Source organism: Phoenix dactylifera, chromosome 9, assembly GCF_051530095.1.
Source record: "Phoenix dactylifera cultivar Ajwa chromosome 9, Ajwa_hap1_PhDact_Kaust_v1.1, whole genome shotgun sequence".
NCBI classification, from domain to species: Eukaryota; Viridiplantae; Streptophyta; class Magnoliopsida; order Arecales; family Arecaceae; genus Phoenix; species Phoenix dactylifera.
The window spans coordinates 29,349,169-29,457,590 of NC_143198.1; the positions used below are offsets into that span (position 1 = coordinate 29,349,169).

Here is a 108,422-nt window from a genome sequence, read left to right on the forward strand (position 1 = left end):
AAGTAGGGATCACGATCCTCCGCCCATATAGCCGCTGGTAGGGCTAAGGACGCAGAGGCATGGCCGACGCGAACTCCCTAGGGCCAGTAACGGCCGGGTTATCCTCCGTTGAGCCATCCTTATTTATTTTTTTTAAAAAAATTTTCCCCTCCTCCCCTACGATGGATCATCACCGAGACCCTCCCCGCTTCCTCTCCTTTTTTTCTAATCTCCGGTGGCTACCATGCCACCATGATATACTGCCACCGCCACCCAAAAACCCTTCCTTCTCTCTTTAGATTCTGGTTGCCTTAAATGTTAGACTAGTTTCAATAGGCTAGATATAGACTAGACCCTAGCTCAGGACCTTTCAAGTTATCATATGATGCTTTATAGAAGTCTAATAAAACATTTAATTGTTTTTAGGTTTTTGGATGATTTTTTTGATTGGCCAATTTCAAGAGATTTTAGAGTGAAAAGTAAGTTACCTCTAACCCTAGTGATTAATCATGCACATAATCTGATCTACATTATTTGAAAATTATCCTATTTCTTTTAAGTTTTGTATGCATACTATATGAAATTGAATTGTAGAATGTTGGATCAAGTATGACATGATTTACTTGGGCGTGATTTATATTATACTGTAATATCATATATGCTCTAATTTTGCTACTCACTAGTCTGACAATGATCTTATGAGCTTAGGATCTAGTCTCTTTTCGAACTTCCAGTGGAGCGATCACTGGCACATACTAGCTGACAACGTGTTGTACTCAAAAGCTAGTTTTCTTTTAGGCCTAGCCAGTCGAGGCTGATCGCTAGCACATGCCGATGAAGACATCCACTACACAAAAAAAGAATATTACCGACTCTTATTTGCCGACGCTTATTCCAAGCGTCAGCAAAAAAAATTTTCCGTCAATATTTGCCTACGCTTTTTAAAAGCGTCGGCTAATGACGACGCTTAAAAAGCGTCGTCGAAGTTAATATATAATTAACGACACTTTTAACGACGCTTTTTAGCGTTGTTAAATAACAATGCTTAAAAGCGTCGTTAAAAGCGTCGTCGGAAGCCAAAAAATCACCTCATTTTAGTTCCACATCGGCGATCTGAAAAAAAAAAAACTGTTTATATAGCCAAACCCAACTACTCTGCACGGATGGAATGAAGGTACCGATCGAGGAGGTTGTTTGTATTTCTGAATGGAGGAGGAGAAGATGCAGACCGCAAATGGTATTTTTTTGGCAAATGGAAATTCGCGACGCTTTAAAGCGTCGGGACTTCGCGACGCTTTAAAGCGTCGGAAAAGAGCGACGCTTTTAAAAGCGTCGGAAAATATTTTTTCCACTGTAGCATAGGCGACGCTTTACCGACGCTTTGGAAAGCGTCGGGATGGTTTCTACCGACGCTTTTAAGCGTCGCTAATAGCCAAAAAAAGCGTCGCTAATGTCCAAATTTCTTGTAGTGACCTATCTTCATGTGATTTTAGAGCTAGTTTTCTTCCGAGCCTCTAATGGAGCAATCACTATCGCATGACCGATGGACGGCATATTATAGTAAGGCTCTAGTCTTTTTCGAAAATTGCCATAGGCTGATCATAGCTATAGTCATGAGGACTAGGAGAGTGAGAATGCATGATCCATCTCTGTTTATTTGAATAAATTATTTTTGGCCAAATGTATTATATATTTTGAACTATATGCTGATAGATATGATATGTTTCATGTATTTTTCGGCATGTTATTATATATAAAAAATCGTACAAAATTTATATTTTTTGTATAATAAACTTGAACTATCTAAAGATTTTGATAACTTACTGGTTGCGAAGCTCATTATCATGCTTCTATTCTTTTACGGATGTAATAGAGTAGACGGGGCATGGGGAATGACATGTGTATGAATTAAAAAGGCAGGTCTTGCTTATTCTGCGGGGTTAACCCCAGAGATGTGTGGCGTGCTCGTCTCGTCCATCGGATAGTTCGAGTACTTTATGCCAAAATCTAATGTGCAATAAAGATGTTGCCTTTACTCGCGGAAATATTATCACTTGAGCATCGAATAAAGTCGCCAGCCACGAAAAGAAAGAGAAAGCATGGCATATGGCAAATGGAATTATTCCACAGCCTCCATTCATCCCTTAAACAATGTGGATGCTCCCAGATTTCAGACTGCAAGCTTGATTCAGATGGTGCATCGTTTCTCTGGAAATATTGTACGTCAGGCCAATCCTATATTTTCCCCAGAGGCACCTCTCCTTCAAAACCTCCAGAACTGAAGCAATTGGGAACCAAACAAAGCATGGGTTGCTGCAAGCCGAAAACCTCCCCTCCGATGAGGCAAAGCGGCTGCAAAGAAGAAGTACTTCTCCACATCCCAGGAGCTTCAGTCCACCTACTGGAAAACAGAGAGGTATTTGAGCTTGCCAGAGGAGACTTCGCCATCCTAAGGATCATTGAGCAAGATGCTGTTCTAGCTACTATTATAAGGATCGGCCCCGACCTCCGGTGGCCCCTGACCAAAGACGAGCCCGTTATCAAGCTTGACCAAGTCCACTATCTCTTTACTTTGCCGGATAAGGATGGTGGCTTCTTGAACTATGGAGTCTCATTTGCCGCAGCTGATAGCCGCCTGGCTTCTCTTGATATGTTTCTTAAGGGAAACACATGCTTTTCTACACCAACGGATGCTTCTTCCATGATGAAACGCCCACCTTCTTATGAGGTTTATTGGAAGGATTACGCACCAAGGGTTGAAGATTATAATGGGGTGCTGGCGAAGGCAATTGCTGGAGGGACTGGTGAGATTGTGAAGGGGATATTTAAGTGCAGCAATGCTTACGCCGGTCAGGTATGGAATTCTTTTCTTTCACTTTGACTGTCCAATTGGTTGTGCTAGTTCTGGAGAGCATGTGATAAATTGAGTGAGTCCTTTGATAATGAAGAAAAGTTATAACTCCATAATTTAATGAAAATCATATGTCTTGTGATAAATTGAGAGAGTCCAATTGTGTTAGAAAGTTGCAACTTCAATGATTTGTTTTCATGGTCAAAGATTACAAAGCATAAAAAGAGAGCATATTTCTACTTTCTAGCACAATTAATAGCTCTCGGAGAGATGAGATGAGGAGACATATTGATAACAGAGCATTGTTCTAAGTTTATCTGTGATATAACATATGCACTAATGCAAGATGTTGCTACAATGACAATATTTTAATAATAATTATGATTACCTTTACCATTCAAATCATCAACTCTATGATCAAATATGCTGGGCTCTACTAGTATGCTTTTTAGAGAAAAAGAAGAGTTACATTACTCCCTGTCAAGGAACATCATAAACATGACATAAATAGCTGCAAGTGGTTTACTGGCATCCATCAGGATGTTCCAGAACCATAAAGGAACACAAGCAGCATGAACTTAGATGACCCCGTGACCCAATACTTACCAGCTGGTGTAATAGAAGTAATTCAATTTTAAATGAGAGGGTGTCCACTAGTGTTATTGTTGGTGAAGTCATTGGGAGTTGTTACCAAAGATTTCTTTATTCAGATGATGAACTGATTTACAAGTCATTAAGTAATTAGATGGATGAAATCAGCAGTCAATGGGCAACTGCATAGATCTATAAACTTCTGATTAAACTTAAAATTCTTGCTAATCATCTCTCTTCTTATGCTCTATTTTATATTACGTATTCCTCCATTACTTCTAAATAATATGAAATTAAAATATATAAAAAAAAAATGCAGATTCAGAAAGGCGCAGATCTGATTCAGCCTAAAGCTGTGGGAGGCAAGACTGGTGTATCTGATGGGAAGGATAGAACTGATAAAAGTATTGAAGTGAAAAAAAATCGTGGAGAAATCAATAAGAGTCTCCGAAGGTAATCAATCAAAGAAATGTTTGTTATTCATGAAAGACTTCAGAAGTGTGCCTATAAACCTCTGTAAGATTGTGGAGTGGCGGCTAGAGTTCAAGTCAGAATACCTGATAGGCCACTGTTTACAGTTGCATTAGTGGCTTGATCGCATGGTCTGAAAATTGCATTCTGGTGCTTATGTATTAAATTATTCCAACATGTTTTCAGGGTGAGGAAGCTGTCAGAAATGACTGAGAAGATGAGCCGGTCTTTGCTGGATGGTGTTTTTCTGATCACTGGCTCCGTGGCTGCACCACTTGTTCAATCTAAAGCTGGGAAGAGTTTCTTCTCTATGCTCCCTGGAGAGGTTCTCCTGGCCTCACTGGATGCTGTTAGTAAGTCATACATTACCATATTTCAGGTCCAAATTGCTCCATACCGGAGCTTAGCACCTGCATGGACTGCTCAGACTGGCCTACTATTACGAGTCCAGTTCACAATTATAATCCATAGCTATCCAATCAAAGATAAGAGTAAAAAGAAGAGCTCAACAAAAGCCTATTGCATTCTCTTATACCAGATTTGCCCTACAATAATTTATATGGAAGTTTAATGCTTAACTTTTAACTGCAGACAAGGTTTTGGATGCAGTCGAGGTTGCTGAAAGAAAAACAATTGCTGCCACCTCTAATGTTGTTGCTGGGGCTGTGTCTAAGAAGTAAGCTAACCAATACTTTTTCCCCCATATTCTAAGGCAAAGAAGCTTATTCCCAATTAAAGCAGACCTAAATTTCTTCCCTTAATCAAAATTTCTCATAAGATGTGAGTGCTGGAGCAGCATTAAATCATTAACTTTGGATCAAGATCAAACAGATGACATGTGGATAGAGAGAGAGATACAGCTTGCCTGTCAGAAAGCTTTGTATTTAAGATAAAAGTGTGCTCTCATAATATATTCAAGACCAGTGTGTCTAAGTGTTTTGTTCTGGTCTACCTTTTATCTTATCAGTTGTTATGGGTCTCAGGTTTGGAGAAAGTGCTGGAGTGGCGACCGAAGATGCGTTTGCCACGGCTGGCCACGCCGTTGGAACAGCTTGGAACATATTCAAGATCAGGAAAGCCCTCAAGCCTTCTTCTCTTCCTTCAACTATAGCAAAGAATTCTTTGAGGAAGTAACTGATCTAATAAGTACCTCTACTTCATTCCTGGAAGTGGATATGCGTGGGGGATTTGGCATTCTAAAGAAGAGATGTTATATGTGTGAAGAACTCATGTAACTATAAAATATTAGTCACCCGCTATATGCTATGCTCTTGGCATATGGTTGTCATTCAGTATGTTTCATTCCGCCTTTGTCAGAAAGAAAGCAAAGAATACTTTCAATGCCCAATATAATAAGGAGTTATAACGGACTCGCATCTTAAACCCGACCCGATTCAATCTCCAGACCGGTCCAATGTTGTCGAACACCAATAAACCGGTTGGATTGCCGAGGTGACCGTTAAATTGAGAGCCCTTTATGACCGCCACGGCGAGATTTAAATCGAAATAAAATCCCATGCTTTCCTCCCTTGTCCTTGTTCGCCCCCCGCAGCTTTGAATTCGGGGTGTTGTCCGTGGATTTCTGCCACCTTCTCTTCGCCTTCGATATTTGGATCGGTCCACCTCCGATCGTTCTTCTTCTCAAGCAGAGAAGGGGGGGAAAAGAGTGGAGAGAGATCGAGAAGAAATGCTCGAGTCACAGAGGAGGACAAGGCTCTCGATCTCCTTGTCCTCGTGAGCTCCAATCTGCTACTCTCAACAGCAAGGTAACTGGAGAGGAAACCCTAGATTCGTACTCGTCTGATCGAAATAAAACAAGAAAAATTGGGGAAGGCGGTGGGGAGGGGGGATGGATTGCTTATGGGTTAAGTTTGGGAACCTTGGGCCTAGTTCTCGTCCTTTTGTGTTTCTAGTTCTTGAACAACTGGGGCCTGATAGCCTCCATATTTCAGAGGGGAAAAAAGAATCACTTGCAATAGCGGTCATTTTAGGAGTAAATTGGCTCATCAACTTGCTGCATGGTTGAATATAGGTGTTTCTATGGATCAATGCTGATAGGCCTTCTTGGGTGCATTTTTTGGGAAAACAAACTTTAGGGTCTTTCCAAGAGCCTAGCCTAATGCATTTGTTCAAGGCCAACAAAACACAAGGCAAGGCTGTAACAAGATATCAGATCACTGCCTTCTTGAAATACAAGAATCTTGTCTTGATGGCAACATCTATTTTCGGGTATAAACGTAAGGCTTGTGAATCAAGGAAGAAAAGGCAATAGGAGATGACCTGAACAATACAATCAAAGCAGCAAAGAACTGTAGAAAACAAACTGGATGCTGTCAAAGGCCAAGAAAGAGCTTAATATAAACATATAACTTGGGTTTGGTGACAACTGCTATTAAATTTATTATGAACTACATGGATCTGAGTGATGGCTTTCATTCCAGGGGATGACTTTTAAACGAATGCCACAGATTTAGGAACTGTCTTTTATTCCAGGAGGTAGTTCATGAAGTCTAAAAGAAAATATTGTATAACAGTAACAGTTGAGACAACATCACCGTAAGTGATAGTCAAGTGGTAACTGGTTTTCACCAAGAAATGGCTGCAAGTATCCAGGTATAAGCTAACACAAGAAACCAAGCCTATTCCATGATTTAAAATGAGAGAATCGTTATCTGAAGTTGTGGATTTTTTGCATGAGGTAAGACAAAACAGAATGAGTCAACTATCAAATGGATTCATCCCAACACTACAAGTACACTGATAGCCAGTAAAGAATGAATCAAGAATCTAATGATATGTTGCATATCACTCTGCCTTGGCCTAGGCATGTCTAACAAATCAGACACAAGTCTCAATTAGTCTCAACCCTGTATTATTTCTTTGGTAATCATCAGATGCATGGATTACTAATTAGTTGTCAGTTTATTAATAGTTTGGATTACTTGATCTTCAAACACAATCTTTACTTCAAAAAATTTGTACAGAAATACCATATCTATTTGACCATCAATGATTTTAGCTTAGTTTTCTCAATCATATTTGTATGCTGAAGTTCCCATAGGATTTCCTTAACTTTAAATTTCTATTTTCAAACAAAAAAAAACGATGTCATACCTGGGTCTGAATTGATGTGTAATCCTTGCCCAGCAAAGTTGGGAGTATCTCGCCACTTCCTTACATTATACAAGTTATGATAATATTACACGTTTTCCCTCTGTTAGATCAGTGTGGTTTGGCCACAAATGATGGTTAAATCTGACTGCTTACTTGGTACAAATGTCCCAAGATAATGATCCAAGATGAAGTGATATGCATACGTTTGTTGGCTAGGGGTGAAGTAAATGTTCAGTGCTATGTGCAGAGCATGCATTTAATCATGCAGAGCATTTAGATTTTTTTGAGAAAAGATAATTTAGAAACAGTTAAATTTTGGAGATGCACATAAATGTATACATTGATATCTAGCTATCCTCCACGTGCAAGAACGTAAACTTCTTAAATATCCAAACCATCTAACAAGTGTCTTGGTACTTCAAAAATAAATGAATGAACATTCTTCCAAATCAATATAACAGAAATCAAATCTTACATCTGAGGTCTCAACAAAAGATAATGTTATCACTAACCAAGTAGATACTTAATGTTTCTACCATTTTGATCATTCTGATCACCCAAAACTAAATTACACGATAATTAGAAGAAAACAAATATAGAACCTCAGACATATAGAAGAGTTGCTCGCAAAGCAATATCTAACAAGGAGACGGTGAATGCTGTTCTTAATTCAAAGAATCGACTAAGGAGCTTGTCAAGAGAAAAGGGGGGAAATCTTCCTGGATAATCAAAGCTTGCTTTCTGTTAATTGAACTTATAGGAAATGACATTAAGTTGCCTTCCATATTTAAGTTTTGGAAGAATGCTTTTCGCAACACCGATAACACTATCTCCGGAAGAATCCCATTGCCTGGTAGACATTATTAAGTGTAGTTTCTGCTATATCAGCAGCTTTTCTAGCTCCCTCAGAGAGCATCTGATCCAAATATGCTGGATCAGAAGTAATCTCCTCATAGCGCACCTGAAAAGAAGGCATATGATAGCATGTCATGGTTAAATTTTCATTAAAGAATGAACCATGATGAAGAAGACCCTTGCGGATCATATGATAGTTGCATGCATCAACACCTGCGTACCAGTGTGTATTATCAATAATATAAAGAACTTTTCGAATGGTAGATAGCCAGTGCAGCGGTGGTCAAGATAATTAAGAAGACCAAGTTCCTCAGCCTTATAAATCCGAACAAAAGAAATGCCAAAAGAGTTTCAGTTGAATTATATGGCCATATCCAAAAAATAACCTGAATTGGGTGCAGATGATCAATTAAAGCATCCGTAAGATTTGCTTTGAATGTACCCCAGTTCATATCTCGGCATTCCAGAGTAACTTCCTGCGACAAAGAAATATGCAAACATAGATAAACTTACTTGGAGAATATGTTGATGCTATTCAAATGGGAAATATAGGTGATGAACTGTCTCTCTATTGAAGCCATGGAGATAAAAGCTGTGCTAAATCATGAAGTTTTCAGGTGATACCACAGAAAATTGAGAGAGAGAGAGAGAAGGCATGGATCTTTTTTTCCCTGAAGAAGCTCTACTTGCATACACTATTACCTCTTTTGTCCTCCCAGTAATAAGCTGATAAATTGAAAGAAGGTTGTTGCATTCAGGTCTTTCAGGATTGTCAAATTCCAAGCTGAATTTTGAAAGCCCAAAAATTAGGAAAAAAGAGGTCTTGAATTTCAATAAATGGGTAAGATATATAAGAAAATCTAAAAAGACAAGGAAGTTAATAGAGGCATTAGCAGATTTAAGGATAACATATCAAGTCATATCTATTCTCAAAACCTGTTAACAGAGAATATCTGTGTTTGCATATGCTCATTTACTTTAGTTGGGCGATTGGATGTCAACAGAATTATACTCCTTCCCATGTATATGGCCAATAACAGATATGGGCATTGCACTCTCATGCACATTAGAATTGAAAAAATAAACTATTTATAGCTTATACGCTAGGCCTATGATTAAAATAGGAAAAAAGGTGCCTTTAACTAGATTAGTGCATTTCATGGTTGGTCACCTGTAATTCCAAATATTTGATGCTCAATATGAACAATGCTTTATGAACAAGTTCCTAAAAAGTAGCATGTGCCTCACCCCAAGAATTGCCAAAAACAGCATGAGATGTAAACAACCAACCTATTGCAATTCCCTTGCTCAATTTTTCAATCTCAAAACAAGCAGTCAATGAATAATAGTGGAGTTTTTCCCTTGTAAGTGTTAGCACTTCTCAGAATGCCATACAATAGAAAAGAGTCCAGTATGGAATAGATGATGTTAATCTGGGTTATACATATCCCCTAACTAAAACATCCCTCATCTGTGTTGTGCTTATGATAATCAAGTACGCGGCCCTTAGCATCTATAGCAAAATGCACAATTAACATAATTTTCTTACTTCTTTGTAAAAGCAATTAGTTATTGCATATTAAAAACAAAAGAGGTAGTGACAGCAAAAATTAAAGAGCCAAAGGAATCCTTATTTTTCCTTAATTTTCAGTGAAAGAAATTCTAATCAATTAAAGGAGCTAATAATGACTTTACAAGTGCAATAAGTGAAACTGCAAAAGCACAGGATAAATGTATTAGCAACCTCTCACCATACAATCAAAATCAAGAAATAGAAAGCCAAATTAGATGGATGACATTAGCCCCTTCTTCCTCAATCACCATTACAGAATTAAGCTTAAAGTGGTCATTGATCATCACAAGGAGCAACCATAGCCAAGCACGCATACCCCCAACTCCACCAAAATATAACCACCATCAGCATAGTGGTAGCCCAAGTTATTCATACAATTTTGGCTTTTAACTTTCTAGAGCCATGAGACTCTTAGTAGTGCATCTCATGTAAAATGCATAAGAATTGCTCTCCATTCAAATAGCCTAATGAAAATGGAAGTACAAGATTGTCTTTCAAAAAGAGGCTTCCTAACTGTTGCAACAAGCATAAGAAACCTACACTCAAGGGAAAATGTGGTACAAGAGTCTTCTAACAATCAAGAGAAGGTCAGTACCAATACCACCCAGAACAACATAATTAATTTACAAATGCACGAGGAATAGCAGCAATAAAGGAATATATGGCCTGTTGTCCTCATACATATCTATAAGAAGAGAGAAATTGACTAGCCAAACAAGCACCTGGATTTTGTAAAAGATCATCCTTAAGGACACTGTTCCTCATCACAAGCCAGGAAAGAAATTGAGGGAAAAGACTGACGAGCCTAAAAAGGACCCAAGACAGACGAACTTACTCATTTAGAAACAGGGGTGAATCATAAGTGGCCCAAAGCTAGATAAAACAACTTCTAACCAGACAACATTCAACCCTATATCAACACCTATACCTCCAAGAAAAGCACATGAGGATTCTAAAGAAGTCCTCGCACCACCAGTCTCGACCTTCAAAAGGTTCCTGTTAAAATAAGATGCCTATTCTTCTACCCAGTCCATACTCCAAGCACAAGGCAACCCAGCGTCCTTGCCGACAGAATTGTTAATTTTATGAACATCACCCAACAGAGCGTACTAAGACCTCATTAACTTCAAAAACAGGTATAGGTCCCACTTTCCATACTACGCCTAACATCACATTTTATGCAGCTCCAGTAAACACTCCCTATCTCCTAAACCAAACATTTCCAGAGACCAAATCCTTATCATAAGTTCCATACATGACAAAATCCAGATGCCACAACAATCATATATCATTTCCCTGATGCACTATAAGTTGGACTCTTTAATCTCTCGAATACCCAGCCACTCCCTTCTCTCCTAAGGAATGGGCACATTCTCTCACTCAATGACTTTCTTCAATCATCACCATCACGTAAAAGGAGGTTCCATATGACTCCATGAGAAGGAACAAATATTAAAGTTTTTAAAAAAGGTAATGAAGTATACCAAGATGGAGGAAAGGACACATTCTACAGCTCATTTTATTTGTTAACCTGCGTGTCCTTTACCCAGTGAATACTGGAGTTACAGGTCGGATCTCATTTCCAACATGCACTTTTAGGACTGCTTTTTCAAAGAAATTTACGAGGTGAAATGCTTTGATAATGCTTAGGAATTCAGGCTTACTTCTTTACGTTCTTTACCTATATTAAATCATAACACATAAATCAGTTTTCTTCCGAGCCGTTGTCTAAGAAGTGTGCACCTTGTCAGCAATTTCGACTAGGATAGAGGATCAGTTTGACAGTCAAAAGATAATGAGCTACGAACATGAATATCATATATACATGCATAAACACATGACTAATGGAAAACTGGATGTTTATGAACAGAGTGCATCAGCTCATGACCATGCCAAACGTTAGATGACAGAGATAAGCAGTAGATGAGCTTGCATTGTACAGAAGTAAATGATACAAAGAAGCAAAAAGTGATTCAACCGAATAGTGAATCATATTAATAAATTATCATGTCAGATATTATAAAAAATAAGCAGAGATTTCATGTTACAAACCCAGGAAATGAATCAGTTTTGCAGCGCTTGATCTTGTTTGCAATTACCTAAAAATCATCAATGGAAAAATTTTTAAGTAGCAGAAAAAGAATAAATGAGAAGATTTATGAAGAACAGCAGGAAAGAATTAACGCTAAGTTTGGAAATCATAGTTCATCAACAAACACCTGTCATCTTCAGATTCTATAGTCTGTGAAATGACGCATCATTAACTAGTGCAATAAAAAGTAGCAATAAAAAATATACAAAATAAAATCAAGAACAATCTCTTCAACATTTATAGATCATTCATATGCATGTGATGATGATGGTATCATATTTTGATAGTATGACGTGTCACGGAGTATCATGAAATTGCCCTAGTGACAATATACTAATATACTGGTGATAATAAAAATTAAAATGCAGCTACAATAAAGTCAAAATCCTCACTCCTCACCTAAAAGGGTTTTTTTTTTTGATACTGTAACAACCTCCAAATGCATTTTCCATTTAAGCAGTAATATCCTAGAAAGCATGTTGGTATGACAAGCAATGTGATATATTATTAACATATTGTCTATGTGTTCTTTCATTCTTGTGAATTTACAAATGCATTGCTTTGTAGATGGGAATTTTTTTAATTCAAAAATATGCAAATATAAAAACAACAACATTCAACACAATGAAGCATAGTAACCAGGATCAATGTAGACCTAATATCAGCCTATAGTAAATGAAACTCCTACTCACTTCTTTTGGATCAAGGAGATTGATCCGAGACTGATCTGAAGGAGCAGACTTGGACATCTACAACCACTACCAAAAAATGGTCAGTAGGTGCAAGAAAACAAGCAATATACCATAACAGTGAAGAGAAATGACAAACTAAACTGGTCCTTCATTACCATTTTTCAGCCAATAAATTTGATCCCCATAAAGATGGGAATAGGGTTGGTGGTTATAGTTATGAAGACTTTACATATTATCAGCCTAGTTACCTCACTAGCTCATACTTCCACATAATATTGTAAGAAGATCCTTGACATTTAATCAAAACAAAATTTGCCCATACCTTAGAAAGACCATCTGTTAGGGACATCACTCGAGCCCCTGCAGGTGGAATAAGGGCTTCAGGAACCTAAATGATAAGATTGCTATCAGGAAAAAAGATATTAATTTGATTCGATGCTTCAAAACATTCAACAAGGGAAATAATCACCTTAAAAAGTGCACCACCTTTCCTGCAAACAGAATATAAACCGTAAGTCTTAGGGATCAAGGAAGAAATAATTATTACCTGAACTCTCAAATATTGGTGAAAACATAATCTTCCTACCCTCCCCTTTTCTTCCACTTCCTTCCCCCATAGAGAAAATTGACTCGCTCAGCCAGTTCACGAGTCAGTTCTAGATGCTGTTTCTGATCCTCACCAACAGGTACAAAATCAGACTGCATTACCATCATCATCGTGTTTGTTAGCAACTGTTACATTATAGGTTATGCACATAAGTTCAATTTGACTATGTTGCAAAGTTCCAGAAGGATTGAAATATCAATATTGGACTCAACCAAGAGAACTAGGTCTCAAAGACCTCAAAATTAATTCTCATTTCAGATTATATTGAATATCAAGTTCCAGTCAGCATGGAATGTCTCATTTTACCTGATACAGAAGAATATCTGAAGCCATTAGAACAGGATATGTCAGAAGTGCAACTCCCACATTTTCATCACCCTAAAAGCATGTAAAAATCCAAAATCAATGATTATGCATTAAAAGATGCAAATCCTAAGTTCTTCCTGCATCTGACAAAGCACCATATTTAAAATGAGCGGATTACGATACCACATCATAGCTCATAAGTTTAGACATCTGGAAGATCACTTCCAATATAAGCAACATATTCCTATATAAAAGCTTCAAAATTATAAAAGCTTCAAAATAAAAGGAAATAAAATATGTAGCTTTTCTTCAAAATAAAGAATAAAATAAGAAGAGATGAGATGTCGCATATCACAATGATATAATAATGGTCTTCAACAAAAGGTGACATAGACCTGTAGGAAACAAATCACATCATTTTTTTCAAGTTTATCTCCCACAAAAATCTAAACAAGGAAAAAAATAATTGGCACATCATTACCATTTCAAAAAACTTGTTTTAAAATGGATGTACAACAATTTTCAGCCTTTGTTCACCAACTTTTCTACTCCAATATTCTCAATCTCTATCTAAACTAGCATTGCAAGCTATACCACAATAAAGAACTCATGTACAGAGCATGCAACTTCATTTCTAGTCTCCAGACCCCGAAGATATTACTTTGATCATTGTTTGTTGAACTCCAAGTCCTTCACCTTGTACAAAGAGGAAGTTTTGGCTTCCTGACCATCAGTTCACTCATCATTCATGGACTCCCCTATACATACCATCTACTCCACCAAGCTATTCTTTGTTAAAGGTAGGAGCAATATGAATCACTTTGCTTCCACACTGAAACTAAAAGGTGAGTAGAGAGCATGTCTGCACTAGACATGTCACTGGAATTCTGTTTTCCATCCCTCCACTTACACCAACTTATGACAGTTCTGTCAGTCAATTAGGAGAATTTTTTCACTCTGCGAGACTGTTGTACTGAAAACTAGCTTAGAAATGTTAGTGAAACTAAAGAAGATTTTGCAAGACTATTATTGAAGATATTCTTCCACCAGTCCACTTGTTGACAGGCGTCTCCAAATCAACTAACAGTGGCTAGACCTGTTCCATTCACAATCAGTCACGAATCCAAGGAATACAACACCCATCCATCTCACTCAATTCTACCGATGTTTATATATAATAGGTATCCAAAATTGTAATCAAAATCCCACATCCTTTTGTCATAAACCATATACTTCCCATGACGACTGAAATATGACCAAAACAGATGCACCAATATGGATCTGTGCTTAAAGAGGGGCTCTAATAATCCTGACAGGACATGGGCTTTCCCCCTCTTGTGTCCTACACCATAAAATTAAAGCATATTGGATCCACTTCATAAACTCTCCCTCTCTTTTCTTAGATCATGGCAGAATACCACCTTTTCTCAGATCCTACCATCATCCCCTCCCCTTTATCATACAATGCTCCATGGCACCATCTTCCCCTTCAATAGCACCATGTCCCTGCCCCATTTGCATCTTTACTATGCAGTCCCAGCCTTCGGCCCCCTTCCACAGACCCTTATACTTCATCCTCACTCCATTGTCTCCCCACCTCCCCAGCAAAATCACCCCTTCCTCCCCTGCAATGTTCTCCATATTCACTCCCTCAGCCAGTACCCATGTCTTCCTCCACCACCTCCATTCCCCTCCGCACAAATATCAAAACCAATTAGCAGCTTAAAATAACAGAAGCAAATACATTGGTTGAGAGGCAGACAAGTTGACTGGTACATTATAGAGACAATCAAGTCATCGAGGAGATAAAATTTAACACCAAGAGCACCCATAAACCACGTAAGCTTTTGAACCTTTATTATTATTGAAGGATGGCCACAACAATTTGTCAAGGAACAACTCTCATGGAATGGCTTTCGCAAGCTCCTCGAATCGAGATCAACGAGCATCTGCAGGCATTAGCGATGATGAGGCCAGGATGGCATGGAGCTGTGAGAGGTAACTTGATTGGAAGGGGGGATGCAACATTATCAAGGGGGAAGGAAGACACAATTTGAGAAGTGTCTGTGAGTACAGGGTAGAGGGTGTATGATCTAAGAAATGAAGGAGTATGTGAAGGGGTTCCCTCATCTCACCACCACAAATATTATTTTCAAATGGTCTAATTCAATTAATCTTCAAACCTACTAATAGTATGTTGATCGTGGTGTAGCTTTATGAAACAAGTTTATGGTAGTGTCTCCTTCATCCAACTCCTTGCAAGCTTCTAGATGCACTGAACTTCCAAGTTTTTGACCATTCACAAAACCTAAGTCATCACTATTCACATATCCATTCTTATCATCATGCTCAATACACCTTTGTTTAGTGTTCTTGCCTTTGTTACACATTAATTGGATCCTTACCCAAATGTGGTAGAACATCCATAATGACATCATTCATCTATTCTAAACACTGACAATATCCACTACCAATTCCAGAAGAAAATAATGAATATAAATTATCATATTTGCAGTTTAAAGCAGCCCAAACTATATTTCACCTGAAAGTTTAGCAACAAAAAAACTATCAAAGAAAGTACTAGACAATCGGGTGTAGAAAGATTCAAATTATATTAGCTCTATCCCTAAAATTACAGTGCTCCTCCCTATCCTGAATAAAAGAACAAAAATGAAAAAGGCAAGTCGTTCCAAATACAACACCAATTAAACTTAAACAATTTCTTAAACAGGTCTTGTAATTAAGATAACTCTTTCAGACTCAAAGTTGCAACACTTTCAAGTATATCAAAGCACAAGAGTAATCTGACCTTGAATGCACAGTAACTGACTGACCCACAAAAGTCATCAGCCACTAGTCAATTCAGACCTAGACCATATAGTCTACAAAACAGGCCCCAAAGAATGACACTTAAAAGCATGCCTATCAGGGACTTGAGGTCCAGAACAAATAGAATGCCATAACATTTTGTTTTAGATGCTCCAAAGAGTAGCTAATGCATCACTAATACAAGCAACATTTGCACAATGGAGATAATTATAGTTCTGTTAATATGGCATGGAACAATCAATAATAGAATGAATAGGTTCATTAATCAATGAACAAGCAAGCATGAAAAGAAAAAAGTGATGGTGATGAAGCTGTCATACAGCAGCAACGCACCACCTTGAGAGATTTTTCTTTGAACTGGATCATCCTGTTCAGCCAACCAATTGGCGTGGCAGAACTCAGCAGCCACATTAGCTCCACATGGGCACGAACATGAGACTGCACAAACACAGAAGCCTGCAAATGCAGATGCAATTTAGTGTCATGCTGATAACATGAGACTTAAAAGTTATAGACAATGTAAATCAGGGGGAGAATATCATAGTTTTAGACCTTTGATGTGTCTACACCACATGCCAAATATAATGCAGCTGTCTTCTTTGTGTCTTTTGAAAGCTCTGAGGCATCGTAAGGTAAAGTGATCTGTATATTACAAATTCAGAATGTTAAAGAACATGAAAAACAACTAATATTTAAGAGAATTAAGCATGCAACAAGTGAACTAATATCATGCATGGCTGAGCAACACTTTCAGTAAAGTAGAAAAAGAGCAGCTGAATCTGAAGAAGCTTCATTAGCCGATTCTACATTTTAAAAAACTGTAATCTTGGCAGCCTAGGCACCTGCCACAGCAGGGCCACCTCACAGCCACCCAGCCACCTGCCTTGATGTTTTGCATCAATGTGAATTAGTACTAAATGTTTCCATGTTGTTATTTCCCACTGATTCACATAGTATTGTTTGCTATTTAATATATCATATTTTGGATTATGACTATGCTTCATGTTTCTCCTTATTTTCTTTAAATTTATTATTTTTGGGTTGCCTTGACCTCTAGGCACCTAGCTGGGCACCCAACCTAGCACCTAGGGACCATGCAGCCCCTTGGATATGGTTATACCACAATTGGAACTTGACATAAAGATGAAAGGCAAGTGGTAAGTGCAGCTAAAAGTAAAATAATTGGCCTTCAAGGGTAGCACCGCTAGTTGTTCATTCATTTGGTGATAAAAAGGTAAAGGGCACAAGTAAATTTACCGCATGTAGGTCTACAATGAAGAAAAGAGTTTCATAAGTATCCTGCAAGATGAAAAGAAAGATCAAAATGATGAACATATCCGAAGGTAAAGATACAGATTGATTCTTCTTCTTCCATAAAGGAACAAAAAGATTTCAAACATCATTCTTTACATGAAGTTGAAGGCACAGTACAGAAATGATAGGAAACATTTAATAATTAAATATTGACCTTCAAATATCACCTGCTCTTTTATTCTTGCTTCAACCTTGCAAGAGCAGAACTTTTAATCGCTACATCATGCAGCAATAATTTGCCAGTATAATTAAGCAAGCATACAGACTAGTCTCAGACTAAATCATGCATGCACACACATATACATGTTATATAATCATATTAATGTATCAAGTAGGTCCAATAAGTGAAATGTGAAATACATGAGATTAAGAAAGGAAAAAAAAAAAGAAAAAGCAAGCTATCAAGCCTTGGTGTTAAGCAATTATGAAGACAACATAAAGATTATAAACCTGCTAGAAGAGATGTAAAAAAGATAAATACATAAGCTATACCATGGTTCAATTGACTCTGCACAATTGTCAATAATTGCTTGCAAAATATGTGATATATGATTATACTATTGAGAAAAAGCCCAATGACCTGAAGTGAAATCCAATTTTTGATGGCACCAAGGTAATTTCCAAGGTGTACCGATCCTGTTGGCTGGACCCCAGAAACAACTCTTTTCCTGAAAGTTGATTGTTGAAAAATATGCAGTTAATTAAAGAAAGCAACCATTCAGATAATATATACAATGTACAAAAAGAGAAATTCCTTTAGGATCACGTAAGATAAATGAAACATCAAGAAACAAATAAAACGAAACAGAAAAGGGAACCAACAAGAAGCTAATAGTAAAACGGGCCAAGAGCATGAAATAGATAGCGAGAAGTAATGTTGAGTGACTGCCAAGATGGAGAGAGTCAAAACTTAAAGCAGAAGCCAGAAAGAGCGCGACTTATCAGTCTGGGCTCTACAGCACAAGAGATAGCTATCTCAGGCAAAGAGACGAGCATCTTATGTGCGTAACGTGGCTGCTATGCATTTACAAATTTCAAGAAACTCAAGATCCACTACACGGTCGATTTTAACCCAGTCTTTTTTTTTAACCGGGAGTCATGTTCCCTAGTCAGCAAGCACTAATAACCGTGGACTCGTTCACCTGAACACAAGAGCCTCTATATCTAAAATTAATGGGAAATTCCAAGATTCCCACATTGATTGCTCCAAGACCATAACCCCCTCAGGAAACAGGATCTCTATGATCCAGTGCAAACCAAGCACACAAGCATAAATTCTTTGATGAGAATATTCATAAAAACATTCCAATCATGCGAAATAAAAGGAAGGAGGATGCTATTTATTTTACTGTTTTATCAGGAACCTTGTATACGACGGAAAACAAAGAAGAAAATAGCTTACTTCACAGGGCTGGATGAGCTCACGGAGCCCTCGGCTTCGGGCGCCGAAACGGTGCAGTTGCATCGGAAATTGGTGCCGGTGTGGAGAGGGAGACGAGACGGGGTGGTTCCTCCCGTTCGTACGAAGTGGCTCGACTGGTTGCGACCATGGCAACTGCTCTTGTTGAACAAGAAGAGAAATAGATAGATTTAGAAAAAGACGAGCGAGTGCGGGAAAGAAGAAGGTAGAAGTAGCATTGGTAAAGAACAGAGATTTTTGGGTAACGGACACGATCGAAGAGCAGAGGCGAGGAGATTTTTGGTTGGAGAGGAGGAGGAGGTGGGAGAGAAGGGCGCGACCCATCGCCCTTTCCGTTTCTTTTATCTTCTCCTCGTTTATCTTGGCCAGGCCTCTGAGCCCCCCCTGAAGCGGATGGAGACGGAGGCGAGGATTTAAGATTATGGACTTTTGCTTGGGCACGCCTTCAGGCCGTCCGAGAGGCCGTAAATTAACGGCGACAACCGGCTTGGGAATGACCGTTGATAAATTTCAAATGGCAAATTTGGTGAAGCCAATGGCCGTCGAACCACACTGGTCACCTCTTAACCTTCTTTGGTCTCTATGATTCTAAATGTTAAAATGGCTAAAATATCATGACATATCCACAATTTATAATGTCAAGATTTAAAAAAAGAATGAAGATTAACATTCTGTAGTCTCAAGTTAAACTTTTTGTTGCTTTTTTTTTTTTTTGGCTAAAGAAAAGGGGAAGGGGGAGGAAGGGACAAGCCCACCCCGGCGTAGCAACTCCCACTGGGCCCCCGCTCCGTCAGGAGAATGTTCGATGTGGGCAAAAATGGCCGTGTGTTGGGCACCCCGACTGGTTTTACTCATATTCTCCCCACCTGTGAGCCTGGCTCAGCTACCTCTCTGGGCTCTGGCTCGAGTCCCACGTACGAGTACGTCACACATGGCACCACCCCGGCTAGCGACTCGAACTTGGGACCATGAGGATAGAAATTCCGCCCAGTACCACTAGGCTACCACCTTGGTGGCCTTTTTGTTGCTTATGAGGAGAACAAATTTGTGTAGCACAAGCACAGTTTGATAAAATATGACTTAGCTAGGCTAGGCATTGAAAAATATAAATTGATCATCACAGAAGTTATAGAAGAATGTCTTTGCATAGTATTCTGAGAGGATGGAAATGTCCAGGCACTGAAGTGCAGTTATTTGTTTAGCAAATTAGTTATTGAGTATTGGTTATTGGGCATTGAAATTGTTCTCGGAAGGAATGATCCAATGCTCAGCCCAATGTCCAAGGCCCAAGCAAGGGCCATGGTTAGGCCAGAAAAGTAGGCCGGAACGCGGACCCTGTTCCCTTGGATTGTGACGATTGTCCACCGGTGACATCGGCGATTCCGCGGCCTAGTCGCGTCAATTGGTGTGGATGCAGGAGGGGGAAGTGGGGCAGCAAGCAGCCAAGAACGGCAAAGGTGCTCGCGATCCAGAGGTCAAGGTCGCTCAGACGAGGACGGACACCATTAGGGAACTGTTGGTGGCCGCACTCGCCTTCGCCGCCACAGATGGAGCCGGGGGCTCTCAGAGGCGTCGGAATCTGGGGGAAGTGGCGGACGATCCAGTTCTATTGGATCTTTGTATTCCCTGGCTCAACAAGCAAACGGCCCGTTAGATCTAGTTTGGCTGTGCTTTGAAATGTGAAAATACGTGAAATATAGGTTACGTGAGTTTCAGGAAAAGGCTGTGCATTGTATTTGTTACAGAATCCGAACAGAAGACTTGGACAATTGTCAAAAGAAAAGGAATACGCCAAGTTAGAGCATACTTGATCAGATGCAGAAAAGCTTAGGGCAATGTCTTCTTATTTGAGATTGAAACAGCTGCTCAGCTACCAACGGCCAGCTAAAGCATGGATCTGGAAATCAGAGACACCAGAATGGGTTCGGTTTTTATAGAGTTCAGCGAGAATTTTTTTCAGATACTTTCAGGGACAAGGTTTTAAAAAAACACCCGCTCTTACGTGCTCATGCAGATGAAGTCTGGTAAGTTTCTGAATAGAAATGCTATGCGGCCCATGTTCGCAATTCTCTCTTTCAGGAATTGATGTGATACTTTTTACCCAAACAAAGAAAAGATTATTTTCATAAACACCACATTGCCATGTCGGTCATTTTATTCACACAGATTGACCCAGGAAAACTTTTTTTTTTGAAGGGCGGGAACTTACCAGAAAACCAGAAGTCCTTCGGAGGTGTATCATACAAACAATGCTTCCAAGAGCACTATAACTGCATTCCAAGTGATTATAAACAGGAATCTAATTGGCCACAACTGCAACTGCTGGTGGAACCTGTCCATCCCCAGTTTTTTGCTCAGAACATTTCCATTTCTGCAAGGCAATGTATCCTCCAGAAAATAGGGTGGAACTTACAGAAAAGCATATAACAACAACAATATTTGGATTTACCGGTCCGGATCAAAAAATGTATAGCATCTTCAGAAAAGTTTAAACCTAAAAAGCTGTAAAAGGTTACTCAAAATAAACTAACATTGCGAAGTGGAGTTCGAATTCTGCTAATCCACTGCTCCCTTAAGACACTCGACTCAAACCAAACTCAAATTCCAAAACTACCAGAACAAAGGGCTTCTCAAAATTAAATTCTGGGAAGTCACAAGCCTAAGAAGGCAATACAATAAAACCAAATGAAGAATCCATTCACTTCTTCCTCCCAGCCTTCGCAGCATCTCCAGCCTTGGTCTGAAACAACAAAAGCAATCAGCACCTTAGAGAGAGAGAGATTTAGTCAGCAGCTTAGAGACTTGGATTACAGGCACAAAAAAGGCCAGCATATGCTGGAGGATACAATTCAATGAGGTATTCCTTACAACCAACTTGCATGAGAAGCACCCTTTAAGGTGTCAGATTGAGAAACCTAAAAGTTAGATATGAATTGTTAGGATTGTAACAGTAGTGCCCCCTCTTACTTAAAACAAAAGTAATAGGAGCTCCTCAAGGAAGTCTTATCATGCAATGCACCTCACAGTTATTTGGAAACCTCCACACCATCTAGTTTAAATTGGAAAGCAACCATCTAATTGAGAGCCGCATGTCACATAGAACAATTGTAAGACTAAAAAAATCTTTTCATATGAAGAAAAGATTATAAAATAATAAAACAAGTGTGTCCTGCCTCACCTTCTTGACACCACGGATTTTCTTTGCCCTGTTTTTCCTTTCCTTCATTTGCTTCCTGGACTTCTCAACCTTTGTGGCGAGCCCATTCTACCAAAACATTATCATTTCCAAATTAGCATCAGAAGCATTTTTCTTAAAGTACATCAATCTTAAAATGCACATATAAAACATTTTTCTTAAAGTGGCATACAAGAAAATAACCTTCAATATATCAACTTCTTATACAGGCAGTTACCAGTGAGGGAATAGAAGGGAACTCAGTTTGCCATTAACAATTAAATTCAACACCATAAACCCTATATACTTACAAAGCACACGAATGAGCAACAGAACTAGGCAAGTACTAGTGAAATGATAACCAAGGTATGAAAAACACGACCAGATCATTCACATCATTTGCACAACTAACATGTCAGCAATTACTTAATTGACCTGACAAAATTTTTCTGATCAGACATGGTCTCATATTAAGTTAATAACTTTCAAATTAATCATCACACCAACTATAACTTGTAGATTTACATAGAACATACATCTTATCCATAGTCACCAAAAGATAAACTATCAACTTTGAAATTCATGCCCAAGGATTTTTCTAAGTTACAAACGGATAAGGAACTATACATGAAAAGTGAGATCTACAAGATTTTCTCATAACTTATCAATGCAAATCTTAGTCCCCAAATGATAGCCAGCACAAACATTAAACTAAAAACATAAACTGATACTAGCAACCTACACAAATAGCTAGCATAATAACAAGCAATGCAGAAGCCAAGTCTTCATATGGCTAATATAATTTGTCACGTGAAACAATTTTCTGTAGAAAGGCTTGGGGATCAATGGTATTCCCATCTTACTTTATGAGAATTAAGGGCTCGTTTGGTTCGCGGGAAAAGAAGGGGGGAAAGTGTGGTCAACGGGAAAGTAATGAGATGCCTCTTGTTTGGTTGGAGTTTTCAAAGGAGAGAGAAGGGAAAGTTGTATTCCCATGGGAATGTGATTCCCATATTTCATGGGAAAGTCTTTCCCATGAGAAACATGGGAAAGTTACTTTCCCATGAGGCGGGAATCACTCTATTTTTATTTTTTTCCAAAACGTCCCTTCAGCATTAAAGAAGCATTAAAGAGGCATTAAAAAACTAATTTTTATTAAGGGCATAATAGGAATTATATATAACTTTCCTAGGAAAGTGGATGGCCAACCAAACATAAGCACCTTGGAAATTTGTCACTTTTCCATGGTCAACCAAACATGCCAAAAGTACTTTCCTAGGCATCCTCTTCCTAGGAATTTGTTTCCCAGGAATCATATTCCTAGGAAGGAAAATGCTTCCCACGAACCAAACGAGCCCTAAGAGGTTAGTCAAGACAGAAAAGACAACAAAGTTTCAGCACCCCAATGATGAAAGCACAAAGACTTGACAATCTCGAAGAATAGTAATATCAGATAAGAAAAAAGTAGGACTTTCTTACTACTTTGCATGTGTCAATCTCAAAGAAGAGTAATATCAAATAAGAAAAGCACAAGAATAGAGGAAATATTGAAGAGGACAGGAATGATGTTTCTATGAATCATTTTAGCACCATAAGTGAACACATTTTAGTTGACTCTGCATGTCAAAATTTCAACTTTATAACACCTTGGAATGAAGTTGTTTGTATTCCTTCTCCTGCTATTTGGGTTTACATGTCTTCCTTGGCATTCCCCTTGTCAGAACCATAAAAAGATAACAGGAACAAAAATAATCAAAGTCTGCATAAATAATTTCACTGAATGCAGCGAATTTATTTGATTTTAATTAACTCACATCTGTGCAAAGCCATAGATATGCCCATTCCAGCATAGAATTTCTTTCAGAAACCACAATATTAAATAAATCATGGCAACAGTGAACTCCTTTGATAATATCAACAGTGAACTCCATATCCAAATGGACTATAAAACAGAATAGCCCGTCACCTCACTAATAAGGACAAAAGTAACTCAAGAAATCAATGTGATTACAGTAACAGTTACCATTAAAGAGTAAGTATGCGTTAATACATTAGTAGGGACATACCTGAATATGCAAAAATAGTACCAAATGCAGGCGAAGTAGCACGTTGAAAACAATGCTTTTGCCAAAACAATGATATATTTATAAACATTCCGGACATTCCAACTATAAACAAACAGACAATTACATGCCAAAAATTTGTCGCCAATCATGTCAGCAATAAAGAAAAAGCACTGAAAATAGCTCAAAAGAAAAATAGAAAAACAATGGAAAATAGCAGCAACGAAATTACATTCATGAATAAAGACACACCAAAAAACAAAAATACCGACACATAAGCAGAAGTAACTATCAGATAAAAATAGAAGAGTCAATTGGATGTGAATCAAATTGCAACAACGATCAGTAGCACATAGAGATAATATTTCCTTTAGTAATAGAACAAACATAAGTCTGAAAATATGAAGTCATCAATTTACGCCAGTAAGATTCAACTACAAATACAGATCACTCAATCACAGATCCAGATATCGACCAAGATTTAATCGAACATATCAATATGGACTCAAAAACTTTCCTGCCATACTTCTATAATAGAAAACAACGCACAAATCCTTATAAACAAACATAACAATATGTAAACAAACTACAGCAAGTAAGAAGAGATTGAGATGGCTGCTTACCCTAATGAGCCGATACTTCGGCTCATACTTCTTGGCGCTCTCCACCGAGTCATAAATTAGCCCAAAGCCGGTAGATTTCCCTCCTCCAAAGTGAGTCCGGAACTTAAAAGCAAAGATCGCGTTGGGATCCTTCACCTCGTAAAGCTTCGCCAACTTCTCCTTCAATTCCGCCTTCAAAAAAGTCAACGGATAAAATGAAAAGCTCTCCAATAAAAGCGATTTAACTCCGAATGACCCCGGATTTATATCAAATGGGAGGGGGGGGGGGGGGGGGGGGGGGGAACAGAAATGGAGAAAAATTGTACCTTGGAGACATTTGCTCTTCCAGGATGAAGGACATCGATCACCTGCGAGCAAGTAAACCAGTCGGAAGTAAGTTTTTCGACATATCAGACAAGAAGGCACGAAGACATATAGGGTTTCTGGGCTCACGAATTGCTTCCGCGAGAGAAGACGATTGGTCATGAACTTCCGAGTCCTGATTGTCACCGCCTTCTCCGCCATTGTTTCTTCTTCTTCGCTCCGACGACGAGATCGAGCGATCAACCGGCGGGAGGCCGCACTACAGCAGCGAGAAGAAGCGAACCCAGCGAAACCCTAGCTATGGAGTCGAGGAATGGAAATTAATACGTTCGAACTAAGCTTAGATTGGAGCATCGCTTAGATTGGGCTTACTTTACGGCCTTCAGGATTTGCCCATCTATGGGCTTGAAATGAACCAAGTCACCAAGCTCCTTATGAACAGCTCGGGCTAAGCTTGATAACTGGTTCGATCAAGCTCCTGCGGTTAAAATGGAGCCAAGCTCGAACATTTAAGGCTTGCAGAATTGAATAGAAGTTTTGGGCTCAGCACGGTATTAAGTCTGTTCAAAATCGTTCTACCATCAACCATATATGCATCGGTTAGTCTGATCATGTATTGGACAAATCAATCAGTTACTATTGGACATGCATATCAAATGGGTCAAATGTTACAAGTGCAGCTGGTATAGCAACGTTGCTTGCACCAAGAACTCTATGATTATTAGTCCTTTGTTCCGAATAATTATGATTAGATTTGTTTTTCATTCATAAGATGAAATTGAAGGGTCATGGTATATGATAAGAAAATGCTAAATACATTTGTTGTTTGAATTGTCAAGGTAACCAAACCATTTGCTTGCAGACAATTGACTGAAAGCTCTAACAAATTCTTGATGACATATTCTTTATGAGCTTTTGCTATGCTGAGAGCCCTTTTTTTCTTGTGAAGTATATAGTGTTGCACAAGTGTCATTAGTTTGTAGCTCTTCTGTGATAAAATCAAGTACTATCACTCTTAGATTGTATTTGCAATTCTCTGTGATGCAGAATTCTCAGTGCCTTTAGGAGATCTTGTAAATGCCAATGCCAGTGCATTTTTCTATGATACAGATTTAATTCTACATTTGTATGTGACATGGCCTTTCTGTTGGGGTGGAAAACTCTTTGCCATTCTCGCATCCCTTTGCAGATGCAATGGAAAAATAGTAACTGAAAGATGAGTTCAAGCTCATCTCGTCAACACAGTTGTGGAACATTCTCTTCCCCGAGTTTAATTAATCACGAGACCATGCTTAACATGTCTGAGGAAGCTATCGGTTTTAGCACAAATGAAACAGATCCCACACATGTTGAGACACCCACAAATAAATGCTATTTCTGATGGACCTAACTAGATCTGGGACGTATTTCGATGACAAAAATCTGTTAATATTTCTCCGTTCCGTCATGAAATTTCAATTCAAAACTTTTGTTCGCTCGGGAATTCCCCTTCTAGGAAATGCTCGTGCTCGGAGTCTGTTTCGTTTGCTATGTTAGACTATCACATTAGAGTATGAATCATATCTAGAACTTTGTATTTTCTTGTTCGAATAATTTCTCTACGTGCTTCAAGTTCTAGTTCTTGAAGATGCCTATTCTTGTTAGATTTGAATTACGGCAAATTAAGTAGTCCATTGGGTGATTCAACTTTTGTAACACCCAGTCTAGTTAATAAGAAAAAAAAAAGAAGAAGAAAGCTATGTTCGACTTGGAGTAAGAGATGGGCTCTTTTTCCATCCCAATTTCCTACGGGAGGTAGGAAACCTAGTCTCCAACGGTTATTTAAAAATCCTCACAGCTTCTTTCGCCTCACCTTTGATAGATTTTGCTAATCACCGTTAGACCCCAGCCGGTTCTGTTGTCGTTCTTCTCTTGAGAAGGATTTTCAAAATTATTTGGACTGAGTTTACTCTCGTTCAGAGAAAATGTAACTCTTTATCTAAATTTAGCAATAAATTATAAATATTTTTTAAATCAAAATATTCTTGACTTATGAACTCATTGCAAACTATTTTATTATTAGATATACATCTATTTCTGAAATATTATATGATTCTCATATTGATTTCAATATAGATTATGCTCAATCGATCTCGTTGTTGTATGATTTTATGTATCTTATGATTTGGAGTACTGAATATGCTTTTAAGAAAAAAAATTTTGATTCGAAACAGATTTAGACACGCGGCCAGACTATGTTGTGATGCTCTGCAAGTGGGGTTGTACGTTACCTCTTCGATACCCTGCCAGTGAAAGCTATATGTTGGCACTTTAATACCCTACTAGTGGGAATATTATATTGGCATTTTAACACCCTGCAAGTGAGTGTGGTATATTGGCACTTTGATACCCTGCCATTGGGAGTTATAGGGTGGCACTTTGACGTGGGCATAGTTCTTGGCTGTCAAACTAAACTCGATGTTTCGAAGAAATTGATTTATCAACGAAATTTAGATTTTGAATTGAGTTGATAGTGTTTAGATTTGCTATTAAATAAATGTACTTTGCATACTTATTTTCAACATATTATTATTTTATTTATTGCTTGATTTATTTAGCTAAAGTGTTCATTGCCTAGTAGGTTGTCTAGCCCATTATACGATTTCATATTATTTTTAACATTCTTATTTATACTAGATTTTTGTTAGAGTTGATGTAAATTTTTTTGAATTTTTTTTGGTTCTGTGAGACATTAAAATTTAATTCTAGTTAATTAAATTAAGGTTTGAATATTGATTATTTAACTTTATTCTATTGCTTGTTTATGATATCATAATGAGATGTCATGCATGCTTGTGGGAGAGTTTCCTATGAGTATATGGCGGTTGCCACGACCACAGCTTGTGATTTCAGGTCGGAGGCGTGGCAAATTTAATGAACATAATATAAATTTTTGACATTTAGTATAATCAATCCAAAAAATAGATCTACTTAATCAAAGTCAAAAGTTCCTTAGGTAAAATGACTGCGGTCTAGAATAACAATTTACTTCGGCTCCACTCAGTGGCGAAGCAAACAGCTTGCATCGGAATAGACATGTCAAGCTGAAATCCATGTTCTAGCAATAACTTCAAGACCCTGAAGTGCATTCCGTGATGGGGCCAAATAAAGCACGAGAGTCGTTCCCTTCATGGAGCAAGAATGGATCACCGAGAGCGACGCAGGTGGCTATTCCATTGAAAAGAAGAGCAATGCGAGAGAACGCAACTAATGTACCAACATTTTCCGTGGCTGTCCTGCGGACCAACGAATGAATCACCGCAAGGAGGTTGGGTGCTTAGTTTGGGCCCTGAATAATTGTGTATTATTATTATTATTATTATTAGGTACAATGGCAGTTCACACTAATCTCGCATGAACATTGCCTACAGAATCAAAAGCCATAACGCTACACAATAGCGGAGGAACAGGTACATCTGGGGTCCAGAGAAACTTTCCAGAGTGATGAGCAGCAATGGAGGCGACCCAGTCAGCAGCTCTTTTTGCCTTTCGGAACACATGCACATCCTGGAAAACGTTGCACTCCAGCAGTAAGCGCCGGACGTCCTCAACAATCGGATGGTCGGTGACTCCCGACCGCTTCTGTAGAATCCTTTCAACCACCTCCACCGAGTCCCCCTCTAGATTGATGTATTGGTCCTTCAGAACTTGCCTTGCATAGGAAACACCCTCCCATGCGACCTTGAGTTCCACCCACAAATCAGATGACTCGAAGGTGCACCACCCTCCCGCCGCAATCGGCCTAGACTTGCAGTCCCTAATAACAAAGGCAACCAGCGCCTCCACCATCGAACCAACTACCATCAGGGCTCCCAGGATGTGATCACATATCTAGACACTAAAGCGGAGGAGAAGACCCAGGTGTCCCTAATTTGGGAATTCAAAGGTTCTTAGCTCCCCACTTGATAACGGGTTCGGGTAGTGTCTTTCGCGCGACGGTCGGATTTCGCTTCCCACAGCTATCAAAGCCCCTTCCGCCATCTACCTGCACAGATCTTGGAACAACCATTGCACGATTCCATGGTGGATTTGCGCCAGGGAGGTGAATCCTTCTTTCGCGCAAGAGATACAACCCCGTCCTCTTGGTAACAGGCCATTAAATTTTTTTTAAAAAAATCTGTTAGAATTACCTGCGGAGAGACAAGCAAAATTCTATGCCCACGGTGGCCAAATTGACCACTTTCCTGCCCTATAATTTAAGGCTTCTTTGGATAATTAGACTGAAAATTTTATTGAATTCATGGATTGAGCCAATATAACTAGTAAAATTTAAGATTATATTCATAAATACCAAAAAATAACTTTAGAGTAGGTCGCCCCGAATCTCATAGGAAAAAAAAATATGCTGAGGTTTTTTTTTCTTCATATGGAATTTGAACAGCGGACCTTTTTTTTTCAATTCGAGCAGCAAGTCTTTTGTAATTTTTCTGTATAAACAACTCAGCATTTGTGCTTGGTTTTTTGCATGTTGTACTGTATAGTCTGTATGCTTGAAATAAAGAACAAAAAAAGAGAAGTAGCACATTTTTTGGGCGACATTCGACTTCTTATGCAAGTTGAAATTGAACCTGAAACCACCAGGCCAAAGGTTATGTTAGCCAGATAGACGATGACTCTTGAGCCGTAATGGTCATAAGAACACTACTTTCATCTATCATCCGACGATCTCACAAGGTCATTTTATTAAAGCTAGAACAGGCTTGAAAGTTTCTGGCCCGCCAATGTATAGAAAGAACTTCTTTGCGTACCCAGCTAGTACCCATAATGGGCGCCAAACCAAATTTTATGCACCATATTGCTGGTTTTAGTTTTGATGGCCATTTTACCTGTAGTGCTTCAGCAAAAATCTAATCTATTTATAGGATATGTTTGAATATATAAAATATAATTTATATATAGAAGATCAGGCATATTGGATTTTTTTAAAAAAAAATAAATGGAGGCTAGGTCATAGTCCCACATCGGGTAAGAAAAGAGATCCTAATTGATTTATTGATTTAGCAGACTGGCCCTGGTTAGTTTGAGATCAAAGACATCATATTCAGATCCAAAGACAAACGCCTGGAGATCAAATAACAAAGTCAAGAAAATGAGATCCAAAAGACACAAATGCCCCAGAATATGAAATCAAATTCCAAAGACACAAATTCAGGAGGATGAGATGCAAGTGCCCAGGAAAAAGACTTGCAAAAGTGCCCAGCAAAAAGGAGGAGACGCTTTTAAGTTAAAAAAAAAAAAAGAAGGGAGGAGACGCAGAGATGAAAACAAATTCCAAAGACACAAATGCTGGAGGATGAGATGCAGAGATTGAGGAGGAGGAGATGCAAATGCACGCCTACACAATCCCTATTTAATCCCGATCCCAGGAGGAGTTTCCTCGCCCACCCCATCCCTCACAGCCTATCCCTTGCCACTAATACTTCAATTGTGTCTCTCCGGACCAACCTTGGTGCCTGCCGAATCCAAGTCCCTCATGAAGTGCATCATGTGGGTTACACTGGCGGTCTCATACTTGACCTTTGCCCTCGGAACCGTTCAACTCAATGGCTTGATCACCAAGTTCTACAATCTCTATGCACATGGTGTGCCTTTTCAATAAATAAGAGCATATAATATGCACCATTATATCCTCCAACATGCTCTCGTGGTGTTTTTTTCTATATTACTGTTCTCTCTGTCTCCGCACCATCGTTTGTATTAGTTCTATTTTGAATTGATCACTATAATCGAGCTTGTGTCTACTGTTGGATATTATGTAAATTTTTTTTATCTAATTTGCTCTTATATAGCTGCTTTGATTCGGGCATCATGGTGCAAAATGAAAAATATTATCAAAAATATATTTATTAAATAATTTAGTTCATGCTTTTTTTGTCCTCATTGGATCCATCGGGATCATCAGTCAACTTTTTCAGATAATATGAAACTTTTTATTTTCAGCATATTATTATTTTATTTTATTGCTTGATTTATTTAGCTAAAGTATTCATTTACCTACTAGACTGTCTACCTAATTATATGATTTTTTATTATTTTTATAAATTCAAAAACTAGCTTGACTCGGAGATTTATTATGAGAGAGTGATTAGGAATAAGATTTTAACATCTTTATTTATACTAAATTTTTGTTAGAGTTGACGTTAATTTTTTAAAATTTTGTTGGTTCTATGAGACATTAACATTTAATTCTAATTAATTAAATTAAATTTTGAATATTAATTATTTAAATTTATTCCATTGCTTGTTTATGATATCATGATGAGATGTTACGCATGTTTGTGGAAAAGTTTTCTATGATCCACTTCCAAATCAAAGTTCCTTAGGTAAAATCGCTGCGTTCTAGAGTAACAATTTACTTCGCCTCCACTGAGTAGCGATGCAAACTGCTTGCATCGGAATAGACATGTCAAGCTGAAATCCATGTTCTAACAATTAACTTCAAGACCCTGAAGTGCATTCCGTGATGGGGCCAAATAAAGCACGAGAGTCGTTCCCTTCATGGAGCAAGCATGGATCACCCAGGTGGCCGTGGCTATTCCACTAAAAAGAAGAGCAAAGCTAGAGAACGCAACTAATGTACCAACAAATTCCGTGGCTGTCCTGCAGAACCACGAACGAACGAATCACCGCAAGTGGGTTGGGTGCTTAGTTTGGGCCCCGAATAATTCGTGTATTCAAAGGTTCTTAGCTCCCCACTTGATAACGGGTTCGGGTTGTCTTTCGCACGACGGTCGGATTTCGCTTCCCACAGCTATCAAAGCATTCCGAGCCCTTTCCGCCATCTACCTGCACAGATATGAAACAACCCATTGCACGATCCGATGGTGGATTCGCGCCAGGGGAGGTGAATCCTTTCTCGCGACAGTTACAACCCCGTCCTCTTGGTAACGGGCCATTAATTTTTTTTCCAAAAAAGCTGTTAGAATTACTCGCGGAGGGACGAGCAAATTCTATGCCCACGAGTGCCCAAATTGACCGCTTTCCTAACCTATAATTTAAGGCTTCTTTAGATAATTAGACTGAAAATTTTATTGCATTTATGGATTAAACGAATACAACTAGTAAAATCTAAAGATTATATTCATAAATATCTAAAAACAATTTTAGAATAGACTGGCCTGAATTTCATAGAGAGAAAAAATCTCAGCAGATTTTTTCTTTCTTTCTATAGAATTCAAATTGTGGATTTTTTTTTTCTTTTTACGAGATTCGAGCGGCAAGTCTTTTGTAAATTTTTCTGTATAAACAACTCAGCATTTGTGCTTGATTTTTTGCATTCTGTACTAGGGGTGCAATTGGGTCAGATCAGGTCAGATCTAGAATGACCTCGATCCGATCCGATTTTTTGTTCGGATTTTAATTTTAGATCAAGACCCGACCTAATTGAAAATCACGTCCAGTTGGACATAATTATAATTTTTAACCCAACGGGCCATTTGAGCCGAGTCCATATATAATCCAGATCCGACCCAAAAAATTTAGGTCCAGGTCGGGTCTGAATCGAGGGCGCGTTTGGGTCCGGGTCCCCTCTCCCTCATGGCCAGCCCCGATCTCCGACAGTCACACCGCACTCGATTCGAGATCTTTTTAACTTATTAATCTTTTCACAAGTAATTCCAATTTCAAATGTTTTGATGAACCTGTCCCTTTTTTTTATTCCAGTCTCAGAGTAGAAATTAAGTCGCCCTCTGTATTTATCAGGGATCCAAAAGAAACCCTCTTCCCCATATTCTCTGATCTCACAGCCTTCCGCCCTCTTTCCCTTTCTGATAATTTCCGTCCAAGAAAAACCACCCGCTAGAAATTGGTCGAATGGCGAGAGTTGTTCTCTTCTTATTATCCCTCCTCCTATTCTTCCCGTCGGGATGGGCCGGGGGTGTGACTCGTCCTCTCCGCCGCCGCCGGCGTGCGGAAGAAGGTGTCGGGTGGTGGCGAAAGGACGAAGAGGGGCCGGTGGCGACCACGACGGGGGAGTTGTGGTGCGTGGCGAAGAACAATGCGGAGGACGCGGCGCTGCAGGCGGCGCTGGACTGGGCGTGAAGGGCCGGCCGGGGCGGATTGTCAGCCCATCCAGGAGGGCGGGGCATGCTACGAGCCGCAAGACATCCAGTCCCACGCCTCCTTCGCCTTCAACGACTATTTCATCCACAACGGCTTCTCGTCTTCCTCCTGCAACTTCTCCTGCACCGCCGCCCTCTCCTCCCTCAACCCCAGCCCGTACTTCTCTTCTCATCACACTAGTCACTTTTATCACTTCTAATCATAAAATAATAGGCACTTCTAATCATAAAATAATAGGCACGGTGCAAATATATGCCGTACCTTTTGTGGCTGAGGGCACGAAGGATTTTTCATAGATATAAACTGGTTTTGCTTTAGGTTAGCTTAGTTTAATCCCTCATAAAAGGTATTCCCGTTACTACATGCCTAAATGGGTAATTCGACTCGGGCCGTTGGATAAATGATCCAAACTTGACCCCAAAAAAGAGGTCAGATTGGATCCTAAGTCAGGTTGAAATCCAGTAAACTCAGATCCAACTCGAAAAATAAAACCGATTCAGCCCTGCAATCCTCCAATTCGGATCGGGTATGTGGGTCAGATTGGATTACGAGTCAACCTGACCCATTTATAGCCTTATATTGTATTGTATGCTTGAAACAAGAATAAAAAAAAAGTAGCAGCATTTTTTTTGGACGACATTCTGCTTCGTATGCAAGTTGAAATAGAAACTGGAACCACCATGCTAAAGATTATGTTAGCCTGATAGACGATGACTCTCGAGCCAGCTGCTTGAGCCGTGATGATCATAAGAACACTACTTTCATCTATCATCCGGCGGTCTCACAAGGTCATTTTGTTAAAGCCAGAATGAGCTTGAAATTCCCTGGCCAGCCAATGTATAGAAAGAACTCCTTTGCGTACCCAGCCACCACCCATAATGGGCGCCAAACCTAATTTATGCACCATATTTGCTAGTTTTAGTCTTGATGGTCATTTTACCTGTAGTGCTTCAGCAAAAATCTGATCTATTTATAGGATCTGTTAGAATATATGAAACACCATTTTTATATAAAAGTAACACAAATGCAGATCCCACAACTTGACCCTGAGTCCCTTCCGCACAAATGCTTTACCAAGTAACACAAATGCAGATGCTTTATCAAACCCAAGATCCCTGAGACCCTTCCGCACCCTTCAGAACTTGGAAAGTAAGACAAATGCAGATGCTTTATCAAGATCTCGAGTGGCAGAATATGACCAGACCCAGAAAAAACTCAAGAATCAAGATGCTTGAAAAGTAACACAAATTATCAACCTGAGTCCCTTCCGCACCCTTCAGAACTTGGAAAGTAACACAAATGCAGGTGCTTATGCAGATGCTTTATCAAACTCAAGATGCTTGAAAAGTAACACAAATGCAGATGCTTTTATCAAGAATCAAGATGCTTGAAAAGTAACACAAATTATCAACCTGAGTCCCTTCCGCACACTTCAGAACTTGGAAAGGAACTTGGAAAGTAACGCAAATGCAGGTGCTTATGCAGATGCTTTATCAACAAGATGCTTGAAAAGTAACACAAATGCAGATGCTTTTATCAAAACTCAAGATGCTTGAAAAGTAATGCAGAGATGCTTTATCAAACTCAAGATGTTTGAAAAGCAACACAAATTATCACCCTGAGTCCCTTCCGCACAAATGCTTTATCAAATGCACAGCCTATTTAATCCCGGTCTCCTCGCCTACTCGCCTACCCAATCCCTGAGTCCCTCACATTCTCAATCATGTCAGCAGCACCTCCTCCTGCCCAAACAAAAATGTCGGCAGCACCTCCTGCCCAAACCGGTAAGAACCTCATCGAAACTGCCTTGCCACCTCCACCTCCTCCTGCCCAAACCGGTATGAACCTCCTCCCACCTCCTCCTCCTCCTCCCCTCAACCTCCTCGAAACGGCCCTGCCACCTCCACCTCCTCCTGCCCAAACCGGTATGAACCTCCTCCCACCTCCTCCTCCTCCCCTCAACCTCCTCGAAACGGCCTTGCCACCTCCACCTCCTCCAGCCCAAACTGGTATGAACCTCCTCCCACCTCCTCCCCTCAACCTTCTCGAAACGGCCTTGCCACCAATACTCCAGTTGTGCCTCTCTGGAGCAATCTTGGTGCCTGCCGAATCCAAGTCCCACAAGCTAGCTTTTAAGTTGTACACTCTGGCCAGTCTCATCAATTTCACCCTCATTATGGTTCTCATGGTCCATCTCATACAACTTTTGACCGCCACAATGAAACCACTCACGAAGCGCATCATGTGGGTTACACTGGCGGTCTCATACTTCACCTTTGCCCTCGGGACTGTTCTCAACTTCATGGCTTGATCACCAAGTTCTACATTCTCTATGCACATGGTGTCCCTTTTCAATAAATAAGAGCATATGATGTGCACCGTTATATCCTCCAGCATGCACTTGTGGTGGCTTTTTCTATATTACTGTCCTTATGTCTCCGCACCTTTGTTTGTTTTAGTTCTATTTTGAATATATTCGAGCTTGTGTCTATTGTTATGTATCATATAAATTTTTTTATCTAATTTGCTCTTATATAGCTGCTTTGATTTGGGCATTATAGTGCAAAACAAAAAATATTATCAAGAATATATTTATTAAATAATTTGGCCAATGCTTTTTTTGTCCTTCTCGTTAGATCCATCGAGATCATCAGTCAACTTTTTCAGATGATATGAAACTTTTTTATTTGGAGGCTATATTGAATTTTTCTATCAGTCTTTTGTTTGGATATTAAATTTTGATCAAATTATCAAATCAAAAAGATTTGTTCTCTTCCTTTTTGTGTTGGAAGTTTGTTAAAGCATTTGTTGGGTTAAGTACCCAAAAAGGGGCCCAAAAACTTCTACTGGGTACCAGAGGAAGGATTAATCAATGGTGTCTACCAAAATTCTAATCTCATTGCTTAAGAACTAGATAATTAAAAATTTTATTTTTTAATTTTTGAATTGAAACAATGAGTCTAATTTTGTGAAGGCCCGAAATCATCTATCCTCTCCATGATCAAATCTATGTTTCTACTGGATCTTAGAATTCAATTTAGCTTTTAGTAGATCAACCGAGTAAAAAATTTTATTCGGCTTGGGTCAAAACCCCTCCGCTTGGTAAGAGGAGGCTGGTTTCAAAGGTTTGCCAAGCGGAAGAAACTTTTCCGTGAGACTGTTGAAACCAGCCTCCACAAAGCAATCATTGAAACCTGAGGTTGTGCAGCTTCAACATCGAGTGACAGCAGTACCCAATATGTAAGAAAAAATGCCCGAGGGGTCCTATAAGATGGTTTCCAGAACTCAAAACACTTGCTAGGTTTTCATAAATATGAAAAGACCAAAACAAAGGAAAGATAAATCAAGATTACGACTGGGAAAAGGCTGGGGAAAAAAACAAGGTGGATGTTCACCTTTTTAGTCAGTATATAATAAACGGCCCCTTTATTAGCCAACCCTCCAGGTTAATGACTCGGGTAGTTATTATTATTTGAATTGTTATTAGCTCGAGACCTTGTATCTAGGCTGATACGAGATGTAAGATCGCTTTAATAGCATTAACAATTGCCAGTTGGTATAAACAACATACTTTAAGAATAGTACACGGTAACACATCTCAAGTGTCTTTAAGGTTATATCCTTTAAACCCTGAGTATGTTTCAACAAAGTACATATGCATAGCATGTGCCTACATTGGTTGATACTGCACTTAACAAGAACCTACTCCTAAATGATCTCCAGTAAACATGCAGTCAACTATCAACATCTCTATAGAGGGTACTTCGAAAAGCATTGATCAGAGCAATTCACCTTGACATCAGCTAGACTCATGTCCAGCCTATACAAAGTTCTGTGAAACAAGCCCCAGGGATGCATGTTTAGCACTAAATGCAAGTGATATAAAGTAACTGATTTATCATTGTATTCATTAAACCTTGCATCATTTAAGATAAATTAATAAACCAATTGAAATTGCATGATTGAACAAGTTTGTCATTTTTTCAGATGTTTTTGATTAAGCCAATTTCATGGTTTATATTGTCATTAAGATTGGAAATCATGTATATGATCTTATAATAGGTCTAGTGGAAGCATCTTAATGGATGATATTTGAATTACCAAGAAAACTGAACCTAGTTTTCTTTCTATATACATAGAGAGAGAGAGAGTTTCCCTTTGTCAAAGTTGTTGTGCCATTCATCTTTTTCCTCGACCAATATGATGCGTATTGCATGTGACTGTTGGAAGGAAAACTATGGTTAAATGTCAGGGCATGTTAGCAGATGGAGTGACTGAATTCTGAGAAATATAATGCCACTAGAAAGCTAGCCTTTGAAGAGCAAGACATGGTATTTTGATAAATAATTAAGGCAAAATTTACCTTCAAGATAAAACATTGGCAAATTCAAGATTGCACTACCATCCAAAAAATGACAGCCTATCATGAGTATCCTCAACCTCTGTTACGTGACAGCAACTGTGAAGTCTCTAAGTCCCTCCCCACCCCATCCCCCCACAAAAAAAAGAGAATTATTTGAGCATAATTATTGGATAATTACCGCCAAGATATGCAACAAAGCTAAACATGTATTGAAGGTAAAGCCACCAGATGGACCCGCTGCTCCATCATCATGGCCAGTTCCATGCGTAAGACAGATAACAAATATGCTTGATCAGACACAGATGGAATAATAAATAGTATGACGTGCAACAAGTCAGAAACTATATGACACAGGTTCATTTCTTTCTACTTTAAAACAAAATTTAAGAAAAGATGCATCAGCTAACATGCATGACTATCTTCTATTTCTCCTGATGGATTTGAAAGAATTGAGGGACATAATCCTGACAAAAAGAACTATGAAAAAGCTGTTATACCGGGAAGAACTATAGAGGAGACAAAGACAGGTACCAATAAAAATAAAATAACTAACCAAAAGTTTGCAGGATAAAGTTTGGACAAGTAATAATTAGAGTTGCTGCAATATGCAAACCAGAAAACCAGAAAACATCAACTTACACATACCGCTGGCAAAGTGAAGTCTTGACTAGAAACTGCGTTGAAAGACCAACGATACGGAGCATGTCTTTACCAAGTAACTAGGGGATAGTCCCATAAAATAATTCAATATACGCCAAGTCAAACACAAGCCTGTTGGGCCTAGTTCAACTGCCATGTGGAACAGGACAAAACATCAGGTAATTCATGAAGCATTTTAAAATTATTACTGTTCTTATGCGAATACCTAGTGGAAGTAGTAGAGCATATGAAATAGAGAATGTTAATGTTTGGTGCTCAGGATTATGTGTAAGGGTTTGCAGTCAATGATCCAACTATATTTAAGGGTACTCAAGATTATATAAAATTTCACGTAGCAGCCTCTTGTTGTTATTGTCATCCTTTTTAATAGAACAATGGGTTTCATGAATGTATGCACTCGAGGATTTTTAACCCAGCCAGAAGGCCAAGAGTTTCTGGTCCAAACATCCATCTCTTCCTACCGTTCCACCATTAGTTTGAATTCAAAAAGTTCAGCAAGCCATGGCAACGTGCAAATATTGCTGGTTGCGCATTGCATTCAAGATGAGACTCGATTTTCTTAGAGAATTGGAATGTCTAACTTATAATAATGCATAAACTCGAATGGAGAGTGTTGTGGGCAAAAAGTATCTGTGTTTCTCTTCGAAGGTATTGTCCGCTTTGGGGGTCGGCCTCACGCTACTGCTCGGGCAGTCGCGGGTCGCTTTCCACCCCTCACGGTTTTGCCCCAAAAGACACCTCCGAAGAGAAAGGAGGGAGCCCCCCATTTAAGGCACAGACCTCTTCGTCACACAAGCAGTATGGGACTAAAGGTGTCCCTTCATCCCCCAACACAGCCCCCCCTGACGGAGAGGTCTGTGATTCCACCTCGCGGTTTTACAGGGTATAGGGAGGTCCACGCTCACCGCACCATCTGCTGTGGGCGAAAAATATCTGTGTTTTTCTCCGAAAGTATTATCCGCTTTGCGGGTCGGCCTCACGCTGCTGCTCGGGCAGTCGTGGGTCGCTTTCCACCCCTCACGGTTTTGCCCCAAAGGGCGCCTCCGAAGAGAAAGAAGGGAGCCCCCCATTTAAGGCACAGACCTCTTCGTCACACAAGCAGTATGGGACTAAAGGTGTTCCCCCATCCCCCAACACAGCCTCCCCTGACGGAGAGGTCTGTGATTCCACCTCGCGGTTTTACAGGGTATAGGGAGGTCCACGCTCACCGCACCATTTGTTGTGGGTGAAAAGTATCTGTGTTTCTCTCCGAAGGTATTGTCCGCTTTGGGGGTCGGCCTCACGCTGCTGCTCGGGCAGTCGCGGGTCGCTTTCCACCTCTCACGGTTTTGCCCTAAAAGGCGCCTCCGAAGAGAAAGGAGGGAGCCCCTCCATTTAAGGCACAAACCTCTTCGTCACACAAGCAATATGGGACTAAAGGTGTCCCCCCATCCCCCAACAGAGAGTAGACTGAAACCATGTGTATGAGGCTCCAACCACTATGAGGTTTGGAAGGGGGTTAAGTGTATGCAGCCTTATCCAGAGAAGTCATTTTCTTGTTTCAAACTCATCACCCAAGTTACAACAGAGTAACTATACTGTTGCGCCAAAAAGACCATGAACAAGAGACATGCGTGAAATCTATTGTTTCTGCCCTATACATCTTTTATCTTTTTTCTAACCCTTACATGAAATGTACATGTATGAGTATTCATGTCATTACAAATACAAAACTGTAAAGCAATGGGCTGCAAATTTGATGTTTTTCTTAGCCTCTCCAAAGTGGGAAGACTTATTGGCCAAGTGCCACTCCAGCATGATAAAAATTGTTCTAAAATGACTTTCTTTCGGGGGTAGGCATATTTTCTTCCATTGTCTTCTGCCTCTACATAATTCTCACAAATAAAGACTCATACTGAACACATGCCGCACCTGTTTTACACCCAAGAAAACACTAAAACGCTATACTGGTTAAGTGGTTATGCAATTTCCACCTTCAGACGCATCTAACTAACGATTCAAATATGAATTTAAAATACAATGTCAAACAATATCTCTTTACCTCAGTGACTCTTGAAAAAACAAGATAATGAACAAAGAATTTGGGATTCACCGTCCAGATATCCATCCATTCCGTTTATTATGCTAGAATCGTGAAACCTAGACGATAGAAGACCAAAAAAAAAAAAAGAATTTTAAGGCAACTCTAGTTTGCTTCTATATTCCTCTTTGATTTACTCACTAATGACGAACATTAAAACCTACTCGCAACCTGTTGCGGGGACGGCGCTTTGGCCGGAGCCTCACACAACAGCATGGCCCACATAAACTAGCAGAGAAAGAGGACTGCGTTCCTCCCGAGGTATTGTCCGCTTTGGGCGCTCCTGCCCGCGCGTCCAGCGCTGACGGAGGGAGACTAGTACCCTCACGGTTTTGTCCCACAAAAGGGCCCTCGAGAGGAAATGATTTCCACCCCCCATTTAAGGCACAGAACATTTCCGCTACTAGCCGATGTGGGACTATGTTTAGGTTCCCCCCGCAACATAGCCCCCCCAGCGGGAAGGTTCCTGTGGCGCCTCCCAGTCCTGGGGGTAGTCAACGGCAGAGGGGGCCCTTCCCACAGACGGCGCCAACTGTTACGGGGACGGCGCTTTGGCCGGAGTCTCACACAACAGCATAGCCCACATTAAGCTAGCAGAGAAAAGAGGACTGCGTTCCTCCCGAGGTATTGTCCGCTTTGGGCGCTCCGGCCCGCACGTCCGGCGCTGACGGGGGGAGACTAGTGCCCTCACAGTTTTGTCCCACAAAAGAGCTCGAGAGGAAAGGATTTCCACCCCCCATTTAAGGCACAGAACATTTTCGCTACTAACCGATGTAGGACTATGTTTAGGTCCCCCCGCCCCCCGCCCCCCGCGGCGCAACACAACCAATCCAAAATTAAGGTTCCTCCCCTCTTTTTCGCCAGAATCACAGATTCAAGAATCAAGAACTGGTTACAAGATCAGAGGATTCTTTATTTCGCTCTATTAATCGAAACCCTCGATCTTGATAACAGAGGGAAAGGGGAGAAGAAAGGAACCTGATGAGGACGTCGTCGTCGTCGTCGTCGTCGTGGGAAGAGGAGCGATCATCGTCTGATTTGCTCCATCTGAAGCCTCTCACGCTCCAGAATCCCCTCGACGCTCTCCTCTTCCGTCGCTCTCCCCCTCTTCTAGTGCGAGCGCTGCTTCGAAGGTGGATATAAGCGCTCGTGCCGAGGGAACGGTGCTTTCGCCGCTCCCAGTTTCCCGTTTGGTATCTCCCGTTTTATTTTTTCTCCCTTGGCATTGGCTGGACGCGACGCGTGGGTGAAACTCATCCCATGAAAAAATGTTGGATAAAAAATAGGTAAGGATGTGTACCAGACTGCCATCGAATTGTACGTTCTTCTGCGAGAGAAATTATTGGGCTGAATCTATTAATACTTGGACCATCTTTGACTCAATCCAGCCAATTTGCATCCCTGATAAGAAGTCCACTCCCAAGTCCCAAGTAATGGACCTTCCCAAAAGCATGCAAGATAAGTATGCCCTCACCATAAATCCAAAGTTTTAATTAACTCTCTTTGGCCTTCCATTGCAGGATTATTGAATATTGTAGCCTTATCCTTCCTTCTATTTCTCCCTCTTGTACATCCACCATTATAAGATTATAGGATTTTTAAGAAGCAACATCTTTCCGCAACATGCCGACGGTCTCCTAAGGAGTCATATCTTTCCAAGTCTAGCAAATATTTTTGGGACTTTGCAAACCGTATATCATCCAACATCATGGGCATTGCAATTATTAAGAGTTTATTTAGATCCTGATCACCGTATCTAAAAGCAAGATCTTCTCACATAAAAAAAGACAAAAAAATAAAAAGAAAGGATGGCCAAGGGCAGTATTTTGGCAATATAGGAGGTGATCGTTTCCATTATCCTTCATACAAGTACAAGAATATCACTTTTCTAATTGAATTAGCTTTTTGAGGATGTTGAAATTTGAAGGATCATCAACCAATCAAGATCTCTTCAATTGTTCTTCAGTAACATCAAGCTTCTTTGAAATTTTTGAGTTTGTTATTGCTAGATAACATAGATCCCACATCAAAACAAGGCCTACATATTAATTTGACTTGTAAAGAAACTAACATTTTTTTTTCTAGCCGGCTAAGCTATGAGTAATTCACTTAACAAGTGCAATGCGGCCTTTTGGATATGGCATATAATATTTTGTTTGGACTGTATTATTGCTATTTGTTTTGTTTCTACAAAGTTATCATGTTTGCTCACATGCAAGATAACCAGCCTAAAAATGTGTTTGCATGTTCTTATCAATAAAGCAATGAGAAGTGTCTCGTGCTTTTGATTAGAATAGTTTGCCAGTATTTAATAATTTTGTCCAAAAAAAAACTCATACTTTTTTCTGTTTGTTGTAATAACTATTGTGGTTGAAAGGATAAGCTTATGTGGCAACATTTTAGAACCTCTCCAACCTAGCAGGTCTCCATGGTGCTATCAAAAAAGCTCCAACTTATAAAGAATAATATATTGTAAAAATAAGATTATGATATAAACCATCAATTCTCTCCAAACTAATGTAGCTTTACTTTTGGCATCAAGGTCATCCCTGAGCATATTTCTCAAAAAAAAGCAGAAATTCTCTTACACCAAGATACAATACCCTATTAGATCTAGTCAATATAATATCTTTCTTCGGCAGGTTTTCTTATTGTTCTCCAATAATATCTAGCTTTTTTGAAATTCCTTGGGTTATTATTGCTAGATAACATAGATCCCACATCAAAACAAGCTCTATATGTTAATTTGACTTGCAAAAAAACAAACTATTTTTCACGTAGCTAGCTAAGCTACAAGTAATTCGCTTAGTAAGTGTAATGCTACCTTTTGGATATGACATGCAATGTCTGTTTGGATTGAATTATTGCTAGTAGTTTTGTTTCTACAAAGTTATCATGTTTGCTCACATGCAAGATTACTAGCCTAGAAGTGTGTTTGCTTGCTCTTATCAATAAAGCAAATGAAAGGTTTCTGGTACTTTTGATTAGAACAATTTGTTGGTATTTAATAATGTCGATCAAAAAATATTCTGTCTGTTGTAATAACTATTGTGGTTGAAAGGATAAGCTTATGTGGCAACATTTTAGCACCTCTCAAACCTAGAAGTCTCCATGGTGCTATTAAAAATGCTTCAACTTATAAAGAATAATATATTGTAAAAATAAGATTATGATACAAAGCATCAATTCTCTCCAAACTAATAGAGCTTTATTTTTGACACGAAGATACAATACCCTATTAGATCTGATCAATACAATATTCTTCTCTTGCTGGTTTTTTTATTTTTTATTTTTTATTTTTTTGGATGTATTTTCAATAGACTGGTAGATAAATTTATTTTTATTGGGAAAAAAATAATTGCCAAGTACACTAACCTGATCATCTGCTCTCAATGGACAGGATATGTTTGAGAGGGCAAATGGATGGCTGATCTTTCAGGCGCATAGAAAGTCCGCTGCACACGTCCGGATACCATGTTATCCTTTCAAGAGTCGCTGTAGTAACGGTGCGTCACAACGGTCACAGTTTACTTCCCGCCAGCTTCCCGACATGGAACCGGGCCTTTCGATGCGGAAACGGCCACATGGGGCAGAGAGAAGCAGACACCGAAGCCTGAAAAGCCGAGCTCTAGCGTCTCCTTTACCACTTCGATCTCTCCGCTTCCACTTCCTCCTGCTCCCTAAAAGTCCCAATTCGATCCACGAGAAAGAGACCACCCCACCCCCCCTTCTCTCTCTCTTCCTCCTCATTGCTCTTCTTTCCTTCTCTAAGATCCATCTTCTTCAATTGATTCCTAATAAGGAAATATTGGGGGTCTTTTTTGACGTAATGGTCTGAGAATTAATGGCAGGAAAAAGGCAACAACGGAGCAGTAGGACTTTGGTGAGGAAGCCTCACTTCTTTAAAGTCCTGCTCGGAGACTTCGGACAGCGGCTGGCAAGTCTACCACTTCTTCTCTCTTATTTCTTTCTTTTTTTTTGTTCTTTTCTCCTCCGGCAACTTCAATTTTTTCCTAGCACTTTACCTTTTGTATTCGAGCATGCCTTTTTCCATTTTGATCGATCCATCCTGGCTATGGTCATGAAAGAGGAAATATGCGTATGTTGTTAGAAGAGGAATATCCCGATGATCAGATACTAATAAATAACACAAGAAAATGCTTCTTGTTCTTTGCTCTTTTTTTAAAAAAAGAAAATAAAAACTTAATTGAAGTAATTTGTTGGTAGCATCTGAAATGTATTATTGCTGACATAAATAGTTATTGGGTGATGTTACAATATTAATTTCTGGTATTGTAAAGCGAACTCCTGGGCAGGAATGATGGATACCTCACGTTTTCACAATTAATAGATCTATGTATATGACCCTCTAGGTGTTCAGGTTTGCTCTGGATGAAGGAGAGAAACAAGAGAAGTGCACCAGATAGAAATGAGAATGATTTATCAAGTTACATAAATAATTGGATTATCTTTTTTCAAATGATGGATTACCACCGACCATGCTTCTTATGATGTGCATTTTATGTGCCAAATACTAGTGTTTTTAACAAGCAATCAAATTGATAACAAGAGTGCAGCATACATGCTGCATGGCTAACATCACTAGAGTTTGCTACCCTCATGACATTGCTGCCAACTTTGCAGGGGATGTTGTTGAGCATCGACATGCGCTCATTAAAAATTGGGAAACAGACTAACAAGCAGCAGCCTATAATTTAGAGGATACGTGCCAACCATCTAAGTGTCATCTCGCTTCAGAAAAGTGCAATTCATGCAGGGTAACACCATGATGTAGCTACCACGGTTGCGTAGCACCATGATGCCACTGCCTGAGTTGCATCTAAATTTCATCACTGTTAGATTCTACCTAGTGGAAGCTATCCTCCAAATTGAACTCATTTTGAGATGGTTCCAATACTTGAGATGCGTCCCCTAATTCATAAGCTGCCAATTATTAATTTCTTTCTTAATTTGAGCATGGTTTTGGTCTGCAGTGATGAGGAAAATGAGTTCCTTGAGTTCTTGCTAGTGGCCTGCCTGTTTTCAGATTCATGCTCTACATCATGTGTTCAATGATGCACTGAGAAGTTATCATGAAACAATATGCGAATCTCGAAGTCTGCTGCGTACTGCAGGTGGGCCTAAGCAGAAACTTAGTTTCTTCTTTGCAGGAGACATAAACTGCACTCACCTAAATTTTAGTGAAAACAGTAATAAGGAACGTGTGGCGATAATTTCATGGAATAGAAACACTTAGTGCTGCTACTCATGTAGCATGAGTGAAATATTACTGCAAATATATGTTTCAACCTCTCCCGATAGAAAGGAAGCGTTGCCCACCCAGTTATATGACTTGCCAGTGCTTGAGTTTCTTTCTAGAAGTGTATTATGATGGTTTGTCATCATGCTCTTTTTACATCATTATGACATTGCCATTATGGGAAACATTTCTTTTACAATATTCTGTTTAACCTATACTATATATTTATATTATCAAAACTATATCATATTTCCAACTATTGAGGGGCATTAAGTTAATTTTTTCTATATATCAGCAAATTATTCTGAATGACCGTCATGCATGAATGTGTCGAAAATTCGAAATAGACAATATCAGAAATTCAGCTATACTAAAGTGAATCGAGATGCATGATACTCTTTTGATATGCTTTGTAATTCATAACTAAATCTAATTTGTTCTAAAAATCAGAAATTCAGCTATATTAAAGTGAATCGAGATTCATAATGCTCTTCTGATATGTTTGACATTATGGTGTATTTAGACATTGCTATATTAATTTTTTCTTCACTGCTGTAGAAAATCCCACCAAACTTCTTGAAACATATCTCAATGGAGGCATCTAGAAGAGTGACCCTTCAGGGTCCCAGTGGCAGCAAGTGGTATGTCCAACTAACCAAAAACATTGAAGGAGCATTCCTGACTGCTGGATGGCCAAAGTTTGTCAAAGACCACTCGCTAAAGGAGCATGAATTCCTGGTCTTTCAATATGAAGGAAGCATGCACTTCACTGTTCTCATTTTTGATACAACTGCATGTGAGAGGGAAGATGTGCTCACAGTAAGACCTCATAGAAGTTCGAAGTCCAGTAATGATAGAAATAAAAGGGGAAGACCGCTAAAGATATCTTTGGATGTTGGCTGCTATGTTAAGAAGGAAGCAAGCGAAAGTGAGTTGACAGACCTTCGAAATGACAGACATGCACCCAATCAGTTACAAGTTCACTATTCGAATTCAATCCAAGGTAAGTGCAAGCATTGTCTCTGATCTGGTTTATATGTATACAAGAAACCACAGCTACATCTGCATGTGGCTAGAAAAATATATTACTTCTATTGGCTTGCATAGAATTGCTAGGATACATGGATGCAATGTGGATGCATTGGCAATGTCATACATTCTCTGTGAGATTGTTGAATTTGTTGTTTGGAATGAACACGAGTAGTAAGAGTATTATATGTCAATGTATTAATAAGTGCACTCATAGAGTTTTGAATTTTTTGGACGTAATAGCTGAAATATTTTAATGTGCATCATAGTGAAAATTCTGTATGGTTTTGATATATTAGTATGTTAAACTATTTTTCTAATGTGTTTTGAAGTACATCCCGTCATGCTAATTTGTTTTTAGAACTGAACATCAAAATGGATTGACATGTTTCTGATTTGTGTTGTGAAAGAATGCAGGCATGCATGTGATGCATAAAATGAGGTCAAAACGTAAACTTGAACCTCAAGATTTATTTTTGAACACATATCTTAATTTCTGAAACATCTCAACGAGCAGAATTTTCCCAGTGACTGAGATATGACAAATAAACCTTAACCCCAAACTTTTGGAAAGAAGGGATCATGGTCTGCCGTACCAGTACGTACCGGACGTGAAATCCGGTACCGGTAGTTTATTGTTGAAGAACCGGTACTGAACCGGTACGGGACCGGTTTAGACCGGTACACCACCGGTACGGACCAGTCCGGGCCGCCACCGGTATGCTGATCGATACCGGTACGGCGGACCTTGGAAGGGATGCTTGCGAAATAAATCCAGCAAACTAAATCATTACTTGTCACTTGATCTATTGCCTTCTTGTTTCTAGTCATCATTATGTGCCTCAGATGACAGATGTTGAAGCATCGAAGATGGTTTCCTTGTTCCCTAGCGGTGCTCCCTCTAATTTTATCCATCTGACCTTTTCCCTTTTCTTTCTGAGATAATGGCAGCTGCAACACCAATCATTTTCAATAAAAGGACAAAAGAGTTAGCTATGCCAAATACTTTGGAAACACCTCCCAAGATTCAAATATTGAGCATCCTTTCAGTGAAGGAGCGCAACTGCTAATCTATAGCCTTGTTTACTTTTACGCTGATGTTACCAATCCACTTTAACCTTCTCAAATATACTACACTCATCTTATGATTATAGTCGTCCTCAGGTTCCAATATTCTAATTAATTTATATTCTTTATTAATTTTATATTCTATGACATTTAGAAGCAAATTTTTGGACTTGAATAGGCCCTTGTGTGAATTATCTGGAAATTATTTGTGCAAACTAGGTTGGAATGCTTTACCTTATGGAAAAGTGACTATAATAAGCTATGAGAAGTTATCCTTTTGCCTTTGAGGCTGCTTCCTTTAGGCTTTTACATCTAGACATGTAGAGGCAGAGGTGTTAGGTCCTAATGTAAGGCCAAGCAACAACACTAAATTTTTAGTTTCCCTTCAGGATGAAGATCACAATTTATAGAAAAAGGTCTTTTTGGAAGGATCTACATAGATAAAAATATAAAATAGGACAGTAGTTATATAGGCGCCCACAAAATATCGAGAAAAAAAATCACAAAAGCTGCAAACTTGCTCATGTATATAATGACAAGAGGTTCCAACACTATCAGTAGCTCTAATAAGCTGTTTAGATCTGGAATTAATTGACAATTGAGAGAGGGCACCAAGTTAATTTGTTCTTCACATGTTCATCTAGTATTAATATTTCCTAGGAAGCATGATTCCTCCATTTGAACAAAACGAAGATACTGAAGTTATAATGACTCTGCCCCACCCAACACTTCTTAAAGAATGAATTAAGCTGAAAATGACTTTATATTCGATGTATTCAAGAAATGGTTACTCTTCTTGTCATTGACTATAGTCAAGGGTGGTGGTAAGTTTACATTAGCAACAACAAATTCTTCACATTATCATTCTGCTTATTGTTTTAATTGGGGCTCGATGCACATAATCTAATTTAACAGTGCTAATTTGCTTTGTAGTTAGATCCAAACTCACTCTTAAAATTATATTGATATGACGCAGGAAGACGTATGTCACCTCCTATACCTTGTGGGGATGTCAAAATTAAAACAGAAGATGATGAACTCCCGATTTGTATGATTGGTTCTCCCACCAGACAGTATAGAGGCTATGTCTCGAGAAGACGACCTGTGACAGCAGAAGAAAGAGCAAAAGCAAGGGAAGACGCCAACTCTTTCACCTCTATATTCCCTCATATGATAATGCGCATGACAGCGATGAGTGTCTACAGGACCTATATGCTGGTGAGTTTACTATCTAGTGAGATAAGACTTGTAAGTTAATATTATTGCATATACGGTGAATTTCACACAGCATCGATGCAGATTGTTAATCACACAAAAAGCTTATAATATCCAACCGTTATATATATATATATATATGTACAGGCGTACAGCACAAGATAATTCTAAATCATTTTTTTTCCTCCAGAATTATCCTCATGTTTTATTCCTCTTATATATTTAAAATAAATGCTCGCATTCTTTGCAATGAATGCAGGTTATTGTCCTATACTAAAATCTATTTTTATCTTTCAAGGGCAAGTGTCTGTCCAGCGCTTAACCTTACATTATAATATATCTAATATGTTCTTATTGTGCTCTCAGAATATGGAACGTTTACTTCTCTAATAATTCCAGTTGAACAGTCATGTACCTCTAGATAAATTTTGTTAGCCTTGTCTTCCTTTCATTTTCCATATCATACTCTTCTTCTTTTTAACTAGCAAGCATGGTGGAGTGTTCTTTTTTTATACTGACCTTTTCACTTTATTTAGTTTTCCTGAACACATTTACAGAAAGTTTAAGCTATTTGTGAGCTGAAGCATTAGTGTAATGTTTCATTCCTGAGATCATGCCACATTAAAAATTTTGGCCTAATTGGCTGCTTCCCTGTACAATGAGGCAGTTAAGAATTCCAAGAACTCTGATTTTGATCATTGCTTTGTTATAACTAATGCAGAGGATACCTGCTTGGTTTTCACGCGCGCATCTTCCCCGTAAAAGAACTAATTTGGTCCTCCGAGACCCAAATGGGAAGGCTTGGGTGGTGGTCTACATTCCATGCTCAAGGGACCGTTTATCTGGAGGGTGGTCTGCTTTCTCACGCGGCAACAACCTTGAGGAAGGAGATTATTGTGCTTTCGAGCTTGTGGGTCCAGTAGAAATGCGTGTCCACATCTTCAGGGTGGTCGAGGAGACTATACCTGTGATAAGGATGACAAGGATGCAGGAGATGCATTAGCCTCATGGAGCTTATGTGCCATGCAAGAAATATAATAGAGCCAATGTAGGGAAGGATAAAGATACTTGTCATTTGATCTGTATTCTCTTAACACTTCTCCTCGCAAGTTGCTTCTTTGGTTTGACATGCTTGCATATATGGTGTCCTTGCCTTTGATCCACATGTTAATGATTCTGCTGATTTATATTTCCCTTGTTCCAGTATCTTAACTGGACATGCTTTGAAATTATGTAGAAAGTTGCAAATGGGCATTGAGTTCTGACATACCACTTCTTGTATCGCTTAAAAGGTGAGATCGTATTATTGATTTTTTTTGGTGTCTTACTACCTAAAAAGAAACGCTAAAACAAGATGGTTTATAATTCAGAAGGACATTTTATAATAACATTCTCAAATTGGAGCTCATGCTTCTTTGATTCTTGGGCAACAAGTAGGACTTGCCTGAACTGCTGGTATCTCCTATTACTTAGATTTTATTGATCAAATGGATATGATCCAAATCGATCCTTTTTATGGAAAGCCCCAGCTGAAGATATCAGTCAGAATGGATAGATATTTGCATACCCTGGCAACCAGATTGCTGCATGCACGACATACCCATCTTTTTCTATCTCAATGGTATACCCAAAATATGAGAGTATTATTCTTGTCCAGAGCATACAAACCTACCTTTTGCCCTGCTATAAAAAGGACCCTTATCTGAAGGGCTGGAAATTTCATCAGTCTGTCTTGCAACCCTACTCCTTGTCTCTTTCTCAGTTGAAGAATTAGATGGAATACTCTAACTTGCGTCGCCAGGCTGCTGATATGAGGAAGAGTCTCTTTGATCAGGTTGGTCTTCATTTAGCTCTAAATCTCTATAATGTAGGTAAAACCAAGAAGAAAGGATGTTGCCATATATAAAAGTTTGTCTTTTTAGAAGCATTGCCTCTGTCTTTTCCCTTTATCTCAGAGTATATTGTCAGCCTTAGTCTCCTGAAAAAATAAATTTTCAGCCTTAGATACTGATTTTATGGTAGTTTAGCTGGATAAGGATACATACATTTATTGTATCTTATACTTGGTAACTACCTGAAACTGAAGCCGAGATAATTCAGATGTTGTTGTGTGCTTCTCATAATGCATGAAGATTAATTGATCTAAAGATTGGCTATATCAGAATAGTTCAAGTTAACTTGTACAGATTGAATATCTTCATTCTCCTTCATGCTCGTATCTATTTGAAAAAGAATGAAGATGTTGTTTTGGATCGAGTATCTTGTTCTGGTTCTGTTTGTAGTGAAAAACAGAGAAGCACTCAGCTCTAGGATTTATAATTTATTTAAGAGAAGGAAACTAAATATCATGTAATGGTTACATATTATATTTTACTACTAACTTGAGATTTCTATGGTTTCAATATATATTAGTATGTTAAACTATTTTTCTAGTGTGTTTTGAAGTGCGTCCCGTCATATCCGATTTGTTTTGAGAACTGAACATCAACATGGATTAACATGTTTTTGATTTGTTTTGTGAAAGAATGCAGGCATGCATGCAATGCATGCAATGCATAATATGAGGACACAACTCTAAGCCATGGCATATATCATTATCAAGAACAGGATACCCGGACACTGACAGTGGTCTTGAACTGATATTTTTGCTATTACTAAGTTATCTCCATCATTATTCTATTACCTTTTTTTTTCAGCGAAGTCAATAAATACAATTATAATGCATTTGTAAACCCTAAAAAAGGCATCATTGGCACATCCTTGTTGATGATGGCGTTTCCAAAGATTATGTTCTACCTATTAATTTGATGAACGCTAACCCATGCTTTGAGCAAAACAAACATATAGTCGTTATCGTCAAACATTATCCTCCGACTTCTATATATCTGTCAATCTAATTTTGAGAAAGTAAAAATTCCTTAGACACAAGTATCTGTAGTATAACCATACAAATCTTGGTGCGGAAGTGCATGTGAGCAAAACCATCGGAGCGATTACTTAGATGGAAATTATAATCTAAAGTTTGTTGCAGGGATACTTGGATGAACAATTTTATCAGCTGGGAGGAGCTACAGGATGACGTGAGCCCTAATTTTGTGGAAGAAGTCGTAAACTTGTTCTTCAGGGATTCAACCAGACTGATCAGCAACATTGAGCAGACTCTGTGAATAATAAATACCATGCAGAAAAAAAGTGTAAATTCCAATTAACAAAAAAAAGAGTATATGCAAATATATACCAAACATGTTCATTACTCCACGGGAAAAAAATTATTTCCATTTGGCCATGCAGGGATAAATGCCCCCAAGATTTCAGCAAGTTAGATCCATATGTGCATCAGTTAAAAGGATAGTAGTTCTAGGTAGCAATGAATGCGTGTCCATGCTATAAAATATATGTCTGCGCTACAAATATACATGCATGCATGTATCCATACACATACACACGCATGCATGCATGCGCGCGCGCGCGCGCACACACACATATATATATATACATACATACATACATACATACATACATACATAAATACATACATACATATGGATGTATATATATGTATTTATATCTCTTTCAAGTGGCTCTATGTCTAAAAAAAAGATATTTTGCGACACAGAAAGCTGTGCTATAAAATATTTGCAAACTCCAACTGTCTTTTACCCTTTCCAGTATAACTAGTTCGTTATGGGTCAACTTACAGGAAGCAGGAGCAGTGGCCACAAACGAAGTTACTTTTGTCTTAGGCAGGCATATCCGTTGGAGGGACTAGCCGTGTTCTTATTGGTCACCTACATACGCCTAATCTCGCGATTGTTAGTTCGGGAATAGAACGGGGATAAGCTTTAAATTCCTAGGAATAGGACATGAATAGTTATTCAGGTCAGACCTGCTTATTCCCAGAATAACTACTTCAAGGGGCTGGAATAACTTTGTTCCTAGACTAGGGTCCTTTCTTGTGACAAAAACGCCCTTAATTCAGGAGTTATCTGGCTAGAAAGAAAAAGAATCAGTAAAACAGAAAAGGAATAACTATTTTAAGAAGAGTAATTACTTCTCTTCTCCTTTTTCTTATTCCCAAACCATATTTACAGGTTCAAATAGGCTTGGTGAAGTTGTTGGGAACTGTTACCAGTGGCATAGGTTCGACTTGGAGTCCGAAAATCCCCCTCTTGTTGTTACTAAAAAAATGTGATTAATTAGGTTGGAGTAAACCTTCATCAAAGATCAATTTATGTCAGGATTTGCCGGACACGGGGCCAAGAATTACTATTCCAAACCTTAGCAACCTTTTCAAGGGTCCTTTTTAGCCATCGTGGCCTTACGAGTGGATCACGGACGCATGCATATCGCTCAGTTGATGTACTACCCTAGCAGTAACTTAGAATAGTTCTTTCAAGCATGTCTGACCCATATGCTTAAATCTTAATGGACCAAAGGAACAAGTTACCCTTTGCTAAGGAAAAGAAACAACATATATATCTTATGCCACTTGATGTTTCGTTGTGGACCTTTGGGGCTAATTTGCATTCAAATGGCAAAATTGAGTTCTCTTCATTCCCTCTAAAATGGAACTTTAATATATTTGTCCTTCAATAGGTGTTATGCCCTTGAAAGAGGAAAAAGAGAGCAAATATAAGAAGCTTGACTATGCTCTTCTCAAGAGGTAGGGGTACTTAATTTTTCTCGATTTTAAAATCAATAATTGGATATCTAGTGGCATATGCTTGCTCTAGCTATCACGATCCTTTACTTCTGTCCTCTTAATCATTGGATGCCTTGGTGCCATATACAACGCGCACCTTAGACAAGCAACAATTGTCCCTTTCTAAAATGGATGATGTGATAGTTAATCAGGGGGTATACCACTTTGTGGTATAAAAGGCGCACAACAGAGGATCCTAGATCTGTAACTATGGGTGTCTAACATGATATTCTATTGAAGTGTTTTTATTTGTTATACTTTGATTCATTACAATACTTAGGATATGAAGTTATGTGTATCTTTGGCCTACTCTTGCCGGGGGTTTCTTGGTCCTACGCAAGTACTTTTGAATTCAAAGGCAAAAGAGAAAAAGAGATTTGGGATAACACGTCGACTCTCCCCCGCTTGCTGCTTGCTGGTCTCGACTCGATTGGAGAGGTTGGACTTATAGGATCAGTAGCAGCTAAGAGTTCGGAGGGTCACTGGTCCAGTATAAATACCCTTAGCTTCTAGCAAAAAGTGAGCTATACTAAGCGTTCTTTTTCTTTCCTTTAAAAGTTTTTTATCGATGAATTCGATTGACGTGGTTCTAGCTCGTTTTAAGGAGCTTATATAACTAGCCAAAGGTGATTTCTGGCTCTTGGCTAATTCTACTATGAATCCCTGATACTAAATTGTTATGAGACGAGGCAATTACAAAACAAGTGGTAAAAAGGGAAATAACAAGAATAAGGGAAATACAATATTTACATTGTTTGATTTGTTAATTTATATATATGGCTAGAGACAATGCAAAAGTTCTACCATAAAAAATTGAAAATTATAGTGTATAAAGTTTTCTCTTAAATCTAGTCAATACATCCAATTTTTAGAACACTCGATTATTTTTTAAAACTTTTTTCTCTTATTTAACCTTTCTCTCTCTCTTTGTTCCATTTTTTTTAACCTTTCTCTTTCTAGAACACTCATATTCCTTTTAGGGTTACGAGGTCTACTGACTTTATTGTGCTACGCTCCATTCGCTTTGCTCATACGAAAGCAACTACAGTTGCTCCTTTCGCTGGGTCTAATGTCATATGCTACCACCCCCAGCTATCACCTTCCCTATGCTTACGAGAATGAAGAATGTCTTGAAGACAACCCTTGTTGATATTTGATCAAATTAAGCCAATTTCGATCCATACTGGAAGTCCAAAGCCTATGGCATAAAGGAGAGCACCCAATTGCAAAAACACTAACCCATGATTTCTCCCTTGAAACCCGAGCATGTAAGAAAATATAAAATATATAAATAAATCTATCTTATCCTATAAGCTTAAGCTTTTAGAAAAAGTGGTGATTTCAACTTGGTATCAGAGCAGAGGTCCTGAGTTTGAACTCTGTCTCCGCACTCTTTAACCCTATTATTAAAAACTTCACATGTTAGGCTCGCCCATTAAAGAAAAATCCGGCCCACATGTGAGGGGAAGTGTAAGAAAATATAAAATATATAAATAAATCTACCTCATCCTATAAGCTTAAGCTTTTAGGAAAAGTGGTGATTTTAATTGAGCAGAGACATGGAGAGCATTCAATTGCGAATACAACGACCCAATGTTTCTTCCTTGCAACCCTCAGTGGCTCTTTCGCCCAGATGAAGTAACCATCCTACAGTTAGCACCAAAGGAAAAAGGGCAAAAAAGGGTAACCATCCTCTACGGTTATACATAGCCTCAATTGCTGAGTGCTATGGTATAATATTTTTAGCATAGTCGCATAGATTGTCAACAGCTGGATCACGATCATGAAAATGCTGACAAGAGAAGCCTCGTTGCTTATCCGAGAGCACAAGGCACCACTTGAATTAGACTCATCGAACCATGCCGTCTCGGACTGTTTGAATAAGTAGCATTTGGTAGGAGCATAAGAAAGACCGGAATAAGAAAAGCCAAGTAGCTTAGATATGCCATTTGTTTATACCACGTTATATCTGATTGTCAAAATTTGTCCAATTCTCTAAAATAGCAAAATTATATCCTTGACTTGTTATAGTATATTTTATACCACAATATTAATATTTTAAATATAACACACATATTATAAAAATAATATTTTATATTATACATTATATGTTGTAATTATATAATTTTATGATATATTTGATATGACGATATTAATATTTTAAATATAATGCTAATGTTAAAGAATAATATTATAATAATATAACCTTTCCCTTGTTAATTTACTGCCAATACTCTAGAAGGTGGTACACAGCTCTATGCCTGGAGTGGGCATCGTTTGTAAAATGAAAATGCTACTATTTAACCATTATTATTCATAATTTTATACTATAATACTAATGATGTTCATCTAACATGATAATTATAATCAATTTCAAAATGCTAATAAGAGGGCAACCAAATCAACAAGCTAATATATGACATTCGACAAAATTTAAATAAAAAGATAAAAATATAAAAATGATAAAAAATTCCAAACCTGACATGTTTCTGTCTTGACTTGAAAACATAAATTAAAAAGTCCAAGTTCGGCATTGGTCTAATTTAAGATTTAGTGTAAACTTCGTTAAGATATAGATGTCATCTAATTGGACTCGATGCAATTGAATCCAAATAAACCAAATTTTGTATAAAGAAAGAAAATCGAGCAAAGCTTTTCCAAAGTCGTCTGCTGCCAAAATATCAATTTTCAGTTTTTCCTCTTTCTTTTACAACTTACTGCAAATCTACCTTCATTGCAATCATATAGCAGTGGCATGTAATATCATTGAATATCCAATTACATACATCATGAGAAATGGAAATCAAGCATCATGTTGAACTAAAACGAATGGGAAGCTAACCAATCTCCTTCTCCAGCTTGGTAAAAAGCAGACCAACTCCATATTGCACAAATCCATTTTGACAAACAATATTAACTTGAAGGGAAACACCATTATTGCAATCAAGTATCAGAAGCGGCCATAGATATAAGTTATAATGTGGCACAGGAGAACTAAGCATGCCCCTATCATGACTTGTTGAGTGAGCGAGATGGCCTTTTCCCCACGCACAGTTGGATGAGAGTGAGTACTGATGAAGACTGGATGACAGTAGAAGAAAGCTATAGTTACAAAATCATTGTGGTCTCCATCCTGGAAAACAGGCTTTCCAATCACCTGCCTGTAAAGCCCACCACTGCGTGCCTGAAGGAAACAGGTGGGGAGATCATAAAGTCCGTTTGATGATAGGAATGTTGGGAATATAGGGTGCACTGAACGCACGCTTGGGAACAATGTTGTGACTGGTTTTTTTATTGTGTTAATGTGTGGGAACACATACGTTAAAGAATATGAAAATTCGAGGGAGCCAAGGGTAATAGTAGTGTCCGCCCTTTGCCCAAAAATATCTGGACAATGATGAGGGATGGAGAGATCTTTCAGGCCAACTATGTTTCTCTCGAAGCTAATGAAACTGCGGACTGAATGACTGCTTATGTAGCCAGTCACTCCGATGGTATTCTGTGGGCTGGAGATGGAGAATGGCCTCGGGCACTCCGAAGTATTTTGTTTTTTGATTTTATTAGGTGGATCCGTACTTGTTAGGTATCATCAACGTGCCTTAGCAAAAAAATAAAATAAAATAAAATAAAAGGAAAATAACTTACAGAACTATCACCTGGATCTGGTTACCGATGGTGACGACGATGGCCTCATTGTTGGGACAAAACCGGAACCAACCTCTCTTCGAGTAAACATGGAACTCGGTAGCCCGGCAACAGAGATGCAGAGTCAAAGTGTGCGAGCAACCCGAACTCCTTATCACCATTCGTAGAACTTCGTTCTTTAATCCACCAACTGAATTATTCTGACCATGCTTATGGAGACAAAGAACTGAGCCTTCCGCTACCTCTTCGCTTCTTCTCTGAGAACACGATTGAGTACCACGAGCACCATCCTCTAACAAAATCTCTCCTATTTTGCTTGCAATCCTCTCAATCTCCATCCACAACCGTACGATTTTATCACTGGAAAGGGAAACAAAGAAATAAGAAAGGTAACTTTACCTGCAGGTGCTTGGATTTATATATAATGTTTCGTCACCTCACAGCCGTTAGATATGGATCAAGATGCTGCGCTCTTGAGGAAGACGATTTAGGAAAATAGACTAATATATTAGACTAATATACCTAAAATCCTTGTAACCTGGTGTCCAAATTCCCGCCAATATTTCTCCCATGTCGTTCCGATACCATAACAACTCCTCACCTCCCTCCTCCTCCTCCTCCACTTCGAATCCCCACCGCCTCTCCGGCGACCTCGCCGCCGCCTTCTTCTTCTCCGGCGGAATGCTGAACGCCGCGGCGGCCGCGACCTCGCCGGCGGCGATCAAATCCCGCGGGATGCCATGGTTCACGAGCTGGAAGCACCCGAACGCCGACCCGGTCGACTTGAGAAGCTCCACGGCCGATCCGTCGTTCTCCGGCGAGACCATCGCCCGGAAATCGATCTCTGGAGGATTCCACGGCGCTGGATTTCGGGGGAAGATCCGGTCCGGCAAGTTTAGTTCGGGGATACGGAGGGACTGGCTCAAGAATCCGGCGAGCTCTTCGTCTCCCGGGGCTTCCGATCCGTCGGCGAGTGGTTCGGCGACCGGGGACGGCGGCGGAGCACGGGATTCTGGTGGGTATCCCAATGGATCTCTCGGGGATGTGGCCATAAGGGAGAGGAGGAGTTCTCATGGAGAGAATAAAAGAAAGAAAAGGGAAAGCAAAAGGATGGGGGGGTGGGGGGGTGCAGAGGATTGGAGGACGGAGAAATGATGGCATGTCTTCCGAAATCTATCCGGGCTGCAGGCAAGGTGAGGATTCTCGAGAGTTCTTTTGCTTTCGGCTTTTATTTTACACTACCTACCTTGCCTCCTGGACTTAAAAAAAGTTTAGATTTTTTTTTTTGTTATGGTTTGAGTTTCTAACCAGACGATAGGAGCAGGAATTTTATCTTAAAAAGAAGTGAAAAGAAAAGGAAGAAAGCAAAAGCATAGTAGTAGGAAGCTCAATTCACACTCTGTTTACGTTTTTTTATGGAAAATTATCTTGGGAAAGCAGAACAATGAATGAGAAACCTGTTTAACTGAAGTAGGAAAAATATAGGAAATTATGTGAATCTCTAGCAACTTTTGATGAGTTTCTATGTTTTGGGATAATGTTTCTTTCTTTTTCTTTTTTTTTTTTTGAAGTAAAGGGAGGCGAAATGCCACCCTTTAGGGATAATGTTATGTTTCATTATCTTGTATGTTAATAGAATCAAATTTTAAACAGGTATTGTTTTAAGGATAGTTTATTGGATAATTGAAAAAGGTGAACAGATTTTACTTACAGCGAGGGACGATGAGAAGGCAATAGGAAATTAGAAAACGTAATAGATTTTTATAATTTTTTTTTTCTTTCCTAGTCCCTTTTATTCGTTCCCAATTCTAGTAACTATTCATTTCCTGTTCTAGTAACTATGCGTATTTTTTGAAAGGAAATGTTCTTCTTTCTATAGAGAGAGATTGAATTAGGTTCTTTCTTTTTGCTGCTTTTCTTTTCAAAAAAAATCAAACATGTTACATTGCAAGTTGCATTAACGGCTTAACTGTTTTGTAGTATGTGTTGAACAATATACTAGAAGCTTAGAAGTAGGAATAAAAATCATATGGGACGACTCTTGTTTTGCCATATTTTCTCTAGCGCCTATCTTAAAAAGGAACTCAAAAGTCCAATAAAAATAAGACTTCTGCTACTAACGGAATCCGTCAATCTCGTATTTAAAAAAAAAATAAATACAAAATAATTAATTGCTTGATGTGTATCATCTCATCATATAGTGTATACTGATAAAAAGCATATTCTAAAAATTAGATATCGATTTATCTGAAAGTGTGTATCGGATCACTGCTAGATGTGTATCAGATAAGCTTAAAGTCGATAAATATCTATTACCGGCCCTATAATATGTATTGGTGAATATAATATTTTAAAAATTGTGTATTAATTTGCTTAAAAATGTGTATTGGTCGCCAAATGACTAGTTTGCTAAGCATATATTATCTGACCGTGTACTATACATTGGTGAACTCCAAATTCTAAAAATTATGTATTAATTTATCTAGATATATATATATATATATATATTGACTTACTAGATAACTACTTTGCTTAGTGTGTGTTACTTGGCCACGTAGTATGTACTGCAATTTTTTTTTTTTATTATTTTTTAAACACGGAACTAATAACTTCATTAGTAGAAGGAATCTATGATTTTTAGGTTTCTTCTTTAGGATACATACTAAAAAAAATGTACAAAAATAGAAAATCCAGCCTATATTTTTTTTCTCTGACTCCCACCCATATAATTTTTGTTCTGGAAGTAGTTTATATCAGTGACAACAATTTCCAGAGAAGTAATAAGATGCACCCTATATGACCTAAGAAAACAAGCCTATCCCAGTCACTATAGGCTGAGGATAAAACATCCATGTTGTTTCCAGTGGGATCAGATCTAGGCCTATACTTCTATCCAAAATAAACATAAGGCATGCTTGCATAAATGAATTATATCATCCCTTTCAGACACTATCAGTGACCAATATCATCTTATTATACAATTCCAAAACAAAAATAAAAGCAAAAGCAGCTACACAATTTCCAGCAACTATGAGGTTTAAGAAGCACCAAATGTACTTAGCCTTATCCCCACATGTGGAGAGACATTCCAATGCACAAGACTTTCGTCACTATGAGATTTGAAAGGGTTAAATGGGCGCAACTTTATCACTGTTTTCATGTTTCAAAACTCTAATACTTGGGTTATAATGGATCAACTTTAATATTGCATCAAGACCCATCCTCTAGTGTGTAATTTCCACGGAATACTTTATAAAGCTAATTTTATCCACCTTCAGCAATGACTTTTTTATAATTCTTGATTCAAATAGCTTGTTTGTAAATATTAGTAGATATATACGGGCCGAAGCTATGTTCTCTCAAATACAAGCTACATATAAAGCATCCTCCAATTTGCAATAGTTTTCCTTCGATGAACCCCGGTCACCCACCCAAAAATAACAAGAAAATAAAAAAAAGGAACCAGGGAAAAAAACCCATTATTACCACCAGAAAAACCCACCCCTCCAAAAAACAAACAAATAATATCTAGGTTTTTCTTTAGGAGAATAGGAGGGTGTCCACCTATATTTCATTAGATATACGTTCAAACTGCGTTGACACGTCAGGTTGGAATCACCTAAAATCCAATGGGACTGACCCCGTTGAGACTACTAAACCCAATTCAACTGATTCCATACATGGGAGTGCCTAAATAGCCTAACCTGGCAACTTTATTTTGATTATGAATATCTACTAAGTATAGTGTTCTTAATCCAAGACACTGTGTATAATTTGTTCGTCTAATTCAAGAAATGACAGATGCCGGTAAAAATCCTAATCTCCAACATCTTATCAATTGATGCGGTCACATTTGTCAATCAAATACTCTTTCCCCGAGAGTAAATCATGTGTTACATAAAGTTGAACACCCATAATAATGACCATGCATGGTTCGTGACATTTAGAACAAAATCGATGGTTTTGTTTTCCCTGAGCATGGTTAACTTGGCCTGAGATATACGTTAACAAAGTTGATCGGTTTACGCTGGCTAGGTCCGATAAATGCTTCCGCATGGTGTTATTTATTGCATTGGTGAACGAGCACCTTCCCACCTCGTGTGGCGCGAACTGTCGGTAATTGACCCCTAAATAAGTTTGTTCCAAACTTCCGAATCTATTCGCGATTTCAGAGCCTCTTTTGGCTTGTCAAATTATCTCCTTTTATGCCTCGATCTAGATTTGATGGAAGGTGTCGCCGGAACACAAAGTGCTTGGACAAAAGTCTCATGTGAAGGCAATTGTTAGAGAATAGCCTACATCTCCATCTCTGTGGTCCTTGTTTGGCTAATCAAGGTTTCTCTTGTACATATTGCATCATGAATTTCTTAGATTATTCACATCAACAGACCCAGCTGATATGTATCCACAGAGAAACCAATTACATTGATTGTTTGATGAAATGGACAGGTAAGAGAGGGAGAGGGGGAGAGAGAGAGAGAGAGAGGATGGAAAGAGAGGTGGGATGGAGAGAGACATGACAGGTAAGAGAGGGAGAAATGGACAGGGGAATGAAGGAGTGGGGGAGGGGGAGAGAGAAGAGGGACACCGGGATGATGTTGGGTTATTATGGAAAGGGGGGTAATTTGGATGCTTAAAATTAACCCATTTATCAAATTAGAATTTTCCTTCTTGAAAAAACTTTTCCTCCATCTCACCAGTAAGGATAATTGATCGATTCCAATCTATTAACTGACATTCAACCTTCATTCGTAATTGTATAATTCTCCCTATGGATATAATGTATTTTGTTCCGCTAAATGCCATATCTTTCTACATGGGATGCTATTTTTATTTCCACTCATATATTCGGTCATTTGTGCAATACATTTGAAGTATAAATTAATTATTGATATTATAACCATTTATTGAATCCTTCATTATATTGAATAAAATGCATGAATAGCATGTGCCAACCTATTAAGTACATTAGATAAAGCTAGTTTGGCGATTTCTTTTTTAATCAATCTCATGCATTGCACCAATTCTTACAAGTTATGCCAATCCTCTCAAGCTATGCGGCACAAGAATGTTTTTATGTGCGCCAAATACTTGTGCCGTTTTACACTAGTTATCTAAAAAATCAAGTGTCACTCTATCTTTCTCTCTACTTTATGCTCTCATCCCTCTTACTCCAAATATTGACTGTGATTGTCCGCACAACAGAGACAGTAGTTGCAAAGGAGCATGTTTCTTGATATAAGTTTATCGAGGTTTTATTTTGATAGCAGCTAGTTTTTATTTTCTTTGAACTTCTTTTAACAAAGATGAGTCAGATTTGTCTGGATGAGCATGTATTATTACCGAAGAATTTATGGGTCGGATGTTTAGCTCGAGGGTGGCTCTAAAGTGGTTGTTGATCAACTCAAAGATCCAAGAATCTGCTTCTGACCATTCAACATCATGCTTGTCTGATTTTTCGATTATTTCACATATTAATAGAGAGACAAACCTTCAAATCCATAGATGAAGATGTTGGAAGGCCAATTTCCTCCATCCATCAAGAAAAGTTGTAACTAAATAATTAATCTTTCTTCATATAAAACTATCATTGGATCACACAATAGTTGTTTGGAGATAAGTGTAGATAGATAAATAACAGAATTCGGAGTGCCTTGAGATATGTGTCTTGAGGTGGACAGGTACACCCCTTGCTTCGAGATATTTCGACAATGGTGAGTAATGGAGTGGCCTTTCAGGTCAAGCATGTTTACCGGAGGCCAACGGAGCAGCGGACTGGATGGCAGCGTATGGGGCGAACCACTCAGGAGACACCCTGTGGGATGAGGAGGGAGGCTTGCCTAGGGCATTATGTGATTTGCTATTTGCTGATTCTACTGGGTGTATTCGTATCTGCATTGTATGAGATATCCGTTTTTAGAAAAAAAAAAAAACATTCTTTCTCAACCCGAACCCTTAACAAACCTGGGTTCTCTGTGCCCGCGGGGGTGTTAACAAACCTGTTCCACGTGCACTGCTTGTTCGCGCTGTACCAATATGTGCACATGCTCATGGGCAGCCGCGTAGCAACACTTATTTATGCACACCCTTGCAGAACAGCATAAAGCCGGTTTCGGAACCGGCGGACTACAAAATGGCCGTCCCCGGCGCGGCCCAAATTTCATCATTTCACTCGATTTTCGAGTGCTCCGTCGACCCTTCATAAGAACGGCAGGCGTTGCCACCTCGGAAGAACTCCCCTCCCCTCTAAACTATCTTAATCCCCGTATCTGCTTGCCCTCGTCTTCTCCTCTCCTCCTTTCCCCACTCTCCTCTTCTCCTCCTCCTATTTATCTTCTCCATTTATCTTCTTTCCTTCGCAACCGAAGGTTCTGCATTCAAGAACTCCGATAAATTCCTCCTCTCGAAACCCGAGACCCATTCCTCGCCTCTCCTTCCGTCTCCGGTCACATGGGGAAGCCGGTCCGGAGCCGGCCGCGGCGTAGCCAGCGCACTCGCTTCACGAGATCCGAGGTAATCTCTGTCTCCGTTGTATCTTGGTGGGTTTCTTGGAACAATCTCTTTTCCCGAGGTATCTGCTTCGCTTCTTTCATTTGGATGCTTTCCTTTGTTTATCTTTCATTCGTATGGTTTAGGTTTTTGTTTGAAGTGGCTGCGTTCTTTCTGTTTTGGAGTTTCTTCGCAACGAGTTCTTTCTGTGAAATCTTGAATTGATTGGATGTTTTGATAGTGGAATGTGGTTCTTTATCAATGTGTTAGCCTGATGAGGGTTTTGGTTCGGTGATCGAGAAGGGGAAAAGAGGAAGTTCTTTCTTTTCCTTGGCAGATGTTTGTCGATGATAGAATTTTACTTGTGTGAGATTTTTGCCCTATTCTGTATAATGCAGGAATGTTGTTATTCACAATTGGATAGTGATAGACACGGAACTTCCAGTTGGATATGTCTCATCCATCAAAATATGTTTTTGTGTTTTTTCAAATAGATTGAGGTATGCGCTGCTGATGCATGAGTAAATTTTATTGGTCTTCTTCTTGTTTGTTTGGTAGTCCAACCTACCAAAATTGTTGCACATAGCTGCATAAAATTATACTTTCTTGCATGTGCCAAAGGTGTTAATAGTTTTGATCAATTATTTTGTGGACTTCTTTCTGAATTTTTTTTGGGGGCTGGGATTAGTGAAGTGATCAGTTTAACTATGAACAAAGCCCCGCAGCTAATTCCACCATAAAGTTGTGTTTTTTGTTATGTTGTTTAGATATTATTTGTACATCGAAACCTGCAAAAGGATACATCATGAAAATTGATATTTCACTTCTTCTCTTTTCCTTTCCATGCTTGCTTTTTTACTTCCTCTCTTCTTTTCCCTAATAATATAAATGCATGGCCTGTTTGCATGTTGTCATATTTTTATGGACTAAACAGACCAGAATGCATGGGATGTAAGCGGCAGTCCACTGAGTAGGGCCACAATAACCTGCTTTTGCCGACAGAAGATCCTGTTATGCATGCTCTACTTCAGTCCTTCTTACCATAAATTTGTTGTTCCTTTAATGCCCGAGGTTGAAGAAGCACATGCCCATTTATTACACGTCATCCTCTGCAATTGGCAGCTCATAGAAGCAAGCTTGAAGAAGTAGTGCTCTTCCCAGGGGTTGCGACTGCTGTGATGCTTTTTTGCTGAGTATTTGTTGTGTCTGAAACACCTTTATTGTTGCGCTGATATTTTCTCCTATTTTTGCTTTAAAGATTTAGTGTTTTCACAGCTTATTGGAGCCAATAAGCAATATGAAATTGATCCTTCTTAAGTTACAAATGAATAGTTATTATATTTACTTTCTTATTTTCTTAAAATTCAAGTGACAAGATAGATCTCATATCATGTTCAATCATAAATCCTTTGTTCTCAGAACACTTATTGAAACTTAATACCTTACAGTCATCAATTGTTTATACCAGCTACTTTCTTTTCTTCAACAGATCAGGCAGATGGAGAATTTACTTGTGGAGAAAAAAGATGAATTAGATCAAATTTTTTTTCAGAATGTTACCAAAGAATTGAAGTGAGCTCTTTTTTATTTAGCATTCTCTGAAGTGTTCTGTTTATTAATCACAGATTTATTACACATTAATCCTTTTTAGTAGTCAGTCACCCTTCAAGACAGAACTTGCAGATTGTTTCTCCTTGATATCGTTGCTTTTTTCTTCATGACAAACAATTACAGCTTCTACATAATATTTTCTCTTATTTGAGGAATTCTGTTTTAGTGTTGCTTCAGGTCGAGCTGGAAGTAGAGCTATACAGATGGAGCAGGTTTTTCCCCCACATTGTAATCACTATGCTTGTACTGTATGAGCTATTCCAAATGTAATGTCTTCTTAGTATCAGGTGCAAAAGTGGTTCCAGAGTAAGAAGAGAAATCAGGCAACTGAAGTTACCTCCTCACCTAATCCTCTGGAAGAATTCATTAATATCTCAGACACAAGCCATTCGAACAGTGCACCGGAGAGTTCTTCGGACCTGCCCAAAGGTGCTTTATACATCACTTTTTATTAATTTAGGTCTGCACCATGCCATTGAGCTTCCGATATCTGTCATTTAAGCCTGAAACAAGACCAAGTGATTTCTGTGTTATTGGATGATAACATGTTGCCTGTCTAATTAATGCCATGTTTGGCATTGCTTTTCCCCATGTTTTCTGTTTGTTAATAATAAAAACATGAACAAAGAGAGAAAAAAAGCATGTATGAACTATTATCATGATTTCTTGGAAAAGTGAGAGCAATGAGATTATCATGATTTCTTGAAAACCTCCCTCCAAATCCTTCACATCATTTGGATCTTGCCCTCCTCTTTGTTATTGCCACCGCCTCTACCACAACCACTTACATCTTTACCTCTTCCTCTATCCTTTCCACCCTCCCTTCCTCTTTAAAAAGGGTGGCCCAATGCATGAGGTTCCTACCGCTATGGGTTCTGGAAAGGGTCAAATGTATAGAGAGGTTGCTCCTGTGTTTTGAGCCCATGGCACCTAGGTCACAGTGGATGACCTGCGGTACACTCCCCTCCTCTTTGCTTCCCCCAAATCTAATCCCTTTTATACACTATATGGGTCCCTAACACCCCCCCCCCCCCTCTCCTATTATCATAATTGCTGCTGCCACCACCGCTCCTCTATCCTTCCCTGCCTCTTCGCTGCTCTAAACATGATATCTTTCTCTACACTGTCTGAATCCCGCCCTCCTCTCTGTTATTGCCGACACCACTATTATCCACAGCCGCCACCATTACCACCTCCACTCCCTCCTCTTAACCCTTTGCTCTCCACCTCCTCTCTGCCACCCATAAACTTGAATTTTCTCCTCTAGAACCTCCTCCTCTCACATGGCTTTACTCTCCACCATTGCTGCCGAGAACGAGGGACCATCACTCAAGGAGCGCCAACGAGGTGGTTGGGGAAGGTGATGGGCTTGCATAGACTTGCTTGAGGTTGAAAGAAGGGTTGATCTTTGATTTTTTTTCCTCAAAAAATAAAAGTAGTTGTCGACAATGAACATGTTTTTGTATTTTCAAAATCTAGAAAATAGTTGAGACAATTTTTGTTGTCTAATTATATAAATTGGAAATGTGAAAGTGATGCCTGAAGCAACTTTAGTTTCTATAGCATATTCTACAGTCTGTCATACTATCACATTCATGCAGCCAAATATGAGAGTGACACTATGATAAATAAAGGAAGATGTAAAAGAACATAGCTGCATGAAAAAATAGAAACTATCTATAGCTTATTATTAGAATATGATGCCTTAATTACATGAATGGCCAAATTCCATTTCTGATATTGTGATTACCACTTCTTTAACTTATCATATACAAATACAATGGAACAACTAGCGAATCAACAAGTATTGAGATGTCTAAATCATCATAAGGTTAGACCTTAGGGATCTCAAGATGTTGATGCACTGACAAAAATACATAACTGAATGGTTCCTACCTTAACTTTCCATGCCTAAGATAAATATATGTCCATTCAGTCGTCTTTTAAAGAGAACTAACTTGTTTCACCCTTAAATTGGCTCCCTTTTACCAAATCATTAGAATGCTGATTTAAATGATTGAACACATTCCAACTATGGTTCTTAGACAGTAGTCTCTTCTTCAACATGGTGCTCATCCTCAAGTGTCATGCTGGTCTTGGATGCATCTGCTTCTTTAGTTGCCCAGAGTCAATCAACTGGGATACATACAAAGACTTGATATGCCGATTTGTCTGCATACTGGACCTGGATCCCCCCAATCCCCATAAAACATTAGCAATAGTTTTAACATGGTAGAGTAAATTGTTCAGTCTCCCAAGACACTAGTTTTCCGATGTTTTATAGATCTTGTAATTACTTCTCGGTTAATGTTGCATATTTTGTCCCATGACATTAGAATTGAAACTGTACAATCTTTTTAATTTTGGATTTTTATTCAGATACAGGAGAGAAGGTTCCTGATGAAACGAATTTGGAGTTTGAGGCCAGATCATCAAGAGATGGGGCATGGTAAGCACTTTGTAAGGCTTTCCATGTGTTCCAACTCCATATTTGCAGATTTGCATTAATCTGTAGTCCATTTTTAGGATTTTTTTTCAAAAAAAGGATTTTTGTTAACTATCTTCTTCTTCTTCTTTTTTGAGCTTGGAGAGGGGCAACCCCCGAGCCCCACCTCCTTTTATTATCTTTTGGGTAAGTATCTACTATAAAGTTGTTATGTGTTTCAACCTTGACTACATAATATCTCATCCAAAGCTTGTGGGAATCTCTTTCCTTTGAAGATGGGTAAACTCTAATGCTTGTTATAATTGTCCTGGCTATTAAACTTGTAATATTTGTATTCTCTTTGGCATTCTAATGTTCTTTGCATCTTCAACCTAAAGTTTAACTAACTCTGACTTCTTGTACAAAAGTTAGACTGTTGACTACCATTGCATGGGCTATTGATACCATGGGCAAAGCCAGAAATTTTTCTTGGAGTGTGGGGAGGGGGACCAAAATCATGATATACTTTCACAATGGATCATTCATTGGGAGAAATACGTAGATTCATATGAAAATGCTAATGCATTGATGTTTTAAACCTTAGAGCTAGTTCCTTATAAGGTCCAAAAAGAATAAAGGGAAAGGCTTTAAGCTAAACTACAAAGAATGTCACAATCTTTAAATATATCAAGAAATTCTAAACATACAATGAGGAGAATTAGAAGGGAAAAATGAACAAGTAAAGGCACAAAAATAATTCTCAAAGTAACCATTTTTCATACATATTTTCAAATCTCTCTAATCTGTTCTATGATTCTGTATTTCCATCAACTTCTTAAAACTGAAGTATATGAAAATATGAAAAGAAGTTGGCATAAATGGGTTTGTTAAATATGGATAGGAGTTCTATTTAATGGGGTTTCCAAAGGTTTTCTTTTAAACAGAAATACAAAGGTTTTTCTTTTAGAAGTTAAGAAGGAAAGTAGGCAAGGAAAGCTCTCGGGATTTTCAGGAGGTGGGGCAATAAAAGGAAGACCATACACTTTGAAAGAGGGGGGCAAAATAGTCATACATGGAAGACGTAGGAGGGCCAGGCATTCAAATTCCAAATTATAACTTGGGTTCGTGGTGCTAAAACGCACTTTAACCATGCCAGTGGGAGGGCGGGCACTTGCCCCACCACCCGCCCCATGTGGCTCAGCCCCTGACTGAAACCTACCTTTTGTGAACTTTTCTAACTTCTGGCTTTCAGAGGTTGGGAATATTTGTGAATGGAACTTGTGATGATAAGATGCTGCTGTTAGCGACAGCTTCAATATGTATATCAAATTGATGATAATGATACTTCTATCTATATATAGGCGTGTAGTTGCTAATTTTTTCTGGATCTGTTCGAAATAATGCCCTTGGTTCTTTTCCCTACTACCATGCCTGTGCCACATAGAACTATGGGCATCATGAAAGTTATTTCTCTTCCCATTTAATATTTTCTTCTATGCATCCTCTCCTCCATTTGGCTTCTTATGGCTTTATTCTTTATATATGATTTCATACAAAGGTCTTGGTTGTTCCCACTTACATTTAATATGTACACTATTATGGAACAGATAAAAATTTTGTTCCAGCAGCCAATGTCTGGTAATTGTCATATCAATAATATAATAAAAATCTTTTTATCTCCCAACTTGTTTACATGCAGTAGGCCATTGATTGTTTTTTTTTCTGATTCATTCTCCTTTTAGGTCTTCCTACAATTCCAGTTTCTACTGGGTCACTGGATCATTACATAATCTTCTAGATCCACTTATAGCAGATTGAGACCTTTCCCAAAAGGGAACAAGATCCTGATATGCATGTGAGAAAAGGCATTAGAGTTCCTTAGTTAGGGGTTCTTGTTACCTCAGATATTTAACTGGCTTGTTGTATGGATGGCTGCAGAGGATTGAATTTTGGGGACCTGGTAAATAGTGAACTGTAGCAATCAGGCTTGGATGTATTGTGCATTATTATGTGACATAATGGGCAATATCATTGTTCTCATCTGATAAGGATAGCTGAGTGAGGGGATTATTTAGAGGGAGTAAAATTAGACATACATGGACAAAGCGAATGACAGTGGATGGGGCTTGGCTTAACCAATGGACAACTTATTGGAGGGCAAGGGCAAGACAAGATGAGAAGACAGGCAAAAGTTCCATGCTCGGATGATATGTGAGTGGCATGAGAAGTTGAGGGAAATCGGAGAGGTTTCAAAGCACTGAAGGACTTGTAGCTGAGGAACTAGAGAGGTGACCATGATTTATAATGAAGGGGCCCAAAGAAGAGTTATGAAAATTTAGATTGTGTCATAAGGAATGTGTGATGCTTTAAGTCACAAAGACAAGTGGAGGTAACAAAAAATGGACCATTAGTTGCCCGAAGAGCGAGATTGGGAGCGCGGGTGTGGGGGAAGTTGATATTTTAGAAACACTTTCAGTAAGGAAGTGTTTAGAAAGCGGATGCAGGTTTAAGATTATGTGAAGCTTCTAAAGTTGGTGCATTATCCTAGGTAGAAGATTCTAACCACGAAGAATGGACCTATTTCTGAGAGAGAAGACATGCAATAGCCCAAGGCAGAGGCTCATATTTCATTTGGTGGTTGAGAAAAGCAAGGTAATAGATAGGAACATTTTCAAAGTTTGCTATGAAAAAAGGGTGAGGAAAGGCTGATAATTGTTTCCTGCATTTTAGATGGCGGTTTTCGGATAGAGAGAACAAAAAACGAGGCAACTGTATACATTGACCTGTAACTTATCTTCTTTTATGCTCATCTTTCATAACATTTTTTTCCTAAAGAAAATCTTAGTTTTTTTTCCCCCTCTTTCATTGAGTCTGTATCATCATTTCTTTCGTTTGCTTAACAACCTCCCAGAGAGCCTTAGTGAGTCATCATTGGAAGGTAAATGAAGCATGATAATCAAATGTGCAATAATACATATAATCTGCATGAGAGTGGAATTGTTCATTAGATCCTAGGACAACTTATACGATTAAAGCCAATACAAATAAAAGAACTAGTTTAAGACTGCTCTCATTGAGCAATGCCAGAACAATGGTAAAAATGTGATATCACTGTTTGACACTTTGTATAGAAGTCTAATAAGTTGAAGGAGGTCTTGTGATGAGATCATAGATGCAAATGCTCAGATGTGGTGGAGATCTATATAAAGGATGTGTCAATCTCACATAATGCCTTAAAAAGTTTCTCATGAATCAGCCTAACATTCTTGGTGACCTGTATATTGAGGATCAATAAACAGGCAATGCAATGAGTTGACTTATATGGTAGCGTGCAGCCCCTCTTATATTACACACTCATATATGAAACTCTTGCATGTATGTAGATGCACAGCACAACTGTATGCATTTGCATACCACTGGTGTTCTAGTATACAGTCCTTGACTTACGAAACAGATAAATATAGAATTTTACTGCTAATTTATGGCTTAGCTTTTTTGAAACTATTATCATACCTGATTAATCTTTTTCTGTCACTGCAGGTATGATGTTGCTACTTTCCTCACGCACAGAGTTCTTAGTTCTGGCGAACTTGTAAGGGCATCGTGCAATCTATTTATTTGTTTTCTTTATGTCTCAACTCCAAGGCCTAAAAGTTTGTCAAACATGACATAATGTCCTTAATGATTTGATTTTGGTTTGCTTGCCAGGTCTTTCTGCATGTGAATTTCTCTTGCAGCATTTGCTACATTCTGATTCTTGTGCTGTCACATATATATGCTGTCACAATTGTGCTGTCACGGGGATATTTTTCAGTTTCATATATGAATGGCTCTAAACATGAGCATGGAATAGAAGGGGAAAAACCTACCATCTTTGGAGCAAGATATTTGCTCTGATAGATGCTGACTATGCCTGATTCTGCCAAAGCAATCATTTATATCTTGCACAAAATATTTCAAGTACTTCCTTTCCTGTTAGTATTAAGGCATGCTCTACAAAAATCCGGGCTTGGTTTATTGTTGGCCTACTTGGTTATTGACAGTGTGCAACAAAAGCACTATTTTTACCCTGCTTTTATATTGTTGCAACCATGTGCTTCCTGCATATAGTAAACAATGTGTTTAAAAATGAAGTATATGGCTTGACGCATGTATAATTACTACTGAAGAAATGCTAGAACATTGTTAACAGATGTCACATGTAGCCCAATTGTGACAGCCTTCTGCTAATCCAAAATGTCTGTTTATCCGATGTATCTTATTTCTTGCAGTCATATTCCCAAACAGCCATTTCTTATTTTATGATAAATGTTTGGGGAACTTTTAGAGAAATATTGGTGTATTGTTACATAGAAGAATTGTAAAATATTGTTCTCGTTCATCCTTAATGTTGCCTTCAGATTGTCAAATGTTCATTGGTATGTGTGATCTATCTTCATGTTATTCTAGGAAGTTCGTGTGCGATATCAAGGATTTGGTGCGGAGGAGGATGAATGGGTGAATGTCAAGAAGGCAGTACGGGAGCGCTCAGTTCCTCTCGAGTCTTCTGAATGTTGGAAGGTTGCAGTGGGGGATCTTGTTCTCTGTTTTCAGGTACGTCTTAAGAACAAATAGATTTCCCTTCTTTTACCTTGTAACCAGTGAATTTATTTCCTCCGAGGACTCTAACTTCAGGAAAACGCTGAACAAGCCACATACTATGATGCACGTGTCATAGAAATCCAGAGGAAACTGCATGATATAAGGGGCTGCAGGTGTCTCTTCCTGATCCAATATGATCATGATCAAACTGAGGTAATTGTTATCTGAACCGGATATGTTTCGGTGTCACTCTTTTGTACCATAACCATAATCATGTAGCGTTTTCCCAAATATTCGGCATTGGCTTTATGGATGCTGAATAAATAGTATTAGTTAAAACCATACACAGGGATCTAATAAGATCTTATTTTAACTGTCTGATTGTTTATGCCAAATGTCAGGAAAAAGTAAATTTAAGAAGACTCTGCCGGAGGCCAGCAAATTGATCTCAAGGTTTTGCTTACGTATTACAGATGAGGGCAATCATTTCCCCATCCACTGATCTTCCAGGATCAGAGGTTGCACCCAAGACTTTTAAGGGATTGCATTTCTACTTTGTGACAAAATGATCATATTTTATTAAGCTTTCTTTCACTGATCATATGCCAGCAATGTTACAAGTTTAGGGTAACTTACGACAGGGTTGCAGCTCCTTGGGTGATAATGTTCCTAGTTATTATGAAACTCAACAATCACCTAATTCATTCTTTGATTTGTCATACTATCCTGATAGTTACAGCTAAAGTGGCGAACATGACCAGCCTGTTCGTGAGCGGAGGTTGCTGGTAACCTTCAATTTTACGTTTTATAAGCAGGGAGACTAAAATATATCGTAGGGCCTGTTGGATGCATGAGTGTCTCTCTCTTTCTTGCATTATCTGTCTAAATTTCTTGCAATCGTTAAACAAAGAGATACAAATGTCCTTCCTGTATAATAAATAATTTTATCGACGCTAAGGGTGCTATTCGGTATGGACCGGATTCCATTAATCCTGGACCCTGGACCCTGGACCGTGGACCCGTTTGAGGTTTAGGTCTAGACTTTGTTCCTATTGATCAGGTTGGGTCCAAGCTGAGGTATGAAAAATATTCAAAGGCCCCTCAAGTCTACAGGTTGGGTTCGGGTATTGTTAGACCCATGGCTCGGCCAATTGTATCCGTGTCGGCAGGTTTGGATCGGGTCTGGGTTCGACTTTGTACCAAAATTATGAGTGTGCAAGTGGGGTGGTTAGTTGAGATATAACTTTAATCAAACTCAATTCAACCCACTGTAAATCGTACTCAACATGAGCTGAACCCATCATGTCAGACTGAACTATGTTGACTTAAATGTGCACCGTCTTGATCTAAGTATTCATATAACTGAGCTTACAATGGATTTGATCAAGATTTAATAAAACTAATTGGCTGGGTACCCTTAGACTTGCATAGCTTTATGATTACATGATTTGTTTGGCTAGTAATTAAATCAAAGGATTTGGACGTTGGATTGGGATCAATTTGATTGGACATCGATTGAACCTTGGATGCTCGATATTAGGAATCCGATTCCTATTTAATGCCCTCAACACACATTATAAATGATGTATGATAAGGACCCAAAGTTTATAACAAGGTCTAATATAATACTAATATTACACACTACATACATAGATACATACATACATGCACGGATAAAAGTATATTTAATCAAGATGGTGTCAGGTCTAAAAACCTTAGAACCGGACGCTACATATCTTATCATAGTATTAGGTCCCAATACAGGTAGAATATCAGGTCTGCAGGGTCCCAATGACAACCACAATCAACACAAAGTAATTTAGACAATATAAACGTTCTTGATTCCTATTTTGATACACAATTCAGGATTAACCTACGCAAATAAATAATCTTTAAGATTGCATAAAAATAGGGTAATCAATTATAATCATAATAATCCAAAATCTTATCCAAAATAGCTAATCGAAAAATATCTTTTGAAATTTTTTTAGTTCAGTATAAATATCCAAAACCTTTTTCATAAATAACTGTTATGAAACTAAATACATCCTCATAAGATCAGTTAAAACACACACAAGTTTTAGTGAACCAACCATACATGGAGGGCAGCATGTCTCCGTTTAAACAGAGGTCTATGATTACCCCATCATATGTTCGCTATTCTTGCTTCAGATGTGAACTCACGAAGATGGTGTACCAACGAAACATAAAAAAAACTCATGAAGATGTGAGCATACGATCAAGCTTTGGAATCACTAGGGACTAGCCCACCGGCTGCTGGAACCAAATGTAGAATATATTTCCACACAGTTTTCATTCCCGTCCTTTACGTGAACAGGCTAGTCGCCAGTTCCTCCAAAAGGACCCACAATGCTATCAAGGATCAGAAGATAAAAGCAATCCAACTTCTCCCAGATCACTCCCATTCCTCCATGTTCTCTGACTGCAACTGCCTTAACCTTGGGTGCAGAATAAAGCTTGCTAACAAATTTATCATGTTCGCACACAGGAAAATCACACACCCGTTTGATTCAACGGTGGTTCAGCATGCTGGATTCAACGCACCAATTTTTATTGGCTACCATTTCCAAGCTTTCACAGCTTGAACGTTGCCCAAAAAACAGTGCTCTCTAACATGCACATTATGCTCAAGCAAGCCATTAGATGAATTCACGAGTCAAGGTTAACCACAATAGCAGGCCAGATGCCTAAAGAAAATATCAATATCAGCAAAAAAAAAAAAATCAATGCTAGAGGAGAGAGGCCTACACAGCCTGATTGTGATAACAGTTTTCAGGAATAAGAGTGCAGACAATAATGATTGGAACACTAAACAGCAATTAGTGATGTCTAGAAATATATATTCCGCATTCCTGTAAGTCCAGATGTCAAGTACAAGATGGCAAACAGAAATTTTAAAGGCGATAAGTTGGCAGCATCTCTTACAATTAGATAGAGAAAAATTGAAAACCAATTTAAAGTTGAAAACTGGACCCTCGCATTGTAATGAAAAATGAAAGTTCGATGACTCAGCCATGTTACTTCCCTCTGACAACAGCTATATTTAGTTTCCACATAATTATAGTTCGAAATTGTCCTCAAATCTGAAATAAGAAATGACCATTAACCTTGACCAGCCAAGCTTATCCCATCTATGCTGGGTTAGCTATGTGAATCGAATGATGATTCACTTAACTATTCAGTTCTATTCGGCTCTCGACAAGAAATGACCTTAAGATTTCTTTAGGAAAATGGACAACTGTAGTACCCAGTAAGAAAATAGATGATGCTTATTAGCATATAAAATTGAATCTATCCATGCAGTTGAAAGCTTCTGAGCAACTCAGTTACTCCTGTAGCTATATTCATGGATACAAATCAAGTTTTTCAGAAAAGAATACATGCAACATAAATTTAGATGAGTAATCATTACATTGATGTTGTAATGATCAAAGGGGAGAGGCAAGGATTCATTGATATTGGATCTGAAAACAGGTAGGGAGAATGGCGTGTCCATACCAAGTCTATGTATGTTCACTAATCAAATGTCGATTAATCATCTATCAGGAGTAAAGACAGCAAATATAAAGGATATTAGCACTATGAATTGATACTAGATGGTAAACAAAAAGAAAGCTATTGAGTTCTAAGTACATACTGAAACAGTGACATCAATATGCTTTGCCTCTCCTTCGGCAGATACAAGGATCCTGTAAGCAAGAACACATCTCATCAAACTTGGATGCCACCAAGTGAACTGATATTATAGTACACTAATACACCTGTGAAAAGAAATATGCTATCATGCAAACAGTTCAAAATTATGCTCTTGGTTGCATGTGTGGATAATTGGCATTACTAATCCAGTAATATAATATCCTACCATATAAAACATCTTAGCCATCTCCTACTTAACTTTGCAAACTTCAAACGTCCAACAGATGCCTCTTCCTCCAAGAATATTGCCGTTACTAACCAGCATTTATGTGCCACGATTTCAAATTCTGCCAGAGTTAATTCCCCAGCAATTTGTTAGTTGTTATGTATTCTCATTGATTCGACATTTTGGTCACCAGACGGTAATGATGGTAAGCATCCTCCTTGGCAATGTAGGCAACCTTCAAAGCATATCATCACAAAATGCATTTCAACCTCGATTTTGATATTAAACGACCACCACAATATGCATATAACTTTTTATTGCTTCCTACACCATTTTCAAATCTACTACCTTGAGAAAAGTGGATGTAAAAACAGATGAATGCCACTATTCACCATATAAAAACATCTATTTCGCTAGGAACTTAACAATGAAGATTGTTGTATCCATACAAGAAGAATCCCCTGATCCTATCGAGAATCTATAAACATCTAAACCCAAGTGGTGTAGCACATATCATAATCTAGAAAAGAAAGATGCAACAAACCAGCGACAATACCTAGTTAATTTTACATTTGAAAGGCAGTCACATTACTCTAGAGTATATTTTCCAGATCAAAAATACCATCTTCAAGAAACCTCAATGCATAGGTCAAACGATGACCCTGCTACATATTAGTTAACTTTTGATCATCTATCGAGGACAAGAAATTAATCAATAAAACTGCCATTAGGTTGTGGTAAGGCAGAAATTTTTGAAAATCTATGCAGAAACATGTTCTTCACAAGAATATTACAGAAAATGATGAGATAAAAAACCACAGAGACCAAAGACACAGAGATAATAATACGTATGATATAAGTGGTTCATGAGAGCTGTCACCACAAAAAAAAAAGACATGTTTGCTCTTACCTGAAGTTGTTTGAAGATTGTTCCGAGTATATTGACAGGCACATACAAAAAAATATAGTATTACATATAACTAAGAAAATTGAGATATAAATATTAATTTTTAATCTACGGGAGGCACAAAATCATCTCTTTTGGAATTTGCCCCATATTTAAGTTAGCCAAGAATTTGATAGAAGTCATAGAAGAAGAAAAAGAGTACAAATGCCATGGTCAAGTGCATGGTCATATCAGTTACATTGAATGCCTAATAATATATTGATACAGAGTTGTAACCAAATGAGTAAATGTTCATTCACTATACAAACTTAACGATAATTAAGGATGTCCGCCATCCAATCTAATTTGATAGCACAAGTGAGGGCATCTTAAAAACTTGACATGAGACTGCACCATTTGTTAGCTTTAGCTGACATCAGAGATTGGTAACATTTAAGTATAGTTTGCGCATCAAAATCTAGGGCAGTTGCCTTCCAAAAGTTTAAGCTCTCATGACCTCCAACATGACAGGATGCCAGGGTTGTAACATGAGTGGGGTTATGCCTTCATCATCCCAAAAGAAAACAGGGAAACTCACGAAACAGTGCGTCCATAACAAACAGATGCAATATAAAGATTTTTTGCCCACTTATCCTGCAAGCAACAAATAAATTTATTCATCAAAATTAACAGAGGTAATAAATCACAAGACAAAATTTTTTTAAAATAAAATATACAATTTCCGCACCTTCACATGCTGACTAGGAAAAGCCGAAGTTCTGAGAGTCTCTTGTGTTTCATCCGCAGGCCTCCTCCTGGGCACACTAAGGACAAACGCGGCCTGGTCCCATGTTGCAGCAGTTGCAGTTATACGATAGCCGTTATCCCACCTACGGTGAATACCTTCACTAGGGTATAAGAAGTCAAGTTCAACAACCTGAACAAAAAGGTATACAAAATCAGTGCAATATCTTTGAAATCCCACTCTACATAAATCTAACAGAATGTTAAGTAGCACTTAAAACAACTGCACCCCAAGAAAAAAAAAAGGGGTCAAACACTTCCCTCACCACTAAAAGAATTTTTAGAAAAGGGGAAAAAAGAAGGAAAATAACCTGATCTGAAAAGCCAGCATTACGGGACATGACAACTGCCCATCTACTTCCAGCAGTTGCCATGGCAGTGACATAGAAGCCCTCTCTCCATTTTTTGTTTATCCACTTGAAAGGAAATGAATCACTAACTTTGTAGGACTGCTGTGCATACTGTGTACCTGGATGAGAACCATTGGAAATTGACCATTTGCATGACCACTGGAAAAAACCCCAAACTCCAAAATGATATGAAATTAGGGAGACTTACCTTTGGACATTACTACCAAGGAGCTACCATTATTTGCTCCTGCTAATGCAGTAATGTAATAGTTCCTCTCCCATTGCTCCATTATCCATTCCTTTAAGAAGAAAAAGATAAGTTTCATGGAAGTTGTAGATAAATGTAAGTGTGCGAAAGAAACCATGCTACAAGCAATAGCATTGGGCTTTAATATAATATAGGGATACAATACAAGTTGTTAAGCTATAAGAACTTCACTTAGACTGCTCCAGTAAACAAGCAGTACAAGGGTACTCACTTTGTGAAGAAAATTTGGTGACAGTTCATACAATTGAGCAGTAAAACCAGTGCCTGCATCCATTATCAGGGCCCAAAGATTTGTACAAGATGCAACACAACTGATAAATAAACCATCTTCATTTCCTTTCTCAATATGTGGTGCAAGCCTCCCATCCGCAACATTGTAGTGATACCTGAAATTTGCAAGAGTAGTAAGGAGAGAGATGAGTCACTCTTCTTATCTGGGGATCTAACAAAAGCATTATGCATCATATAAAGCAAATACCTTTGCTTCATAGGTCGCCGAGCATTATAAACACTAATCCATTGTGTTGCAGGCATCCCCATTCTAACCTTCTTCCTTGGCTGCTCATCATCCTCTTCTTCCAACATCAGCCGGCCTCTCTTTTGACCAACCTGATATATAAGCTTTACGGCATTTAACTGAAGATTAGACATGCGCTATATTGCATTGGATCATAACTTTATCCTTTTCTGATATAACTTTTTATTTATTTATTTTTTTTGGAGAAACTTTACTTTCAAAGTTAAAAAGGAAATGGAGGCTGTTAATATACCTTTTGAGCACCATCTGTGTTAATTGGTCTGATATCTGGGTTTGGACCTACTATGCCATCAAAGAGAGAAATGCACTTTGCGTAATTAGGTTCTTCATCAAACTTTAAGTTGACAACATACTCCACAAACTGTCTGAAGGGCTGTGGGCAAAAGCAACATAAAGACTCTGGAGATGTAGCCATCTTCTTTTTGCAGACAAGAAAACCTTTGTTCTCTCCCTACAAGTAGAAGAATGCTAGTAACATGAGATGAGCAAATGAAACAAATTTTGATGACTCCCAGTGTAGAAGTTCAAGTCGCTATACCTGGTATCCTTGCCATGGTAGACGGCCACGGAGAAGAAAGATTAGCGTATAAGCAAGGGATTCTAAATCATCTCTCTTGCTTGCTGTCCTTCCTAGGTGAGCATGAACACTAGCATATCGCACTGTTCCCCTGTAATATCCAATTGAAATAATAAGCCCAAGTTCAGAGAATAAGGATCAAACTTAAACTGAATAATTGACTCCTTTTCTTCGCATATAAGAAGATCAATATAGAGATCAGACATGGAATTCATGGATTCACCTGAAGACATCTGGACGTTGGTCATACTCTACATGCAGACCTGTAGAATTGTCCTTCCATCTAGTGGCTGTTAATTAAAAGTTCACAACTAATAAGACATTTTCACTGTTAATAGTCCCTAGAAATACATAATACGCTACGCCTAAAATGTTGAGACACTTCAGCTTTCTACATCTTGATAGTAGGTCATTAAATTTACCTAAGCCAAGATCAACAAGAAACAATTTTTTCTCGTCAGGAGTCCCAGGAGGCCCGAGTAAGAAGTTCTCAGGCTTTACATCCCCATGCACATACCTGTCGTTAGTAACAATTTATAACCATACACCTAACATCTTTTTAAGAAACACAATAGCTATAGTGTAGTACAAGAAAAACAAGAGAATTGCATAATAGAATTTATCAGAGCAACCCTTTCGAATGCATCTTCTCCAGTATGGAGATTGCTTCAATAGCAATACACGCAACCATTTCAACGGACATTCTGCAAAAATTGGAAAGGAAAATTATGTCAAGCCACAAAAGAGTTTGCAAGAAATTACCTTATTGACTGGGATTAAATTTAGCACTCACGTGTGCGAGTTATTATTCCAGACATCCCATAGACTTGGTCCCAGCATATCCATAACCTGCAGAGTATTATGCAATTATGCTAAGAGCTCAAAACAAATATATAACATAAAAAGAAACAGAACTGTGTGTATATGAATGTACCATGACATAATAGTCTCCTTGGCGACCCTTGTAATGGACACGCGGCACACCATGAATGCCCCCAAGAGTGCTGCATATATTGAAAATCATTTAGGTCAGAAAGCTTCATCAAAGTACTATCATGAGAACTTCAAAGATCATTCACAAAACAAGACAACAACAGCACTCACTTGTAAACTTGCCATTCATACGGGGGTCCATGGTTACATCCTTTACTGCTTCTATGCTCAAACTTTAAAGCCACCTGGCATGCAAACAAAGCATATTCCATTAACAGAAAGAAACTATTAGCTATTGGACTATGAACCATGATAAAGAAAATAGCACACCTCCACAGCACTGGAAACTGTAACCCTATCATTTGCATTAGTAGCTGAAATACGGCGCCCAACGTACACTTGACCAAATCCTCCTTTTCCTAGTTTTCTCTCAATTCTATACAAAGGTGAATTTCCGATCTGGACCTGTTCCAAAGAATACAACAATCAGGGTGAAAATTAAATGAAAGTGTTGCAAAATTATGCAGCTTCATTATGGTTGGTTGGTCATTTTCAGAAATAACAACAAAAATTCACATGTAAAATCACTTAGGAAGTTAAATTTGATTAAGGAAAATATGTTTCAAGAGTTTAAACATGTCTGATTCTCACAATAAAGCAAGCAAAAGTTAGATTATAAGTTAAAGAAGAGGTTTTCCTAAAATATCTTGACATGCCAGCTGTAGATATTATGATAATGCTGCAGAATCCCATAGTTTTTGCCTTCTACGCGTTGGCACGATACAGTATGATATGTATTCTATGTTGGCCCTTGACTGGTACAATTATCAAGGAACAAGCATGACATACCATTACTGAATTTTTGATTCTCGAAAAGGGCATAATTCTCAAATAAACAATACCTATTCTTTACACTTCTAATACAAATATTCTGGTAATAAGAGTTTCTGAAGCCTGATACTTCCAAGCTAATGTCAAAGCCTCAACAAATTAAATTTGGGAAATTCGTCAAACACATCCTATGATTGATTAACAGGTGCTAAATAAGAGGGTACGGGAACGTCCAAAAACACTTAAACTTTGAGATGAATGAGATGCAAAAGAAAAAGAGCTAAAGTCAGTATAAACATCGTAAAAGAAAAAAACTTATAAGTAGAACTAACAGCAATAGAAGCACAATATTAAACAGTTAATGAATTCAGAATGAAAGGGCTATAAAGGTTTATGTGTATTGGTCAAAAAAAGAGTAAAAGGCATGGCAAATTCCAGGATGAAAATGGCACGAAGGAAATCACAGAAGCTCACCATCATTATACAGCTAATGGTTCTTTCAAAACCAAGTCGGAGAAAACATCATCAGTGAATGTACAGCTCAAAATCCACAATCTTCCATCATTATAGAAATGTAAAACAAAATCAGAAATCAGAAATCCTGTATTCAGAGAACAACCCAAGAACGATCACAGAAATCTTTGCAAAATGCCACTGACTCCTTCCATACAGATAAAAAAAATACACAATCTTTCATCGAAAAAGGAATAAAAGAACGAAATATAAAATCAGAAATCCTGTATTCGAAGAACAAACTAAGAACAAACACCCAGAACTTCACAAAATTTCCACGATTTCTTCCTCGCGGACCATATCTGCTACTCCTAACGCAAATACCAAACATTACTGTAAATAACCAGAAGAAAATGGAAGAGGCCGACCTTTTCCGGAAGGGGCGCCGTGCTTCCCTCGTCCTCCCCACCGGGGAGCTTATCGGCGCTCCTCGCCCCGCTATCGCCGTCATCCATCTTCCTTTCGCCGACCCCTTCCTTGATCTCGTCCCCAACCAACCCTCCGACCTCGCCCCGGCCCTCCAGAAACCTGATCTCCTCCCTCGGTTCGGCGGACGTGTTCACCGGGTTCTCATTCACCAGAGGCGCCTTGTTCCTCGGCGCCCTCCTCCTCCTGGCGGCGGTCGGCCTCTCGGCCTGGACTATCGGGTTCGCCTGCGCTCGCCCCTTCCGCACTCCGCTACGGAGCTCCGGCATCCTTCATCCATCCAACCTCATGCCGGAAAAACCCTATATTTCCCGTATTCTCGAAACCCTATCTCGCCGACGAGGAAGTAAAGAAATCCGGAGAGACTCGAGCGACGACGACGAGAACGCCGATCGGGCGCCGCGATGGGTTCCGATCGAAGATTCGATGATAAAAAAACGATTCGATCGCCTCTTTGGAAGGATCGGCGAGCTAGGATTTCCGTGCGGGGGAGAGCTTTCAAGGGTTTGCAGGTGATGATGAACAGAGGAAAGGGGGAAACTGTGGCCGTAACTCGTAAGGGATACGGACATATTTATAGGTTGGAGCCTTGGAGCGGATTGGAAGACTGGACCGTAGGATTAATGAGTAACTGTGATGCGAAAATAGTAGCATAAATACAAAAAGTTGAGAATAAAGGGTGCGAGCCGGTGAGAGTGAGAGATGAGGAGGAGAATTGGACAAGCGTCTAACGTTCAACCGGGGACCACAGGTGGCAGCCCAACAACAGCTGCTAGTGTTTGAAAGTTCCCTTTGATTAGTATCAATCGGAGTCGTGGATGTAATAAGGGAAATCCTCATACTCCATCATTAATTTTAATAATTTAGGTTGGACTTGTACCAGATAGATAAACTTGGTATTATCTCGATTAGCTAAATAAATAGTCGTGTGTAAACAAAGGCAATAGCCAACTTCGTAGTCCCTTGGTTCTGCAAGAACTCGAGGCACTGCATATCGTAACAAACATCTTTAGACTTTTAATATAGTGATAAAATAAATATTTATATAATATTGACAAAGTTTTAGAATCTAGTTCTTGTATGTTGGATTTTGAGACTTTAAATAATTTTTTATCTTAACAACTTGGAGGTATGGTTGGGTGGCTTAAGGCATTGGTTTGCTAAATCGACATACAAAAAGATTGTATCATGTGTTTGAATTCTAATTTGGGTGAAATTACGTGAGAGAAAGAACCTTTTTCTGATGAAGTTCTCTGAAGAAGGACAGAAAAGCACTACTTAGTGACTAGGAGCGGATCACCTCTTTTTTGTAAACTTCTTCATGTTTCTGAATGAATTGTATGCTTATATACAAAAAAAATTTATTTAAGATGAGCAATTTTTATCGGAGCCAATATCCCAGTGTTGGTTTCTTTCTCAGGTCTAATGGAAAATATATGTGCTGGGCTCCGAAACTTTTTCATTGGGTATGTACAGATTAATTTTGTTGTCCTAGTATAAAATAGTTAAATTTTATCTTATTACCCGGTAACTGGTATGCCGCAACATTTGCATAATTCCCAGCCGCGCAAAAAGCTGAGTCGCGAGGGAACAGAGCTTTTGAAATGCACTGATTTTAGTTGGCACCACTTTTACTGATTTGATTTCAAAAATGATTTGGCTCTTCCATAATACCTAAAAATACGAATTTCTAATCAACACACCGTAAAATAAGCCTTTATGCGACGGATTTTGAGCGAAAAATTTTATCAATTTCAGAGCATTCTTATCTTGCAGTTAAAAGCAAGATATAGATAAGATACTGCATGACCCTTTAGATAGTAGATGAACAGGCTGGCATTTTTAACCATACCATAAGGAGATATTCCCAGAAGAATACCGAACCTTCTACGATGTAGTCGAATTTCACCAGACAGGCTATAGATGCATAAATAGTTGAGAGGCACAAATACTTACTCATCTCATCCTCCGAACGGAAGGATCTTCCGTAAGAACCATAACCTCTTAACTCCAATCAAAAAAAGAAAAAACTAACTATAATCTCTAAACAAGTTCATGTTCCTCCTTCGAAATCAAGAATTTCATATGTTCAAACAAGTAATATATCCTTAGAAGATCAGTACAGAGATCATGCATTCAGGCATTTGAATACCAGTCAGCTGGGGGAAAACAGATAATAAACAACAAAATATTTAAAATTTCTACTTTTAACTGTTACTAATGCTTGTGACATAAGGTGCTGCTTACTCTTGTTCCTCCTCCCTTGCCCTACCAACCCCGACAACCCGTGGTCTTTATAGTGTGCTTAAGATAGGTTTGGTTATCTCACTAACGGACCCACGTACAGTCGATTGATTTAACCACAAACACAAACACAAAAGACCAGCAATGGTTGAGAAGAAATAAGCAATATATTATGGATGTAATTCAGCAAGTACCTGATGTTTAGAAAAGAGCAATTCTGCTAATTTTGAATTCATTTTACTTCTTTAATAATTAAGAAAGACATATGGAGACCAACCCCACTAAATTACCCTAGTCTGGTAGAGATATCATAGTTACTTTGAGCCAGATTTACCATCAGGTGGGGAAAAAAAGAGAGAGCCATTTTAAAATCCAGTTAACTTGATGGTATATTCCAATGAATTACTGCCAATATGCAGCAACTCTCCAAAATTCACTAGATATGGAGAAAACACTAGATGAAGAGGAATAAAGGATTACTAGATCAAAGGCTGCCCTTTTTCTTTTTCAGATTTCGTTGAACCCCGCATAAATATGCATCTGTTGGTTTTCAATGCTTGAAAAATAGCCGTGAGTTGCCACCTTTAATATAATAACTGCCAGAGACTATTAATGTTCCCACTATTAAGGTAAGAAAATTCATATGTCAACAACAGCAAACATCATTCCTTGTAAAATATGGGCCTCCATTTTCAATAGGCAATGGATGCAGCCCAATTACATTGAACATGTTCACATCATCAGGAACCAGACATGATTTTGGAAAGCAACTGTAATTCTCAACAAGGTTTCAAGTGTCAGCTTGTGCTCCTCCATTCCAGCCGGCACGAACTGTGATAGGCCAGTACTAGCACCTGGCACAGGTTGAGACAGCATCATTTATTGTTTATTTGTTTAATTAAAGTAGGTTATTGAATCCTTTTCCCATTTTTCATTTTCAGCACAGCATGGCACATGCGCGGGCATGGCACAGCATGTGTCATGCCATCTTGTATTCTGTTACAAGCAAGCTAGCATGTGGAACTATATGCTAACTACAGCTCAGACTGTTACAACATGTTTTGCCATCTAGCTTGACATAGAAACCATATGGCAAAACCTTTCATCTGCTAGCCATGCCACCAAATGAGTCATTGAATGCAGAGGACTTTTGTAGATGATGAATTATATATTATTGCAATGAAATATACGCACACCAAGCCAATATGTTTTTAAAATCAATATTTATAAATAATCGGCTTTAAAAAGGCGAAACCAAGATTCACTATCCCGGTACTAGATATCATTTCAGTACTATGCTGGTACAGTATCAGTGTGCCTGATACAACTATACAAGGATCAATTTGATATTACCGAGACTCGATATACCCCCGTACCAAGTCTCGGTTCGGTACCTGTACGGTATGGTGCATCCATTATAGGGCAGTACACACCAGTATAGCAAATCTTGAGTGAAACAATATGATGAATGCAAGGTCGTATGTGATAAATCTAACCTTGCTAACCTGGCCTCTTTTGACTGACCAGTTTTCACTGCACTCTTAAGCAATCCCTGAGCCTGCCAGCCAACTTAAAGAATCAACGCATAAGGATGAAGGTAAGTGGATAGATAGATAAACAGATAGGGAGATAAAACATATGGTTAAAGTGGTACAGAGAGGGAAGGGATAAGCAGGTATCTAATGTTAAGTATGCTGTCTCTTATGATATGAAACAATTCACCTCATCAAGCTGGTCTTGAACTTTCATTGGAGTGGCATCAGTCTTATGCTGCCGTTGCTTGTTCATGTTTGGTGAAGGCTCGAGAAAAACCTCTTTCTCATTTTCTTGGGTGTTGCTGGTGCTATGGCTTTCCACTGCCTTCAGATTCAGGTATTTCTTTGTCGTCAGTCAAGAAGGCAGTTTCATCCACCAAATCGACTTCTGGTTCAGCATCAGCAGGATGAACTCCGTTGGCAATCCCAATCCCTTTACCTATTGATGGAGGGCTGGAAGGCCTTTCAAGCTCATCTTTTGAATTTGTAATGTTGACATCATCATTTGTAGAGGAAGTAGTGGTTTGTTTGTTATTGTCTATAGATGGGACTTCCACCACATTGTCTATACCATTTCTACCTTAAACACTTTTGCCACCTGATATCACTGTATCTTTGTGGTTATCAGAAGGTGGTTCTGTGCTTGTTTCTGCAGTGTCGTTAATGCTAACATCAAGAGAATGTTCAGATGGAGAAATCTTAACACAATCAGTCTTCTCATTTTGTACTGATGGTTGTTTGCTTTTCTGGTCTTGCTCAGGTCTGATGCCTTTATAAGTTTCAGTGCTGGAGAGTTTTAATGGACCCTGTAAAAAATGCATGGACAATCTTTGAGATAAACAACAAAATATCCTCCCTCAAGGAAAAGAACATTGTTTCAAGTGCGTGATGGAAACCAGTGGTGGGCTGATTAATGACCTTCTTTGTTTTGGCCTTCCTGGCTTGAACTTCTTGACCATTGGATGCTTATTGATTGCAAAAGAAAAATAAAAATAAAATATAAGCGATGAATGTTGCATTTAGAACCCCACGATAAACCAAAATAAGCAGAAAGGGAGTTCTCACCACAAAGTATTACTAGCTTGGTGGAGTTGCAATAAATGATGGCAAGTATCTGTACCTGAGGCTTGTGAGGCAGCCTGCTCATCTGACAACTCACCAGCAACAAGTTTTACTCTCCGGTCTACAACCTCAAATAAGTCTGTTTCCAATAATTAAACTATCTTAGTAATATTCACAACATTCACATGACGCCCTCATGCTATATGACAATAGCAGTAATTTGCAAATTAGTTAAGATGCAAGCCTTTGAACATGGTAAACCAAATATATTGTACACAGCATGTGAGAAAAGAAATACTATCTAAAGCAGACTAACAAGAAAAAGAATGACAACAGAATATATTTGTAGCATAACCTTCTAGAGGATCTTTTGAGTCAACTTACGTATTTGATTTGTGAAATGTAGAAAACGTATTGATAGCATAGCCTTCTAGAGGATCTTTTGAGTCAACTTACGTATTTGATTTGTGAAATGTAGAAAACGTATTGATAGCATAGCCTTCTAGAGGATCTTCCAAATCAACATAAATATTTGTGAATAGTAGAAAGTATACAAGTCAGCCCATGATTCGTGTAACTATTACATTTTATTAGTCAACTTAGATAGGTGTATCACTCAATATCTATAGTCCTCAACCTTCAAATTCTTTACATGTTAGCTAACTAGTTGTCTAATTTTGTTAAAATTTGATAAATGATATTTATTGCATACATGAAAATGGTAGTCTATGGGTTTCTAATATACCAATTTACTAAGCAGTCATGGTAATAGATACATCATATGAATTTACCAACCAAAATCTTAAAAATATTGTTTTCTGAAGTTTTGACATATATGATAAATCCAATGTGTTGTTCAATGTACTTTCTCCTTTCTTTTCTGTAACTCTGAAATATCTACCTTTCTGGTCCAGTTGTGATAAAAAATATTTGCTAAGAGCTAACTTTCCTATAGTCACCTTTGTTGTAGCATCACGACATGTTGCATCATTAGATATTAAAAGAATTTTTGGGCAATACCAAGGTCTGTCATACCGCCCCGTACCGTACCGAAAGAAAACCGATACGAAACACACCTTCAAGTCGGTACAAGTCCCGTACCATCCTATACCGAGGCATACCGAGGTGCGTACCGAGATAAAAATCAAGAAAATAAGTAAGAGAGCTATTTCGGCACAGAGATGTACCCTACCGTACCGAACCAATAAGGTATCGATATGGTACTCAGTACCAAGATTGCGGACCTTGGGTAATACAATTTTTGTTTTCTTTCCATCAAGTTACAATACACTGTTAGCTTGGCAAATGTAGATTACGTGCAAACTATCTTCACAAAACAATATCATTATTCATCAAGGACAAAACTGAAACAGAGGACAAACCTACCAGCAAGTCTGAAGGCATTAGTGATTCCACAAATGTGGATTTCTTATTTAACAATCTAATTTTCTAGCATTGGATAGTGTAATTCATGACACGGATCACTCTTAAACAGAAGACCAATCTATGTCACCAGAGTATTGCTTGTTTTTAAGGTTTCAAGGTTCTTGCTCATGGATTAGGCACCTTCTATGCTAGTCATAATTTTGGATCTTTTGATAAGACCAAGCGATCTGCTAAAAACTGGGTGAAAGAAGAGTTTTGTAAGTTATGTACTAGGAAACAAGTTGAGTTCCAATCACATTTCTCCTATATGAGTCAGTGTAGTTATAGGCATAGCCTGCGGGTTGATACAATGCCATATGATGCGATCATCGCGACTTAAAGCACTCTTCTTTTTTTATCAGGAAAAAAATCACTCTTCTTATCTGATATTTGTTTTGAATATTTTGGATATTCTCTACATTTTGATCATCAATATTAAAACTGGCATTCATGTTATTTCATTTACATTTTCCCCCTGTTTGACTTCATAGAAATCCTAACGTTTTGACTTCACATGTTTATGGGGTTTATCATGTCATACTCCTGTGCCAAAATATAAGTCACTAGGTTCATCCAGCAAGCTATTATGCATGAACGACAATTATTGGCAAGAAATGTTGGCTCTAAATTAACCCACCATCACCTCTAATTTCAAATTCACTCCCTGAGATTTTTTCCGTGCAACTAGTCCCATTCTTATAACATTATAGGTCAATCTTTCAAGGCGCAACACACAATTCAATCTTGTAATAAAATTTTAGGTCTTGGAAGAAGGTAAACCTCAGTTAAGCGATCACCTTCATTAGATCAAGGGCCCAGCAAAAAATTAAAGCAATTTTCAATAACATCTCATCAGTTATTTTACAAAAACAAATAACTCATACATTCTACATATGGATTAACGGGTTAAATCTTAAAACTCTCAGATCAGACACTGGAACCCAACCAAAACTATTGGCACTCAGCACGTATTTGTCTGCAGAAATGTTTAGAGCATCAAGCATTCCACATGCCCATGACTAAATCTTAACAATTTCACAATGTTTGTAAACAAGATCTTCACTTTCAACTAAACAAAACCCCTAAGTTCCATCAAATTGGTCTGAAATTCTCTATTTTTCTCTCTGATCGAAGAATCGAGATTCTGGATGCCCAGTTTAATTTTTCCATCGTTTCAAGAAGAACATGGTAAAAAGAAAAAGAAAAAGATCCAATTTGTCATGCAAATGAAACCGCAAGAGCACTTCAGAGCGAAATGGTATCGTGGAGGCCGTCGTGATGGAAGGGAATCAATCAAATGAAGGGGGGTGGCACAGGGAGGGGGGAGGGGACGGGATCGGCGTACCTTCAGCGACATTGAGCCAACAAGCCATGGCGGAGGGCGGGGGGTGAAGTCCGATACGAGGAGGCGGAGAGCGGCATTTAAAAAGACCGGTGAGCGGCGGGACGGAGATCGGGGATCGAGATCCTATATTTGGTTTTGTTAATAGATGGACAACATTGGCCGATAAGCCCGTCTAGCTCAGTCGGTAGAGCGCAAGGCTCTTAACCTTGTGGTCGTGGGTTCGAGCCCCACGGTGGGCGTTATTTACATTTTCTTTTTTTTCCCCTAATTAGCTACATCTTTTATTTTGAGAGAAATTAGACTCCGGTAATAAAAAAACTCTTATTTCAACCATTTGATTGGGTCCTATGCCATAAGAGAGTGGGAATGCCTCAATGCTTCAAAACCTAATTTTTACTCTCTTTTCGAATTTAAATTTTATTCCGATTTCAATAATAGACACGTATCAATTGCATGGAAGGACATAACCATTTCAATTTTTATTCAGATTTATTCTAATTTCAATTCCGATCGTGAATCAAACACACACTTTGTCAGGATCAAGCGCTACTATTACACCAAAATCCGCAGGTGTTAGTGAAGGCGCAACTTTATTTTTCTTAAACTAGCGCAGGGGCTCATAGCGCCACGAGTCGACTCCGACCAAGCCTCGCCCAACTCCGGACTCCGACAGGGCCTTGCCAGTGGGTTCAGGGACCCCCTAATGGTATAACCCACCCTACTCCTCCAGCGCATCCACGTTGGCAGGCGGCAGGACTAACTCGGCTCTTCAGGCCTCCGCCAACGTTGACTTGGCCCCTCAGACCTCCGCCAACAGTCCCCCCCAACGTGATGCCTGGGTTTCGAACTCGAGACCTATGGCTCTGATACCAATTGTCAAGATCAAGCGCTACCATTACACCAAAACCCGCAGGTGTTAGTGAAGGCGCAACTTTATTTTTCTTAAACTAGCGCAAAGGCCCATAGCACTACGAGTCGACTCCGATCAAGCCTCGTCCGACTCCGGACTCCGACAGGGCCTCACCAGTGGGTTTAGGGATCCCCTAGTAGTATAACCCACCCTACTCCTCCAGCGCATCCACGTTGGCAGGCGGTAAGACTGACTCGGCCCTTCAGGCCTCCGCCAACGTTGACTCGGCCCCTCAGACCTCCGCCAACACACTTACTACTTTATGTGGAAATGCTATTTGCCTTGTGGGATTTTAAATAGAATTATGCATGTTAGCAGATTTTTTAGTAGCCTTATTAGATTCTTCCCATGAAAGTTTAAACTAAGTGCAAATTCATTTCTAAGAAATGATAATTAGCAAGGAAGTGCAAGATATCGGTCTACGCAATCCTTTCTCTAATTAACAGGTTGAAACTCATGAGGGGAGAAAAATAGGGAAGGTTGGGTTGACCGAACTAGATACAAGGATTTTTGGGGCAATGAGTTACTGTGCTGGAACTCTGCCCACTTGGAATGATGGATTTAAGCAAGTGTGACAAGAGAACTTTGCTTAGTCAACATCCCTTCTTAGAGAGGCCACTTCTTAAAGATAGCAATTCTACCAACGGGTTTGTTGTTACCATTGTAAAACATTGTAAAGACTACAACCATCAAAATCAGGGTAACATGAGAGGCTGCAGGTTTAAGATTCTCTTTGAATCAAGAAAAGAAGAAGGTACTAACAAAGGAATTAGATGGTAACTAGAATTGATCAACTAAAGGAAGTCAGATTATGTACTGATATCAAGTTTAGGACATATACGTTGCTATTTTTTAGTACGTTTGTATGTTTAATCATGCACTCCCCCTTTTTCTTTTTTTCTTTTTTTTTTTTTGCTGAAGCAGAAGTATCATACATAATGTATACGAATACAACCCAGAAAATCAAAAAACAGTACATCACGGAGTGCACTGGACAACTTTCTTAAAACCGGATTATTTTCTCTACCCTAAGATAAGCATGGTTAGGCTTGGGCCTTAATTCGGGTGGGCTTAGGGTTGGACTGAAGCCCACGACAAGCTCCACCCAGTCCATCCGGATAGAGAGGGGAAAAAAATTGCAAAAAAAGAAAAAGAAATGATTCAACAAGAGAAGTGAAAATGCTGTAAAAGAGATATATTGACGGTTGGTATTGCTTTATTTGTATGTTTTTGATTTCTATTTGCAGCTTTGTAGATAAGAGCAGGGAGATGAACCAACGATAGGTGCATGCATCCAAACAATCACAATCCCCTTCGCTGCAACTCCACTCAAATGCATTTTCGATTACATTGTACCTGTAGTCACAGGAAACCAAACGGCTTCTCGGAGGTATATGGCATTTATGGTTCATGTGACGGGATGCGACACTTTTAATATCGTATTTTCTCATCTTTTTACATTTTTTGGTAACTGAATAGAATGTAACCAAACAAACATTAAAAAAGAAAAAGGCAAAATAACAAGTATAGCTCTAAGGGAGGCAAAGATAGCACATTCCTCTTGCATTAGGTTCAGTAGCAAGACCAACTCAGGTTAAATATAATATAATAATATAATAAATTATAATAAATAAGAATTTAAATAACTAAATTTTTATTATATATTAAATGATAAATTTTGATTATGGCCGAATAAAAACTACCATCAATGGGAATGGCATCATTAATACCCATTCAATAGATTTTTTTATTTTTTAAATTATTTTTTAAATGCAATATGATAATGTAATAAATTATTAATAAATAGGAGATTTCAATAGCTATATTTTTTACATAATTTTAATGATAGTTGAGCATATTAGTATTGGCGTTATTAATACCAATGTCTATTAGTGGATGGAAAACTTCATATAAGCTGATTTTCTATTTTTTATATATAATAAAATATATATTTCATATTAAAAAGGATAATGGATAAAAAAATAAGTATTAATATTAGCGCCTTTAATACCAACATCTTTTTGCGAATAGAAAACTTCATATAATCTAATAAATCTATAAACAAGAAGATATTAACGTTTAGAAAAAGATTTCTAAAATGCTAGCTCCATAACTGATCCATCCATATGCAAGTGATGGAAATGGAGAAAACTACATACACGGGGCGATGCAATTAAAATCCATCCATAGCTTTATCGGAGCTTTTTACCTGTCCACTTGCCACAAAAAGCAGTTATCCAACCGGAAGGCAAAGCAAAAGAGGATTTGCCCTAAATGACAGCTATCCAACCAGATACTATACAAAAGGAGCGGCTCCCCTAGTCTAACGTGGCGGAGATGGAGCATGACGTTGTCTTTTCTAGCTCCCTCTAAAATCAAAGTCATTTTTAGAGAGAAAATATGTATTTTATTTATCCTTCTAAACTAGTTGGTAGTGCTTTAGCTACAATTTCTTGTGGCTCCTACACTATTTTTTTTAAAATCATGCACTTTAATTACTCCTTTCATGTTCGGATACAAACTAATAATTTGACTTAAGCATCGAGGACAAGGTGCAAATTAAGTAATAGACATGCCTCCCTATGACAAATAATATCTAATTTTATATATCAAAGTAATTTTTAGAGAGAGAATATGTATTTTATTTATCCTTCTAAACTAGTTGCTAGTTGTTTAGCTACAATTTCTTTTGGCTCATACACTATTTTTTTTTAATCATGCACTTTAATTACTCCTTTCATGTTCGGATACAAACTAGTAATTTGACTTAAGCATTGAGGACAAGGTGCAAATTAAGCAATAGGCATGCATCCCTTTGACAAATAATATCTAATTTTATATATTTTATTCATGCTTGCTAGGGCTTCTAGCAATTCTCCGTACGACTATACTTAATAGATGACTTTGAGAAACAAATCCTGCTTTCTAGTGCAGAAATGATAGATTGCTTCTAATTGTAATGTTGTCCAATTATTTAAAATAATTTTTGGTGTGAAGCAATTATTTCTATCTTTAAATATTATTTTTTGCTGCCCCGTCCATTGCATGAATGCATTCATTATATTCATATGCCTGGAGTAGTTGAATTTCGAAAAATCTTCACTACAATCCACTCATATGTTATGGGAATTAGATTAAGAATTAATGAAGCTACGATTTAAACAAATACTCCAGTCATTGCCTCAGCTCCCTTTGCTGTTGCTGCATGAATATTTTGCACAAGACTGGTTACAACATGAGATCATGAGTCAGCTAATAAGCGGACATCAGCTTATTACAGAAGCCAAGGCAACAAACACTAAACCATAACTACATTTTCAAACCCATAACTACACATAAAAACACTAAACCAAGATGACTTTAACTTGATAATTATACCTTAGATAGTTTTCCTGCATGATGTTTATTAGATCAAATATCTGCAATATCTAATACAAGGTCTCATTTTCATCTCATTTGCACCAGCACTATTGATTGTCATCAGCATGCCTGCTGGTTAAAAATAATGCCATGAAGAGATTTTAAATTTAAGATTGCCATCACATACCTTAATTTGCAGACCAAGTTTACATACATGATTAACAGAAGTAGAAGACTTGTACATTCTATGAGTAGTCAATAGACATCCTGATCTCGGGTAGGTTCTCCAATGAGATACACGAACAACTATGGGAGCAGTAGTGCACTCCGCAGATTATACAGAAGCCAACATATAAACTCCACAAAGCAAATTTCCACTACATATAGCAGGAAAAAAAAGAGCACTTTAAGGACTTTGTCACAAGCCTATATGTATAGCTTCCGTAATTCTACAAGCACTGAATATTCTATAACCATTAGATCACTGGATTGGTGACCGTTTGAACTTTCGGTCCAAAACAGCACCACAGCTGACGGTCCTAGAAATCTTGGACCCATATGAGTCCTTGGAAGTTCTTCGTTCAAAGCTTTTCCTTGCAATATCTCTCGTTGCACCGGCCAAGGAGAGCTTAAGCTTGAGTCTGGTGGTATTGAAGTTCTTGCAGAGAGCCGTGTGGGAGTCTATAGCGTCCTCCATGGTCAGCGCAGGAGTTCGCTTCACCATCTCCTTTACAGCTTCCGAACAAAGGCCACAGACCCATTTGCCGCAGAAAAATTCTTTGATTCGGGAGATATAGGTAGGGGTGCAATCCTCAGACATCCCACAGCACTCACACTCCACCATCTCCACTTCATTTGTGCTCATGGCCCAGTTCAATTCTTCGATATTGTTATCAGTCTTAACTGGGATGTCAGAGTGCACTCTCCGTAGCCCTTGATCCGTCTAAAAGATAGAAAATATATAGCCAGCAGTAAGCACTGAGTAATGCAATGGATGATCAAATAACATGATACACACAAGCACACACACACACACACACACACACAGAGAGAGAGAGAGAAAGGTAGATAGATATACAGAGAGAGAGAGAGAGAGAGATCATGTTAGCTTGAAACCCAGCACCTTTTCAACAAAAAAGAAACCCACCACCTTGATGTTTCTAATGGAAAGAGTGGTCATCAGACAACATGAGAGATGAGGCTTAGAAAAATATTAACTCTCCCAGTATCAGGAATAAGTGATGAATTCCCTTAGCTTATTTTGATACTAAACCATGAACAATTCCGTTGGCAATAACGAAATATAATACATCATATGATGAATACCTTTGGTGGAAGCAGGTTCTTTTCTTCTTCTCTACTGAAAAGCTTAGACTGCATGGCTCCTCGAATAAATGAAGCTTCTTTTGTTTCTATGGCTTTTTACATTAATGGATAGGTAAGTTAGCTTCCTGCATGCCCTTTTATAGATAACACATGGCTACCAAAAGGTAGAAGGCAAAGGTTCAAGGGGGAAGAACCTCCAGGTTGGTGCGGGTGCTATCAAGCAAAAGTAAGGATTTTAACAGGACCCTTTTTTTCACAATGAGTGAGGCCTTTCACCAAGGGAAAAATACAGATGGATCTCGCCAGCTGATAGACTTTGGTCTGCATTCATGAACAAGTTGCAACAGCTGAGGCCAAGGTTGCAACTAGAAACTGTTGAAGTGCGTGTGGAGTAAGACGGAGGGCAGCATCTCTTACGTATCTCAACTGAATTCATGGAAATGATCTGAATTTTTCGTAAAAAAAAAGGAATGTTGGAGTTGTCAAACTCGCAACTTGTTATCACTCACGAGCAGCCAATCAAGATTTTAAACGTCAGATGTTTATGCAGCCTCTCCTTTTTGGTGCTAATGAAAAGATTCTTTTCACCAGTTGCACTGGGATTTTATATGATCTAATTGCATTTTTCCCTCTTATGCGAACCCATTCAACGAGTTGTTTCTATTCATCATGACCTCATCTCATGGTATTTTATACATCCATTTGTCCTAGCTAACTTAAGTCTCGTGGAGTACTAAATGAAAAACTGTCGATTTGATCAGCTCATAGGCTGTCAGTTTTACCCATGTAATTGAATTACAGAACTAATATAAAACTATAAGCAGAGGAATGTGCAGGGCTTGTATGAAACACTCCCTCTTATACGTACCTTCCGTTATAATATTTATAATGTGATTATGTATAAGTTAAACTTTACTAGTGAGATCATTCATTAAGGTTTTATTTTGTCAATTTAAGCTGGATCATACAAAATCATGATATGTTATGCTTTGATTTAGCTAAACTAGTTTGATAGATGGATGTTTGACACAGATGCCAGCCATCCAACTGTTGGCATTATATTATGACTAGAGCATATATTTTGGCTTTAGTCTAGAGGGTATCTACCTTGGAAGATCCCTTTTTTTGTTTCACAAAAAAACAAACAAACAGAAGAGATAAAAAATCAGATCACAAACAGGTCCTCTACTTCGCAAGTTTCAATAACAGGCATGTTTGGTGGATGCCTCATTAAACAGAGGAAAGAGATGGCTCAGAGGTATTTCAGAAGGTGTGCCGGTGAAGCTCATCCAGAAGGTGTCCACAATGAAGGAAATAAGCCAATAACAGAGGTTAAGGGACGGCATTGGCAAGATTATCAAAACTGAGCAAAGATTAGCCTTTAAAATAATTATACTTTTTATTTTGAGCAAGTGTGTTTGTTGTTGTTGTTGTTTATGATGATGATGATTTTCTCTCAAAATCTTCTTCACAGAACTGCTACTTTCTCTGCAATTTCTTCTTCTTCTTCTTCTTCTTTTTAAAAAAAACTGCATACTGTTTTTTCTTATGGTATGGAAATAGCTATTATTCTGTATTAGATAGGAGCATTAAGGGAACTTACAGGTGCAACCTGTTGGCTTGGTCGGGGGAATGGAATGCAACGCACCGGAGGAAGTGATGATGGTAATGAGCTGGGCTCGGGTTGGACCGCATTGGGTCCAAGTGTAGGGTCGTCCAGGTCAAGCCTTCAGGCCTTTCGTTCTTAGGCCCGAGCCCAGTTTGAGATCATGCTAAGCTTGAACGAGTTTACTCCATTTACAGAAGTTGGGAGTTTGTGATGTTTACGCACTGCAGAAAATTGAGATAGATACACTAGTGCTTGGGGTTGCAAGAAGGATTTTGTAGGCTTGAATTTTGGGGGACTTTCCCTGGTGTTTGGGCTGCTTCATTGGCCTGCACAAAGCTACAGGGATAAAAATAGTGATACACATATGAAGATAAGCATATGAAGGTAGCTTAAAGAAGGGGATTAAAGGTTTCGGATTTGTTTGGTTGAATAGGAACTCTTGTAAGGTAGCTTAAGGACATTGCCACTGGAGATGTCAAGCATGGATATGCTTGTCGTGGAGTGACTATAGCGTAAAACACATAGAAGCGTGAAAGAAAAATGGGGCAGCCTTCTTGAATTAATACTGGAGATAGAGAGAGGTTGCGTGAAAAGAAGGTGGATAATTTTGTTTAGGAAGAAAGAGATTGCTTAATCACAAATGTGGGATAACTGACAATCCTTAATTTGTCGTTGGAGAAAATCTTATGACTTGCTCAATTTTTTCCTCCTGCGAATGAGTAAATACTAATAGAATCTGATCATTGCAGCCGTTTATGTTTTGTTTTGCAGATCTTCTTTGGACTTGAGTCTTCTTTTTTCTTTTACTAAGATGAGCATCTTTGGATGTGTATCTTCATTAAATATTTATGCCATGATCGAGTGAATTTTTCTCAAGAGAGCATGATACATTATGCATGAAGCAAGTGGAACTTTAATAGCAAATATTACCAAGTCTTCAAACATGAAATCCAAGAGTATAGATGTAAATTTCCTTGGACTTGAGTAGTCAAATAGTAATCTTTCCTTGTAACACTAAAGCCACATAGATTTGATTACCTAACATTACTAGAGTCAAAGCTTGTCGGTTTGAAACCTAAGAACCCATAAAATAAACAGAATATAAATGAATCTCTTACCCAACTTGTTGCTGACTCTCTTTTAGAGTCCTCTCGAAAACTTCAAGCATGTGGTAAAACAAAAGTCAGTCTTACACCCTTCCCTCCCCATGAATATCTAGAGATTCAAAAAAATTGAAATTGGACACCGCTCGCAAGTTACATGCCAAGTTGAGGTGGAAAATGAGACATGCCAATCTATCTACAATCCTCCCTCTAGTGTAGACCATGTGAATTGCATACCTCTCATCAATCACGCATGAGGTTCAGTCATAAATAGAATAATTATTGCGACGTAGCTAGATTGATATAAATGACCAGGTCTGAAACTTAATAGCTTGAGCTTTTAAGCTAAATTGGCTTCTCGTTTGTACATCAAGATCTTTTCCTAGTTGATCTCGAACTTCCTAAAATGTAGAGTGCAGGTCAAATTGGTGAATTGGTAGCTTCTTTTTTATTTTTTATTTTTATTTTTTTTGCTAGGACGGATGATTCATATATCATAACGAGTACGAATATATCCAATAAAATCAAAAAACAGAATATCTCGGAGTGCCAGAGGCAGCTTCTTATCTTCAGCCCACATGGTACTACTCGTATGCTGACCACATAGGCGGCCATCCAATCTGCAGCCCTATTAGCTTCATGAAAAACATGCTAGGCCTAAAAGGCCATTCCATCCTTCGTCATGGTCCAGATGTCACGAAGCAGAGGGTGGTCGTCATCCGCGCCTCTCGGACCCTCTGGATCCATCTGATAATCGTGGCCGAGTCGCCTTCCAGGATGACCAAGCGAGCTTGCAAGTCTAGTCGGGCATGTCGAAGGCCTGCCCAAGTGGCTTTCAACTTTGCATCAGAAACCGAAACATCAAATAGCTGACAGCCACCTGCTGCCATTAAAATCTTGAGCAATAAATCATGATATGCCAGCCCACATATCACATGCGACGTCCATCACATGAATGGTCCAAAGACTCAAGCCCTAAAGCGGTAAAATGGAAGCAGACGAGCAACATGGCCCGTTGATGCCCATCCGGCCAAGCAAAGGTGGACTCATGAGTGCCCATGCACATGCTCAACCCCACAGACGTGAGCCGCACCATATCATCCAATGGATGGATGGATGGATTGTAAATAGCCATGTGACCACCCTTACGTATGTTTCCCTCCGCCATGTTAGTATGTTACCATATAAAAAATCTCACAATATTTAAAGCTTATATGCTTTCTAAAATAATGTGGAGGGTACGAGAGGATATTGGAAAAATTCTTTGGACTTGTAGATAAAAGACCTATGGATGGGCAAGGTGTCTGGGATCAGGAGGACACTCATATCATGGACTTTTTGACGTGTTCATCCTTCCTCCGGCTCTTCCCCATGTGGCTCCCCGCATCGGTTGCCCATCGCCCTACGTTTGGTTCTAATTTAATATCGGAGTGGGCTCGTGGTATTGAGCGATGGGAGGAGGTTTCTGCGGGGAGGATTACGACGGAAAACGATGGATAACTGGGCAAATATACGCTCCTACACCGAGCTCATGCCGTCTCCTCACAGAGAAATGAAAAGGAATACGATTAGGCTTCATTTATATAGCATTGCACCTTCCAGGTTCCAAGTGCTGCTGTGAATGTCATGATGTGCATGGTCACCTCATTCCCTTACCATTTGATTGATGCAACCGCTGACTGGACCTGTCTGAGTGCCCAAGGATAATAATTTTTCTTTTTTCCCCTTTTTCTCACTTCTCTTTAAGCATGGTTGAAGATGAGCTCAGATATGGCTGTTCAACTCAACATATGAGCTACAACAAATCAGCTAATATTTCAGCTTGGCTACTTGAGCAATAATAGATGTCATGAGATAAGATTAAGCTTCCATAGCTTTTTTGCAAGTCCAGCAATATTTAGAGGCTTACTTGATTGTTCGACCATTGGTTACTCTCATTTTTCTTTTTTTCTTTTCTAATTTGTCTTAGAATTCAGCTCAAAAATTAGGCTTGAATCTAGTGCTTTAGCTTGGATTGTTATTTTTCCAATCTAGAAAGTCAAAATGACAATGAAGTAAGGAGTTCAATATCTCAATCACTTTCTCAATAATGTCTCTGCATGAGCTTCTCAATAATGTCTCTACAAGTAACCCAACGAAGCAATAAGTGAGGTTGGTCATGACTATAAACTGACTTCCTTCACAAGGCATATGTAAAAGAGCCACATCTTATATCAAGCATGCCCTTCCACTTATAAAATGACCAGTTTGAACAAGCATGCTAACCTGTAAGCCAGAGCCAATCTGTTTATAACTTACCAATGGCTTGGTTGATTAATAAGTGGCCCCAAGGACAAGCCGTGCAACATTAGCAACACAGAATTTGCTTTCCGGTAACCCAGAGAAGATGGGATCCACCAATCGGGTGGTCGTGATCATTAGAGATCAGCGAGTACCAGCACCACCTTTTCAAAAGTTGGCACCCAAGATGAGTTTTATAGATAGATTGAAATGACCACTTGCATCGGATGGTCAGCACGCACTAATTTGGTGCTTGTTTGGTGGCACTTAAATTTTCGTGCACCCCACCTCCTTAAAAACATCCAACGCCTAAAAATTATAAAGAAGAAAAAAAGAACTACACTAAGCTTGGCAAATGCGAGCACCTCCTTCCCAGTTTTACATTTTTTTTTTTTGATTTTTTTTTTTAAGAAACAAAAAGTCCGGAGTACATACTAGAATTCTCCCTAGTCTTCTAATGTTAGAAAATTAAAGAAAAGAAAAATTAAATTGAAGGAGAATTCAAACACAAGAGAACTGCTTCAGAACCCATAAGTAGGAGCCTAAAAGTTTCTACGGAAATTCCTCCAAGTTAGCCCTACTAAAATTCTTCCTAAATGAGTTTTTTTTTTTTTTGAGATATTTCGAGCTCTGTTCACCGTTAGATGAGTTGCCGAAAATCGGGGCCCAGGTGGTGGTGGATCAAGAAGTCGTCGCCGGCGGCGTCTGCTCCTCCATCGTAGACGGCGGAGCTGCCGGCCTGGAGGAGCTGTTGCTGCTGCTGGAGCTCCTTCTGGCGGCGGAGCTCGAGGACCTTCCGGTGGGAGTTGGAGTGCTTGGAGAGCATGAAGGTTGGGCTCGCCGCCGGCCGGTACTCCGGCACTAGTCGGCCGGACTTGTACCGGACCCCGCAGGCGTTGCACAGCGTCTTGGGCCCCATCGGCCCCGTCCGCCACTGCGGCGTCTTGTCGGTGGCGCAGTGGAGGCACCTCCGACCATCCGCCGCCGGTGCCACCGCTGGCCTCGCCGACGGGTCCTTCTTCTTCGCCGCGGCCTTTTTCCCGTACGAGCTTTCCGCCAGCACGAGAAGCTCCGACTCCGGCGACGACGCCGTTGTCGTCGGAGACAACACCAGAAGCCTCGAAGACCAGCTGCAGGGGGCGGCGCGGGACCGCTTGCTCCGCGCCTTTCCGGGGACGGGGGCCTCTGGCCGGAAGAGGGCGGGCTGGGCGTCGCGGCCGGCGGCGCCTTCGCCGACGGGGGGTGAGATCTCCGCCCGATTCTCAGAGGAGGAGGAGGAAGATTTGATTCCAGAGATGAGCTGAAGCTTCTGGAGGTCTTCGCTGGAGAAGGACTCCTCCACGAAATTGGAGAGCCACTCGAGCTCGGCTAATTCGTCGTACTGTGGACAAAAATGGTAAAAAAATTAGAATTTGGAAGCTTTGCGTTCTTCTAACGTTCCCATTTTGGACGGTTCGGAAACCCCCCGAATTCTTTTCCGCGAAGGTACTGCAGCCGGGCGTTGCATTTCCCTTCTTCCACTTCAGCGAGATTTTTATTTTTCTCGAATTAAAGCCGGATTAAATTAAGACGAGAGAGAAGAGAACTGCACTATTTTAAATTTTTCCCGGTCATTTAATGCTCATGGATAACCGTTTCCTATAAATTAAGAAAAGAAGTGGATAGAAAACTTGAAATTTAAAAATGGGCAATGGAGAGAAGGATTGATCACCTGAAATTTTCCAGAAAAAAAAAGGAGGACGTAAGGAACAAGGAGACATTTTGAAAACGAATGTAATTATAAACTCCAGCAACTTGGGAAAAAAAAAATCAGAATATTTAATTAATTGGCTATTTCTTGTAAAAATAATCTGTTCGTTCTCTTGCTTGGAGAATTACAATTAAGTAATTTAAATTTTAAGAAGAAAAGGATAAATAAACAGGGATTATGAACAGAAATAAGGAAAATTTATTACAAAAGCTTAAATGAGGGCTTCCGGTCTCCGGCCGGCAGGGGCAGGGGAAAGAGGTGGAATTACCGGCTCGCAGAGGCCACCGGAGAGACTGGTGCCGGCGAAGCTCCGGCAGACAAGGTCACCAGAGAAATGCGGGTCGGAACCGGAGAAGGAGTTGCTGCAGCTGTCCACGGCGGTGACGGTGGAGGAGTCCGTCGAGTTCCCGGCCGGTGCGTCGAACCCCGCGTCGTCCCCGCCGGCCGCCAGGCCGGCCTCATCCTCCTCGTTCGAGAAGTCAAGCAGGTCCTCCACCATGAAATGTTCCCCCCCGCCGCCTCCGCCACCGGCGACGACCTTCTTCTCTGGCGCGAATTGGGGGGTTCCCGCCCTGCAGTAACCGCCATGCAGGTACTCCGGCGCCTCCATTGGATCTCCTCGAAGCCTAAATCAAGGTTAGGGTTTCTAAAACTTCGATCAAAGAGGACGACAAGAAAGAAGAGAGACGAGAGAGAAGGCGAGAGAGCTGGAGAGGAGTTAGGGTTTATTTGAAGGTCAGAGGCGGACAGCTGAAAATGAAGGAAGGATTCGGAGGAGTAAATAAAGTGAAAGGTGGGGTGAGATAAAATTATATTACCGTCGAAAAAGAAAAAGGACATCCTTACCTCCCAGGAAACCCCTCATGTACTGCGCCCCCTCCTTCCCGAACGCCCGTCGTATTCACGCCAATTTACACCCCTGCCCTTCTGCTCTCCGAGGACCCTGTCTGACACCCAATCGTCTGATTAAATCAGACGGTTGATCAGAAGACGAATATAGTTCAGAATGACGACCATGTCCTTGTCTTAAACGATACGAATTTCGTGGTTTAATGCTCTATCGGGTGCTTGGGAACTAAGAAAGAACATTTTTATAACCGTGGTGTAATAAAAGAGGGGCAGTTCCGGCAATGAAATTAAACTTCGGGTAGGCATAACCGTAATTTGCGGCGAAGAGACGACTTTACTCCGTCATTTACCGATCTGTAATTTAATTAAATTAAAAGAAATTAGGAGGAATAATAATTTCAATTAGTGTTCAATTCAACTTTCCTTAGGAATCGATCTCTCAGAATTTGTCGCTGCGACTCGTGCATTAGCGTCCAAGTTTACAGCCGGATTCCTCTGCCCCCTTCTTTTTCTTCTTCTCTCTCTCTCTTTCATCGGGAGTCGCGTTTCTTTTTAATTTGTATTCCATTATTTATTCATTTTTAATCACTCGTTTCGTCTACTCCCGTTTCCACCCGGGCCTTTTAAAATTAGCTGACCCACGTTTAAGCACGACGGTTACAGCTCAACCCGGATCAATCGAATGGCCTTGATCTAGCCACGTGTAAGATGCAGTAGCCCCTGCCGGGTTGAATTAATTAATTAATTACCTGACCAATTAATTAATTAATTCGAACTTTTTACACTGCGAGGCGCTCGGTCCACGTAGGTAGGGGCCGGGGAAAAGGTCGGCGCGGAGAGCGAGTCTACCGTCAGATTCTCGTCCGCGCTACACGTGTCGCGCATCGGGGAGGCGAGGCCCAAGCGCGGGACTTCGTCATATGGGCCCGGGTCTCACGTCTCGGATCCCTAGGTTTATCGGTGTCGCAGAATGGGACAATATGACGTCCCAAGTTTTCAATTCATTTCCCTCGGGATCCGTTCGGTGTTACTCGAATACAACGTAACAACTAGTACGACTAAAGTTGATCGTTGATCAAAGCTTTATGGTGTGATGGATGATCGACGGTCGTGATGGTAAAGATGGTGTGATGGGCACTTTTTATTTTTTGCTTGGATTAAAAGGAAAGGCTGGGAAAAGAGAGAGGCGTTGCGTGGCGTGGAGGGTTTTTTTTTTTTCCCTCATGGTTTTATTCTTTTTATGGCTTTTTTAATCTTTCATTATTATTGGGCGAAGGCAGGAGGTGGGGGAATTAATAACTGGGCGGTGGGTCCGCAGGGAGCACGTGATGGGTTGTCAGCGATCATGTGCGGCGCCACCCCCGGGTCCGTGTCAAAAGCCCATGTCGAGCAGTGGTCAATTACACGTGGCCGGATCCGATTGCTTCTCGCCCCCTCTTCCACGTCGCTTCTTCGCACGTGCTCCGCGGGCTCCGCCAAGGAGCCCGCGGCGGTCCCCCTCTCACGTGATTTAGCATCACGCGAAACGCACGTGATTTGTCCTTTGAGTCCTGGTGGATAAAACTGTCTTTTGGCGGCGGTGCCGGAAGTTATTGGCTGAGAAACGGAGCACTTCCCCGCTGTATAACTTTTGCTTTCCGGAGCTGCCCTCGCTTTGAAGACTGGCTGGTAACTGATTTTTCTGAACCCACATTAAAAAAAAAGAGCTTTGGGGTAACTACTAATGCTGAAGGCCATGCGAGGGGAATAACTAAGCCAGGGTCTCACCCATCAAAATCTTGTAACCAGTACCGAACGTAGTTTTCATAATTTAATAGCTTTGTTGTGTTGCAGACTACAGTGTCATGTGAGGTTGCTCTTATGACCTGACCCATTTGGATCACCGACACTGGGAGCAGCTATGCCTGTATGAGGCCACTCACAAGAGCAGCTTCCTTTTGATCACATGCATCTACGTGGATTGTTTTGGTGCAGGGAGATGAGAAAGCGTCATGGTTGTCCCTTAATCATCATGTTGTATAATTGTATTCCAGCTTCCATGACGCTCTGTCTAGTGACTATTTTCCAAGTTTTTGAATCCATGCATTCTTACTGCATTGTAGAATACAGATCATGTCAGTTTGAGACTCTGTGGAAGTCGGAAAGAAACACTTTTGCTTTTGTGTGTGTGTGGATCTGTTGATGAGGGAAAAATATTTCGAGTTCCAGTGCACATTGTGTCTACTTAATGTTTGATTTGATAAATAGTCATAACCGATGGGCCAAACCTGTCTCAGGGGTCCCCAATCTCTTTTATCTAGTCAAGTTGGATGAATCTTCAGTTTTTTTTTTTTTTAGGTCGCCTGCAAACCAAGCACTTTGGATGAAGACTGACATATAGAAGGGATTACACCAATAGTTAAATATTTCAGAGCTGAGGCACTCCAATTTAGACGATCGTTGGACTCTACACAAATAGGTTAGGTTCAAAAACCTTTGTCCAATTCAAGTTATCTCTGAAGCTTCTTAATCACTTTTGATGCGCATGTACTTTTTTTTTTTTTTTGACTGAATGGGAAGCAAATGCCGCTCAGATTGTTTTATTGATGGAAGAAGATATTTACATGGAAGAAACAAAGGTTTGAGCAGTAAGAAGCAGAGAGAACGGAAGAGCAGAAGGACAGTACGGTAAGAACTGATACAAGCTTAACAAAATCTACAACACAAGCATGGGTCCAACAGTTAAAAGCAGCACCAAATAACCTGAACAAGCAAGATCTTACACAGTCAAGGCTTTTCTGAAAAGCACCAATATATACGAACCAGTTTGCTGGGAAATTCTGAGGCATTTGGTTTTGAATCATGCGAAGGGTATCTCTTTTATGCAAGTTTTTCTTAATAAGTTTTCTCAAAAAAAAAAAAAAGGTTTTTCTTGATAAGAATGATGCCCACAGACAATTTCAGTTTTCACAGAAAATCCCATCATTATACGTTTCCTCAGGCTCTCCTGGTGGCTGCTAATAAAGGGATGTAGCCACTAAGGAGCTAAAGCTGCTGCTGCCGCTTATTCCTCTTCTTTCTTCTCAGAAGTTGATTGGAGTGGCTATACAAACACCAGAACTTTGTATAAATACACTCCCTCCTAACCGAGCTTAAGGTATCCTCAAAGGAGTAACACCGTACGTGGGAAATCTAGTTTAGAGCTTAATGTATATAGTGTGCATCAGTGCATACGACTTGATAAAAGTTATATTGGCGTTTCTAGGAAAAGGTAATAACAAGCAAATTTCTATTTGGAAAAAGCATAATCTCAGTTAACATTCTCTCACAACATTCACCAGAACTAGCCAAACATTCATCTTCTCTGTTAGTCTCCATTAGAACAGCTCATTCCTCTATAGACTTCAGCTGTTATGGATTTTGTGATCAAATGCACTTGCATTAAAGATACATTAATTAATTTATGCCTCGAAAAACATCCTAGTTTTAAGGAATCAACTGCTTGCACTTCCTTGCCATGCGAGAAAAGTCATTGTAGATGACATCACGGGTATGGTCGTGGGGAATGGCTGAAGGGCACATCGATAGAAAAATTCCAGTTTTCTTGAGGCTCCTAAAACGAGATAGCATTCTTCATATGTATTCATCTGCATGTTTGGTCCGAGGGAGTCCAATTCCTATTCCCATTTCAGGAAGAAATTGAAATCTCCATTTCCGACACTTCCTTCAGTATTTAAATTCATTCAGCTAGAGGTTTACTTAAAAATATTGATTTTCTAAAATTTTAACTTTTGAACCAGCGCCCGATTATGCCCAATTTCTATTCTAATCTATTCTGATTCTAATTGTCAACCAACTATACCTTCATAGACATATATGCATACCTTAAAATTATGCCATTATGCTAATTTAAAATTTTAAACAAGCAGTCTAAATTGCCATCATATGCAACATTTTTTTGCCAAATAAGCCATAACCGGCGCATCACCTGTTTTGCATGAAACCTATCCACAAAACATCCCTCTTGTCTTCCCTCTCAAGGGAGCTCCCAGTGATCCACAAAACTCTTTCCCATCACATATGCTCTATGAAAAAAAAAAGGCCTGCCTTGCGTTGATATGATGGTGTCACACCCATGATCCTCTTTGGCACCCAGTCATATTGGACAAAGATATGCGGCCCCCACCATCTCCCCTACGAGTTAACAATTGACTTAGGCTTTTTGAGGGCAGCAGACCACCAGGAGGATTGGCCCTGACCAAAAGCGGCAATTGTCCATGAATAGAATTGCAACCTTTATCGGCAATATTTTGGAGATAAGAGTGAGCGCAGTAGAGAACTATTTAAACAGATTAAACATGTCTTAGACAACTTCTTTTTTTTTTCTTCCTCCTCTAATACCGCTTTTCTACTAAATATTGATATCATGGTCTGGACAAAATATACCAACATTTTAGGGGTGCAATTGGGTCAGAGGACCAAAGTATGCTTGATCCCACTGTGACATAATGTTATATTCAGCTTATAATTTTGGATCTGAACCTAACCCAGTAGCTAATTAGATCGGGTTAGTCGGATCCATAAAATGATTTTAGACCTAGCGGGTCATTCGGATTGAGTCAGATTTAAGTATGACCCAAACCCAACTCAAAATATTCAGGTAGGTCTGATTTACAATATGAATCAAGCATCTATCTATTCTTTTATAACTAAAATATAATAGTTTATAACTAAATAGAAATTACTAAAAGAAATAAATAAAACTAAAACAAGCCAACTTAAGCTCGCATTTTTATTCAAAAACTATTTATTTCAACCAAGTAATTGATCGTTCTTAAATTTATAAATTCTAATTTCTAATTTATATACATATATCGATAAATAAGAATCGAGCAAAATGAATAATGACAAATGAATATTTAAATTTAATTTAAGTCAAAATATATAAAAGGAGATGTAATTGTTAAGATGAAAATAGAAATTGGTTTGCATGAGAGTTCAGAATTAGAATAAAATTCATATAAGTTAGGTTTGCGGACTAGGTTAGTTCTCGTCCGGTTGAAAATACAAGATCTAGACCTGATACCAGACTTAAAATTGGATCCAATTTTTGAGCCTGATCCAATGCAGGGGTTTTAAAAACTGATCGGGCCTGGGCTATGGACCAACCTAATCCATTTGCAGCCCTATAATGCAGTTATTTTCAACTACTTTACGACATCCTACCTCGTGAAGACTCGATACTTCATTCTTCCCAATCAACTACGGGCAGATGCACAGAAGTTTAGTTCCTTGCATTTGGAATCCAGAGCAAAATCCTTGCCATTGAGTGCTCAAATTGTTGCTGTGTACAAGTCTGTACCACAAAGCAATCATCTTTTCTTTTCCATTTGGTCCCTGCAATCTTTTGCCGGAAATTATTTAAGAGGTTTAGGTCAGCTAGGCTGTATCCTAATGTTGGCACTTCTCATGGAGGAGGGTAGGCTCAAATCCTGCATCTCTTATTGTCGCGTGGATCAGTAGAGAAGAACATGAAAGAAAGCAGTTTGC

At 39.0% G+C, this 108,422-nt stretch overlaps 10 protein-coding genes, 2 long non-coding RNA genes, 1 other non-coding gene and 1 pseudogene across 33 annotated transcripts; 5 read left to right on the forward strand and 9 right to left on the reverse strand.

The window, feature by feature from the left end:
- The first annotated feature begins 1,906 nt into the window (after window positions 1–1,906).
- Window positions 1,907–5,275, forward strand: LOC103711506 (senescence/dehydration-associated protein At4g35985, chloroplastic-like). Of its 2 annotated transcripts, none has more exons than XM_088704899.2 (5): window positions 1,907–2,833; window positions 3,741–3,874; window positions 4,079–4,383; window positions 4,484–4,568; window positions 4,876–5,275. In XM_088704899.2, exons 1-5 carry the CDS (start codon window positions 2,003–2,005, stop codon window positions 5,024–5,026), a joined length of 1,506 nt encoding a protein of 501 aa, XP_088561025.2. In that variant the 5' UTR covers window positions 1,907–2,002; the 3' UTR covers window positions 5,027–5,275. The 2 variants fall into 2 exon arrangements, with proteins under 2 accessions (XP_088561025.2, XP_008795898.5); XM_008797676.6 differs by having other exon boundaries at window positions 1,912–2,833; window positions 4,079–4,245.
- A 2,141-nt stretch (window positions 5,276–7,416) lies between these two features.
- OVA4 (Nucleotidylyl transferase superfamily protein) lies at window positions 7,417–19,169 on the reverse strand. Of its 7 annotated transcripts, none has more exons than XM_089925584.1 (15): window positions 18,945–19,169; window positions 18,677–18,829; window positions 17,855–17,942; window positions 17,218–17,259; window positions 16,513–16,602; window positions 16,294–16,416; window positions 13,132–13,203; window positions 12,805–12,950; window positions 12,688–12,709; window positions 12,541–12,606; window positions 12,219–12,275; window positions 11,487–11,533; window positions 8,564–8,645; window positions 8,083–8,337; window positions 7,417–7,967 (listed from the first exon to the last, which is right to left on the reverse strand). In XM_089925584.1, exons 1-14 carry the CDS (start codon window positions 19,016–19,018, stop codon window positions 8,095–8,097), a joined length of 1,305 nt encoding a protein of 434 aa, XP_089781710.1. In that variant the 5' UTR covers window positions 19,019–19,169; the 3' UTR covers window positions 7,417–7,967; window positions 8,083–8,094. The 7 variants fall into 7 exon arrangements, with proteins under 7 accessions (XP_089781710.1, XP_089781705.1, XP_089781707.1 ...); XM_089925579.1 differs by having other exon boundaries at window positions 16,297–16,416; window positions 18,945–19,143; XM_089925581.1 differs by having other exon boundaries at window positions 12,805–12,917; window positions 16,297–16,416; window positions 18,945–19,142.
- A 1,012-nt stretch (window positions 19,170–20,181) lies between these two features.
- LOC149752928 (uncharacterized) lies at window positions 20,182–21,036 on the reverse strand. Its single transcript, XR_016396545.1, has 4 exons — window positions 20,904–21,036; window positions 20,697–20,787; window positions 20,502–20,591; window positions 20,182–20,320 (listed from the first exon to the last, which is right to left on the reverse strand). It is a non-coding gene; the product is annotated as an uncharacterized LOC149752928 (long non-coding RNA).
- Window positions 21,037–21,118: 82 nt separating this feature from the next.
- On the reverse strand, window positions 21,119–25,199 carry LOC103711529 (small ribosomal subunit protein eS24z). Its single transcript, XM_008797706.6, has 5 exons — window positions 24,988–25,199; window positions 24,861–24,902; window positions 24,556–24,726; window positions 21,873–21,959; window positions 21,119–21,434 (listed from the first exon to the last, which is right to left on the reverse strand). The coding sequence occupies exons 1-5, from the start codon at window positions 25,057–25,059 to the stop codon at window positions 21,393–21,395; spliced, it is 414 nt and encodes a 137-aa protein (XP_008795928.4). The 5' UTR covers window positions 25,060–25,199; the 3' UTR covers window positions 21,119–21,392.
- A 12,038-nt stretch (window positions 25,200–37,237) lies between these two features.
- On the reverse strand, window positions 37,238–41,030 carry LOC149752929 (uncharacterized). 2 transcript variants are annotated; one of them, XR_016396547.1, is made up of 3 exons: window positions 40,888–41,030; window positions 37,967–40,232; window positions 37,238–37,426 (listed from the first exon to the last, which is right to left on the reverse strand). It is a non-coding gene; the product is annotated as an uncharacterized LOC149752929 (long non-coding RNA). The 2 variants fall into 2 exon arrangements; XR_016396546.1 differs by having other exon boundaries at window positions 37,238–40,232.
- Window positions 41,031–43,620: 2,590 nt separating this feature from the next.
- On the forward strand, window positions 43,621–49,900 carry LOC103722010 (B3 domain-containing protein Os01g0723500-like). Its single transcript, XM_026810384.4, has 4 exons — window positions 43,621–43,998; window positions 45,880–46,324; window positions 48,395–48,636; window positions 49,355–49,900. Exons 1-4 carry the CDS (start codon window positions 43,906–43,908, stop codon window positions 49,634–49,636), a joined length of 1,062 nt encoding a protein of 353 aa, XP_026666185.4. The 5' UTR covers window positions 43,621–43,905; the 3' UTR covers window positions 49,637–49,900.
- A 317-nt stretch (window positions 49,901–50,217) lies between these two features.
- On the forward strand, window positions 50,218–52,074 carry LOC113463736 (pseudo histidine-containing phosphotransfer protein 2-like; annotated as a pseudogene).
- Window positions 52,075–56,001: 3,927 nt separating this feature from the next.
- LOC103722022 (uncharacterized) lies at window positions 56,002–58,092 on the reverse strand. Of its 2 annotated transcripts, none has more exons than XM_017846391.5 (3): window positions 57,503–58,092; window positions 56,992–57,340; window positions 56,002–56,519 (listed from the first exon to the last, which is right to left on the reverse strand). In XM_017846391.5, the coding sequence occupies exons 1-3, from the start codon at window positions 58,030–58,032 to the stop codon at window positions 56,286–56,288; spliced, it is 1,113 nt and encodes a 370-aa protein (XP_017701880.4). In that variant the 5' UTR covers window positions 58,033–58,092; the 3' UTR covers window positions 56,002–56,285. The 2 variants fall into 2 exon arrangements, with proteins under 2 accessions (XP_017701880.4, XP_089781711.1); XM_089925585.1 differs by having other exon boundaries at window positions 56,344–56,519; window positions 56,981–57,340.
- A 32-nt stretch (window positions 58,093–58,124) lies between these two features.
- Window positions 58,125–72,805, forward strand: LOC103722013 (protein SAWADEE HOMEODOMAIN HOMOLOG 1). Of its 7 annotated transcripts, none has more exons than XM_088704907.2 (9): window positions 58,125–58,173; window positions 64,959–65,041; window positions 65,247–65,292; window positions 65,362–65,509; window positions 67,460–67,529; window positions 71,046–71,097; window positions 71,955–72,098; window positions 72,180–72,299; window positions 72,488–72,805. In XM_088704907.2, the coding sequence occupies exons 1-9, from the start codon at window positions 58,132–58,134 to the stop codon at window positions 72,530–72,532; spliced, it is 750 nt and encodes a 249-aa protein (XP_088561033.2). In that variant the 5' UTR covers window positions 58,125–58,131; the 3' UTR covers window positions 72,533–72,805. The 7 variants fall into 7 exon arrangements, with proteins under 7 accessions (XP_088561033.2, XP_088561032.2, XP_088561034.2 ...); XM_088704906.2 differs by lacking the exon at window positions 58,125–58,173 and adding an exon at window positions 63,079–63,493 and having other exon boundaries at window positions 67,466–67,529; XM_088704908.2 differs by lacking the exon at window positions 58,125–58,173 and adding an exon at window positions 63,084–63,493 and having other exon boundaries at window positions 64,404–65,041.
- A 4,203-nt stretch (window positions 72,806–77,008) lies between these two features.
- LOC103722014 (casein kinase 1-like protein HD16) lies at window positions 77,009–82,706 on the reverse strand. Of its 2 annotated transcripts, none has more exons than XM_008812428.6 (16): window positions 82,038–82,706; window positions 80,656–80,790; window positions 80,497–80,570; window positions 80,327–80,396; window positions 80,186–80,241; window positions 80,025–80,096; window positions 79,815–79,909; window positions 79,616–79,682; window positions 79,354–79,483; window positions 79,048–79,266; window positions 78,756–78,886; window positions 78,489–78,663; window positions 78,218–78,308; window positions 77,971–78,128; window positions 77,604–77,792; window positions 77,009–77,509 (listed from the first exon to the last, which is right to left on the reverse strand). In XM_008812428.6, the coding sequence occupies exons 1-16, from the start codon at window positions 82,362–82,364 to the stop codon at window positions 77,450–77,452; spliced, it is 2,049 nt and encodes a 682-aa protein (XP_008810650.3). In that variant the 5' UTR covers window positions 82,365–82,706; the 3' UTR covers window positions 77,009–77,449. The 2 variants fall into 2 exon arrangements, with proteins under 2 accessions (XP_008810650.3, XP_008810649.3); XM_008812427.6 differs by having other exon boundaries at window positions 78,756–78,898.
- Window positions 82,707–84,967: 2,261 nt separating this feature from the next.
- On the reverse strand, window positions 84,968–90,153 carry LOC113463737 (golgin-84-like). 5 transcript variants are annotated; one of them, XR_016396548.1, is made up of 6 exons: window positions 89,707–90,153; window positions 86,940–87,075; window positions 86,793–86,839; window positions 86,062–86,680; window positions 85,836–85,908; window positions 84,968–85,193 (listed from the first exon to the last, which is right to left on the reverse strand). XR_016396548.1 is itself a non-coding variant. In XM_088704912.2 (6 exons), exons 1-4 carry the CDS (start codon window positions 89,732–89,734, stop codon window positions 86,456–86,458), a joined length of 381 nt encoding a protein of 126 aa, XP_088561038.2. In that variant the 5' UTR covers window positions 89,735–90,153; the 3' UTR covers window positions 84,968–85,193; window positions 85,845–85,897; window positions 86,062–86,455. The 5 variants fall into 5 exon arrangements, 4 of the variants coding, with proteins under 4 accessions (XP_088561038.2, XP_089781713.1, XP_088561036.2 ...); XM_088704912.2 differs by having other exon boundaries at window positions 85,845–85,897; window positions 86,995–87,075; XM_089925587.1 differs by having other exon boundaries at window positions 85,836–85,897; window positions 86,995–87,075.
- TRNAK-CUU (transfer RNA lysine (anticodon CUU)) lies at window positions 89,873–89,945 on the forward strand. Its single transcript has one exon. It is a non-coding gene; the product is annotated as a tRNA-Lys (tRNA).
- Window positions 90,154–94,457: 4,304 nt separating the features above from the next.
- LOC103722023 (uncharacterized) lies at window positions 94,458–95,356 on the reverse strand. Its single transcript, XM_008812439.4, has 2 exons — window positions 95,303–95,356; window positions 94,458–94,919 (listed from the first exon to the last, which is right to left on the reverse strand). Exons 1-2 carry the CDS (start codon window positions 95,354–95,356, stop codon window positions 94,458–94,460), a joined length of 516 nt encoding a protein of 171 aa, XP_008810661.4.
- Window positions 95,357–100,726: 5,370 nt separating this feature from the next.
- LOC103722015 (GATA transcription factor 12-like) lies at window positions 100,727–102,882 on the reverse strand. The gene is made up of 2 exons (XM_008812431.6): window positions 102,313–102,882; window positions 100,727–101,675 (listed from the first exon to the last, which is right to left on the reverse strand). Exons 1-2 carry the CDS (start codon window positions 102,652–102,654, stop codon window positions 100,935–100,937), a joined length of 1,083 nt encoding a protein of 360 aa, XP_008810653.1. The 5' UTR covers window positions 102,655–102,882; the 3' UTR covers window positions 100,727–100,934.
- Window positions 102,883–108,422: the final 5,540 nt, after the last annotated feature.

Coding starts and splice junctions, on each gene's coding strand:
- LOC103711506 (XM_088704899.2), top strand. CDS start 2,003: ATGTTGCCTTTACTCGCGGAAATATTATCACTTGAGCATCGAATAAAG. Junction 3,875..4,078: donor ATCAATAAGAGTCTCCGAAG/GTAATCAATCAA, acceptor ACATGTTTTCAG/GGTGAGGAAGCTGTCAGAAA. Junction 4,569..4,875: donor GCTGGGGCTGTGTCTAAGAA/GTAAGCTAACCA, acceptor TATGGGTCTCAG/GTTTGGAGAAAGTGCTGGAG.
- OVA4 (XM_089925584.1), bottom strand. CDS start 19,018: ATGGGTCGCGCCCTTCTCTCCCACCTCCTCCTCCTCTCCAACCAAAAA. Junction 17,943..18,676: donor AGCTCATCCAGCCCTGTGAA/GTAAGCTATTTT, acceptor ATCAACTTTCAG/GAAAAGAGTTGTTTCTGGGG. Junction 12,607..12,687: donor AAGGTGGTGCACTTTTTAAG/GTGATTATTTCC, acceptor CTTATCATTTAG/GTTCCTGAAGCCCTTATTCC.
- LOC103711529 (XM_008797706.6), bottom strand. CDS start 25,059: ATGGCGGAGAAGGCGGTGACAATCAGGACTCGGAAGTTCATGACCAAT. Junction 21,960..24,555: donor CGAAGTATCGGCTCATTAGG/GTAAGCAGCCAT, acceptor ATGTTTTGGTAG/AATGGGCTCGCCACAAAGGT. Junction 21,435..21,872: donor AAATCCGTGGTGTCAAGAAG/GTGAGGCAGGAC, acceptor TTGTTGTTTCAG/ACCAAGGCTGGAGATGCTGC.
- LOC103722010 (XM_026810384.4), top strand. CDS start 43,906: ATGGCAGGAAAAAGGCAACAACGGAGCAGTAGGACTTTGGTGAGGAAG. Junction 43,999..45,879: donor GAGACTTCGGACAGCGGCTG/GCAAGTCTACCA, acceptor TCACTGCTGTAG/AAAATCCCACCAAACTTCTT. Junction 48,637..49,354: donor TCTACAGGACCTATATGCTG/GTGAGTTTACTA, acceptor TAACTAATGCAG/AGGATACCTGCTTGGTTTTC.
- LOC103722022 (XM_017846391.5), bottom strand. CDS start 58,032: ATGGCCACATCCCCGAGAGATCCATTGGGATACCCACCAGAATCCCGT. Junction 57,341..57,502: donor CCAGGTTACAAGGATTTTAG/GTATATTAGTCT, acceptor TTCCCTTTCCAG/TGATAAAATCGTACGGTTGT. Junction 56,520..56,991: donor CCATCGGTAACCAGATCCAG/GTGATAGTTCTG, acceptor TGTTTCCTTCAG/GCACGCAGTGGTGGGCTTTA.
- LOC103722013 (XM_039131685.3), top strand. CDS start 63,431: ATGGGGAAGCCGGTCCGGAGCCGGCCGCGGCGTAGCCAGCGCACTCGC. Junction 67,530..71,045: donor TCATCAAGAGATGGGGCATG/GTAAGCACTTTG, acceptor CTGTCACTGCAG/GTATGATGTTGCTACTTTCC. Junction 72,300..72,487: donor ATGATCATGATCAAACTGAG/GTAATTGTTATC, acceptor GCCAAATGTCAG/GAAAAAGTAAATTTAAGAAG.
- LOC103722014 (XM_008812427.6), bottom strand. CDS start 82,364: ATGCCGGAGCTCCGTAGCGGAGTGCGGAAGGGGCGAGCGCAGGCGAAC. Junction 80,097..80,185: donor TGGAATAATAACTCGCACAC/GTGAGTGCTAAA, acceptor CAATTTTTGCAG/AATGTCCGTTGAAATGGTTG. Junction 78,664..78,755: donor CGGCGACCTATGAAGCAAAG/GTATTTGCTTTA, acceptor TGCAAATTTCAG/GTATCACTACAATGTTGCGG.
- LOC113463737 (XM_088704912.2), bottom strand. CDS start 89,734: ATGGCTTGTTGGCTCAATGTCGCTGAAG. Junction 87,076..89,706: donor TTGGCTCAATGTCGCTGAAG/GTACGCCGATCC, acceptor TATTGGAAACAG/ACTTATTTGAGGTTGTAGAC. Junction 86,681..86,792: donor GGAAGGCCAAAACAAAGAAG/GTCATTAATCAG, acceptor CATTTTTTACAG/GGTCCATTAAAACTCTCCAG.
- LOC103722023 (XM_008812439.4), bottom strand. CDS start 95,356: ATGCAGTCTAAGCTTTTCAGTAGAGAAGAAGAAAAGAACCTGCTTCCA. Junction 94,920..95,302: donor AGAACCTGCTTCCACCAAAG/GTATTCATCATA, acceptor TCTATCTTTTAG/ACGGATCAAGGGCTACGGAG.
- LOC103722015 (XM_008812431.6), bottom strand. CDS start 102,654: ATGGAGGCGCCGGAGTACCTGCATGGCGGTTACTGCAGGGCGGGAACC. Junction 101,676..102,312: donor CCGGTGGCCTCTGCGAGCCG/GTAATTCCACCT, acceptor TTTTGTCCACAG/TACGACGAATTAGCCGAGCT.